This window comes from Myotis nattereri, assembly GCF_964212035.1.
Source record: "Myotis nattereri genome assembly, chromosome: 18".
Taxonomy (NCBI): Eukaryota; Metazoa; Chordata; class Mammalia; order Chiroptera; family Vespertilionidae; genus Myotis; species Myotis nattereri.
The window spans coordinates 17330850-17452745 of record NC_138093.1 but is presented as its reverse complement, the minus strand read 5'-3'; the positions used below and the strand labels follow the sequence as shown (position 1 = coordinate 17452745).

Sequence of the window (121896 nt, the reverse complement as noted above, 5' to 3'; positions counted from 1 at the left end):
CATGGCCATAGAATAGGTCTAGCACAGTCATCATTAGAGGAGAAGAGCAAGGATAAGCAGGGAAGAAAGATTCATGTGGGGACTCAGAAACATAGTGATGTGCATAAAGGGAAAGACCCACCAAATCCAAGACACATCCATACACACTCTTGGGCATAAAAAGAGAGAGAGACACAGAGAGAAATATCCTTGTACTATGACTTTTATGATACCACTCTTTTAAAAAATATTTGTATTGCCCTAGCTGGTTTGACTCAATGGATAGCGTGTTGGCCTGTGGACTGAAGGGTCCCAGGTTCAATTCTTTTCCTCTCTCTGAAATCAATAAAAATAAATAATATATACTTATTAAGAATATATTAAGACTTCTGAAGTCATTTCAACATTAGAAACCACAGGCCTCAATGGTGGCATCAAAAGGCCTGGCTGTATGTTCTGGAGACCTATGTCCTGACTTAGCCACTTATTTGCTCTGATACCTTGGACAAATCAACGGACATTTACTTGAACAAGTTTTCTAATTTGTTGGATTGTGTTGTTCAGCCTTGCTTATGAAGACAGAGCTTTTTACAGCAAGAAACTAGGCTACCATCACTACTGTTTCTCAGAGATTCAGAGGCAGGCAGGGCAATCTACTCTGTGCATCTGACAAGCCATTTAGGTAATCTTTTATTTATAGGAAAATCAGAAAAACAGCCACAAGCAAAACCAGAAAGAGCGTGAGTAAGATTGCAAAGGGAAATGGGGATTCTTGTACAGTGCGAGTTCGGGTGGCCTTGAGTGTTCGGTCCCACTGGTTCAAGATGGCGTTTCTGGCTCCTTTCCATTTTCCTGGGCCAGTCAAGCGGAACTGGTATGGTGTGCACGGGCCAAAGAAGATGGCCAAAGCCAGACGTGGATCCGTCAGGAGCATAGAGAACAGGTTGGGTTTGGCATTGATATCCATCAGAAGTTCGTCTATGTATGTGATATAATCTGACTGTAAGGCTTTGCAGTAACACAAGCCAAACCTTTATAAAAGGAAGATTGGGGAGCAAGGTGAAGACAGAAAGATAAAATAATCATAATCTTAGAACAAGTAAAAGTGCCAAAAGTTAACAATGAGGCTGCACAATTTGCGATGGTTCCTGGGTTCTTCCCTCCATGCCCATAGCTGTCTATCTAATAGTCTCACTGTATTATTTAAAGACTAGGGGCCCGGTGCACGAAATTTGTGCACTGGGTGTGTTGGGGGGAGAGTGTCCCTCAGCCCAGCCTGCCCCCTCTCACATACTGGGAGCCCTCAGGCGTTGACCCCCATCACCCTCCGATCGCCTGATCGGCCCCTTGCCCAGACCTGACGCCTCCACCAGAGGTGTCAGGCTTGGACAGGGGACCCCCATCTCCCCCTGATCACTGGCTCTGACCCCCGCCCAGGCCTGAGGCCTCTGGCCCAGGAATCATGCCTGGGCAGGGGACCCCCATCTCCCTCTGATCGCTTGCTCCACCCCCCGCCCAAGCCTGACGCCTCTGACCCAGGCTTCAGGCCTGGGCAAGGGGACCATCATATCCCCCCAATCCCCGGCTCCGCCCCCCACCCAGGCCTGATGCCTCAGCCAGAGGAGTTGACCCTCATCACCCTCCGATCACCAATCACCGGATCGGCCCCTTGACCAGGCCTGAGGCCTCCGGCAGAGGTGTCAGGCTTGGGCAGGGGACCCCCAGCTCCCCACGGTTGTAGGCTCCGCCCCTGCCCAGGCCTAATGCCTCTGGCCTAGGCGTCCGGCCCGGGCAGCGGGGACCTGCAGTGGCAGCGGGGGGCGCCGCGATCGTGGGCTTCGCTTTAGGCCCAGGCAAGGGACCCCTAGCTCCCGGGACTGCCAGCTTCGACCGTGCCCAGCTCCCATCGCTGGCTCCACCCCTACTTCCTGCTATCACTGGCCAGGGCAGCAAAGGTGCCTGATTCTCTGATCATGGCTGGGGGGCGGGGCCACCTTTGCCCTGTCCCCCAGCTCTTAGCTCCCCCCTGGGTTTCCGATCACTGTCAGTGGCAGGGGGCTTCTTCCTGCTTTCCCTTTCGCCTCCCTGCATTGTGCCTACATATGCAAATTAGCCGCCATCTTGTTGGCAGTTAACCGCCAATCTTAGTTGGCAGTTAACTGCCAATCTTAGTTGGCAGTTAATTTGCATATAGCCCTGATTAGCCAATGAAAACGGTATCGCCGTACGCCAATTACCATTTTTCTCTTTTATTAGTGTAGATAAGATGGGTTCCTTGAAAATATACTGTATACCTATGTTGCTTCAAATACTCACAATGCCTCTATTATTAGTTTAGTTCTTTTGCCAAATGATTAGGAATTTCTAGAAAAAAAAAGTATTTTACATAATTTTACTATTCCTAAATTTTTCTAAAACTCAATTATTGCTAGGTATCTACACTAATAAAAGAGAAAAATGGTAATTGGCGTACGGCGATACCTTTTTCATTGGCTAATCAGGGCTATATGCAAATTAACTGCCAACTAAGATTGGCAGTTAACTGCCAACTAAGATTGGCAGTTAACTGCCAACAAGATGGTGGCTAATTTGCATATGTAGGCACAATGCAGGGAGGCGAAAGGGAAAGCAGGAAGAAGCCCCCTGCCACTGACAGTGATCGGAAACCCAGGGGGGAGCTAAGAGCTGGGGGGCAGGGCAAAGGCGGCCCCAGGGCCATGATCGGAGAATCAGGCACCTTTGCCGCCCTGGCCAGTGATAGCAGGAAGTAGGGGTGGAGCCAGCGATGGGAGCTGGGCACGGTCGAAGCTGGCAGTCCCGGGAGCTAGGGGTCCCTTGCCTGGGCCTAAAGCGAAGCCCACGATCGCGGCGCCCCCCGCTGCCACTGCAGGTCCCCACTGCCTGGGCCGGACGCCTAGGCCAGAGGCATTAGGCCTGGGCAGGGGCGGAGCCTACAACCGCGGGGAGCTGGGGGTCCACTGCCCAGGAGGCCTCAGGCCTGGTCAAGGGGCCGATCCGGTGATTGGTGATCGGAGGGTGATGAGGGTCAACTCCTCTGGCTGAGGCATCAGGCCTGGGTGGGGGGCGGAGCCAGGGATTGGGGGGATATGATGGTCCCCTTGCCCAGGCTTGAAGCCTGGGTCAGAGGCGTCAGGCTTGGGCGGGGGGTGGAGCAAGCGATCAGAGGGAGATGGGGGTCCCCTGCCCAGGCATGATTCCTGGGCCAGAGGCCTCAGGCCTGGGCGGGGGTCAGAGCCAGTGATCAGGGGGAGATGGGGGTCCCCTGTCCAAGCCTGACACCTCTGGTGGAGGCGTCAGGTCTGGGCAAGGGGCCGATCAGGCGATCGGAGGGTGATGGGGGTCAACGCCTGAGGGCTCCCAGTATGTGAGAGGGGGCAGGCTGGGCTGAGGGACACTCCCCCCCCCTCCACCCAGTGCACGAATTTTGTGCACCGGGCCCCTAGTGTATAATATAAAAAGCCACAAATATCAGTAGGGTGGAATGTCCCTGTAATGCTGGTATTAGTCCCTAAAATCATTGACTGAACTATGTGATAAGAAGCTTTTACACTTTGCAGCTCTAATTAATGGTCTATGTTATATTAGAATTCCATAACGGAGATCAAATCATATTCCAGGTTCAGGATGTACCATGAAAATAGGTCAATACTTGAACTTTGAAGTATATATGAATGAGAGAAGTGATATGCTTCTTAAATGCATTGATTTTAAAACTTTTTTTTGTCCTTAGAAACCTCTTTTTTTTTTTAAGTGAAATTTCACATCAAAGACCTAAACAGTAAAACAGATAAAAACAGAGATGCTTGGGTTGGATTAGGAGTGAGAGAGGGAGCCCAAAACCACCTTCTTTACTGCCACCTCCCTTCTATTCTCTTTGGTCCTTGAATGATAGACAAAGAGTAGAAAAGTGGAAATGTCTCCTCCAGGGAAGGCGTCAACAAACTTATTCTGCAAAAGGCTGGAAAGTCAGTATTTGAGGCTTCATGGGCTATATTATGGTCTCTATTTCAATTCCTCAACTCTGCTGTTATAACTTGAAAGCAGCCATAGGTAGTAAGTAAATTAATGAGTGAGGCTATGTTCTAATAAAACATTATGGCCACTGAATTTCATATAATTTTCACATATCACAAAATATTTCCGTATTCCTCCCCCCCCCCCCCCCCCGCCATTTAAAAATGTAAAGAATAAAACAAGTGGTCAGTAGATTTGGCCACCAGGCCATCATTTGCAGACTTTCTCTAGATTGGGTCTGAATAAAAATAAGACAACTGAATACAGATTTGTTGAATGAATACATAAGCAGACAGACCCTTTTAGTGTCAGCGTGGACAAACCTGTTTGCCTTCTGATTATGGAGAAGGTATGGAATAATGTATCTGGTAGAGGAGTGTTAACGATGTTTGATTTAGAATCCAAACTCCATGTGGTGCAAAGATGACCATGGTTTGAACTGATGATTTTGGGACATTAAAATGTCTCAATTTCACTTTCCTTCCTCTCTTCTTAAACAGACCATCCTAGTTTTTTCCTCTAAGTCTCAGGCGCTTCTTTTTTCTCTAGCGTAACCCTCACCTCTCTTTGTTATGGTTTTTGCCAGTTTCAGTTATAATTCAAAAAGGACACAAAAGTCGTTAACTTACCCACTGGGCCTGTTCTCTTTCCTGGCATTAACTTCTTCTATCATGACACTTCGAGGTGGCAACTTATTCACACCTGTAAAACAAAAATGCAATTTAACTTTAGGTTTAGGTGCTTGTTTAGTGGGTAAAGATGCTTTCTCACTGCTCAGCATTTATTCCTAGTACCCAGCTACTCGTCGGCTCTTGGCAAATGTGCTAGCAGCCTAAGTGGCCTGGTGGTTGGTATGTTCCTGGCCAAAAATATCAGCATCTGGTTATCTTGCTACTTACTTGATATGACAGGACCTCACATCTGGTTTGCCTAAACTTTGTCATTGAATTGGTTAAACTCTTACATTTTATTTTTATTTATTTTTTATTTTTTTTAACGCTTACATTTTAATTGAATCAGTCCATTCAGTTCAACCTAACTGACTTTTTTGAGTTCTTACTTATCTTTTGTGCTGTTAATGGCACAGGTTCATTATGATAGTGTAATTCAGCGAACAGTAGAATACATTCTGCTTTTAAAGATTCTATTGCTTTGGCCCTAGCTGGTTTGGTTCAGTGGATAGAGTGTTGACCTGGGGACTGGAAGGTCCCGGGTTCAATTTTGGCCAAGGGCACATGCCCAGGTTGTGGGCTCAATCCCCAGTAGGGGGTGTACAGGAGACACCCAATCAATGATTCTCTCTCATCATTGATATTTCTATCTCTCTCTCCCTCTCCCTTCCTCTCTGAAATCAATAAAAAAATATATTAAAAAAAGATTCTGTTGCTTTGGATAGGAGCGAGGGAGGGTCTAGAAATTTCCAGTATCCAAAATAACATGGCAAACTGAACACACCTACCCTGCTGTTTCTCACACACTTACCTTTCAGGACTTGAACAGCCCATCGAGCTTGCGTTTCTCCTGTGGGTATCATGGAGCCTAAGGGTTTGATGAGACCAATGACAGCCAGGGTTGGCTTTTCCAGATGTGCGGGGAAGATGTATTTGTACAGTGATGCCTGGCCATCTTCGACTTTCACTACAGTTTCATCAAGGAAGGGGAAAGCAAAGGTGTATCCAGTGGCAAAGACAATGATGTCAATGGGCTGTTCCTTTGGGGTGTAGTTAAATATGACAGAGTTTTTCTTCACCTCCTTTATGCTTGGTTTGATGAGCACTTTCCCAGTGATGATACGGCCAGGGAGCTCATCATTTATCACAGGCTCTTTCATCTGTGTCCTGAACAAAAACACAGGAGAGATATATCTGCCCGTGAACGATACAGCAACCCTCTTGCCTCCTCCCTTCCTGTCTTCATTCTGGGACCCTGCTCCTGGCTAGGCAGGAGGTGCCAGCCTTTTTAAATCCTTCCTGAGCTTAAAACATTTTTAAAAATAGACTTTATATCTTATTGCAGTTTTAGGTTCACAGCAAAATTAAGTTGGAAGTACAGAGATTTACCATATACCCTCTGCCCCTCCTCACACAGCCTCTCCCATCCAGATCCCCCACCAGAGTGGTGCATTTGTTACAATCAATGAACCCGCACGGACACGTCCTCATCATGAAACCTGGGCTCCCCCACTTTTCCTACCCATCCCCCCACTTTGGCAACCATCAGCTTGTTTTCTATATCTATGGGTTTGTTTGTTTTGTCTTATTTATTTAATTTGTTATTTTAGATTCTACCTATAAGTGATATAATACAGTATTTGTCTTTCTCTGATTATTTCACTTAGCATACTATCCTCTAGGCCTATTCATGTTGTCACAAATGGCAAGATTGCTTTCCTTTTATTGCTGAATATGACCATACCACATCTTCTTTATCCATTTATCTATCCATACACATTTAGGTTGCTTCCATATGCTGGCTATTACTAGTAATGCTGCAATGAACATATAGGTGCATATATATTTTTAAATTTGTGTTTTTGTTTTCTTCAGATAAATCCCCAGAAATGGAATTGCTGGATTGTATGGCAGCTCTGTTTTTAACTTTATGAAGATGCTCTATACTGTTTTCCTTACTGGCTGCACTAATTTACAATCCCACCAACAGTGCATGAGGGTTCCCTTTTCTCCACACCCACGCCAGCACTTGTAATTTGATTTACTGATGATAACTATTCTGACAGATGTCAATTGATATCTCATTGTGGTTTTAATTTGCATTTCCCTGATTATTAGTGATGTTAAGCACCTTTTCATGTATCTGTTGGCCATTTTTATGTCTTCTTGGGAGAAATGTCTATCCAGGTCCTCTGTCCATTTTTTAAATGATCTTTTTTGGGTGTTAAATTGTATGAGTTCTTTATATATTTTAGATATTAATCCTTTATTGGATATATTATTTGCAAATGTCTTCTCCCATCAGTATAGGTTGTCTTTTCATTTTGTTGATGGTTTCTTTCACTGTGCAAAAACTTTTTAGTTTTTTCAGGTCAGGAAAATTTTTAGCTATTATTTTTTAAAATAAAGTTTCAGTTCCTTTTTCTTTCTTCTTCTTCTTTTGAGATCCGTATAATGCAACTGTTTGAGCACTTGATATTATCCCAGAGGTCCCTAAACTATCCTCATTTAAAAAATTTATTTTTCCTTTCTGCTATTTTGATTGGCTGATTTCCACTAGTCTGTGTCCTAGGTTGCTGATCTGTAATTACGTGTTAGTTAATATGCTGTTGATTCCTTCTAATGTGTTTTTCATTTTAGATATATACTTCAAGTTGGCTTGATTTTTCTTTTTTTTTAAAATATATTTTATTGAATTTTTACCGAGAAGAAGGGAGAGGGATAGTTAGAAACATGGATGAGAGAGATCGATCAGTTGCCTCCTGCACGCCCCCCAGTAGGGATGTGCCCGCAACCAAGGTACATGCCCTTGACCTGAATCAAACCTGGGGCCCTTCAGTCCGCAGGCTGACACTCTATCCACTGAGCCAAACCGGTTCGGCGCTTGATTTTTCTTATACTTTCTGTTGAAATGCTCCCTAAATTCCTCTATTTTACTCTCCAGTTTGGTGAGCATACTTATGACCATTTCTTTGAATTCTTTTTTTTTTAAAATCTTTACCCAAAAATATTTTCCCATTGATTTTTAGGGAGAGTGGAAGAGAGAGGGAAAGACGGAGAGAAACATCAATGAGAGAAACACATAGATTTGTTGCCTCCTGCATGTGCCCAACCAGGGCTGGGGTCGGGGAGGAGCCTGCAACCAAGGTATGTGCCCTTGACTGAAATCGAATCTGGGACCCTTTGGTTCACAGGCCGGCACTGTATTCATTGTGCCAAACTGGCTAGGGCTCTTTGAATTCTTTATTAGACCAACTATCTTGATTTCCTTAGGGTTTTTATCTGGGAACTTTTCTTGTTCTTTCATTTGAGAGACATTCTTATGCCTTTTCCTTTTGTTGACTTTCTATGCTTGTTTATATGAATTAGACAAAATACCTGTCTCTTCCAGCCTTGAAAAAATGGTTTTGTATGGAAGTGGCCTCTGTGCAGGCTGTGTGTGCTGGGTGCTTTTGGCAGGCTGGTAGGAGCCGAGTGGCTGCCAAGGTATCTGGGGTGCTGTCCCAGTAAGCCAGCGTGGCTCCAGATGGGGAGGCCAGCCAGGTGCATGTGGTGCTGCCTTGCTGATCCCGCTTGCTCCCTATGTTCCACCCAAAATGGGCTTGTGTCCAGGAACACCTTACAGAGACCTTGCAGCCAGGCCAGAGCTCCTGGACAGAGCCCAGGGCTACCCTAGGGAGGTGGAGGAGGACTTAAACCATGGCCCTCAGCAGCCCATCCAACCTGGGAGAATTTCCAGCAGCCCCGGAGAGCTCTCACAGCTCCCCAGCCTTCTGTATACAGCGTCTCTCGTGTTTGTTGTTCACAAAGGGGTCCCGTGTAGAAGAGACCTCTGTGTGGGCTTGATGTGCCGGGTAGTTTTGGGAAGCAGATTGAAGCTGGTCAGGCACGTATTGCCCCTGGAGCACCGGCCTGCAGGTGCACATGGCGATGCCCTATTGTTCCAGGCAAATCCAGGTGGTGTAGCTGGGAACGCTCCAGTGACCCCGCAGGTAGGCCCCAGCCCTGAATGGAGCCTCCGTGGGCCCCGTGGAGCTGGAGGGGATATAAGAACGGTGCTCACTGGCTCCTCGGCCCGGGTTTCCGGAGGCTGCCCTTCCCCAGCCTCTGACGGCCTGTCAGGGTGGTGGTTCTGAAGGTGGTGGGTAGAGAACCGCTCTCTGCGCAGCGCCAGGTGCAGCTCCAGGTGCAGGCAGTTCCGGAGCCGGGCATGCGCGCTGGGCACTGGGCGGAGCCTGCGGGACGGCATGGCGCGTGGTGGCTGCCGACACCCTGCTGCTCCTGCCTGTTCCCTTTGTTCGAAGACCAAAGGCTCCAGGCCACGTAGCCGGGACTGTGCTCTGGGAACCCACAGGTAGGCCAAAGCCCCCAGTAGAGCTGCCGCCGCCCTGTCCGGGTGGAGGGGACGTAATGGCGCGCGCAACCTGCTCCTCTGGGTGGGGAGGCCTGCAGCTTCCAGAGGGCTCCCGCCTCCCAGCCTTCTCTGTTTGGTGTCTGTTTCTAGTTTGTTGTCAGCAGCTGCCCATTCAGCGCTCGGTGTCTCTCAGGAGTCACTGCTCCCTGCATAGGCGAGTATTTGACGTTGCTCTGGAGGGCCCAGGGCCGGGGCCGTCCTCCCACCCCCCCGCCGCCTTCGGAGGGGTCAGTTTCGGGACAGGAAAGTTACCTCTGGGGCTCATGAGGGACCCAGAAGGACAGGACAATGACTTACATTTACTAGAGTTTGGAAGCCTGAGGAGAAGGAGGTCGGAGCTTGCTGAATTGCAGCTTCAGCTCTCGCTGCCATTTGCAGACGGCGGAAGGACTGCAGGAGGACCGGGGTTCTACCAATTGTACAAGGAAAACGCGCTTCAAAGGAACAAGGGCAGAATTCTCCTTTTCTGGCTCTGCCTTCGGAATCACTAGACAAACACTGGTTTTCAATGAGCCGAGCCATTTTTGGCTTATGGTGAATCCAGCAAGAGACAGCATCATAATGATGAACAATCTGAACTACCAGACAAAATAGAGGCAGATTCAGAGAGAGCAGGCAGAAAGCTCTAAGTGGGGGGTGGGTGTTGGGGGTGGGGTGGGGTGGGGTGGAGTGATTGAGCAAAAAAGAAAAAAAGAGAACTCATGGACATGGACAGCAGTGTGCTGAGTGGGGGGTAAAGGGGATGGGTGGAGGTAGAAGAGGACACAGAGGGGATAAATGGTGATAAAAAAATAAATTAAAAAATAGAGATCCAACAGCTGATTACAATGATTTTGAATTTAAAATAAAATGTTCCTATTGGTTATATGGCTATAAAAAAGGCAAAGTATGGGGGTGGAGGGGTGGGGGGACAGTAAAAAAAAAAAAGGCAAAGTATTGTTTGCATTTAACAGGGTTTGGGAAGTCATTTGGTACCTTTAGGCCTAATTTATCTGTCATACAGAGGTATGACCTCTTATCAGTTCATTGGGTGGGATGAAGAGCAAAGGAAATAGTACATATGTACTATTGGAAATAAGTACATTGGAAATTAAAGAATGATAATTCCTTAGTCTCCTCCTCACATTTTCTGGAGTATATGGGATTAAATAAAATGCTTTATAGTCCCCCCGCTAGTGACCCGGTGCATGAATTCGTGCACATTGAATGCAAATGCAAGTGTGTAATAAACCAGCAACAACATAACCCATGGCAGAAGTTGGAATTGCATGGCCCTGTGAGGAATCAGGCTCCCTCCTGTCTGGTTTCGGGGTGCGTCACCTGAGAATGGCTGCTGCCAAGTCACTGCAGCTTGGCAGCATCTGCCCCCTGGTGGTCAGTGTGGGTCATTGTGACCGGTCGGACAGGTGGAGGGATACTTAGCATATTAGTCTTTTATATATATAGATGGGCTGCCACCCAGGCTAGGTAACGCTTATGGTAGAAAAAGCTCTGATGAAAAGAGTCAAAACCCATGGGAGGCTCAGAGGTAGGAGGTAGAAGAGGTGGTAGATAAGAGATAAGGAAGGAATGATGGGAATAATAGAGGAGAGGGAAGAGGAAGATATGTGAGAGAAGGAAGAAGGGAGCAAAAGGAAAGACGTGTATGTAGCATGAAGGGGACTGCATGCTGTCAATGGTGGCTTGGGTGCCACCTGATCCATGCTAGGCCAGAGCTAAATCTGGAGGGAGCTCAGACGGGAGTAATAGAAGCTCATTGTACCAACCTAACGAATAAGGAATTAAAACCATTAGTTCTTGATAATACAATAAGTCATAGGTTGTGACAGGTCAGACTGAAGTCAAGGTCATCTTGACAAGGTCAAGAAGGCACTGCTATTAGAGAGATGGTGAAGGGCAACTATAGGATTTGATTTTTCCTACCCAGTGAAACAAGGCAAGCATGTTGCTTTTGTCAAAAAAGTCATAGACAACGCTAGCTGGTTTGGCTCAGTAAATAGAGTGTTAGCCTGTGGACTGGAGGGTCCTGGGTTCGATTCCAGTAAAGGGCACATGCCTGGGTTGGGGACTCGATCCCCAGTAGGGGGCATGCAGGAGGCAGCCAATCAATGATTCTCTTTCATCATTGATGTCTCTCTCTCTCTCCCCTTCTCCCTTCCTCTCTGAAATCAATAAAAAAAATAGCGAGTGGTGTTGTTTTAAAAAGAGTCATAGACAAATCATTCTTGTGATTTCAGAGCGACGGCCAAGCAGGCCCTGCTGTCTGCTGTCAAGCTGCGCGCTGCCCTCGCCTCCCAAGGCGGCGATGGTCCCGGGAGCCTGCGGGCATGGTGCCCGTTCCCGGGACCCAGGCCACTTTGCGCCACCCTGCCCCCAGCCACTTGGCGCTTGTGTATGCAAATTAACCTGCCATCTTTGTTGGGTTAATTTTCATATTTACTCCTGATTGGCTGGTGGGTGTGGCAGAGGTACAGGCAATTTGCATCTTTCTCTTTTATTAGTATAGATGAGCTTGGACAAGTGATTGCACTTCCCCTCTAAGCCTCAGTTTACCCACAGTAAAGGGGAGATTATAATAATACTCACTTTAAAGATTGTTGACAAGGTGAAATTCATAATTTTACTTACCGAGAACACAAAAACGGTTAGCTCCTATGATCAAGGAAGTGTGTATGAAGTTTTCCTTCATATTCAGGCATGTTGTCATGCTATTGCCTCGTTTGGATATGCTGTGAGAAGGATGGAGGCTCTTTCTCCTAATAGCCCTCTGCAGATACATCATATTTACCTGTCCTCTGGTGCTAAGCCATAGTTTGCATGATTGAACCAGCTGTTTATCTTTCTTGACATCCACCAAGTCACAACTGGTGTTGGGAGAGAATTTCTCAACATGTTATGAAATCGAGTCATGAACAGCATGTCCCATGGGAGCCCCGACTCACTGACTCGGCTCATCACCCATGCCCCTCCAGTGGTGCTAAGGAACACCTGGAAGCAATCAGAGAGGTCACTCAGTCTGACAAAGTGAACAGCACTGGCCTGCCAGAGATTTGAGAAATTTCATAAATTGAATGACATCAAAAAGTCTGCCACCTTCAAAATACATCCCTGACAGGATAGTTTGGCCCCCTCAACTCCTAAAGTTATTCCTTTGAAATAATGGTTTGAGGACCCTAGAGTATTAAAATGCCTTAAGACATATTATAATAGTTGTAGAAAATAAGAACAGGGTGTGACAGCAATTAAAAGGAGTCTAGAAAAGATTTCAACAGAAACCATTGTTTGAACTGGCAGTAAAATTCAATAATACAGTTAGTTTTGGTGGACTTTATTTATAGATTGACTAAGTTTACCAGCTGACTGAATTCACAAAGCTGATAGTTTTTTTGTTTGTTTTTTTTTTTGGTACCTACACAATAAGAAGTTGTCTATACAACTGTTTAAAACTAAGAAAATTTAGTCCATGAATCTGTTACTGTGCAGATACAAAACAACTGATTTAACAGATGGCTTCCCCCCCCTCCAACAAACTGGGGTGTGGCAACCAGAGCTACAGTGTCGGTGTTTTTATTATATGTGCTGTTTGGCCTTATAATGGAGTAGTATATGCAATACAGGAAATGTAGGAACAGAGTTGTGAGTATATCAATAATTCTGTATTGAACATATTTGTACTGAACCTGCCTCTTTGTCGTGATATAGAATCAGATAGGACATGTCAGTAGATATGAATTTTGTTTTAAATGGAGAGGAGTTTCTGGGTTGATACAGAAATGATAAGATGTGTGCCAACACATGTTTTCTGAGTGAAGAAATTTCCAAGTGATTAGAAACATAGACCCAATAATCTGCTTCCCACATGTGGTGGTCATAGTGGATGAGACTATGCTAATTTTTGTTTCAGGACCTCCTTTCTCTTTCTTCAGGATGACTTCACCAGACTGCTAAGTCTTTCCAAATCAATCAATCAACAAATCAGTCATCAAGTCCTTTATTTGAAAGTTTAAGAAGGGAATATCAAAGTTATAAACTCCCAGTCCTTTTTCTTTATGTAAAAGTTGGCTACTTTCACTCTTGCAGTCATTGATCTAGTTATTTATACTTGTTACCAGCATCTGTTCTCCCTAAGACTACGTGCTCCATGGTAGAAGGAACTTGTTGTTGTGTTCTTCAGTGTATCCCCAGTGCCTGGTGCAACATTCAGCACATGAGAAGCCAACAATATGTATTTGTTGGCCAAATGGCTCTCCATGAGTTTATAGCATAGTTGGAAAGAAAATGTATATACTATAAATGTAATTAGCAATAGTAAGAGTTAAAACATGTTAATAAATGTAATAGCAATAGTAAGAGTTAAATGTAATTAGCAATAGTAAAGTTAAAACGTGTTAACTGAGGAGTGTATATTACAGGTATCACATCAATTCTTACTAGCGGGGAGGGGTAAAGTTAAAATGGCAGATTTGGACCAGATTATGGAGAACCCTATAACACAGAGCTAATACACCTACAATTTATTACTATTATTTTAGATAGGGGAGTTATTAGAAGTTTTATTTATTTCTTTATTTTTTAACATAAGAGTGTCATAACAAGAGCAGGCTTTTCAGAGGATTTGTTTGTTGGTGGTTGGGCATCTAGGGGGATGGACGGGGTGGGTGCAGGGTAGAATTAGGGACAGAGGCTTTGAATGAAAGAGACTTAGATTTGAAGACTGGCTCTCCCACCTGCTAGGGGTGTGATCTTAGGCAGGTTTCTTCACCTCTCTAAGCCTCAGTTTCTTTATCTGTAGCCAGGGTACTAACAGTACCTGCATCAGTGGCTTGCTTCAGTGATTGGTTGGGGCAATGCACTTGGTGAAGCACTTGGCACATAGTAAACCCCAATAAATAGTAACTATTTCTACAGTTATTATTAGGAGGACAATGCCACAGCTGTAGTGTGAGGTGGTATGGATCTGATGATGGTGGTGGCAAGTAATCCAGAAAGGAAGGAGCAAAGGGAGAGCTTAGCAAGGAGAAACTGCCAGGATTGTCTGACCTATGGAACTGGGTAAGAAAGAGACGCCTCTGGTAGCTCTCATGGGATGACTGGGAAAACAACAAAAATAGGAAGTCTGAGGAGTAGGTTTTGGAGGAAAGATGCCACCTGGAATTTGCGGTAAAATTTATAATCGTTTAGGAAAAAAATACTTTAAAAATTCACGTTGTATATGTGTTTTAGGCATTTTTAGTCCTTTCATCCTTTATCATGGTGTCCAACACTGTTTGCCTGAGGCATGTGTCTTAAGATGAAGTTCTTCATTAAATCACATCGAGAATGATACCTTCTTTGCTGTTGTAAAAATAGTCATGGGGATGTAAAGTACAGCATAGGGAATATAGTCAATAATACTGTAACAACTACATATGGCGCTAGAGGGGCACTAGACTTATCAGCGGGAACACTTCATAAGTTATATAAAATCTAATCACTATGCCAAATACCTGAAACTAATATAATATTGAATGACAACTCTAATTGAAAAATACAGAACTAAAAAATTATTCATGGGTTCAATAGCAATCATAATTGAAATAAAAAACATTTAAAACTAAGAAAACCAAAGAACTTTATATATCTATATATCTATATCTATATCTATATCTATATCTATGTCTATATCTATCTATCTATCCATCTATCTATCGATCTATCTATCTATATATATAGTATAGTACCTTTTTTGCCACATGGCTGGCCTCCACAGCAATGTCTGTGCCAGAATTTCCCACTCCAATCACAAGAACTTTCTTGTCCTTAAATATATCTGGATGTTTATACTGTCGGCTATGAAAGTATTGACCTTCAAATGTATTTATACCTGTAGAAAAAAAATAAGATGTCAAATAGAGACTTTAAGAATCAGTGAGTAAAACATAAGTATTGTTCAATCAATGACATCCTTTAGACACATGATTTAGATTGTTTATAACAGCATACTCAATTTTAAGAAAATCTGAAATATGAATACATGACTTTGTGATCTACAGAAATTAGTGAGTGATTATTCAATGGAGGTACTTCATTTCACTAAATAGGCCTCTAGTTTTATTTACTGGATAATTACTATTAAATTGAAATATCATGGCAAAAAGATTTATAAAGAAAAGTGTAAGGAGTCATTACCATTTAAAGGTTGACAGAACATCCTATATTTGACAGAACATCAAATATATATAAAATTTGATTTATATAGAATTTTCACAAGCAAGGAAGAAGAGCCCCTCACTTATGGGTGAGGAAACAAAGGGTTAGGAAGGTTAAGTGCAAGGCCCAAGATAATTTAGCTTGTTAATTGAATCTATATCTCCTGGGCTTCAAGCTTATCCTAGTCAAATTGAGTATATTGACTCAGTTGCTTTCAGAGTATGCTTTCTCCTAATCTGATCTGAATTGAGTGACATCTGGTGAGCAGATCCAGGACCATTGAAGGTATATATATATATATATATATATATATATATATATATGAGTTTATTGTAAAATGAGTATTGTTTTCACTCCAGGTTATTTGTGGATTGTCATTTCTCTACTGGATTCCTATAAAAATCCACTCATTTCATACAGGCTGCATGGTCTCTTATTCACTTTTATATTCTAAGCACCTTGTGCAATATACTATAGGTGCTAAATAAATGCAGTGCACTCTCAATGCAATGGAACTTTCTTGATTCTTGGAGTGATCCTATACTAGGCACTCCTTAGGAGTTTGGAGTAGCTCACTGCTCAGTAATTTTCTCTGTAGGCAACAACTGACGAAGAATTGGGTTGTCATGTGGGGTGGTGAGAGTCCATTGTTGAATGTGTTCAAGCAGAGGTGGTGAGCCTCTCTCAGGGATAATGTAGCAGTTTCCTGCATTGGGAAGAAGACTGAACTTGTTGCTTTTTTTCAATGAATCTGCTTTATCTTAACCTGAGGAAACATGAATTTATTGGAAGATGAATCTTGAGATCACTACAGGTCATATTTAGAGAAAAATTTCCTAAAGTTTTAACTTTTTGAATACTTACTGCAGAGAAAATAAACCAACTATTGCATTTTCTAGTCCCTCTGAATTGTAACCCAACTGATATATGATGGCGATTAACATGACTCTTAGTTGCAAAAGACAGAGAAAGATGTCTTCACTTGCCTCCCAAGACTCATCTCTCTGTTGATGAGTGACCCAGTGCCATGGTAATTGCTATGACTCATATAATAAAAAAACCCTAAAAAATCAAACTGCTTTTTCCTTTAGTCACTGATTGACTTTTGGTGGCCTCTAAACTCAACTTTGGCAATGTGCGTAGGCTACCAACTTGTCTAGGCATCCCATGTCTTAAGGAGGGACACTGAACCTCAGTGAAGCGTAAAACTGCTTGTTAGTTATGCATCCTGTTCTTTGGTACTCATAGATTGTTTGGAACACATGAAAGCCAAAAACTGGTTAGGAAGTGCAGACTAGGAAAAAGACCTATTACCTCACAACTTTAACTACTTAATGGAGGAGCCATAGGCATTCATTCCCAGACAAACCAAGTAGCAGGATAGCTCCATGAGACAAATTAAGGTCAACTGCAGAAAATGTTAAACCTGGAAAGGAGTCCAATGGCAGATGTGGGTTAGTGAGGAAACCGGTGCAGACCATGATGGCATCAAAGATGGCGGACTCTTGCTTCCCTTCATTCAGGGTGACCACCTCCCATTGGCCGGTGACAGTAAAATCTGGACGTTTAGTTACCCTGCACACTTCAGTCTGAAGAAAGAATCACAGATGTAATAAGTAGTTGTCAAGGTTCCAGTAAAGGCTGATGTGCCAGTTGACATTTCAAACATTCTAGAGCACAGATTCTACATAATAAGCATAACCCTATACATTGAATTGGGCTATCTCTGGCAACTACCAACCCATTCTCTGTTTCTATGAGTTCAGATGTTTAGATTCCATATTTAAGTAAGGTCATATAATATTTGTCTTTCTCTGTATTATTTATTTCACTTAGCATAATACCCTCAAGGTCTATCCATGTTGTTGCAAATGGCAGGGTTTCCTTCTACTTTTCAAAAAATGACTGAACTGCATTCATACACACACACACCCACACCCACACACACCCACCCACATTCTCTTTATCCATTCATCCATCAGGGGACTCTTAGGTTGGTTCCATGTCTTGGCCATTGTAAATAATGCTGCAGTGAACATGGAGGTGGAGATATGTCTATGAGTTTGTTTTGAGCAGTAGTACTTTAAAGGTTGTGAATATAAATATTTTTTTTTACTTGTTCCCATCAATCTTCCCATTTATGTTGCTTTTTCTGTGTAGTTCCTTATGGATTCCTCAACATACCCATCTTCAATAGGGAGGGAAGCAGGAGAAGGGAAACACATGGATTTTCATTTGTTTTTTTTTGGAGAGGAATGGAAAAAGGAGACAAGAAAGAGAAAGATGATATATTCACTTATTCATGTCCTGCTACATTCCTCCCTCTCTGTCCTCCAAAATGGGAAGGGAGATTGGTAGGGTCAGTGAGAATAATAATATTTAAAGATTTTTCTATTCCCAAGGATACTGAGAAAATTTTTCCCTCAAATAGTGAGGTTCTCTTGTGTATGGGCCATTGTACATGCCAATCCCGATCAAAGGATAGTAGAGAAGAGAGTACCCAGGCCCTGATAGTTCTCAGTTTCCCTCTGTGCAGGCATTTGGCCCAAGTTGAAAATGTAGTTAGATATATTTAAGGCCCCTTAGGATATTTGTATATAAGTATTACAAATTAAAATGTAATGCCTGTGAATCTTTACACACAGTAGCTACTTCAGATTCACTTGGGGTGTGGTTAAGCACAAGGGAAAAAGGAATCTAGCCAGGTCACAGCAGTCTTGCCAGTTCATTTCCTAAGACTAGGCTATAGAGAGAGCACAAAAAATAGGTTAAAAAGTACTTCCTGACTATTGATTGATGCTGTGTCTTACCTTGAATTGAATGCACTTCAGAAGGTTGAAGTGGTTTGCATACATTTTGAGATATTCCAGGAATTGAGAATTGGGCACATAGTTTGGATAATCTTCTGGGAATGGAAAGTCTGAGTAACAGGACATCTCCTTGCAGCTGTTGGAAACCACGGACTTGTAGAGGCTGGCTCTGCCTTCTTCAACATGTTCCTGTACAGACAGTGTGTGCACATGAGCATGGATGTGTTTGTGCATGTGAGGGCACACCCATGAAATGGATGCTAATTATTAGACAACCACACATTGACCAATATTAAGGTGATCCAGACTATATATGTCACCTGTCACCTTCTAGTGGGATTTGCTATCCTGCCCTTGAGAGATGATGAACAGTGGACCCCACTATGAATTTTATGATCAGAATTATAATTTCACTCATCACATGCTAACAAATAAACCTGGGATGAACTCACCTGTCCAGATTCACACAGTATCACAGCAAAGTACAAGAGAATATGGAAATAGATGGAAGCCAGGAAGTAGTAGTATCTGAATGATGGGCAATTCCTAGGTTCTTTGGTTTCATGGGGTGCTGTTGATTATGGAGAAACAGGGTTCAGGTTATGAAAGATTTCATATCTAAAGGTAAGGAATTTGGATTTTATAGGAAGGTTATGGCAATCTTCCTAATGTTTGAATGTGGAATTTTGGAAAGATAATTCTGGTTCTTTAAGTACCTCGCGCTAACCGATTGCGCAACTGGAGCTCCGATAATTCTGGTTCTTTAAAAGGTGAATTAGAGGGATCTGGAAAGGAAGGAGGCTAATTAAGAGCCTAAGACACAAATCCATGTGCTTGCTAATGAGGGCTTGAGCAGAGGCATTGATAGTTGAAACCAAGAGAAGTGGGATTGATAAGCAGCAGCAAGGTGCAATTTATGGGATTTAGGACTTTGGAGAGGAAGCAGGTAAAAGGTTTCCAGGTTTGACAACCGTGTGTATGGTGCCCTTAATTGGGTAGTTCCAGTCCCCACTCTGATAGATTAGTGGTTCTTCTCTGGAGTGTTGTGTTAAGGATTCTGAGGCTCATCAGAGGGGGGGTATCATGCTTGATTAACAGTGTCTTCGATGGACATGGGGTGGCAGCGGCAGGGGGTGGGGTTTACAATGGCCTGAGTATTGGGTTTCTGCTATCCTATTGGAACATAGGCAGTTTGAATCGTGGGAACAACTGTGCTCTTTCATCAGTTCCCTTTCGGAGGTCTGTACACAATGATGGTCAGTTCAGTGGTTGGACACATTTCAAGATACACATTTCTTCTCTATGTGAGCCCAGCTGGCCTATGCAACCTTGGCCTCTCTGGAGCTTTGCTCACTGAGTTAGAAAACAATTACTTTATTCCAGTTCCAAATACTACCCTCTGTAATAGAGGAATGCTCTCTTTCTGTAGCCCTTCAGGGACTCTGAGGCCAGGATACCTGACACCTTGTTCTCTTTCACTATTCTTCCACAGCACATTTCAGGCTCAGAAGGGAAAATTGGAGGTTTGGGGACATCTAATGCTAATATTTCCCAGGCTGAGCCATGGAGCTCATAGGGTTTCAGGTGCCTCCAGCAGGGCCCCTATAACCCTCTGGACCCCAAACCAGTCACCACTGGGCTGTATAGTCCCCTGTCGTCCTTCTTCACCTTAACCTCATCTCCAGTCCAGACTGTAGCCCTGCTGAGATTTGAGAATATTTCTTTTGTTCAGGGAACAAAAAAGTCTCCAAACCCACATTCTTGACTTCTGATTATTCTTGGCATGGACTGAGATTGCCTGGAAAGCAGGACCTTGAGGCTAGAACCCATTGTACACTGAGTCCTGTGCTGTTTAATTTCAGATAGAGCCGGGCTAGAAAAAGAAGCAGGCACACGCGCTCAGTCTTGCAGGCAGAGGCTGCACTTCCTGCGCTGTGTTTATACCTTTGCCACAAACACTGCGGTCTCTAGTCTTGCCTCAGCCTGCTTCCCTGGTCCTGGGCTTTCCTGGCCCGTCCCAGCCACTCCAACCTCTTCCACAGCCCTTCAGGGGCATCTTTCTTCCTCTTGGCTCTGGATAAAGTTTGTAAGGCGGCTGACGCCTTCCACTTAAGCCCAGGCTGTGCCCTGCTTTTTTTCTTTCAGTGGCCCTTCCTGGTTCAGCAGATATTTCTAGTCCGTCCCCAGAGCAGCTGGCCCTTGTGGACGAAATTCTGTTTCTTTTTGCATCAGTCAAGTCCTTTTCTAAATAGACACAACAAAGTGGTTGAAACCCCACTTACTGTGAATCTCCACAGGCCCCCAAGATCATCGCTCCTCTCAAAGCAGGTGGGCTGCAGACCTTCCTCCAGGCAGCACCTGATGGAGGCCAGGCCACTGACCCCGGCTCCCACAATTGCAACCCGCTTGGCCATGTTCTCCCGTGTGGGGGAAATGCGGCAGAGCTTTCTACTTTTCACAGGTGGAAGCCCCACCCCGTTCTTGGCTGCTCTAGCAAATGAGAAAAAAGGTTTTGGGCAATGAAGGGATTTGCTCCTGTTGAATGATCTGCAACTGGTCTCCAGTGTTTGTGAATATGAGAAGAGAGATGGTCAGGTCACTGGTTTGACCCTTTCCCACCCTTCCCCGCACTCAGACCTGGTGCCAAATGTTAGTATAGTCGTTGCTGGGACTGTAAATTCTGTCAGAGCAGGCACAGATCATCTTGAAACTAAAACTCAGATAAGTGTGGTGACATGACATGAGGTCACACAACAGCTGGTGGAGTGGAGTTGGGACTAAGAGTCAAGACACTGTGGATGCATAGAACTCCAACAGGCAGAGGAGGGGAGGAGTGGACTCCAGAGACGGGGAGCATGAGAGTAATGGCCAGAGATGGTCTGTGGAGGCATCTATTACCTTGACTCCCTGTTGAGCTTGCCACTCTCCTGACTCTACAAGAGGGGACTGCATTATAGTGTTGATTCACTTTCTACCTATTAGTCGCTCTGCATAAGACTGTATGTTTCCCCAAAGCTGGGCATTTTCTTGACTTGTTTCTTGTTTTCTCACAGCTCCTAACAGCACATTTGGTCTGTAATAGTTGTTGCATAATATCTCCTTTTTAATGAAAAAAAAATAATTGAGCAAATATTTTCTTGGAATGAGGGGGAGCAGAGCTTGCTACCCCAAAATATACCGCTTTGGAATGCTGATTATTTTAAGTGGGTTATTTTTTAAGAAAGGAAAGACTCAGTAAAAACCTTTGACTTTCCCCCTAACTGCTTAAAAAGAAGCTAGATAGAGAACTTGTTCTGGGAAAAGATGTCATCACAGGTAAGTGTAATATGAACTGGTGTTGCAAGGGTCCTTTGATCAAAGTCCTCTCTGTGTCCTGTTGTTAAAGATGGCCCAGCAAACATTTGCTTTTCTGTCTCTATGTGAATTGCCTTCCTGCCCTTTGAAGTCCCAAACCACAACCCACAACCCCTTCTCCTTAGCTCAAGATGGCTTAGAAGCCTCAACTGCCTGATCTGTCCTGTGGTCTCATGTTCTTATGGAACCCCATATGTACATATGTAATAAATTTAGACATTTTTGTTTGTTAATCTGTCTCATGTTAATTTGATTATTACTCCCGCCAGCAGAACTTTAAAAGATAGGAAGAGAAATTATCCCTCCCTCCCCACCCTAGGAGCTAATATCCTGGGTCAGAGAATCCTTCTTCAAAATGACCTCCTACCAAATGTATAATAAATAAAAAGCCTCTCCCACCCTGCTGGATGGCTCAGCTGGTTGGAGCATCAACCCATGCACCCAAACAGTTGTGGGTTCGATTCCTGGTCAGGGCACATATGCAGGTTGGGGATTTGATCCCTGGTCAGGGTACAGATGGGGAGCAACTGATAGATGTTTCTCTCTCTTTCCCTCTCTCTTTCAGCCTTCCTCTCTAAAATCATTACGAAAACATATCCTCAGGTGAGGATTAAAAAAAAAAGCACCTCCCCAGGCCACCACTGTAACTCAGCCTGGACCGGGTGCAGCCAGCCATCCGGAGCAGCAGACCTCCCAGTGGCTTTTCAAAGGACAGCAGGGAAGCTGCCAGGTCAGAGGCCTGGGCTTGGAGTTCAGTGTTGGCTAATTACCAGCCGTGTGGCTTTGGGCACACACATTGTTTTTCGTCTCAGGTTCCTTCTCCAGATAATGAAGCTAGAAGTAGAACCTGTTGTAAGAATGAGTCAGCTGATGTATGAAAAGCATTTAGCACAGTCCTGGGACATGCTAGGCCCCCAATAGATGTTGCTAGGTTATTTTCACATCTTTAGGAGGCTTTCCTTAATTTGGTATTTTTGTAGATATCTGCCCTGGCAATTTTGGGTTTATTTTAGACAGACAAAGTGACAGAATCTTTGGAATCAGAGCCATTGGGGAAAACTAGAAATCTATAGCTAAAGGTTGTCTTTCAGCAAGTGAAGGAAATGAATAGGGAAATATAAGAATGATGATTGATGACAAAGGGAAAGAGAGAGAAAAAGAAAAAAGGGAGAGCACAAAATAGGTTTCAAAGTCACCCTGAAGAGTTCTTTCTTTTTTCTTTAAAAAATTTTTTTCCTTCAAATCTGCTTGGTGGATCACCAAGGTCTCATTTGAGTTGTTCCCATATTTGCAAAAGTAAACATGAGAATTCATGAGCATGTGCAGATGCTGCGATGGCACCCTAACTTGATTTCTATTTTGCAGGGCGAGGGGTCTTAGAGTTGGCTGTGAATGACAGCCACAGCAGGTAACAAACAAGGTAAATTAATTTAAAGACTACAAATCAATGAATTAAAAAAATACAAAAATGATGTTTTGAGCCCGTGGGAGCCAGGAGAATGTGCTGCATGGATGTCTCATCACAGGATGCTACTTGACCAAGGCTTGAGCTGCTGCACTCAAGTACATTGCTGTGCTGGCGCTATGGCCCCTTTTCAAATGAGCTCCTTCCCGCGGTGATTGATAGGGCAGAGGGACTGAAGCAGACCATTCATAGGAGAGTCAGGACTTCTCCGGTGGCGTGAGGACTCTGTTGCAACTTCCCCAGACTACACAGCCTCAACTAGGGTGTTTCTACTTATTTTATTTAAAATAAAATAAAAAATAAAATAAAAAAAATAAAATAAAAATAAAAATAAAATAAAATATTTTTTTCATACTTTGACTTTTTCCCCCTTTATTGATTAAGATATTACAGATGTGTCCTTATCCCCCCAATTATCTTCATCCCCCCAATCCTGCCCTCACCCTCACCCCCTGTTGTCCATATCTATTGCTTATGCCTATGTGCATGCATACAAGTCCTTTGGTTGATCTCTCCCTCTCACCCCCACCCTCCCCTATCTTCCCTCTGAGTTTTGAGCATCTGATGGATGCTTCTCTGCCTCTATATCTGTTTTTGTTCTTTGGTTTTTGTTGTTCATTATAATCCACAAATGAGAGAGAACATGTGATATTTATCTTTCTCTGACTGACTTATTTCACAGCATAATGCTCTCCAGCTCCATCCATGCTGTTGCAAATGGTAAGAGTTCCTTCCTTGTTACAGTTGCATAGTATTCCATTGTGTAGATGTGCCAAAGTTTTTTAATCCATTCATCTGCTGATGGGCACTTAGGCTGATTCCAAATCTTAGCTATGGTAAATTGTGCTGCTATGAACTTAGGGGTGCATATATCCTTTCTGATTGGTGTTTCTGGTTTCGTGGGATATATTCCTAGAAGTGGGATCCCTGGGTCAAATGGAAGTTCCATTTTTAGTTTTTTGAGGAAACTCCATACTGTTCTCCACAGTGGCTGCACCAGTTTGCATTCCCACCAGCACTGAACGAGGGTTCCTTTTTCTCCGCATACTCGCCAGCATTTGTCATTTGTTGATTTGTTGATGATAGCAATTCTGACAGGTGTGAGATGGTACCTCATTGTCGTTTTGATTTGCATCTCTAGGATGATTAGTTACTTGGAGCATGTTTTCATATGTCTCTCAGTCTTATGTATGTCCTCTTTCAAAAAGTGTCTATTTAGGTCTGTTGCCCATTTTTTGATTGGGTTGTTTATCTTTTGTTAAGTTGTATGAGTTCCCTATAAATGTTGGAGATTAAACCTTTATCGGAGATATCATTGGCAAATATGTTCTCCCATGCAGTGGGTTTTCTTGTTGTTTTGTTGATGGTTTCTTTTGCTGTGCAGAAGCTTTTTATTTTGATATAGTCCCATTTGTTTATTTTCCCTTTAGTTTCCATTGCCCTAGGAGCTGTGTCAGTGAAGAAATTGCTTCGGCATATGTCTGAGATTTTGCTACCTGAGGATTCCTCTAATATTCTTATGGTTTCCCATCTTACGTTTAAGTCCTTTATCCATTTTGAGTTTATTTTTGTGTATGGTGTAAGTTGGTGGTCTAGGTTAATTTTTTTTGCATGTGTCTGACCAAATTTCCCAGCACCATTTATTGAAGAGACTGTCTTGACTCCATTGTATGTTCTTGCCTCCTTTGTCAAATATTAATTGAAGATAGTGGTTTGGGGTGATCTCTGGGTTCTCTGTTCTATTCCATTGGTATATATGTCTGTTCTTGTGCCAGTACCAGGCAGTTTTGAGAACAGTGGCTTTGTAATACAGCTTGATATCTGGTATTGAGATCCCACCTACTTTGTTCTTCTTTCTCAGGATTGCAGCAGCTATTCAGGGTTTTTTTTTTATTCCAGATGAATTTTTGGAGCGTTCTTTCTAGATCTGTGAAATACACTGTTGGTATTTTAATGGGGAGTGCATTGAATCTATAGATTGCTTTGGGTAGTATGGACATTTTGATGATGTTGATTCTACCAATCCATGAACACGGTATGTTCTTCTCTATTTTTATTTTATTTTTAATTTAATTTACATTTTATTATTTTATTTTATTTTATTTTATTTTATTTCATACCTCATGGGTTTGTGATCTGCTCCTAAGGCAGACTGGACAAGAAAGTGAGTTGTGTTCTATGTAAACATCTGCCTACTGGGAAATAGCCAACAGCTCTGCACTGGGGGGTGCGGGTCAGCAACAGTAGCTTTCAGGATGAGAGACCAGTGAGCAGGAAGAATCTACCTTTGCCATCCTCATTATAATGTGAATGCTGGCTTCTGTCTGGGTTTAGTGTTAGAAATGTTCTTTATTTGAAAATTTGTCACAAATCATGGTCCAAGAGTTTTATTTGAAAAATATCTTTATTTTTCTGTAAAGAACAAATGTGATTGGGTTTAGATAGGAAAATCAAGGAGATACCATATGGAGGAGAATGAAAGTGAAAGGTTAGTAAGGGGGCCAGTTAGTAAGGGAGAGATTTGGGAAGAGGGTGATAACCAACTAACATAATAGACTATAGCAAAAGGCACCAGGGCTGAACCTCAGGAGGAATTTGGCCCTGATATATGGAAAACGTCATGGGCTAATCTCTAAAAGCAACTTTATTTATTTATTTTTGGAGAGAACTCAAACGAATAGTTTCTAAATTTAATGTGCCCAAGAATCTTCTAGGGAGCTTATCAAGACTGGAGATTCCATCTGAAATTCTAATTCAGCTGGTTTGAATTACTGTTACATTTAAATCCAGGAACCTGCCCTTCTGTAAGCTCCCTGGGCTGTTCTAATGCAGGTAGTTTATGGATCATAGTTTGGAACAAGCTATCCCAGACTGTTTGTTTGGGATAGTTTCACGTTTCAGGATGTATGGAGGCAAAATAAGAGATTGGATGAGTCTTCTTAGTCAATCTCAGACTCTGGAAATGAACTGTTTATTGTTTTAAAAAGGTAACAATATTTGGAAAGATTTCAAGAGATCATCCTCTTTCTAAAATTTTCAAGGATATAAATTTAATAACAATTCTGTCCCTAATGGAGCTGTTTTCCTTCATTGATTCAGCATTAATCTGGCCATTGTTTCTCAATCTCTTCCACTAGAAGAAGGATGGTATCCATAGTTATTGGGTACTGGTAATGATGAATGAGGCTATGACAATTAGGATAATGTTTGGCACATCACAAAACAGGGATTGGCGAACGTTTTCTGCAAAGGGTCAGATAGTAAATATTTTAGGCTTTATGTGCCATACTTTTCCTATTGCAACTACTCAACTCTGCCATTATAGCTTGAAAGCAGCCACAGATAATAAATGAATAGCTGTGGCTGTGCTCCAATAACACTTTATATACAGAAATAGGGGGTAGGCTGGATTTACTACTCTTGCAAGAAAGGGTTGATACATTATTATTATTATTATTAATATAATGGCTTGCAAATAATCTTTAAGAATTAGTAAAGGAATCAGTTTTTCATCAAGAACTAAGTATATACACTATCTGCAATTTTTTCCCCCCAAACAACTTGCATTTAAATGCTGATATTTCAATGGACTTTAAGGAAGAGATTGCCAGTGCATTGTTCTAGGCTTTTGGCAGAGAAATGCAGGCAAAGTGAAGAACAATGTCAGCAGAAGCTTTGAAGGAGTAAGAGTGGAAATTTGCCTAAATCCTTTAACCTCTGACCTTTTACCTCTTTTTGAAGGCTTTGGTCTGGGCCTATGGCAGAGTTTATCTCCCAAAGCTCAGTGGGTGTGCAGTGCATGTTTCATAACCAGATGTTTATTGCTCAATGTCTATTGACATTGAATTGCTTGGGTCTTTTTTGGACTTCAGTTTCAAGAAAATGTTTGTCTTTCCTGACAAACTGGTATGCTTCCTTTGATCAGATGACAAATATTACATATGATTTAGCTTTTTGCCTAGGTTATCTGTAAGGTTAGAACTAAATACAAGACTCAGTTTTCATAATGCTTTTCATCTACTTGGGAAATATACTTTTCCTCCTTGATGATTGTTTTTCCAAAATGTCAATGATGATCTTAAATGTTATTGTATAGGTACCTTTCACTGTAAAATTACTTCAGTGCTTCTTAGGTTTAGCTGAATTATAAACCAAATATAATCGGATTATATTTACAAGGAGTGCTGTCCTCCAAAAATATATATATATATATATATATATATATATATATATATATAATCGTAAATAATATACACTGCTCAGTACTTTATCAATACTAGGGATTTTTGTAATTAAGTATATTATAGGGAAAGGTTATGTCTTTAGTTCTGAGGTCAAGCAAATCTGGGTTCTAATCCCAGCTTCATCGTAAGACCATCTGTATGGTCTTGTGCATGTCACTCAATTGGTATGAATCTCAATTTCGTATCTGCTAACTCGGTCGGTATAAGAGCTGCACCCATCTCCCGGAATTGTTGTGAGAATTAAATGATATAATACACATTATGTGCACAGAGCACAATGTCTAGTCTATAAGTACTAAGTATATAGTACATAACTATCATGGGATGTTTATTTTTATTTTACAGCAGTTTTTCTGTCAACATATAAGAAAAATATAAAAAATATAAGAAAATACAAGAATTATAAGAAATGCTTGGCTTTCGATATGAGACTCTTAGAGCTGCCTGAGTATTGCCATGGCTTTAAAGTCTATTTTCATTTTTTTCTCCAGTATTTTTGAGTGATTTCCCACCAAGCAAATGGAGTGTGACCTAATGTCTGAGAACTTTGTCACCAAATAGTCTGGATAGAAAGACTGTTCAGAACATCATACAGGCATTGAAATATGTACCTGTAACTTAAAATTTCCAGTGATTTAAACAGTGGGGCCTGCTCTTCATTCTGTGTAATTCTGCTGTTTTCTGCACAGCTGGCCTATATCAGGGCTGGCGACACTATTTAGCCCGTATTATTTGATTGTCCTTTTTGGAGAGTCTAGATAACTTGAGGGAAGAGTGAAACGGCAAAGACATTACATGGCACTATTTTAGTTTCATACATAGTCCTAATCCTGCTAATTCTCCACAGTTACGTCTCTTACTCCTTCCCTCTCAACTCTAAACTTTAGAATATATATTTAATATTTTTTCTTCCTGTCTTTTTTTTTTCTTTAACTGGTACTGACTGATAATAAAGCCAAAAGCTGATGGATTAGTACCCTGAAGTTAGAAAAAAAAGGCCAAAGCAACAGCAAGAAGCCCCAGGATTTTCAGCAGGAGGGAAACTGGGAAGTGAGAAGCAGGCTCTAGAGTGCGCGTCTTTAGAGGCCTCAGCATCCTCTGTGTCTGGGAGAGGATGGCACTCTTGGCTCCTTCCCATCGTCCAGGCCCCACCAAGCGATACTGATAGGAGTTGCAGGGTCCAAAATAGAGTTTCACAGCCAGTTTAGGATCTTTGAACAGGAGAGAGAGGAGGTCTGGCTTCGCACCTATCTCCTCGGCGAGCTCATCCAAGTAATCGATGTAATTGGTCTGCAGAATCTGGCTCTGGCTCTCTCCAAACCTGAATGAAGAAAGTGAGAAGGGCGGATTCACAAGATGTTCAAAGTTATATAAGAACAAAAGGCATTCAATAGCTATTGACAGGGTGAAGGAATGAGTGAACAAATAAATGGAAAGTGTTGGTTTATCCCATCAGGAGGCCTGTATTTCAGATTGACTATAGACTAAAATAAAGAGCCTATATTTCAGATTGACCGTAGGCTGTAAAATACATGGGACTTCGAGGAATTGACAACATTTATAATCATGATGATTATTTGGTATTTACTAAGCAAAGTACCAACTAGTCAGGATTGTTGTCAAGACTGATGAGGTAACACAGATGAAAGCCTAGCCCAGTGCAAGCACAGAGGAGACACTAATATTTGCTTGTAAAATTACTAGTAGAGTCCCTGGCACTCTGGCTGGCATATGATGCTCAGTAAGTGCTAGATGAATGAGCATTTGGACATGAGATAACCCCTTCATGTCATATAAGGCTCCAAGTCAACTTTCCAAGGGGACTTAACCCACTTGAACCTCCTTTCACTTCAGTCACAAAGTAGTAATCCTCAAACCTTCATTTCACACATGTATGTGTCTATCATTTTACTTTTTATCCAATCACAGAAATCCCCCCCTTTACTTTCTCCCACCTCCTTAATCTATCACCAATAGATTTCATGTAACTCACATGCATTTTTTATTGTCTCCTCTTTTGATTGTAATGTATAAAATAAGGTACAAAACTGCCATTCTCCCAAGCAGTATCTCAGTCTGTTGAGATTCTGCTTCCTGGCAGTTGTCAATAGATTAGCTCAAATAAACTCACAAAAATTCTTTAAAGGTTTGAATGTTTCTTACATTAACACCATTCCCTCTCTAAACACAGAGTGTGAGTGGCCTGAGAAGACATGGAATTTAATATGCGCATCATACAAAACAAATGAAATTCAGTCAAGGGAAAATGTTCTGATTTGGTAAAATTCCTGTCTTTAAGTAGTTAGTTGTTCAGCTACTATAGATAAGAATCACCTAGGAAGAACTCAAAAACACAAACATCCAGTCTCATCCAGAGATTCCGATTCAGTTGGTCTGGGCTGTGGCCTTAGAATTTGCATTTTTAACGAACAGCTAGTTAGTTCTCACAGGTGGGTAGAGTACTCACTGTGCTTTGAGGAACACTGTTCTAGGTAAAGATTATAAAAACATTCTTACAGCTCAATTCTGTTTTTGTTCCTCTTGATAATGTCTTCCATCATAGCCTTCTCTGAGGGCAAGGTACACAAGCCTAGAATACAAAAGGCTGGTTTAAGTAGTAGATTGGTTTGGAGGTTCTAGCAGGGGAGCTCAGCTACTCCTATACCCTTGACCGAAGACCAGTCCTCTCCTTTTGGGGGAAGGTCGTCCTCTTTGACCCAGCACGCAGCTTCATAGGGACGCACATACATCAGTGAGGGAGGAGGGGGACACCCTCCTAGCCAGCCAGATCAGCGGAATTAACCCTGGCGATCAATGGGGTGACAGATGTCGTAGCCAGATCACCCTCACATCCAAAATTCACAGAACTTTCTAATATATTAAAGGAATGATTACAGATGTTTATTATTATATCTTTGTATTTGTTATTTTATGACGTCTCCACAAACTTTTTAGGATGTAAATTTTAAGAGAGCAGCCAAGATTGGCGATGATCTTGTCTAAACTCATTATTGAGCAGACTCTACCAGGTGTGAGACCTTAGCCTTTGAAAACTTACCTTTGAAAACTCTCGTCACCCAACGAGCTTGAAGTTCGACAGTTGGGAAAATGGAACCTAGGGGCTGGATGAGACCAATGCAGGCAAGGGTTGCCTTCTCCAGGTGAGGAGGAAACATGTATTTATATAGCGAGACCATATTATCCTCTACTTTCACAAGTGAGTCTTCCAGGAAGGGAAAAGAGAATGCATATCCTGTTGCAAAGACAATGACATCAATGTCCTCTTCCACTGTCCCATCCTCAAAGATGGCAGAAGTTTCCGTGAGCTCTGTCACTCTTGATTTCACCTTGATGGCTCCATAGAGTATACGACTTGGAAGGTCATCATTTAGTACAGATTCTTTCATCAGGTATCTGAAACACACAGAAGAAAACACTCAGAAGGAGCATTTAATGAGGAGTCTTGAACTGTCGTGATATTTTGTGGGTTTGGCTCTGAAAATAAAGAGGTTTCTCAAATATCCATAAAACTTTCTAACTTGATTAGTTGGCTTCACCCCAAATTTACTGACTTTATTTTCATGTCACAAATCTCTCCCTTAACACAGGGGAAACATATGGGTGATAGGGGTAAAAGATATTTCAAAAAATGAAAGCATCCCAAGGGCTTATACAAAATGCAGGTGCCTATGGTCATTTGCTGAGTATTCTAGTGGTTATTAGCCCATGGATGTTTCTAACATTCTTTTTTGAAAAAATATATTTTTATTGATTTCAGAGCGGCAGGGAGAGGGATAGAGATAGAAACATTAATGATGAGAGAGAATCATTGATCAGCTGCCTCCTGCATGCCCCCAATTGGGGATCAAGCCCACAACCCAGGCATGTGCCCTTGGCCAGAATTGAATCTGGGACCTTTCAGTCCACAGGCCAACTCTCCACTGAGCCAAAACCGGCTAGGGCTCTAACATTCTTTTATGTTATCTACCTTTAATTATCTTACCATTTAATCTCTATCTGATCATAAGTAAAAAGGGAAAACATATTAAATTCCCATTAGTTTTAAAAATTAGTAAGGAATCATGAGAGGAAAAAAAGTGAAAAATAAAAAATTAGTAAGGAATCAGTATGAAAATTAATGCGTAGAATTATATTGGGGATAGTTGCTAATCTCAACTATTCATGAAATCTCCATATGTGATAGCATGGGCAGTGAAGCAAAGTCTGCTTATATTTCTTAAATTCTCTTTCTTGTAGGTTTAAGGCAATACATGCTACAGATCTCAGATCGCAGCATACAGCAGTCACATGGCATTTGTTGAAAGAGTCTAAAGCTCTTCTGTGTTGCCTTTTAAGGGGAGGAGCCTGCTATCAACTAAAGAAACATAAACATCTATAATGTTTGCTTGAGTTTTTAAGTTCGGTGATGTATAACTTTGAGATGAACAGAGATTTTTTTTTTTTTTTGCAAAGAGACAGTGATTATGTTCTCAAAGCTCCCCATGGGAAGAACCCCCATGATACACAGAGTTAGCAGAACATAAATCATCGAATGGAGACTCTGATACACGTTTCCTACCACAACCCTCTGAAAAGAAGGTCACAATCTCATTAAGCAGCCTTTCTGATGTTGGACAGCTCTGGGTAATAGAAAGTTCTTTCCATGACCTACTTTTGCTTTTTTGGAGCAGCTCATACCATTTCTACTTGATCTTCTTAAGTATTCACTTTTAAAATGCATACAGAACAACTTTTGGAATTCAAACTCCAAAACCTATAGCATACCCATACTGTTGGGTTGTAGCTTGAGCTACCATGTTAGCAATTTGGCTCTTTGTGAAGAGAGGCACCTCTAACAATCTTGCTTACCAGTGAGTATACCATAAAAAAGCAAAATAACTCTACTTGTTTTGAGGCTCAAGTCCATAATTTTCATGGTGGAACCACTGATTCATCTGCCGTTCCAACATCCATTTTTGAACTGCTCGTGGCAGGACATTTCGGAGCATGGAGCGAAACCGGGTGTGGAACACCATGTCCCAGGGATAGCCACAGTCAGAGATACGGCTGAGGACCCAGGAACCTTGCCTGGTGCTGATAAACACCTGGCAAGCGAAAAGAAAGACCGTTTATGTTAGGGCATTGTCCCTTTTGGGAGGAATCTGCTATGTCGGTGATATATCACATGTATGGCCCCTGAATTTCCTGCAATGCTTTATCTTAAAGATGATTGACTTCCAAGTGAAGTACCATTTTGTTTTCACTGCTCTGTGGCAACTTTGTCATAGAAGAAGTACTTAGTGGTGTTCACATTGATAGAGGAAGACTACAACAGTCTTGAGAACTTTCCTGAAAACATGAGAAAATCTTTGGGCTAATACCAATCATAAAATCCACAGGTCTTTACCGTGTTTACAGTTGTGGTTTGGTGCTCCTTCCCTCTTCTCACCTTCCCACCTGCCCACATTTCTTTTGTAGTAAAGGAAAGTAATTAAAATCCTAGGAAAGGTACCAAGACAATATTTATCAAGGGTACCAATGACTATATAGGCAAACATGCATAGATCTGTACTTCTCTAGGGTGGGAATACCAAGGGGTGTCAGCTTCCTCCCACACTTAAAAGAACAGTTATGTATTTTTAAGTGTTAAAATCTGAATTATATTGTGATTTCCATTCTTTTGAAATACACATCTGAGTCTTCTTTCTGGTATGTTCTTTACCTTGCTTACTCAGATTTCTCTCATTTTGAAATTATACACACACACACACACACACACACACACACACACACACACACATTTCCAGATAGGTGGTTTACCTTGCTTACTGTTACCCCACCCCCCCATTGCCCAAATGCATATTTGAATTGCTTTCAAAATTTTACCTGACATTCTATGAATTCTGAGGTATAAGGTGGTCCCAGATAAACAGTTAACTATGATTCATGTGTAAGAAAACCAGTTCACTTAAGTGTTTATGATCATTGACTCCAGATCCAGGACTCTGCATCTAGACTCCCTAGGTTTGAATCCCAGCCCCACCACGAACAGGCTGTGTTGCCTTGGGCAAGTTATTTCAACCTCTCCGTGCCTCAGTTTTTCTTTCTGTAAAATGGGGATATTAATAGTACCTGCCTCATGGGATTATTATGCAGGTTAAATCAGGTGGTATAAATAAAGTACTTAAACTATTGTCTGCTAGCTATTATTACTTTGCAAATTTAGGCTGGAGGAGAGGAGTTCCGTGTAGTGCCACATGTCTGGAGTAAACAAGAATTTGGAGACCAATTTTGCTGGGAAGGACCTCAACTCCTTAGCTTGTGAAATATTTCCATGAGTGTCTTTTCCCAATACTTACTGTCTCCCCTTCTTCCTTGGCACTGACTGGATAGGTGACTTTTACAGGTTCCAGTGTAAACCCTTCATTAATCTGGGGATACACCATGCTTGTTTATCATGTTTGCTACCTGGCATCTCAAGCCCTGAAAGTATGATACTCAGAACAGGACAGTTTTGCTGGTTGTGGACATAGGTATGTAAGTCCTGTGTAGCCGGAAGAAGCCAAGCTGAGGAGGCTAGTGGACAAGTGATAGGGCTCCTGGGCCCAGGCCCTGTTGGGAGGGAATGCTTTGGGGAGAGGAACCCTAGCTATTTTCCCATCTTTGCCTAGGACTGTCCTACTGGAAGGGATTTATTTTCTGTTATTCCCAATCATCGATGTCAGCATTATCTACATCTTGTAATGTTTGACTCCTTCACAGCTCAGTTGTGTCATTCCTGAGCAGGTACAAAGATAAAAGTGGTTGGAAGGGCTCAGTGTGCACCTTACATGTCTATGATCTTGGTTAGGAGTCTTACTGACTATTTAATCTTTTTTTTTTCATAATCTTTGGATAACTGAGGATTATTTACATTTCAAATATAATTCAAATGTACACTAAATTTCTAAATGCCCCCGCCCCATATATGAACAGGTCAGCTTTTCACTAAGGCCCCTGGGTGGAAACAAGGCTTATTAGGCTGAAAGTCATCTGGTCAAAACTTCCCATTTACAAAATGAGAGAACTGTAGCCAGAGAAGTGACTCAGCCGAGGTTACACAGCTGATAGTGGCAGAGCTGGGAGGTAAACTGTGGCTTCACAGACATACAGATTTTCTGATGCCACATGAATCAATGGAGAAACCACCCAACCAGTTAAGGAGTAATGGAGCCTTGATTACATGGCTCAGATTTTCCAATGTGCCCCCTCCTCTTTCCTTTCCTCTCCTCTCCTCTCCTCTCCTCTCCTCTCCTCTCCTCTCCTCTCCTCTCCTCTCCTCTCCTCTCCTCTCCTCTCCTCTCCTCTCCTCTCCTCCCCTCCCCTCCCCTCCCCTCCCCTCCCCTCCCCTCCCCTCCCCTCCCCTCCCCTCCTCTCCCCTCTCCCCTCTCCCCTCTCCCCTCTCCCCTCTCCCCTCTCCTCCCCTCCCCTCTCCCCTCCCCTCCCCTCCCCTCCCCTCCCCTCCAAGGTAAAAGGTAAGCAGAGAGCTTTGCACCTGAGAAGCCTTCTTGCTCAGCTCAACGGCAATATCTGAGGCTGAGTTTCCTATTCCAATCACCAGGACTTGCTTCCCCTCAAATCCGTCTGGGTTCTTGTATTGGCGGCTGTGAAAATACTGGCCTTTGAACCTCTCTATACCTACAGGAGGAAAAAGAGAGAAGCCTGTCAACTATGTCAAATTAATTTCAAGAAAACTGCATTGTCAACTTTTCCTTCCTGGGGTTAATCATTTCTTTTGCCTCTTTCTCTCTTAGGGGAGTTATAATAGCAAGGCCAATTGATAAACTCAAAGTATAAAGCATATAAGAAATGTTAGGTTAAGCATATGGTCCAGGACCAAAATTTCCAGGAACTTTCCCCACTAACTCTGTCCATGGGCATGGTTCTGCAGAAAAGGCTCCAGGGACAGAACAAAGTCACAGCTGTTTAGCAGGATAGACAAAGGCCAAAGCAGGCACATGGCTAAATGGGCCTCCCCAACACGGAGGCAATGTGGATATGAATTCTCTGACATCTTGACTTTGGAGGAGGTTAGCTGGATTCCTGTGTAACAGAAACACAGATGATCATTCCAAACTGCATAGAAAGTATCTGGACACCTGCTCTGAAAAGCTGCGCATCCCCTAGGCCTCACCTGGAAATGACTCCAGTGGGATGCGAGGGAGGATGTGATGGCCACTGCAAACCATAATTGCATCGAAGATGGCACTTTGCTCCTTGCCTTTGCTCTCGGTGACAACCTCCCATTGGCCAGAGGATGAGAAATCCGGGCATCTTTTCACGCTGAGGACAGTTGTCTTAAATGAACATAGAAAGGCATCATTGAGAATTAATCTGGCATATAGGGGCCTTGTCCAGTGCCCTGAGGAGTGGGGATGAGCGGAATGCAATGTTTGATACAATTTAGGTTCCATTTGAATCCATTTCAAGCCAGTTAAGGCAAAGACTGCTAAGCTCAGCCTTCTCATTCTTCTTTGGCAGGGAGATACCAACTAAGGACATGCTGCTTTGCTCGAGAGGCCCCACTCAGCTGACTGAATGAGAACTGGAGTGAGATGCAGGCGTGGCTGGTAAGCTCTGGGCAAAATCCATGTTTATCATTCAAGTGATCACATAATATTTATCAAGAACCTTTCATGTGTCCACTTCTGTGCAGACACTGTGCTAGAGAAAATGTTTCATGGGAAGTGATTTGCATAGTGGCTGGCATATTGTCAGCACTCTGTGAATAGTATATTTTATATTTTTAGAACAGGGACAATCATGATAGCAATGCTGTTCATGATCTCATTTGGATGAAATCATTTATTGGTTCATTGATTTTTTAAAATGTAGCTTACTGTCTGGAGGTCTGTGAGTTTTTAAAAGTGCTTATGAAGGTCGTATGTCTGATGTATTTAAGAACAATGTCAAATGGAAGCAAAGCTTTTCTCACTTTCAGAGGAGTGGCATACTTCTCTTGTTTGCAAGTATTTGAGTCTCTTATGCATGCTTTTCACATTTTCAGATATTTTTCAAAATGTAACATTGCTAATTTTTGAGACTTCAAATTTTAAAAATGTATATGGAATATTAGTATAAAACTTACAAAAGTACTATAAAACGTCTGGGCATTTTCAGCAGAGAGTAAAGATTTCAGATTTGTAGTCCAGAGTAGTATACTAGCTAAAGTCCTGTGGGTTCTTGCTATTCAAAATGCGGTTTGAGGACCAACACCTTCAGTATCACTCGGAAGGTGATTAGACATGCAACAGAGTCATTTACATTTTGATTTGAGCCCTAACATCTTAGGGCTTATACCAACTCAGAGACCAATACACGGAAATGCATTTTCCTAACTCCTCTCCAGCCTCCAGAAAACAAGTGCAGTGGTGACACAGTGAACAAGAAAACTAGTTTCCTTGCAACTCTAACATGATCTTTAAAAGAATAGAGACTATTGTTCTGGCCGGTGGGTGTGTTCAGTGGTTAGAGTGTTGGTTGGCCCACACACCAAAGGGTCATGGATTTGATTCTCGGTCAAGGGCATGTACTTGGGTTAGAGGTTTCATCCCCACCCCCAGTTGGGGGTGAGTGCAGGAGGCAATTGATGAATGTGTCTCTCTTACATCGATGCTTCTCTCTCTCTCTCTCTCTCTCTCTCTCTCTCTCTCTCTCTCTCACTTTCTCTCTCTCCCTCCCTCCCTCCCTCCCTCCCTCTCCCCCTCCTTCTCCTCCTCCTCCTCCTCTTCTCTAAAAATCAATGGAAAAAAAAATAGCCTCAGGTGAGGATTAACAACAACAAAAAGAGAATATAAATTACATGTTATGAAAGGGTAATACATCTATTAAATAAATTGGTAGCTAAGTAGACAAAGATCTATAAAAACTTCTGATATAAAGGATCTGTCATTTATAGGATGGATCTACCAGGAATTTGGGAAAAACTACATTAGATGGGACTGGATATTTAAAAAAAATATATTTTTATTAATTTCAGAGAGGAAGGGAGAGGAAGAGAGAGAAACATCAATGATGAGAGAGAAGCATTGATTGGCTACCTCCTACATGCCCACACTGGGGATTGAGCCCGCAATCCAGGCATGTGCCTTGACTGGGAATTGAACCGTGAACTCCTAGTTCATAGATCAGCATTCAACCACTGAGCCACACCGGCCTGGCATGGACATTTTAATAGTGCTTACAAATACAGATTTTCACCAAAGTCAACTATTATAAATTAATATAATACAAACCTGAAGCAAAGCTAAAATTACTGAGAAACTGAGATGTGTTTAAAAAAATCCTAAGCTCCATTAGGAGTTATGTATTTAGAGATGTAATTTAAACTTTATTTCCTAGGCACAGTTAGTAGTTCTCAGAGTGTTGGTTATTGATAAAAATTCAGCATGTTAAGTGAGATATTGGTGTTTTTATTGTTGATTATTTGTTTTTTTTTCCATTTTTTTTAAAGGGAAATGAGGATAGGATTCTTCAGTGGTTACAAATATTAGTTTAAATGCAGTTTCCCTATTATTATCATCATCATTCAAACCTTTACTTTTAACAGATGATTTTCCTCTTCTGTTAATGTGTACAATTTATAGCATCAGGGTAATGACATTCTTTTTGGGTTTTCTATTATGCTCTCATCTTTCAGAAATAATTGGATTGCAATACTTTGTTTTATCCACTATCTCTTTCATTATCAGAGTAACTTCTCTATTTAAATGTGATGTGAACTAATGTAGAGAAAACAATTCCCCCCAAAATACAATACCTGGAACTGAATATATTTTAGAAGATCAAACTTTTTGGCAAAGATTCTGAAATACTCCAGGAGCTTAGAATTGTGCAGGAAGTTTGGGAAATCTTCAGGCATTGGAAAGTCACTGAAACAGGACATTTCTTTGCTGGTGTTGGTGATGACAGATTGGTAGATACTCGCTCGGCCATCTTCCACATTTTCCTAAAAGATCAAATAAAAATGATAATCATGCATTTAAAAATTCCCTTGTTTTCCTATTCTTCTTCCAAATCTGACCCCTGGGTGATGTGATCCCTTTGGGTGCAGTCTACATGTCCATCATCCTGTGTGGTAGGCCCCAGGTGGCGCCTTTCAGTGTGTGGCTCACTGGAGGGGCTACTGCCATTTGGTGGGCTTGGGAGTGGGAACCATCCTTCTTTGGTCATATTTAGCACCCCAGGTCTCTACCTTTTTAATGTCAGCTATTGTGACAACCAACCCTTTCTGAAATTTCCCCTGGGGAGGCTATACACCATCCACCTCTTTAAGAACCAATAAATTGTGAAACATTGGTCAGAGAACATAATAGTACTCATTCAATTAAAATGAATACCCTCAGCTGCTAAAATTGGGGGTATTAGCTGTTCAATGACTGTGTCTGTTGTTATTGAGGAAGCTATAAGCATCAACAAAACCATCAGTTTCAGCTCACTTCTCATTGCATTATAAGCAAGGTACCTAGCATAGCTGCTCTAACATATTGACACAGGCGCACTCACTATCACACCTGAGTTTTCTGACATTTTCTGTACAAGAAGTTGTACTTGATTTTGTCAGACAAACTCAAAAGAAGTCTGGAGGCTTTGCTAGAAATACATGATAAAGATTTTTCAAGGGTCTTAGAGTTTGCAAATCGGAAACACAACTAGGTAATGCCCAGAGTGTTCCAAAGAAGAAAGAAAAGCTATGAGTTCTTAGAGTAAAAAGTACATTCTTGGGAAGAATCAGTCTTGCATTCTTAGCCTCTGGATTGATCCAAGATGGTAATTCTCTCGAAGACCAGTGCTCTGGATAATGGATGTCAGGTGGTCTGGATACATGAACATTTTTTCCTTAGTCCTTTAGGGGGTAACCAGAGGGTTGTCTAGAGGTTTAATGTTTAACCAGGCATTGACGCAGGACTGGGAAGTTAAAAGTTTAAGTTCCCAGGCTAGTTAAACAAGAACAGAATTGTTTCCTCATTCCTCAACCTACTTGATTTTGGTAATTTAGCAACTTGACTGTAATGACTCCACGTAATTTCTTCATGCTATTCTTCACTTTCAAAGAGTTAAGAAAAAGTAAACTGTGGGATCTCAACTCTTTTATACATGACAGAAGGAGCCTGCTCTTTATATGTATTGTGCTTCACAGGGATTATTAGTTTCAACATGAGACACCAAAGCTAAAACTATATTTGCTCTCAGATCATGTCATTTAAGAGCAGTATGTAGAATCCTTGCTAAATGTGGGTCTAAGTTTGTAAAGATCCTCTTGCCTCACACATTCCTTATCTCTCTTTCTTTTCCATCCATTTATCCATCCATCCATCCATCCATCCATCCATCCATCCATCTATCCATCTATCCATCTATCCATCCATCCATCCATCCATCCATCCATCCACCTACCCACTCAGGCCAACTCAAGCTAGGAGTCAAATGCCTTTTATAATGAGCAATGTGTTTATATTTTCTAGATATTATTATTATTTTAAAAATATATTTCAGAGAGAAAGGTAGAGGAGAGAGAGATAGAAACATCAATGATGAGACAGAATCATTGATCGGCTGCCTCCTGCATGCCCTACCCTAGGGATTGTGCCCTGACCAGTAATCGAGCTGTGACCTCCTGGTTCATAGGTCCCATGCTCAACCACTGAGCCACACCAATTTGGCTCTAGATTAATTTTGCCAAAAAGTTTGATCTTCTAAAATACATTCAGTTCCAGAATCAAGGCTCAGATTATAACTTTTTTTAAAAAAATATATTTTATTGATTTTTCACAGAGAGGAAGGGAGAGAGATAGAGAGAGTTAGAAACATCGATGAGAGAGAAACATCGATCAGCTGCCTCTTGCACATCCCCCACTGGGGATGTGCCCGCAACCCAGGTACATGCCCTTGACCAGAATCGAACCCGGGACCTCTCAGTCCGCAGGCTGACGCTCTATCCACTGAGCCAAACCCGTTTCGGCAGATTATAACTTTGTTGCAGTTTCAAGTGGTTGGTAAAAACTAGCCTGATGAGGGTATGCCAGTTTTCTAGATGATTAGGGGTTTGGTATGATGTTATTGTAAACTGTACGTAAGTATTAGAATGTGAAGGGAGTTTGTATTAAAATATGAAATAGTTTCTGTTTCATATACAAAGATTTAATAATCTGAACTGGATGAATGATAAATCAGAATCTGGACCTCCACAGAGAATTCTTCGCCCAGAAAAAGCCCGTCTAGAGTCTTTTAAAAACCTCTGGCTATTTCTATTTTTGACCACTGGCTTCAAATGGCATAATCCTGGAGTCAAACTGATTGTGTAAAATATTTCTGGAAGGCTCAGCATGATTTAACACAATATTCTTGGCAAGACTGAATATCTGAGTTTCTTATCCAACCGAGTTCTCAAAATCAGAAATATTTCATAAAGCAAAAATAAAAATGTTTTCCCCTCAAGATCAGATAATTTTATAAGTAGTATAGAATAGAGTTAAACACAAAGGCTCTGGAGTTACACTGGGTTGATAACCTAATTCTGTGATCTTTAATGGCTTTTTAACTGTGAGCAAATTGCATAAGTCAGTTTCCTCATTTTCCCCCCTGTAAAATGGGATTCATTAATAATCCTGACATTACACAATTGTTATGAGGTTTTAAATGAGATTAGGGTGCTTAGCATGATGCCTGGTGCTAATGAGTGCTCAATGCATGTTTGCCTCTGTTGCTATTATTACAGCGCACTAGAGTTTTTACTACTAATCCAGTCAGGGTTTAAACTAAGGTGGACTATTATACTAGAGCCACCATTTTGGATTTTTTTAAGTGCCAATAAATTGGCTTTAAAATGTGATTGGCTTCTCTGTCAGGTCAATTTTAAGCGATGAGAAGAACCGATTCTGAAGTCTGGGCTCCTCCAATAATTTCAGAGCTGGGGCAAGGCTCTCCTTTGGAGGCTTTACTTTTGTAGTTTGTCAGGGAATTGATGATGACATCACAATTCTTTTTCAAATTGGTTTGGCATATTGGATCTTGAGGGAGTCACATTTTAAGACAGAAAGTGATTGTTAGGGTCACCAAAGAAGGAACACACGTGGCCAAAAGGGGTAAAGGATTATGAATTTATTAGGTCATCTGGATACCAGCTGGGCTGAGCCCCCAAATGGCACCAGCATCCAAAGACAGGGAGTCAGAGGTTTTTAAAGGACTGTAGGCAGGCTTTTTCTGGGTGGAGAATTCTCTGTGCAGGTCTGGATTCTGGGAAAGTCCGGAGGGGAGAGATAATGGTTTCATCAAGTGGAATGTCCGTTGTGAAGTGGCCTAAAGATCAGTTCCCAGGGGAGGGGGCATCGATTCAATTATTTGATCAGACCTAACAGTGATGTTTCAGGTTGCATCCATTTATACATCAATGTTTTCAATAAATACATTCAGTACTGTAAATGTGTTTTCTCTTCCTTATGATTTTCTTAATAACATTTGCTTTTCTCTAGTTTAGTTTATTGTAAGAATACAGTACACAATGCATACATATATAAAATATGTATTAATTGACTGTTTATGTTACTGGCAAAGCTTTCCGGTCAACAGTAGGCTATTAGAAAGAAAGTTTTGGGGGAGTAAAAACTTATATGTGAATTTTTGACTGCATGGGGATTGGTACTCCTCATCCTTATGCTGTATATGTAACTGGGAAATGATCATTATATCCAAATGTTAAAAAAAACACATGCACAAAAGTAATGTACTATATTGATAACTTCTTGTGAGCACAATTATTAGGAACAATAAAGGAGGCAGAGCAGGTTAATGGCTGAAGGATGATTATGCTTTCGTCTTTTAATACCTCAGTAAGATTACTAAGTGTGAGGGGGTCAGGAATCTTACAGACCTTCACTTTTGTTGTTTTCCCACCACCAGTGTTCTTCTGGGCAAGTTGCGTATCCTAAATCTCAGTTTCCTCTTTCCACGTGAAAATAATCATAATACCTACTTCCTAGAAGCAGTGTGAAGAAAAATGAGATGCTGCATGGGATGAGTGCTTCCCCTTGTTGGAAAAAGTGCTAGAAATATATCATTTACCCATCTTCTCCATGTTCCAAAGCTGCCACTAGGGGGTATTGAAGAACCTTTTAGAGCAGTGGTTCTCAACCTTCCTAATGCTGCAACCCTTTAATACAGTTCCTCATGTTGTGGTGACCCCCAATTTCATTGTGACAAATTGAACATAATTAAAGCATAGTGATTAATCATAAAAACAATATGTAATTATATGTGTTTTCCGATGGTCTTAGGCGACCCTTGTGAAAGGGTCATTAGACCCCCAAAGGGGTCGCGACCCACAGGTTGAGAACCGCTGTTTTAGAAGATTCAGCACCCTCTGAGCAGGGCATGGGACAAGGATTCTTTTTAAAAAATATGTTTTTATTGATTTCAGAGAGAGGAAGGGAGAGGGAGAGAGAGTTAGAAATAACAGTGTCAAGAGAGAATCAACTATTGGCTGCCTCCTGCACACCCCCTACTGAGGATGGAGTCTGCAACTGGGGCATATGCCCTGACTGGGAATCAAAGTGTGACTTCTTGGTTCATGGGTCAACACTTAACCCCTGAGCCACAATGACCTGGTGGGACAAGGATTCTTAAATTTTGTTTTAACTTGTCACCACTAAATGTGGTATGTAATTGTAGAAGGATTGTGTAAGTATGGAAATTAAAGAATAATCTGTTTACAAAACTGATTTTGGATGGAGGGAGTGTCTTGGAGTGGTGTGGAGGCCTCAGCCTCCTTTTTAGTACCTCCTCCCTTTGGCACTCCAGTCTCCTGGTAATCAAGAGCCTCACTGGCCTCACTGGCTTCTGAAATTTTGTCCATTGTATGTTTCACTCTGCAGAGAGATTCCTTGTCTTTTTTGGTTAGAGAAAATTGTTTACATTTCTATATTGAATATAGTTGTAAGCCAGGTTTGAAATGTGACGTTATTACAGCTCCCATGGATTTATGTATTTAACTATCTTATACCTAACTAGAGGCCTGGTGCATGAAATTCCTGCATGGGTAGGGTCCCTAGGCCTGGCTGGCGATCAGGGCCGATCTGTGGGGTGATCGGCGGGGTTATTGGGGGGCCCTCACTGGCACCCACCTTGGCTGGCCTGGGGCCTGCAGCCTGGGGGCAGCTCCTGCGTTGAGTGTCTGCCCCCTGATGGTCAGTGCATGTCATAGTGACTGGTCGTTCCACTGGTTGTTCTGCTGTTCAGTCGATTTGCATATTAGGCTTTTATTATATAGAAGACTTAATTAATTTACATTTTAGTCTAACTTTTTTAATTGATAGGAAGTTATCTCTACTACCAGAATAGGAGAGCAGGAGAAATATTTTGGGGCACCTTCCTAGAGTTCACCAAGTCATATTTTTTGACAGATCACTAAAAAAATCTCTCATTTTTCTGCTGCCAAACTAATGATAATTAAGTAAGGGACACTGACTCTTTGATTTTAAATCCCAAGTCAGGTAATAAAACAAAACAATGACAAATTTATTATTAAATAGAAATTTGTTATAATTTCGCATTCTTCCTTAGGGTAAAAAATCTACCTGGGGGGTAGAACCCCAAATGGAATCTCCATGTGAACTGAAAGTGGACAAAAATAGCACATCTTTGGTTAAAACAGGAATGTTCACCTGCTTAAGAAAAGCTACATTGATTTTAATGAGTAGATGCTCCTAAAAAATGAATGTGATTCAGCTGTTTTTCCAGTTTCCTCTCTGCAAAGTTACCTGTTCTGTAATAAGTATCAATTTTTCCATCTTAGTTCTGGCTGTGCTTGGATCACTGAATTGAACAGATTTAAAAAATTTAGCATTTGTGCAATATTTGCCAAACTTGTCTTCATTAGAGACTCTTTAGAGATTCATTAGAGACTCTTGTTAAGAATAGGGTCCTCCCCGCTCAGAAGATTTTGATTAAGGTAGTCTGGGCTGGTGTTCAAAATTTAGTATTTTAAGAAACCCCCAGGTATGTCCTATAGTCAGATCCCTTTGAGAAACCCAATGTGGAAAAAAATCCCCTTTGGCATAAAATTCAGTTTGAACTGGACGTCCAGTTTGCTGGACGTCCTCCTTAATCGGTCCATTTGCAGAAAGAGCACTTCAGATGGTCTCTGCTGATATGAAAGTCTGTTTTTCATGCTCTCAATCCGTTTGCTCATGTTTGGGATGTTCCCACCTATTTTAATCCCTCATTTTAATGTGCCTGATACATAATCCTCAGCTTGTCATTCCAGTTCTGAGCTGAGGTTTTGTTTGGGCAAGAGTGCAAATTAAGACATACGTATAAGTAGGGATTTAGCTGCGTAGGAGTCACGGAGACCCAGGTTTGAATGCCAGTTCCTCCAGCTATGTGACCGTGACCACATCATTTACCCTCTCTGTTTCTATTTGCTTGTCTATAAAATACATAGTTATGGTAGCTACATTTATTGTACTCTATTATAAGTTTTTGATATGAATGATCTCCCTTAATCTTTAAAATAGCACTGAGATAATTACATTTTTCTGTTAATATCTTTATTCTACAGCTGAGAAAACTAAGACACAGGATGTAAATAATTTGCCAAAGATCTCACACCTAGAAGGTGGTAAGCTAGTACTCATTCAAAAAAATTGGGGAGGAATAATTATAAATCTTTATGGCTCTCTATGTATTTTTCTAATTTTTATACAAATTCTGAAGGACAGCTAGCATTACCAATATTTATATTTGTCTAATAGCATGAATTGAATGAATAGAGTATATTAATAGTATAGTTAAAGAGTTTCCCAGCAGTAATACTAGAGTGTCATCAGTAAAGCTAAGCAAACAAGGTCTCTTTGTCAGAGAAAAGTAAAAATCATTAGTAATAAGAGCACACTTTATAAAAAAGCATTTGCTCAATGATTGGAATAGAAGTGGTATCTTGAAAAGAATTCCGGTCACTTCTTTTTTGTAAGTTCTCTAATACTAGCATATCACTTGGAGAAAGACCAAAATAGTGGGCTGCAAGATAGAGGCATAAGAAGAGATCCTTCACATGCCTGGTGTTGCCACGTATGTGTTAGAATAGTAATGACCTGGGAGAGATGCTAGCCTATTTCTTCAGCTCCTGTATAGCTGCATGAAGTAAATCTGATCAAAGTTGCTTAGGGAATCCCTCAATAAGGCTCATCAGTAGCTATGCTTCCCCCTGTAATAGCAGCACAACCTGTGCAAGAAACAAGAAGATCTCACTTACTTTGAACCTCCACAGTCCTCCAATATCTTCGGTCCTCTCAAAGCAGGTGGGCTCGAGTCCCTCATCCACACAGCACTTCAGAGAGATCAGTCCACTGACACCAGCTCCAATCACTGCCACCTTCTTTGCCATGGTCTCCTGTCACAGAGTTGGTCAGTCAGTGGCTTTCAGTGGGGCAAAGATAAGAGAGTCATAAGGTTGTGGTCAGGTAATGGGCTTTAAACGCTATCGTAGTGGTAATTTAATAACCAGCTGGAATGGAATAAAATGCCTCAGTAGTCAAATTCCAGAGTCTCATGGGCTTTATTGCAAGTCTTGTTTACAAGGTCTTGGTTCAACATTTAAAAGCAACCTACTTAACAAAACCAGGTGGTTCAATAACAAAGTTCTAGGGAAATGAGCCAGATCTGCAGTTCTGTTCACTGCAGTTGAGAGCCTTAGAGTTTAGAGCTGAGCGTTTCCTTGTCAGCTTCTCCCCCCAGCTGTTATCCTTACCTTTGTTGTTACCTTTTTGTCCTGTCTCTCACACACAATGGTTTGCATCATCGGTTGTGTGCTCCTAGGCAGTCAGAAGGGTTTTAAGAGTTGGAGGAGGCAGTGAGAAATGGGAGGAGCTTCTTACCCCAGCATTCTGCCAGTGGAAACTCCAAGGACTTTGTGAGTTATGAAATCAAGCAAGGAGCCCATATTTTGAGGTCCAGCTTAGTGGTAAAATGTCTTTATAGTACCAACACTATATAGACACTTGCAAACGTATCATACAGATAGATTAAAAACCATTTTTCTTTTTTTTTTAAATTAAATCTTTATTGTTCAGATTATTACATTTGTTCCTCTTCCCCCCCCCCCATAACTCCCCTCCTCCCAGTTCCCGCCCCACCCTCCGCCCTCACTCCCCACCCACTGTCCTCATCCATAGGTGCACGGTTTTTGTCCAGTCTCTTCCCGCATCTCCCACACCCCTTTCCCCCCCAAGAATAGTCAGTCCATTCCCTTTCTATGTCCCTGATTCTATTATGATCACCAGATTATTTATTCACTTGATTCTTAGATTCACTTGTTGATAGATGCATGTTTGTTGTTCATAATTTGTATCTTTACCTTTTTCTTCTTCCTCTTCTTAAAGGATACCTTTCAGCATTTCATATAATCCTGGTTTGGTGGTGATGAACTCCTTTAGCTTTTCCTTATCTGTGAAGCTCTTTATCTGACCTTCAATTCTGAATGATAGCTTTGCTGGATAAAGTAATCTTGGTTGTAGGTTCTTGGTATTCATCACTTTGAATATTTCTTGCCACTCCCTCCTGGCCTGCAAAGTTTCTGTTGAGAAATCAGCTGACAGTCGTATGGGTATTCCCTTGTAGGTAACTGAGTTTCTTTCTCTTGCTGCTTTTAAGATTCTCTCTTTGTCTTTTGCTCTTGGCATTTTAATGATGATGTGTCTTGGTGTGGTCCTCTTTGGATTCCTTTTGTTTGGGTTTCTCCGCGCTTCTTGGACCTGTAAGTCCATTTCTTTCACCAGGTGGGGGAAGTTTTCTGTCATTATTTCTTCAAATAGGTTTTCAATATCTTGCTCTCTCTCATCTTCTGGCACCCCTATAATTCTGATGTTGGTACGCTTGAAGCTGTCCCAGAGGCTCCTTACACTATCCTTGCATTTTTGGATTCTTTTTTCATTTTGCTTTTCTGGTTGGGTGTTTTTTGCTTCTTCGCATTTCAAATCATTGCCTTGATTCTTGCGCTCCTCTGGTCTGCTGTTGGGAGTCTGTATAATATTCGTTATTTCAGTCCGTGTATGCTTAATTTTTAGTTGGTTCCCCATCATAACATCGAGGGTCTCATTAGATTTCTTGAGGATCTCACTACATTTATCGACGGCTTCTAGACAGTTCTTAAGAGACCTTAAAAGTGTGGTTCTGAACTCAATATTCTCCATTGACAGTTTTGTCCTGTTTCTTTGTCTCCGCATTTTGTTATGCTTTCTTGGTGCACACCCTAGTGGTCTTTGTGCGCAGTCTTGTTGTAGTTAAGCCTTGATTGTTGTTGGCAATACCGAGGGTGATTTGACCTCCAGGCCAACTGGCTATGAGAGTCAGCTGTGTCTGCAGTGGGAGAGCTTCTGTGCTGGATCTCTAGGGCGGTGCTAATCTAGCGTTTGCCTGAGGCTATCCGGCAAATGGCTCTGGGCAGGGCTTGGGCAGGGCGGGTCCCCGGGGATCTACAGGGTGGCCAGAGTGAGCAGTTATGGCTGCTCTCAGTTCCGTCCCTAGGGGCTCTGCCTCACAGAGTCCCAGCAACCGCTTCAAACCTCGGAGGGAAAGCTGCCTTCGAGTTCTGACCTAAGCCAGACAGTCCCGCTTCTCCCGTTTGAGTCTGGATCCCTAGAGACTCGCCTGGATCTGGAGCTCAGAGTCTGAAACTCCCTCCTGATTGAAAACAACAACCGCGCCCTCCGCCTCCAGCCCGCTCCGCGTGCACTCCGCACCTTAGTATTTCACTTCAGCACTGGCCTCCTCTGAGTCTGGGTATGATATTCTCTTTCCTCCTAGTTGTAGAATTTCCACTCAGCCAGCCTTCCTGTGGTTCTGGATGATGTCCGTTCCGTCTTTTAGTTGTTTTTTGAAGTGGTTGTTCGAGGCAGCAATCTCCGGCGTTAACCTATGCCGCCATCTTGGTTTCTCCCTTAACTCCCTTTCCCATAGCTGCATTTTTAATGGCTATATGAATTCCATTTAGTTGATAGATTATTTACCTATCTCACAAATATTCAGTTCTGTGTATTAGGCAGTATTTCTGGCATATCACTGTGTTTAGATGAATAAAACAGATTGTGTCCCTGGATTTCTCAGAAATGACATACTTTTTTTTTGGCTTGGCTTTCTTAGACTTGACAACTTCCAGGTCCTAGCATACCATGCTTATCTCCTCCTAGACTGCTTACCCTGACTAGATTCATGTCTCATCTTGATCTGTCTGCTTGTGGGTACACTGGCTTGGATGAATCTAGTGGTCCTTCTAAGATCTTCCTGTCCATTGCCCTCTTTTTGGATTAATATAGAACTGGTTAATCTTTTTACAGTCTGTTATTAGCACTACCATTAATTAAGAAGACTTACCTAATTTGCACCAAAGGAAGCAAGAATATACAATGGGGAAAAGACAGTCTCTTCTATAAATGGTGTTGGGAAAACTGCATAACTGCATGCAAAAAAATGAAACTGGACCACTTTCTTACACCACATTAAAAAACACCCCACCTCAAAATGGATTAAAGACTTAAATGTAAGATCAGAAACTCTAAAATTCCTAGAAGAAAACATAGGCATAAACTCTTTGATAATGGTCTTAGAAATGTATTTTTGGACATGTCTCCCCAGGCAAGAGCAACAAAAGCAAAAATAAACAAATAGGATTATATAAAACTAAAAAACTTTGATAGTGAATGAACCCATCCACAAAAACGAAAAGGCAACCCACTGAATTACAAATATTTGCAAATGATATATCTGATAAGGGGTTAATATCCAAAATATATAAGGAACTCATACAATTAAATATCAAAAACCCAAACAATTAGATTAAAAAATTGGCAGACAACCTGAATAGACATTTTTTCCTAAAGAAGACATAGAGATGGCCAACAGACACATGAAAAGACATCACAGTCATCAGAGAAATTCAACTCAAAACCACAGTGAGATATCACCTCTCACCTGTCACATTGGCTATTATAAAAACAGCAAACAGTAACAAGCTTTGGCAAAGGTGTCAAGAAAAGGGAACCCTTTTGCATTGTAGGTGAGATTTCAAATTGGTACAGCCACTGTGGAAAACAATAGAGAGGTTTGTCACACAGAAAAAGAACTACCATATGATACAGTAATTCCACTTCCAGCTGTCTATCTGAAGAAAATGAAAACACTAATTCAAAAAATATATGCATTCCTGTGTTTATTGCAGTATTATTTACAATAGCCAAAATATGGAAGCAACCTAAGTGTCCATTAATAGACTAATGGATAAATAAGACCACACACACACACACACACACACACACACACACACACACTGGCTTATTATTCAGCAATAAGAAATTTCATTATTCAGCAATTATATCTTGCTATTTGCAATGTGGATGGACCTAGAGTGTATTATGCTAGGTAAAATAACTCAGAGAAAGACAAATATCATGATTTCACTTATATGGGAATCTGTAAAAACAACAACAACCCCAGAACAAACAAACAAAACAAAACAGACACAGGCTTATGAATTTAGAGAACAAATGGATGGTTGCCAGAGGGAAGGCAGGAGGAGGATGGGTGAAAAAGATGAAGGGGAATACGAGGAACAAACTTTCAGTTATGAAATAAATAAGTCACAGGATGTAGTATACATGACAGGGAATATAGTCAGTAATATTGTAATAACTTTGCATGGTGACAGGTGGTTACTATCTTATTGTGTTGATCATATCATAAAGTATATAAATGTTGAATTACTATGTTGTATACCTTAAACGGATATAATACTGTTTACCAACTGCACTTTAAAATTAAAAAAATATATCGTTTCTTTTGTGTCTGATAACTTGAAACAGAACAATTTCTTAACTGTTAGCCTTTCTACCAATCTGATTTGAAATCAGTTACTATCATTGATAATGAACTGGTAAAAAAGGTTTTATTTATTCAATTTGTTAATGAGCTTGCCTGCTATAGTCCTTACACTAGATTCAATAACAAACATATACACCCACCCACATACTATACACAGTCACATGTACAAAACAAGGATTTCACTGGTGATCCAGCTAAGTACCCAATGACAAGAATGAGGTGCCCTTTGGCTTAGCGTGCTCCCTAGCCCCTTGTTAGTCTTCAGTGTTCTTTTATTAAAAAACTAGAGGCCCGGTGCACAAATTCATGCACAGGGTCGGTGGGGGCTGGGGTGGAGAGGGACCATGGGAGGTTGGCCGGCTGGGGGAGGGACCCCAGCGGGAGGTTGGCTGACCAGAGGGGAGGGACCGCTGCGGGAGGTTGGCCAGCTGGAGGGGGAGGGACCGCAGGAGGTTGGCTGCCAGCCCCTAGGAGGGAGCTGGCCCTTGCCCTCCTGGGAAAGGGGCCACGTCTGCTGCCACTCACCCCAGGTTCCCTGTTTCAGCCTGGGCCTGGAGGCCCCGGCAGGGTCAGGAGAGGAGGTGACCGTCGCGGGGCTGAGTGCGGAAGGAACGGACACCAGACGCCGAAGCTGCCGTTGGTGCCCCGCCACCATGCAGTTCCCTGCCTGCCCCCTTCCTTCCCTCACCAGCTGCGGGCAGGCGGCCCTGGGGAAGAGAGAGGAGAAGGCACCTTCCCCACCTTCCCCCCCTCCTTCCCTTGCTGCCATGCCACCACTGCAGCGGGCGGGCGGCTCCCCGGGAAGGAAAAGGCCGGGAGCAAGACAAACCCTTGTGTCAAGGGCCAACTTTTTTAAAAAATATACATTTTATTGATTTTTTACAGAGAGGAAGGGAGAGGGATAGAGAGTTAGAAACATCAATGAGAGAGAAATATCGATCAGCTGCCTCGTGCACATCACCCACTGGGGATGTGCCTGCAACCAAGGTACATGCCCTTGACCAAAATCAAACCTGGGACCCTTCAGTCTGCAGGCTGACGCTCTACCCACTGAGCCAAACCGGTCAGGGCTAAAGGGCTGATTTTCAGTAGATCGCAGTGAGGGAGCTGCTCTGCTACGTATGAAACCCCGATCCAGAAGCAGGTCTCTATGAATGGTTTAGCGCCAGGACTGGCTGGCCAGGGGGAGGGGCCGCAGGAGGTTGGCTGTGGGAGTGCAGTGACCACTAGGGGGCAGCTTCTGAGTTGAGCATCTGCCTCCTGGTGGTCAGTGTGTGTCATAGCAACCGGTCGATCGGTTGTTGGGTCATTGGGTCATTCAGTTGCTTAAGCTTTTATATGTATAGATGGATAGATAATATATCATGACCAAGTAAGGTGTATTTCAGGAATGCAAGGTTGGATTAATAGTCAATGAATTCACTATATTTATAAACTAAAAATTATAAATGATACTATCATCTCAATGATGCAGAAAAAAAGCATTAGATAAAAAAATCCAACATCTATTCTTGATATAAATTATCAGCAAACTAGGAATTAAAGGAAACTTCCTCAACGTAAAAGTAATTTATGAAAAAATTTATAGCTAACATTGTACTTAACAATAGAAGACTGAATGAATGCTTTATTTTTGAGATCAGGAATAAGGCAAGGATGTCTGATCTCATCACTTCTATTCAACAGTATACTTGAGTTTCTATCCTGTGCAATAAGGCAAGAAAAAGAAATAAAAAAACACCCAAATTGGAATGCGAGGGAACAAAAGCTATGTTTATTTTTAGAGATGATCATCTATGTAGAAAGTATTATGGAATCTACATAAAAGTTCATAGAACAGATAATTGCATTTCTATATGTTAGCAATAAACAGTAGCAAATTAAAAAATTAAACTGCTATTTATAATAACATCCCATGAAATACTTAAGATAAATCTGAAACAGGATAGGTAAGACTTATACACTAAAAACTATAAAATACTACTGAGAAATTAAAGAAGATCTAAATAAATGGAAATATATAGTGTCTCATAGGTTGGAAGACTCAACATAGTTGTGATATCAATTCTCCCCATGACAAAACACCCTTTAAAATGTTTATTAAAGTTTGTTCAGCCTACAAAGCTGCCCTCCCATTTACTGTCCCATCTTCTTTACCTCGAGCATCTCTAAACTTGCCAATTAAGCCTTTTAGAGTCTAGATTCTCATGAAAAAGGAGATGCTGAGTATTTTTCATTATTTGGACTTTGAGTCAAATGGGCCAGAATTCATTTTTACATCTACGGGAAGGGAAAGAGCAGGTATGAGATTTTATACGTGTACATGTATAGGCATATCACTAATTGAACTTCTAGGCTGAACTCTGAGACCCAAGAACTCTCTCATTAATAAAGTGCAAGCAAAACAGGTAGAAGAAGCAGTGGAAATAAGAGAATTTTAAACAAGTTGTAAAAAGGTTGTGGTCTGTGAGCTTCACTGACTGCTCTTGTCCTGATTGGCTTTACTGAACGGTCCCATTGGGTCAAGATGGCCTTTCTGGCCCCCTCCCACTTTCCTGGTCCCATAAGTCGAAACTGATATGGGCTACAAGGACCAAAGAACACCTGCAGCGCCAGCTGGGGATCAGTCAGGAAGAGCCATGGTATGTTAGGCTTGGCCCCTATGAAGGAGCCCAGCTCGTCCATGTATGTGACGTAATCTGTCTGCAAAGTCTGGCTTTGTCCATACCTGAGGAAAGAAAAGAGCGTATAGGAATGAGTTGTAAACAGAAGCACCGATTTCTTATTTTCTATCTCAGAAAAACTCAAATTTTAGTCAGCACCTCTAGTAACAGCCACACTCCTCTCTTTTGCCACAACATTAAATTTATTATTTGTTCTTTGGCTATAAATAAGCTTTTATTTTTCTTTCCTTCCTAATTTATACTCAACTTTGATGTCATTTTAGGCTTTTGCCTCTGGCCATGTGGCCTGAAGTGAACTGGGTTCCCAATTTGGCTGATTAATTTAGTTTTCTCTTTAATACATGACTATTCTGTTTTTAAAATTCATTTTTAACTCTAGTTGACATATAATTGAATACTCTGGATTCATCCATGTTGCAAATGGCAAGATTTTATTATTCTTTTGTGGCTGAGTAGAATTCCATTGTATAAATGTACCACATCTTCTTTATCTATTTATCTATTGATGGACACTTACGATGCCTCCATATCTTGACTATTTTAAACAATGCTGCAATGAACATAGGGGTGCATATATCTTTTAAGATTATTGTTTTCATTCTCTTCAGATAAATACCTCAAAGTGGAACTGCTGGGTCGTACTGTAGTTCCATTGTTAATTTTTTGAGGAATATCTACTGATACTCCTCGCCTACACTTGCTACTTGTTGTCATTTTGGTAATAGCCATTTTGACAGGTATAAGGTGATATCTCATTGTTGTTTTGGTTTGCATTTCCCTGATGATTAGTGATGTTGGGTATGTTCCATGAGTCCATTGGCCATTTGCATATCTTTGCAGACATGTCTGTTCAGGTCCTCTGCCCATTATTTAATCAGATTTTTTGTTTTTTCTATTGAATTATATGAGTTCTTTATATATTTTGGATAGTAACCTCTTATTGGACATATCATTTACAAATATCTTCTCCCATTCAGTAGGTTGCGTTTTTGTTTTACTGGCTTCTTTCACTGTGCAAAAGCTTTATTTTTCTTAAATTTATTGGGGTAACTTTGGTTAATAACATAAATTTTAGGTGTTCAACTTTATAATATAACATCTGTATACTCTATTGTGTGCTCAACATCCCAAATCTAATCTCCTTCCATTATCTTGTTTACCTTCTTCATCTTTCCAGCAACCCCCTTCCTCTCTGGTAACCAACATTCTGCTGTCTGTATCTATGAGTTTTTTGTTTGTTGCAAAAGCTTTTTACTTTGATCTAGTCCCATCTGTGTATTTTTCCTTTTGTTGCCTTTACCCAAAGAAACATGTTAAAAAACATTGCAAAGACTGATGTAAAAGCATTTACTGCCTTTGTTTTCTTCTAGGAGTTTTATGGTTTTAGGACGTACATTTAGGTCTTTTATCTTATTGTAGATACGTTTATTTTTGTATATAGTGTAAGAAAATGGTTTTCTTGCATTTGTCTTGTTTTGCCAACATCATTTATTAATGACTGCCTTTCCCCCCCTTATATATTCTTTCCTCCTTTGTTGTAGATTAATTGACCATAAGCATGGGTTTATTTCTGGGCTCTGTATTCTGTTCCATTGATTTAGGTATTTGTTTTTGTGTCAGTACCCTACAATTTGAAGTTACAGAGGGTAATACCTCCAACTTTGTTCTTATTTCTCAAGATTTCTTTGGCTATTCAGGGTTTTTTTGTGGTTCCATATAAAATTTAAGATTATTTGTTCTAGTTCTGTGAAAAACACCATTGATATTTTTATAGGGGTTGTATTAAATCTGTAGATTACTTTGGGTAGTATGGACATTTTAATGATATTCATTCTTCCAATTTATGAACACTGTATATAATTCCACTTATTTGTGCCTTCTTCATTTTCTTTCATCAGTATCTTATAGCTTTCTAAGAACAGCTCTTTCGCTTCCTTGGTCAAATTTATTCCTAGGTATTTTATTATTTTTGATGCAGTTGTACGTGGAATTGTTTTCTTAATTTCTCTTTCTGATTGTATGTTATTTGCATGTAGAAATGCAACAGATTTCTGAATATTAATTTTATATCCTGCAAATGCACTGAATTCACTTATTTGAATAGTTTTTTGGTGACATCATTAGGGTTTTCTATACAGAGTATTATATTATCTGCAAATAGTGACAGTTTTTCTTCTTCCTTTTCAATCTGGATACCATTTATCTTTTTCTTGTTTGATCTCTGTGTCTAGGACAGACATGTGGCTAATGAGAAAGAAGCTCTTCGGGAAAGTGTTATAATCATTTCTCAACCTCAGCACTGCTGGCATTTTGAACTGGACACTTCTTTGGACTTTGCCAAATGTATTCTGGGGGGCAAAATCACCCATGTGAGAACTTAGTCTTACACAGGAGAAATGTAATGACTGTTATTTTCCCACCTAATATTGTTTGATTATAGTTAGTCTTCTAATTGTTTCATTAGCAAGTACAACCTCTTACCACTTAAGTTTCTTCCCCATTTTCATATCAATATCATCCATCATTTCCTTTGTAGTTGGCAGGGTACATGAGTCTAGAGAGGAAATGAAGAGAGAGAGATTGAAAAAGGCAAATCAGAAATGTATAATTGACACATGATGAATTTTATTCAGTATCTTTAGTAGAATAAAAATTCATAGAAAGAAAGATTTGAGAAGCCAGTGAAACCTGCTTTGGGAATCGCAAAGCTGGTCTGCAATGAGATAGTGATAGCAGAAGGGTTTGTAGTTTTAAATCACCCAATCTCATTTCCTGTGACCTTATGGAGGGCCTCATCCTCAATATACTCAGGAACCTTCATGCACATAATAGCTAAAAGAGTTTCTTCAAATTTCTTCTCTACCTCTTCTTATTAAGGATTCTTTCAAGAAATAGTCTGGTGAAATAGTTCACTCTTAAGGTACATGGCAATGAAAATGGGACAGTAGAGAGAAGCATGGTTTTTTTCAGAATCAGCCTGCAGCCAAAGAGGATATTGTAAGGTCTATAAATATCTAATCATTATGTTGTATACCCAAAACTAATATGGTATTGTTTATCAACTGTAATTGAAAAATAAAACATTTTTAAAAGGGAGCAGCAAAATCTTTTTTAGTTTTTTTTGTGATTTTCACTACACCATCCGAGGTTTTTTCCAATTGCTGATGGTAGCTCGTTGGCCTTTGTAACAATGGCAAGAAGTTATTGTGACATTCACAGTGTACAAACACATCCAAGTCCTTGTTAGCATATTATCTCAACGTAGTGGTGCACTGTGGTCAGATATTTGCTGTATTTCTATTAGAATTTTAATCATATTGTTTGATGTTGTGTCCTAAGTGCCAAGACAGAGCCTGGCACATAGTTGGTGCTCAAGTAATATTTGCTGAATGAATAAATAATATGCTTTGTTTCTTATAAATTTTTTTTGGGAGGGTTATATACTGTGTCCAATCTTCCTACAATACCTCAGGCATGAAGCACTGTTGTGCCTTTCAAGAGAAAAGACAATAGGAGTATTTTATAGGGTAGTATTTCATAAGATCACATGACATGGCTTTTAGCAGTAATTCTCCTTCGAGGTACACATAAAAGAAAAGCTAATTTATCCACAACATTTTTAGAAAACATATATATACACTCTATGATTATAACGCTTTCTTCATTACCTATAGTCTAAGCTTTTATGAATAGTATGTTAAGTAAGGTATTCCTATATTGGCCAAGATTCTTGAACCTTTGGATGAAAGGCTACTACTCTTAATGACAGTGATGATCAATATAATTGGAGTAAATTAAATCAACATATTTGAGACATTGCCTTTTCCCATGTAATTCTTGTATTCTTTATTTTTTCACTTGTAGCCCAAAGGGGAGAAGATTGTTCATAGAGTAGGAGTGAGCTGACATTGTTATTCTGACACACATGGATAGCAAGAAGACCTCCAGCATGTACTTGACATGTCCTTTCCAACCTTTGCCATGTGCTTTGACATTTCAGTGACCCACTGCTATCCTTCTCTTGCTTACAGCCTTTCAAAGTCCTTCCAATTCTCCCACTAGAAATCTAAGCTCTTTAACACAGCTGATATGGGCCTTCCTCACACTGGTTCTTTCCTCCATTTCTTGCCACTCCCTGCCTCTGCTTTATATTGCCTCACACCAAAATGTTTCTGGATCCTCACACACTTTATGCTGTTCTCACATTTATGCCTTTCTCTCTCTTTTTTTAAAAATATATTTTATTGATTTTTTACAGAGAGGAAGGGAGAGAGATAGAGAGTTAGAAACATCGATGAGAGAGAAACATCGATCAGCTGCCTCCTGCACATCTCCTACTGGGGATATGCCCGCAACCCAGGTACATGCCCTTGACCGGAATCGAACCTGGGACCTTTCAGTCTGCAGGCCAACGCTCTATCCACTGAGCCAAACCGGTTTCGGCTGTGCCTTTCTCTCTTCATGGAATAACTCACTGTCTAGCTCCCCTCACTGGAAAACCCTAAGGTTTCCCCAATTGTGGCATTTCCCTCACCCTACTTTAAATTCTCTGAGGTCAAGCAGCATGTCTGTCTGGTTCCCTTTACGTATATCTCTAGCACCTAGCTTGGTATCTCAGTAAACGTTTGCTGACTGACTGAATGAAAGAATGGCCCACCTACTTGCAAACACTTTAGCAGCCCAGCGGGCTTGCTGGTCTGCTGTGGGGATGGCAGCCCCAAGGGACTGGACAAAGCCAATCACGGCCAAGGTTGGCTTCTCCATCATTGGGGGGAAGATGCCTTTAAACAAGGTGACCTCATTGTTTCTGCTCTTGATGATGGAGTCATCAAGGAAGGGGTAGGCGTATGCATAGCCTGTTGCAAAGATGACAAAGTCAATGGCCTCAAACACGGTCCCGTCCTCAAACACGGCTGAGGTCTCTGTGAACTCCTTCACACCAGGCTTGATGGACAATGTGCCACACAGGATGCGTGATGGGAGCTCATCATTGAACACAGGCTCTTTCCTCAGGGCACTGTGCAGAAACAAGAAAAGGCCTTTGCTGTAAAGTACATCATTTCCAAGAGATATCTACAACAGCCCTTAGTTTTGCAACCAAATTTGAGCAGGTGAACATCAGCATGAGGACAACGGAACTCTCTTCTTTTGGGTAATTCCTTTCCTATTGCCTAAAGCAGTTCCTAAGAATTTCTGTCTGAGCTGCCTCTTTTGGTGCCTGGAAACTTGAGAATGCTCTTACGGGTATGTACGCTATTTGGAAACTCATCAAATGGGTTAGAATAACACTAATTCGGAGGCATAATAAAGTGGTTGAATGTTGACTCTGCAACTAGATGACCTAAATGTATAACCTAGCTCCATCTCTTTCTGGCTGCTACTTCTCTGCACTTGTTTTCTTCCGTGTAAAATGGAGATAACATAGAATCTACCTCAGGAGGTAGCTCTGAGAATGAAACAGTGTTCTGTAATGCACTTACAAGAGTGCCTGGCACACTAGAGCATCATTATTATAAGTGAACTATTACTGTAGCTGAGGTCGCATCGTACGTGAGGAAATCAGATTTGTTGTGGTGGGATGTTTTATTGCCATGTCTTTCATCAACTGTGGTCGCAGAAGAAAGTATAACAACTTGGATACTGCACTTCTGTTGCCAAAATTCTAGGCCTTTTTTTTTTTTTTTATGATATTCTTCATTTTGAGTTAACTTTCAGGGGTTTGGGACTTTCTTCTATCTCAAATCCTAAGGAACTTCTTAAATCTTAGAATTTGTCCCTATACTTCCACACTGTTCTCCAACCTCTCTAACCCTGCAATCTCTTCTTTTACCTTAAAAGGTGACAAGAAGTAGGTCGCAGTGAAACCTGTTTTTCTCTCCCCTTTTCCACCTCTGCTCTCCAAGGCAGGAGTGAGAGTATGCCAATACCTTAGGCTACTTGGAACCCTTTCTAGGAAGGAGCTTAGTTCTTAGTAGTAGACTTCCAAAACTGTGTTTCAGTTGTCTCAAGAACAAAGGCAAAATACAACTTGCAGTTACTGTTACAGGACAAAAAAAATCTTAACTAGCTCGAGCGTTAGAAGTTCTGTTACATTAAACATAATTTTAAATGCATGAAATCACCTTTTCTTTTTTCTTTAGGGGCCTAGCAGTCTGCCAGACTAGGTCGCATAAGTGCTGTGGAGTGAGGCTCTGGCTCCCAAGCCTGGCATTTGCTATTTCAATTTCCAGTTCCCTCTTATTTTTCCTTAACCCGTTTCTCTAAACACAATGAAACACTTTTGCTAGCGTGGGCCAAATATAAAATTTCTCTGTGGATCCTCTCTTTTCTTACCCATTTAATTTTTTTTTTCTGTTGATACAGTGATTCTTCTACCTAGAATGCCTTTCTCATTAGAAGGGGTTGGGCTCTGTCTCCATAGAGAAACGCATACATGAATCTCTTTACATTTATTGACTTCATCAGTTCTGTGGATCTCAAATACCTGGTGTGTCCCATGCCCTCTGACCATCCTGAAAAAATGCCAACTCTTCCCTGGAGGAGGAGGTGTGTGCTTTTGTTTTGAGACTTCCTACTTGCTAAGACATGTTAATTGCTCCATAGAATCATATTAAACATTTGCGGCTATTGAGAACCAATATTTTGTGAAGCTTTATAGTTTACAAAGTAAGTTGTATATATTTTTAATCTTACTGAATACCACAACAGTCTTGAGGAGTAAGTATTATTATTTCTATCCCCATTCGCCCATAAGCATAGACAAGATGTTCCTTAAAAAAACACACAATTTAGCCCTAGCCAGTTTGGCTCAGTGGATAGAGCGCTGGCCTGTGGAGCAAAAGGTCCTGGGTTTGATTTCAGTCAAGGGCATGTACCTTGGTTACAGGCTCCTCCCTGGCCCAGGCCCTGGTCAAGGTGTGTGCAGGAGGCAACCAATTGATGTGTCTTTTTCACATCGTTGTTTCTGTCTTTCCTTCGCTCTTCCACTGTCTCTAAAAATCACTGGGATATCGGATAAGGATTAAAAAAACAAACAAAAAAACCCCCACACAATTTATGCCCAATCAGTCTTGCTTAGTGGTGGAGCATTGACCTATGAACCAAAAGGTCAGGGTTTGATTTCTGGTCGGGGCACATGCCTGGGTTGTGGGCTTGATCCAGTAGGGGGCATGCAGGAGGCAGCCAATCAGTGATTCTCATCATTGATGTTTCTATCTCTCTCTTCCCCTCCCTTCCTCTCTGAAATCAATAAAAATATATTTAAAAAATCACAAACAGAGTTTATGAGTTGTCTCAGTCCACAAACCTCTGTCTAGATTGTAGCTACCACAACCAAATCCTGCACATCAGGGTGATCTAGCTGCCTGCTCCATCCCCTTTTGTACTCTTCCATATGCCTTTCCCCACTTGACTAATTTCAGTAAGATTTTTTATCCCATACCTGATCTCTGGGTTTACCGCGTCTCCTATATCGTCATCCATTCAATCCCGACCAGCCTCAGTGAAATAACTAAAGTAAGATCTAGAGAGGAAAAATTCCACTTAAACTAGAGCCCCACTCTTTTGAATGATAAGTATGTGTTATTTGCAGTACCCATTTAAAGGCATCAGGCCGTAGTTCTCATGCTTAAAGCATGTGTTCATCTTCTTCACATATAGCCAGTCAGAGAGGAATGAAGGAAGGACATTCTGGAGAAAGGATGCAAACCGGGTAATGTACACCATGTCCCAAGGATAGCCGTCCTCCCAAACCCGGCTCATGACCCAGGAACCGCTTCTGGTGCTGATCATGACCTGATGGGGGAAGCAACATTGATTTCAATATCATTCTGTGAGAAATAAGCAGATACAACACAAGTCTATGGACATATCCATGTATTTATTTCCTTCACTATCCAGGCAAGAGCATCTCTAAAAAGGTGGGTTCATAATTGAAACCAGGTAGAGGCAGACCTACTTCCCTCTCCACCATAGAGGGCTAATGCATAGTTGTTGAAAGAATGAGGACCTACTATCTCAGAACCAGAGGGCTCTGTATTCAGCCCACAAACATGTTTCATCTTCATACACTCAGAGAATAAGATGGTAGGTCTGGTAGAAACCAGCTAACCCAGTGGACCTCAGTGGTGGAATTGCTGGGTTGTGTGTGGGAAATGTAGCTAAATCTCCAGCTGAAATGAGGCTGAGGAGATGCCAAGGATTGAATTCTGTTCTCTGTCCCTGGTCTCCTTTGCCATTTCTCTCTGCACACCTACCCAGCACCTTGTGGGGCAGCCAGTAACATGGCAGCTGCCTCAGCCTGGAGTCAAGCCCGGCTGCCTGCCTATTGTACAACTTTTGTAATAACCCAAGGGAAAATGACTTTAAAAATCCTAAGCTTTTCTTTCATATATTTACAAATTTATTTATTGAGCACCCATTTCCTTAAAAATATGCTGTTTCTTCAGGGTCTACTGGTCATGTATGATGCAGCCTGGAGTCCTCTGGGAAGCCTTCCTTGACTCCATCCAGGCTACGTTAGGTTCTTCTTTCATGGTGCTGCCACTGCCACAGCTAATGCCGCTGATGTCTCATTATTTCCTTTTGCAATGGTGTGCATACCTGTCATCCCAAGTCCACCCATTGCCTGCTCCTTTAAGTCAGGCAGTAGTCTGACTTGTTTGTGTGTTTGTTTATAAAAAGTGCCTGTGCCCCACCGGTGTGGCTCAGTGTTTGAGCATCAATCCATGAACCAGGAAGTCACGGTTCGTTTCCTGGTCAGGACACATGCCAAGGTTATGGGCTCGATCCACAGTAAGGGGTGTGCAGGAGGCAGCCGATCAATGATTCTCTCTCATCATTGATGTTTCTATCTCTCTCTCTCCCTCTCCCTTCCTCTCTCTAAAATAAATAAACAAACAGAAAAAAACCAAATCTGAAACTCCTACATTAAAAAAAAGTGCCTGATATTGGTTGAGCAGTAGCTGTTGAATAAACAGTAGTAAGAACTATACCTTGTGTATCTTCCAGACCTTCAGGGTGGTAAGTGATAAGAATTACTATTAAATAAGTAAAGGTAGAGCTTGACTAGCCACCAGTTTGCTTGGAGGTGATCAGAACATAAAATTAGTAAGAAATGCGCACTTGCATATGTGTATAGCCCATGCACTTACCTCTGATTCCAGCAGAATGCACTTCCATATGAGCATGGCCACATTACCTTGCTTCACAGGGAGAATGTCTATAGTCTCCCCTGATTTAATGGGCATATATAGCAGGGGGATTCCTTGTGGTAAGACATGGCAAACACCGTCCTCAGTGTTTGGTTTAGTAGCACAGCCATACTCCAGGTGTGTTTTCCCCAAACCTTTCTGTTCATTTACCTGTGTAGCCAGACGACTGAGCTCTACAGCAATGTCACATCCCGAGTTCCCCAGGCCAATCACAAGGACCCTCTTCCCCTTGAAGGCTTCTGGGCCCTTATACTCCCGACTGTGGAGGTAGTGGCCCTGAAACTGGTCTAGGCCTAAGTAGAACATGGGGAATAGTTGGAGTTGATTTGAGAAGAAATTATAAAGACTCACATATTTTGATATTTTTATTTTTAAACCTCCTATTAGCAGTCTTAATTTTTAAAAACAGTCCCTATTTGAAATGCATTTATCCTTTTGATGGTTTTTGATAAGAAACTTTCAAATAGTTACTATTAGTGCCTTTAAGAAACCCTTAAGATAAGAGAACTTCTATTTTGTTAATCCTCACCAAGGACATTCCCCCCACCCCCAACATTGATTTTTTTAGAGAGAGTGGGAGGGAGGTGAAGAAACAGAGAGAGAGAAACATTGATGTGAGAGAGACACATCAATTGGTTGCCTTCTGCATGTACCCAGACCGGGCCCAGGGATCGAGCCTACAATGGAGGTATACACCCTTGACCAGAATCGAACCTGGGACCCTTCAGTCTGTGGGCTGGCACTTTAGCCACTGAGCAAACTGGCTAGGGTGAGCACTTCTATTTTGATAATAATAATAGCTAATATTTATTGAGAACTTACTGTGGGCTGGGCCTTCTGCTAAAGGCTTTATATATTTTAACCATTTAATCTTGATAACATCTCTGAATGATAGCTATTGGTGTTATCTCAATTTTAAAAGACAAGGAAATTGAGACAAATAAGTGGCTTACTAAATTCACGTGGTAAGGAGCCAGTGGAATAAGGAGTTGAGGCCAGGTGTTCTAAGCCTACACTATTTATTGTAAGCCTAAAGGATATAGACTGCCTCTTAGCATTAGTGGTTTTGACCTTCTATTTTCCCAGAATCTCTACTCTTTTAATTACCTTGGCCTATGAACATCATGCCTTGAGTTGGGAATTCTAATATTTTTGAGTGGATGTGTTTCTGTTGGAAGGAAGAAAGAAAGGCTGTTTGTGTATTGTATTATTTGACGTTTGCTACTTTTGTATAGTAATGGAGTGTGCCAACACACACACACACATACACACACACACACACACACTGAGAATTTTAAAGTTAATTTGCAAAATGTGGATACATATGAAATTAGAAAACCCAAATTTCCTCTATAAATAACAAATGTGTTTATGTTATAAATAAGAAAATGACTTTCTTTAAACAATTTTGCAGTTGGACTCTATTTTTGTGAACGTATCACTTCACTCGGAGATCCCATGTGCTGTCAGGACTTACATTCAAGTCTAAGATATGACCTGTGTCTTCATCTTAACTCTGACTTACAGGTCCTTGATTCGTTTAGTATAGAGGTCCAGGAGGCCAGTTATTACTACATTTCACATGACATCAAACTTAAAAAATTTTGTTTTGAAATCTTTGAGACCTTAAGAATAATCAATATACAATCTATGGAAAGATCTATTTCAACATTGATGTTTGTGTATAAGTCCCAAAATTATTACGTATTTCCCAAACTTACCAGGAAGAGAATCATTTGGCAGATTGGGGTATACATGATGTCCCGAACAAACCATCACAGCATCAAAAATAGTTGATTCCTGCTTCCCGTTCTTTTCTGAAACAACTTCCCATTGGCCAGTAACTAAGAAGCTGGGACATTTCTTTACACTAGAAACCAGGGTCTTAAAGAAAATCAGAAAGAAATTTATTCTAGTTATCATTCTGTATTTAACATTTTAGCCGTGTTTCTGTGGAGGAAATCACTGTTGTGAGCTCTCCTGGTCATTGAGACATGTATGGGAAGACATTCAAATAGGAGTCACAGTGAATCTTCAACTCTCACAAGGAAAATTCCTTACCGGGGTATCTTTACTCGTTTGACAAGAAGTTAGTAGATTTGGGATATCTAACTGCGGCTATTCTGGAGGAAAATGCCATTTGCAGTCTGCCATCCTCCACGACATTCATGACTTCTTCCTCTTTGTTCTCACTTCCCATCTATTCCTCATGTATGAGAATGTCTTAGGGTTCAAGACAGTCTCTCCTTTGCTCTGAATAGATACTCTTCCCTTGGAAATATTAGCCACTTTCACAGTATCATTATTATGTAAGTATATGTAAAAATCAAATCAAATATTAAATACAATTGCAATCATGTTTATTATAATTAATTAAATTATTTTAATTTATAACATTTATTATAATTAAGAATCATAATTGGGACAATAGATAATATAATTTTATTTACTGTTATTTAACACAACAAATAAAATTATATATGTAATCCAACATCATAATTTTTCTGATTGTTTTTTGAGGTATATGTGCTCTGTATTTAACAGTAAAGAACTGAGGTTAAGAGTTCTAAACAAAGGTAAAGCATTGCTGTTATTTTCAAAGTCAGTGCCTCAGTGCCATAATTCCCAAGGCTCCTAGTCTAAGGAGCTAAGTGGGTGGACAATGCTGGAAAAAACTGTATTAATCAATCATTTAAGTTGCTACTTTCTTCATAATGGAAGAATTTCTAATGAATGCCATGCTTTCTTGAGCCACAAAGTATTGACACAAATAAGAACTAGAGAATTTGAGATTGTTGCTAAAATATGAGAGCATGAGGGTGGAATGCACACGGTGACAGTATTTTCTGTGGCATTTTCAAAGCTCTCAGAGATTCATGGGGAACATGTTTAGGGACAAAGACAAAACAAAACACATCAACAATGCATGAATACTTTACAGTCTGCACCAACACAGCTTACCTCCTGTGGGGGTGGTGTCCAACCATTTGGCTCTGATTTCTTTAGGTGAGTGCTGTGCCCTTGCTTTCTCTCTAACCCATACACATTTTAATGTCAACAGCACAAGTTACAAGGCTCATACCTCAAACTGTATATATCTTAAAAGATTCTTCCTTTCAGCAAATGTCCTTATGTATTCCTGGAGCTTGCCATGGTGCATGAAGTTGGGGTAATCCTCAGGGTACGGGAAGTCTGGAAAGCACATCATCTCCTTGGAAGAGTTGGTGAATACAGACGGGTAAATGCTGGCCCTGTCTTCTTCTGCATGTTCCTGGAAGAATAACAAAGCTTCAAAAGGAAAACAAGAATGCTGTGGCCCTTAGTGGACATTCAGTGCTCCGATGACTGCAAGCTTTTTAATATGTAAAAGAAAATAATAAAACCTCCCAAAGACCCATGAAAAAAATGAACAGGTCTCTGTAAGATTTGGAAAGAAAGCCATAGCCCCTGGCTCAGAGTGGGCCACTGTCAACCTTAGTCCTCTTATTCTAATAACCCCCAGTATTAGCTCTGTTTTTTCAGTCCCATAGGGTTTTCTTTCTTTTTCAATCAGAGCAGTGATTCTGATCTGACACTTATGTTAAACACTCTCTCTCTCTCTCTCTCTCTCTCTCTCTCTCTCTCTCTCTCTCTCTCTCTCTCTCTCTCAATCATCCAAAGGAGGCTGCAGCTTTTAGCCTACTTAATTGACTATATGGTGTTCAGCAAACTCTTCAACAGCAATAGAACCCTCTGTTGAAGTGGTTTCCCAACTTGGGTGAAATCAGAATTACCTTAGACCATAGATTCCTGGTACTACCCGCAGAATTTCTGACTCAGTGTGTCTGGGATGGAGCCTGAGAATTTGCATTTCCAACTATTAGGGAATTGTTGATGTGGCTCGTCCAGGGACCGCATTTTTTGGAAGTGACCTCTGTGCTTGAGGAGTTCCCTAGCTCACCAATTAGCGGCTTTCACTCTTTACCAGGAAACATAGGAAACCAGAAGCCATAGCCCTCGTGTTCCATGGGCACTTCACTTTAGAGTCACTGTGTAATGGAAAAGCAGTTTCTTTTGAGAAGTGGTTGAAGGCTTAATTGAAAAGTCAACATTTCCTCTCTGTTGCAAGCACAGGGCAGAAGTTCACACAATAGGCTGCCTTAGAAGTACCTTCAAAAGTTGGCAGCCTCAGCTTCCCCAAATCCTGAGGGAACTCCCATGGAATGATGGAAGAGAAAGGAATGTCGTGTTGCTGTTGGACTCAAGATGTCTGTCTCCTGCCAGCCCCAACTGATGTCGGGAAGATTGAGACAAAAAGTACTGGAAAGAATTGGGAAGAGTGTGTCTCTTGGGGCTGCCCGAGGCCTCCGTGTTTTCCCTGAAGTTGGAAATAACACTTCGTCTTCTCATGGTTGCTGTAAGCTCAAATTTTAACTTTTTAAACCTCAATTGGAAGTTTCTGCTAAGGTCAGAAAGAGAAGGCTCATGCTTGAGATGTTCTCACATCTGTCTTCCCTGTTCCCCACAGCTGGTGCCTTTCATTGACAGTTAAGAGCAGAAGGGTTGAAGGAGGTTTCTCAGCTGCCCATTGAAGGCAGGGAGGGCTGAGCTGCAGGCTGGGGACTAGTTAAAAAAATGTAAGATTCTGCTCTTGAATTATTTCCATGTTGAATGAATCTATGCCCTTTGGCCCCTGGACCCCAGCCAATCAGAACACAGGGAGAAGAATGTGTGTCCCACAGCTCCTTGGATGTTTTCCCCCTAAGAGGCTGTTTTCCAAAACAAAAGGAAATAGATGTGTTGTATAACAACAGACAGTTGCTCCAGAGAGCTCCCATTTTCATTATTTCAATATGTTGGGTGGTTCAGTAAGGCAGAAATGAAGCTCAGACTCTGCCTCAGGCTGAGAGAGCTTGCCCTAAACCCAGAGATCCAAGCAGCTGCAGGCAATTTCCCACCGCCTGCCTAGAGTTATCACTGCATCCATGTCTCATCTTTGCTGCTAGAACATAAGCAACTTGAGGGCAAGGTCAGAGGCAAGTTCAAGAACGCTGTGAGTGCATTTTAGTAGTCTGCCTTGATCTCCTTTTGTTTTCCGTCTCTGCTTATCAGTCTCATTTCTCTTGATCTAAATGTACCCTTGAAGTCCAGCTCAGAAATTGCCTCCTTCCTCATGCCTTTCCTTGCCTTCCTCCTCACCAACTGGAAATCATCTCCCTCCACCATGCTCTGATGGTCTTCACTGCCCTCCTCACATGTTCACTTGTATTATAGCTATCCTAATGCTTCTTTTCTCTCTCTTTTGAAATACTAGCTGCCTGCCATACCTCTTAACTGCAGCTATACTTAACACAGTGCCATATACATAATTACACAAATATGTATATTTGTTGAATGAATAAATGAATAGATAAGTAGAACAAAAGTTCAGATAGTTCTGTTTCCCCCCTTTACAGCCAAAATATTCTGACCTATTGTACTCAGATTGTTGAGCAAGCTCTTATTACAGCAGATTAAAATTGTTTGAGGCCAGGAGGCCCTGTTAGAGAGTATGTGAAACTTAAAACATGCTCATACTCAACCTGCTAGTGTGTAAACCCAATTTGGCTTTTATTTTATAGGACAAGCGCACAGTGAAAAGTTCAGAATGATCAGGTTTCTTTCTTCTGGAACACCTTTGCCTAACAGGACTTGCAACATGGTAGCTTATATAATACATTTTTCAAAAATCCCTCTCTGATCATACATTGTACCAAGCCACTTTTCTTTGAAAAGAAGGAAGGATTGTGATGTGCGGAGGGGGCTAAAGTTTACAATATTTGTAATGTTTATAGCCACATAGGGCCTTTGATATAATTTTGCTCATACACATGACCTCATGGAAAGGATAGCACAGAGTCTGACTTTGCATCTTACCGGCCTATCATCTGATCTGGCTGCACTGGTTAACTTGGACCCCTGGGTACACCATGTTCAGTGCCTTCTCTGGAGTGCTGGTTACCCTATCTAGAAACCTCTTCCACCTGGTACTGTCACCCTGTTGGACACTGTGCATCTGCAGGGTGCCATTCATAGGCTACAGTGGGAATGGCACTCTCTGCAGTGTCACATAGTGGACATCCTTCAAGTCTCAGCCAACAGCCATCTGTGCAGGAAGTTTTCCCTGACCTGCTGAGATTTCAGTAGTCCACCCTCTTCTAAATCTCAAGGCACTTGCTCATTAAGTTAACAGTCACCATGTTGACAATCTAGTTGTCGTAAGGTTCCATAATCTCATATTTGAAACTCTTATGGCCACATATATTTTAGAATTTATAGACTTGGGGATGATTTTCCATAATACTCCTTGTGAGATCTGAGGCGAGGGGGGGAGGGGGGGGAGGGGGAGACACCCTATAAATAAAATGCAATAAAATTCTGCAGAGAAACACAAAGTGAAACAAGTGAAGACTATAAATAGCCTTGTGGGTTCAGCTCATGCTTTGTAAGACTTTAGGACACATTTGCTATCAAAGGAGCTTTTGCCCATTTTTGATAAAAGGATTGTGGACCTATATGGTAGCTTGCTTCACCAGATGGAGCAGGAACTATTTATGTAGAGTGACTATGTCACCTATATTAGTCATCTTACTACTTAATACACAACTCTGCCAAAATAGATGCTCAAAAACATTTAACTGTTGCTAATGAGATAACAGAGAACCATTTCATGATTTAGGCAAAACTGGCCATATCTCCCTGAGCAAATGTAAATAAAGAAAACCGACCCAGCTGGCATGGTTCGGTGGTTGAGAATCAACTTTTGAACCTGGAGGTCATGGTCGGGGCCCAGGCCCAGGTTGTGGGCTCAATCCCCAGTGTGGGGCGTGCAGGCAGCAGCCAACCAATTTCTCTCTTGTCATTGATGTTTCAATCTCTCTCTCCCTCTCCCTTTCTCTCTGAAATCAATAAAAATATATTGGGGGCGTGGGGGAGAGGTGTGAAGAAAACTGAGTTCTTTTTTTAAAAAAATCCTTACCTGAGGATATTTTTCCATTGATTTTTAGGGAGAACGGGAGAGGGAAAGACAGAGAAATATCATTGTGAGAGAAACACATCGATTGGTTGCCTTCTACACATGCCCAGGGTCCTTGACCAGAATTGAACCTGGGATCCTTCGGTCCCCAGGCCAACACTCTACCCACTGAGTAAAACAGTCTAGGGCAGAAAACCGAATTCTTAAAAAACAATAACCTCTTCATGATTCCCCAATGAAAAATAAAAATTAATGATCTTATAACTTACGTAATATTTTCAGGATTATAGGACCCCTAATTTTAAAAAAAATATATTTTCATTGATTTTAGAGAGGGAGAAAGAGAGAGGGAGAGAGAGAAACATTGATGGGAGAGTGATACATCATTTGGCTGCCTCCTACGTGTCCCCTACCAGGGATTGAGCCGGCAGCCTAAGCATGTGCCCTGACCAGGATTTGAAACAGTGACCTTTTGGTGCATAGGACAACAATCAACCAACTGATTCACACTAACCAGGGCCCCAATTTTTTATATATAAGCTTTTGAGGTGAATACAGATGTGTTCTAAATTTGCACTGATAACGCTCTATTATAGCAACCTGTTGTTGCAGGTTGGGTTACAACAGACCAAGGGAGAATACATTTACAAGGTGAATGATGTGGATATAATTAATGTCTTTAAGCCAAACACATATCGTCTACATCCAATAACAATGGTTGGGGAATTCACAACAGAAAAGCTAGATTTTTTTTCCCAAAGTTGGCTTTTGAAATTTAAAAATTGTGTTTATAATGAATATTTTCTTATTATATTATTTCTACAACAATGAGGCTGAATGGCAGGCAATCTGTTTTTCCTCTGGATTTGGACTTCACAGAGTATTCAGTAATCACACAACCAACACACACAATCATTTATAAAAGCTTATAATGCTTTCCCAGTAGACATGAGTTAATTATAGAATCAACCCATTAGAACTGGAAGACACACTAGAGATAACTTAATTTCCAACCTCTGCATTTGACAAATGAGCATTTGAGGTCCAGAAAGAAAAGTGACTTGCCTAAAATCTATCTGCCCAGAAAACCTAAGAGTTGAGACTAGAACTTGGGACTTCTGACCCCAACTAGGTTTTTCTTTTCCTTTTCTTCCAGGTTCCTAGGATTTAAGAGCAATAGGTTCAGAATCCTGTCAGTCACACGGGGAGGCAGTGGGGTGATTTTTGTCTAATTACTGACATTAGCACTCTCTGCAGCTTGGAGATCTGGGCTTTGTCAGACCGGTCACAGTCTATAATAATAAAAGTGCAATGTGCTAATTAGACTGGATGTCCTTCCGGACAACCTTCTGGATGAAGCCGGGCCTGCAGCTGCTGGATTGAGGCAGCCGCTGTGGCTGCGAGGGAGGGATCCAGGCAGCCATCGTGGCTGTGAAGGCCTACTCTTGCACAAATTTTGTGCATCGGGCCTCTAGTGTTTAATAAGCTGGAGACATCCTTTTCACAATAAGCCCTGTGCTGGTGTGAAATAGTTTTGAATGATTGGACATTAGTGAGATGAGAGAGATGAGATTTTACTTTCCAGATCTGGAACTTTTTGTGACCTTCCTCCACGTCCGAATTAGAATTGATTAGATTTAATTTGCTGTATAACCCATCTCCTTTCTCTTGGTGTTCCAGTGGTGTGCCACTCACCGAGAATTTCCACAGGCCTCCAACATCATTGCTCCTTTCGAAGCAGGTGGGCTCCAGCCCCTCTTCCAGACAGCACCGTATGGAGGCCAAGCCACTGACGCCAGCTCCAATCACTGCCACCTTCTTTGCCATGCTTTCCTGTCCACAGGGTTAATCAGTCAGAGCTGCTTCAATGGGTAAAAGATAAGAGTCTTTAGCTTCAAACTCTAGAGCCCTGGTAATTCAATAACTAGCAGAATAAAATGCTTCAGTAGTCAAGTTCCAAAGTCTCATGCACTTTACTGCAAGCCTTGTACACAAAGTCTTGGTTTGGCATTTGAAAGCAGCCCATTTCACAAAGCCAAGTGATTGAAAGTCAGGGTACTAGGGAGATGAGCCAGATCTCCAGGCACCACAGCTGAGAGCCTTAGAGTTGAGAGCTGAGCTTCTCCTCATCAGCGCCTTTCCCCAGCTGTTACCCTTACCTTTGTTGTTGCTCTGAGGATGGCGGGCCGAGGTTTAAGTGTCAGGATCCTCACCTTAACAGAAGAAACTAGAGAAGCACATTAACAGTTTAGGCTCATCATCATTATTTTTTTTAAACCACTTTTGCGATAGTAAGATTCTAAATCTGGTTTCTTCTCCTAATTATTCAAGATGCCAAACATAGCCGAGCCAGTGATTGCTAGAGCAGGAAGGACTTGAAGGTCATCAATCCAGTGCTCTCAATGAAAAATGAAGCAATGGTCACTCCAAGATTAGGAATTGCTTCTTCAAGGTCTCAGAGCCAACAAGGAAAGGTGTCAGAACTAAAACTCAAGCCTTCTGCATGCAATCTATGGGGCCACATCACCCCTGCACACTTTGGATGCTTGGCTTAAAGGGACCTTACTCTTATTTCAACGCTTTCCTTTTCCCCAGAGAACCAACAGTTTTCTAAATGTAGAAGAGAATGTCTGTAAAAATTGTTTTTGTTGAAAGTATTACAGATGTCTCTTTTATTTCTCCTGTTGACCCCCCTCCACCCAGCTTCCACCCCCTCCACAGGCTTTCCCCGCACTATTGTTTGCCCATGGGCTATTCATATAATTTTTTATATGTGCCTGCAACCAAGGTACATGCCCTTGACCGGAATCGAACCTGGGACCTTTCAGTCCGCAGGCCAACACTCTATTCACTGAGCCAAACCAGTTAGGGCCCTCATTGTCATTTTAATTTGCATCTCTCTGATAATTACTGATGTTGAGCATTTTCTATATCTCTTGGCCATTTGTATGTCCTCTTTGGAAAAGTGTCTATTTAGGTCTTCTGCCCATTTTTTAATTGGATTGTTGTCTGCCTTTTGTTGGGTTGTATGAGTACTTTATATATTTTAGAAATTAACCCCTTATCAGATGTATCATTGGAAAATATGTTCTCCCATACAGTGGGTTTTCTTTTCAATTTGATGCTGGTTTCTTTTGCTGCACAGAAACTTTTTAGTTTGATGCAGTCCCATTTGTTTATTTTTTTTTCTTGTTTCTCTTGTTTTAGGCAATGTATCTGTGAAAATTCTGCTTTATGAGATGTCTGATATTTTGCTACCTATGTTTTCTCCTAGGATTTTTATGGTTTCATGACTTAACATTTAAGCCTTTTATCCATTTTGAGTTTATTCTTATGTATGGTGTAAGTAGATGGTCTAGTTTCATTTTATTGCATGTACCTGTCCAATTTTCCCAACAGCATTTATTGAACAGACTGTTTTTATTCCATTGTATACTTTTGTCTCCATTGTCAAATACTAATTGAGCATATGGCTTGGATTGATTTCTGGGTTCTCTGTTGTGATTCATTGTAGGCCATTTTTATAATGTTGATATACCAATCCATGAATATGGTATATTCTTTCACTTGTTTATATCTTCTTCTATCTCTTTATTCAATGGCCTGTTTTCCAAGTATACATCTTTTATCTCCTTGGTTAAATTTATACTCAAATATCTTAATTTTTTTTTTGCAATGGTAAATGGGGTTGTCTTTTAAATTTCTTCCTGAGATATCATTATTGGTGTATAAAAATGCCATAACTTTGACTGGCGTGGCTCAGTGGTTGAGTGTTGACTTATGAACTAGGAGGTCATGGCACATGGTCAGGTGGTGGGCTCAATCCCCAGTGTGGGGTGTGCAGGAGGTAGCCAATCAATGATTCTCTCTCATTATTGATGTTTCTATCTCTCTCTACCTCTCCCTTCCTCTCTGAAATCAATAAAAATATGTTTTTAAAAATGCCATCAATTTCTGGGTGTTAATTTTGTATCCTGCTACATTGCCGAATTCATTTATTAAATTTAGTAGTGATTTGGTGGAGTCTTTAGGGTTTTCTATGTACAGTATCATGTCATCTGCAAATAAGGACAATTTTACTTCCTGCTTTCCAATTTGGATGCCTTTTATTTCTTCCTATTGTCTAATCACTGTACTTTCTGTACTATGTTGAGTAAGAGTGGTGAAAGCGGACATCCCTGCCTTGTTTCTGTTCTTAGGGGGACTGCTTTTAGTTTTTGCTCATTGGGTATGATGTTGGCTGTAGGCTTATCATATATGGCCTTTATTATGTTGAGGTATGATCCCTCTATTCCCACTTTGCTGGGAGTTTTTATCAAAAGTAGATGATGGATTTTGTCAAATGCTTTTTCTGTGCCTCTTGATATGATCATCTGGTTTTTGTCTTTCAGTTTGTTTATGTGATATATCACATTTATTGATTTGTGAACATTATACCAGCCTTGAATCCCTGGAATAAATTCTACTTGGTCATGGGGTATGATCTTTTTAAGATATTGCTGGATCCGATTTGCTAATATTTTGTTGAGGATTTTAGCATCTATGTTCATCAGGAATATTGGCCTGTAATTCTCTTTTTTGTATTGTCCTTATCTGGTTTTGCAATTGGGATAATGCTGGTATCATAAAAAGAGCTTGGAAGTGTTTGGATTTCTTGAAATAGTTTGAGGAGGAGAGGTGATAGTTCTTTGAATGTTTGACAAAACTCTGTTTCCTTGTTGATTTTTTTTGGTCAGTTTTATGGACCTATTCAGGTGCTATGGTTCTTCCTAATTCAGATTTTGAAGATTTATTTTTCTAGGAATTTGTCCATTTTGTCCAGGTTGTCCTGCTTATTGGCATATAGCTGTTGTTAATATTTCCTTATACTCCTTTGTATTTCTGTGGTGTCAGTTGTTACCTCACCTCTTTTGTTTCTGATTTTATTTATTTGGGCCCTCTCTCTTTGCTTCTTGATGAGTCTGGCTAATGGGTGATCAATCTTGTATATTTTTTCAAGAAAATATTGGAAAAGAAACAAACAAACAAGCTAAACAAAACAATAGTCTTACTCTAGGAATGTCTTCCTCTTAGCTGTTCTCCCTTTGCCTACCAAACTGTGCCCAGCTGGAGCATCTGGGGCTTCAGAGAGTTGATGTAGCCCCTTTCCTGTTGCAGATGGTGCACCGAGCCTGCAGGAGAGGTAGACAGAGCTCCACCCCTCCTTTCCCGGTTCTGGCTGGCTGAACTCACAGGGCGCTCGGCTTAGCCTCTCCACAAAGCAGACACAAACCCAGCTCTCACTGGTCTGTCTCCCCAACATAAACCTTCCCAGTGGATGCCAGGTGCGCCATCCAAAAATCAAAAACATATAAAGAAACAAACAAGCAGCAACCTGCCTTGAGAGAACCCACCACCTTTGCCCCTCAGCTCGAGGCAGTTCTCCTGCACAGCTGATCTCAGTAAAGCTGGGGCCAAGATTCCCAGCTCCACTCACAATCCAAGCTCACTTCAGTGCAGGTCCAAAAACCCCATCTGCTCTGTTGGCAGCTCCACGAGGGCCCCCTTTCTCCTTCCCACGCCACACAATTTAGATGCTTTCTGGGGCTCTGCACAATGCCTTACAGGAAAGCAGAGGATCCCTTCAGGTCACTGCTGGGTGCAGCCACAGGCCCCTGGCTATTCTGGAGCCACACACCATGGCACAGCCTTTCCTGCAGCCAGAGCTCCGAGTGAATCTCTCCTGCCTGGCTGCTGCCATCAGGCACGTTCTTTCACTTGGAAGGTACAGATGCTACCTGGCAGGCAGACTGTTCGCTGGATCCCTCTGCCCAAGGCTTCACAGGCTCTCCTTCCCACCTCCATCACTCAGGGATTGAGATCCCTGTTTGGATGCCAGTTCACACTCCCAAGGGGAGGAAGCCTTGCAGCCACTAACCCTTGGGTCTTGCAGCCGAACACGGGCTTCAGGGCGACTCCCCCTTTCCACAACTCCCCCGCTCTTACCAGTCTCTCTGTTGTTTCTTCAGTGATCCTTAGATAAAATATGTCCAATCAGCTATACTTTTCTTGTTTTTTTTTCAAGCTGACGGCGCAGTATTTCAGTAAATCCAGACTGTGGCTGGGAGCAAGGGCACTCCGCCTCTTATTAGAGTACAGCCATCATTTAGAAGAGACTGTCTTTTGATGTAATGATTGGGAAAGGGCACTCTTTTACTTTATTCTGAAAGTAAAAATTCCTTTGTCTTTGAATTTTTTATGGTAGAGTGCTCTGATAAAACCCGGAAGAGAAGCACTGAGTGTGGTAGAGAACGGGGATAGGGATGGGCAGCAGAGGAAGAAAAGGGTGGGGAAAGGGCAAGAATGAGATCCCTGGTCCTGGCTCCCAAAATTAAAGCCGTCACTGATATGGTCACTGGAGCTGTAAGGTGAGCCCCTGGGAGATTAAAGGAAAAATGGTTCTTTTGTTTATTTTTGCTTTGGGATTATAGAATATATAACAAAGGCTATGCACCTGGACTACAGGGAAAGGTTTCCTTGTGCCAACAGTTTAAAAAGAAAAGCTCAATTTTCTGGAACTTTAAGAGCACCTGATTTGAGGAACTGAGCTAACTCTTGGAGATGATGAATTTGTATAACTAGTGAGCCCAAGGGACAAGATTGTGAAGTCACTTGTCTGGCTCCCTCTCACTCTTATACCTGCTCATCCTATTTCTGTACACCCCCCTCATCCCCCTGCTCCCTTCCTCCCTTCAGTCCATTTCCCTGAGTGCCTACCACAGGTCATGCATTATAGTAATCTCTCAGAGGTTCAACGATGAGCGGACAGTGTTTTCCCTCTAGAAACATACAACCCATGGAGGGAGAGATGATCAGTATTGCAATGGAAGTATGAATCAGTGCAGGGCCCACAGTTAGGAAGAAACATCTAAGAATAAGAGAGGCTTCCAAAGGCAGTAAGAAGAGAGCTGAATCTTGAAGGAAGAATTGACACTTGCCAGGTAGACAATGGGCAAGGAAAACAGAACCGCCTAAAAGAAAAATATGTGCAAATGCAGAGAAGTAAGAACATGATAGAGCAAGCTGCAGTTAATTCTGTGTTGCTGAGCCATAGGGTGTTCGTGCACGCAGACCCATGGAAAAGCCCTGAGACTGTGAATTTACTTCCGTGAACAGAGGCAGGGAAAGACCAAAGACAGAGGCAGGCCACTCCAGCCTGTTAATGAACAGAGCTTATTAAGGGACATTTCCATAGGAGGCACATCCTAGGCAGCTGCAAGATGAAGTGTTAATCCTCCATACAGCTGAGCAGGCACCAAGGAATTATATAGAACAGAGCAGGGCAGGTATGGGAGTATGTGGCAACCTTACATGCTTGCCCTGTTTAGGAACCAGCACGCCATGAGATACAGGGGAGAGGAACTGGCTTATGTCACAAGGAGAGTATTGATTATTATCAGACAGCCTCAGAGGGAGTTTATGAGAAGCAACCTCTATTCTGGCCTGAGTCTAGCTCGGGGTCCGGCAGTGGTTATGTCTCTCTTCCACAGATGGGAGCAGCAGAATTAAACATGTAGAACCCAGATGATAAACGATATTGAAATGCCACTTTCAGGGGATTGGATACTGTCTTCTAGGTTATGGTGATCTCTTCAAAAAAGTGACAGGATCAGATTCAGATGATAGTGAGAGTGAACAGTAAGCAGAATCAGGGATCTCCAAACCCAGGAGCTTATTTCAGTAGTCTAGGCCAGAGAAGCCAAAGACTTAAAGTAGAGCAGTGCAGGGGATAGAGGTCGGAGACTGGACATGAGATATTTAGGAGGTATTTTGGGGACTGATTACAGATGTTTGGAGACTTGATGACTGAATATGGATTTGATGCCTCAAAGAATATCCTTCCATCTTTAAGAGTCTGTGTTATGATTATTATGCATACCATTCATGATTTCATACAGGAAGCAGAGGCCATCTATTTCACAAAGAAAGCCATACAGTACAGGGAATTAGTTGCCTGTGTAGATGGAAGGTCTAGAGAGAAGAAACTAGGATGCATCACCAGAGGCCCTTCCAAAGGGTGGGCCATAGGGTTTGGCTGATGTAAACACAGATGTTCAAACATTTTTGCTGATCAATAGCCTCAAAAATTTGGTGTCTGCTTCTCTTTGCTTTCCAAGATCAGATGTCCCTCTTACTGAAAACCCTTAAAAATATAGTTTTTAGCCTTCCAGTCCTTGCGATGCAGGAGGGAGTCCACGGGAGGTGAGTCACTAGACAGTGTCCAGCACTCTGGGTCATATGGCATTAAATGGAGACCAGTCCTACATCCTCAGAATACCTAAACATATTCCTATTTTTTTCCAATAGTAATACAGTAAATATTCAGGGATGATGTATCCTATGGGTTGTGTATTTTGTGATAACTCCTACGGACGTGAACTCTCTGATCTGTAAAATGAACAAATTGAAGTAGATAATTACCATAGTCCTTTCAACATTCTGTGAATCTCTGACTTTACTGAATAAACCTCAGTAAACCTTTTCAGAGATAGAAACTATAAGCCAAAGGCAACACAAATATGCTTTAACTTCTTAGGAGGACCTTCCTTAGTCTGTGTGTCTCCCACCATCAAGAAGTTAATTTAACGTGGCTGCTGAGAGCCTCTTGTTAAATTGGAAGTTTTAGTATGAGCAGGCCAAGAATGTGGAGCTGGAGTGTTTGAAGTGGATCTTTCCAGAAAAAGCTGCCGGTGTGCTGTGTTTCCCTTTCCCATCAAAGAAATGGGATCAAAAGACCTGTTGATGGCCAACAGTATAGGACGAGGAGCTCAATTAGGCCACTTGGAGAGAAGGTAGGGGGTCCGGGGGACCTTCCTCTACCAGAGTCTGCCTGAGAAATCTGATGAGATTCGGCGGGCTAGCTGTGAAGGAGAGCTGCTCTGTGTTGGGTTTGGCCTGCACTCCCCGTCTGTCCGGCCCAAGCATGTTTTCCTAAAGGCCAGATGTGAAGCACCCTAGGGAGCTAACATGGGGTCATATTGCTCCTGTTCAGTAGGACTACCTGGGGGGCATAAGGGTTCCCCAATGTGAGGAGTGGCTGCTGAGGAAGCATCTGCCAGAATGGGGCCAGAATGAAATTTATGTCAAAGCACCCATATAGTAAGAATTCGTTTTCTTCAAGCACATATCATTTAATTTTGTAAAACAAAAAATTAAAAGGTATAAGGGCAATGAATTGACAGTCTTTTATTTGACCTGTTTCTTGAACCCAAATATCTTAAAACGGATTTCTTTCACAATTCCAGGAAATGCCTAGGGCAGGGCCTTGTTACCTTATTCCAGATAACATGATACGGTTACACAATTTTTTTTAGACATCTATAGGTTTATTGTGATTTCTAGACCCCCAAGCTTCATTCCATCACCTCTCCAGGCCTGCTGTCATCACAGAGATGTTCTCTCACTCCCTTGCCTGGGCTTATGCCTGCTTGGTTCTGTCTTATCCCAGTGAGAGAGGGAGTGAGACAAAGAAGACCTTGTAGTGACCTGTCCAGGTAGCCAAGAGGAGGCCAAGCTGTTCAGTCCATTAAGCAGAAGGGTCAGAATGGATCCCCTTCCTTTCTGGAGCTGGGACCTCAGATGCTTTTGGAAGTTATTCTTTCTACACCACCCACTATGTTGTGCTCTTCCTTAAGGGATTGAAGTGGCTTCCCACTGGCATTCAACTCTGCCTCATTTTACTGATATCACCAATTCTCTGCATGTGCCCTGTCTGCAGGATGTCTGGTACCTTCATGCCTATCGCACACACCATATTTCTTCTCATCTCTGATTGGGATCGTGCTTCCTCCTGGCACATGCCTCTGAAATCGGGGGTGGAGGACTTTTCCACGCCTATTATTTCTATACAAGTCCTGTGCATGTGTCAAGACCCTTATCACATGTCACTCTCCTCAAGAAGGTTTCCTCACACCTGCATATATTGCTGCTGAGTCCCCATAGATTGAGTACTATGTTCCATACTACCTGACATTGTAGACTTCCAGGGCTGGGTTTCTCAGAGACCAATATGTATACTTTTGCTTTAACTCTCCCCAATACCCAATAAAGAGTTGAGTATTCAGCAGGAGCTCCATAAGTAAATGTTGACAAAACTCGTCCCCTTTCTAAGTGTTTTCTTATAAGTAACACAGAACAGTGATGAATTCATCTGCCAGGGGATTGCAAGCTCTTCGGTACCCTGGGATTTGGGACTGACTGTGTCTCTTTCCAGAGGAATGTTCGGAGTCATTCTTCCTGTTTTGAATTTAACATGCTATGTTTATCTCTTAAGGCAAATCTATGCCAAATACATTTTTTTTATTAGTACAAGTTGCAAAACACATACTCTACATTCGTTGCGTTATGTGAAACTAGCTTCAGGGTGTGGATCCACTTAGGTCCATGGGGTTTTGGCACACATCTTGCTTCTGACATGGTTAAGGGGAGAAGGGGGAAGGCTGTGAGAAGCTTCTGGAGTTTGAAATTAGGTCAGTCACTTCACAAAGAAGATATTTTGTTTCCTCAAAAGGCATGCCCTTTAACCAAGGCATTCCCATGTTAAAAAATCCCTGGTGTCTCCTAAGCCTGATGTCCCAAGATTGATATTCAGTTCAGTTAAATTCCTTCACTAACTCACTTAGCCATTTATTACAAAATTAGAGGCCCGGTGCATGAATTTGTGCATGGGTAAGATCCCTCAGCCTGGCCAGTGATCAAGGCCTATTGGGGGGGAGGAGCCACGGGAGGTTGGCCGTGGGAGTGCACTGACCACCAGGGGGCAGCTCCTGCAATGAATGTCTGCTCCCTGGTGGTCAATGCATGTCATAGTGACTGGTTGACCAGTCGTTCCAGTTGCTTAGGCTTATATATATATAGAATATATACCTACTATGAGCCAGGTACAGTTGTAGGCACTGGGGATTCAGCAGTGAGTAAATTCAATGGCAGGGTATTGAGAAGTGGGAGGATATGTGGAAATAAGTGAGGTATGTGACCATATATGGAGGAGGGTGATGGGACAGATTAAGACAAGTACCGGTATAACTCTAGTAGAGGCCAAAATTCAAGTGACACCAATAGAGACCAAGTTACACCGAGTCAAAGGAAACAAGGCATATATTTATCCTGGGGTAAAATTAAGAAAGCCTTTATGGAGGAGTGGCATTTAGATGAGTTTAAAAAATGCTGGTTGATTATTATTTTCTCTCCACCTCAAACCCATTCTTTTATGCTCTGCTTTCTTTTTTTCTTTTTTTTTTTTTTTTTTTTTTTTAGGATTTTTTAAAAAATATATTTTTATTGATTTCAGAGAGGAAGGGAGAGGGAGAGATAGAAACATAAATGTTGAAAGAGAATCATTGATCCGCTGCCTCCTGCACGCCCCCTACTGGGGCTCGAGCCCGCAACCCGGGCATGTGCCCTTCACCGGAATCGAACCTGGGACCCTTCAGTCCACAGGCTGACACTCTACCCACTGAGCCAAACTGGCTAGGGCTACTTTAGGATCTTTTATTTTTTTTTTTTTAAATTTTTTTTTTTTTAATTAAATCTTTATTGTTCAGATTATTACATTTGTTCCTCTTTTTTCCCCCCATAACTCCCCTCCTCCCAGTTCCCGCCCCACCATCCGAAATCACTCCCCACCCACTGTCCTCATCCATAGGTGCACGATTTTTGTCCAGTCTCTTCCCGCATCTCCGACACCCCTTTCCCCCCCAAGAATAGTCAGTCCATTCCCTTTCTATGTCCCTCATTCTATTATAATCACCAGTTCATTCTGTTCATCGGATTATTTATTCACTTGATTCTTAGATTCACTTGTTGATAGATGCATATTTGTTGTTCATAATTTGTATCTTTACCTTTTTCTTCCTCTTCCTCTTCTTAAAGGGTACCTTTCAGCATTTCATATAATACTGGTTTGGTGGTGATGAACTCCTTTAGCTTTTTCTTATCCGTGAAGCTCTTTATCTGACCTTCAATTCTGAATGATAGCTTTGCTGGATAAAGTAATCTTGGTTGTAGGTTCTTGGTATTCATCACTTTGAATATTTCTTGCCACTCCCTTCTGGCCTGCAAAGTTTCTGTTGAGAAATCAGCTGACAGTCGTATGGGTATTCCCTTGTAGGTAACTGAGTTTCTTTCTCTTGCTGTTTTTAAGATTCTCTCTTTATCTTTTGCTCTTGGCATTTTAATTATGATGTGTCTTGGTGTGGTCCTCTTTGGATTCCTTTTGTTTGGGGTTCTCCGCGCTTCTTGGACCTGTAAGTCCATTTCTTTCACCAGGTGAGGGAAGTTTTCTGTCATTATTTCTTCAAATAGGTTTTTAATATCTTGCTCTCTCTCATCTTCTGGCACCCCTATAATTCTGATGTTGGTACGCCTGAAGCTGTCCCAGAGGCTCCTTACACTATCCTCGCATTTTTGGATTCTTTTTTCATTTTGCTTTTCCGGTTGGGTGTTTTTTGCTTCCTTGCATTTCAAATCATTGACTTGATTCTTGCGCTCCTCTGTTCTGCTGTCGGGAGTCTGTATAATATTCTTTATTTCAGTCAGTGTATGCTTAATTTCTAGTTGGTTCCCCAATATAACATCGAGGGTCTCATTAGTTTTCTTGTAGATCTCATTAAGTTTATTGGCGGCTTCTAAACAGTTCTTGAGAGACCTTAAAAGTGTGGCTCTGAACTCTATATCTTCCATTGACAATTTTGTCCTGTTTGTCTCTGCATTTTGTTATGCTTCCTTGGTGCACCCCCTAGTGGTCTTTGTGCGCAGTCTTATAGTTAAACCTTGATTGTTGTAGCTAATACCAGGGAGGGTTTGACCTCCAGGCCAAGTGGCTATGAGAATCAGCTGTGTCTGCAGTGAGAGAACTTCTGTCCTCGAGGGAGGTGCTAATCTAGCCTTTGCCTGAGGCTATCTGGCAAATGCCTCTGTGCAGGGCTTGGGCGGGGCGGGTCGCACAGGATCAACAGGGTGGGCCAGAGAGAGCAGTTATGGCGGCTCTCAGTTCTGTCCCCAGGGGCTCTGCCTCTCTGAGTCCCAGCACCCACTGCAAAGCTCGGAGAGAAAGCTGCACTCGCTCTGACCGAAGCCAGGCAGTCCCGCTTCTCCCGTTTGAGTCTGGGTCCCTAAAGACTCGCCTGTATCTGGAGCTCAGAGTCTGCGACTCCCTCCCGATTGAAAACGCCAACCGCGCCCTCCGCCGCCAGCCCGCTCCGCGCACTCCGCACCTCAGAATTTGACTTCAGCACTGCGCCTCTTCTGAGTGTCCATATGCGTTTCTCTTTCCTCCTAGTTGTAGGACTTCCACTCAGCCAGCGTTCCTGTGGTTCTGGGTGATGTCCGTTCCGTTTTTTAGTTTCACTTTTGAAGTAGTTGTTCAAGGCAGCAAACTCTGGCATTAACCTATGCCGCCATCTTGGTTCCTTTCGATGCTCTGCTTTCTGATGCTGGGCCTGGGATTCTGAAAAGCCATCCAGAAGCCAGGAAAATAAGGTGCTTGCTTCTTCCTGTTTAGCTCCTGTTTCTATCAGTATTGCTGCAGCAAATGTCTTCAATAATCTCAGTTTCTCTCCTTTGTCTCTTCAGCTCTGTCTGGAGGTGGTAGTTCCTTCTGCAATTACTACCTCTGATATTTTTGATCTCTTCTGGTCTTAGTGTCTTTGATACCTCGCCAACAATTTAAAATGATTAAAATATTTTTATTGCTTTTAGAGAGAGAGGAAGGGAGAGGGAAGGATAGAAACATCAATGAGAGGGAATCATCAGTTGGCTGCCTCCTGAACACCCCCTACTGGGGATTGAGCTGACAACCTGGGCATGTGTCCTGACCAGGAATTGAACCAGTGACCTCTTGGTGCATGGGATGATGCTCAATCCACTGAGCCACACTGGCTGGGCTTGCCATATTTTCAGAGGCCTGTGGCAGGAGGGAGCCCGATCCCAGGTTTCTAGTTCCTGATTAGACCTTGACTGATGCAGAAGTTGGTGCAAGAAAGGGTCCACAGAAATGACACTCAAAAGGGATTTGGGAATTGGTTTGGTTATGTCCTTTGACTTGAATGTAGTGCTGAATTCCTTGACAGTAATGAATCAGGATGCAATAATCCACGGCATATTAACCACATTATTACCTATGTTTGATTGTGAGGAAGTACCTACTGAAGCAAGGGCCTTGGAGGACCCAGTGGCTGGGGCACTTACCTGTGTGACAACAATGATGTCCGCAACACAAGCTTTGTTTAGTCAATGGGAGGGATGACTACTACTGAGCACATTGAAGCACTTAGGAATGAAAAGGACAAACTCAAATATTTAGGCTCTCAGCACAATTCACGGTCAGAGAGCCGAGAGCTCCTGTTATGGACCTAAAAGAAACTTTTATTTCTTGTAGCTTCAGAGCTAACCTTGCTGAAAATCAGAATAAATTTTAGTTTTGCAGATTTTAGAACCATAACGTAGACTGCATCCCCAGCTCCATCAAGCCTTTCAATGAAGCTGAGACTCTTAAATCCTTGAGCCACTCTGAGGCCCTCTTACAGTGAAGGCAACCCGCTGCCCATGACTGAGGGATGCTAAAGATTCTTTAATAACCTCACCTGGGGCTCTTGCTTTGCAAAAGGATGGCTGTTTCCACGATCTACCCCAACCTACCCTTTGTGGCCATTAGATTCATAACCAGACAGACCTCAGCCTGCTCCAGGGGAACTAGTACAAAGTCTGATGCAGGAGGAAAGAGTTTAGATTTAAGATAGGTTTGAAAGATGCTTGAATTTTAAGCAGGAAGATAATGATAAATATAGGCATGGAGACGGGCTTATTCAGGGAGCAAACTGTAAATCATACAATTAGTCTGGAACATGGTTACAAGTGTGTTAAAAGGAAAGAAGCAAACAGCCATACCCACCTACTTGATCAAGGTGGCCTGGAAAATGCATCTCAGATCTGTCTGTTCGAATTAAATTAGAGAAGCAGAACCAGGGATCTGGCCATAAGCAATTGTGGGCGCCCCTTAAGCGAGGTCTCCACAAAGCTGCTGTCTTCATATCTGGTGCTGGAGCTTGAAGCCCACAGGGCAGGTAGTTGGGACAGGACGGGAAGAGAGGGTGGTGTCAAGTGGGAGAGCAAGGACAAGGTGGAACCACAAGCTTGGGACTATGTCAGTCTATCTCTGCTTCCAACATCGATGATGTTGATGATATCGGTGTTAAATAGAAGATACTGGTGTCCTTTGTCAGCAGAGCTAAACCCACCTGGCCCAAAAGTCAGAGAAAGAAGTTGATGGAGGTCCCGCAGGAGGGTGGAGCTCTGCTGTCCCACACCAGTGAGGGAGCCCTCAGAGAAATGAGAGTGTGCATGAACTCCAAGTTGACACATTACAAAGCCACAACACCCGAATTGACAGAGGAAAGGGGGCGTTCACTGCACAGAGCAGTTTCCTGTGGCTGAAGTGGTTTATTCTGGGTGGGAATACAGGAGTGGAGGAGTATAAAATGAGCCTGGGCCTTTTAGTCAAGCAAGGTCACTTTAGCCAAGAAGATCAGCATTTATCTACCAGCTTTCGTATAAAGTAGGTCAACATATTACACTGCATCCTGGTGGCAATAGGAAACAACTATGATTGACAATCTAGTTTTCATTTCAAAAAGTTTAAAGCCATTAGCACAGCATAATGTTCTCTGTGGGTCTCAGCTCTCTCCATTCTTTCTTGTTTTAAATAATATTTTTTCTTTTTTAATTACAGTTGATGTATATATAATATAGTAGTTTCAGGTGCACCACCCAGTGATTAGACATTTATATAACTTACGAAGTGATCAGCCTGATAAATTTAATACCCATCTTACCCACTTGTATCAACAACAAACTCTCCAGCTTCCCCCACAACTATTCTTGCCTGACATACATTTCCCTGCCCCATCCCTCTTCCTTTGTAAGTTCCATTTTCTCCTTTGTGAATATTAATTATGGCAACATTCATCCCAATAGGGTGGAAATAATCCAGATTGAGTATCACTAGACTGCGACCTTCCTGAAGATGGGACCCTTCTGCGGTCCCCACTGCCTAGCACAGTGTCTAGCCCTTACAAGGTTTTTCATAGATGCTTATTGGTTAAATTAAGTTCCAAGAGCTCCTCATCAAATATTTTGCTTGTGTGATTTTTCAAATTTATTAGTGAGTTTGATGAATTAAGGCTTCTGATCACTGTCAGAGAGGCAACATATTTCTATATTTGGAGACAATTAAGAAGGAACAGTAAAATGGCTCCTAGATCCTTTTTCCTTCAGAAAAGCATCTACAAATAGACTCAGGTTATCAAGAGGGAAAGGGAAAACCACTCCTCTTCTGAGTTGTGCTCCAAGGCACCGGCAAATGCCTCATTCTTCTACATCTTCTTCACAATTATCAGTTTCTTTAATCTCCATGGGACTTCCAGGCGAGTTATAATTATAAAGAAGCTTCACTTTTTTGATGTAGATAAAGTTAAACAGTCTTCGGAAGCTTTGTTTGATAACCGAGGAGGTCAGGTTATGGGCTATTTTCTTAAAAAGTTCGTAGGTTGTTTTTGCCAACTCCTCAACCAGAGGGTCTTCATCCTGAAGCACTCGCTCGACAGCTGTAATGGCAGAAGGGCCCTTAGTTCAAGGCATCTGTTTCAGAGTCTGAGAAGCTCTAACTCTGAACAGCCCCACCTTTCAGAGTCCTCCTCTATCTTTTCCTCCCCCACCCCCAATTTTTATTAATTTGACTGATAGCATCCAGGAAGTTTTATCTAGACATCATTAAAAGAAAAATGGAAATATTCACTAAACATTTATGGAGGTGTCTATTATGTGCTGAGCATTTTTCTAGATAGCATAAACATATATTCATGAAGAGGTTCAATATAGCTCATAATAATGAAAAAAGTTGGATTCAGCCTGAATGTTCTTTAATAGGGAACTACTATAAAATTGGAATATCATGAGCCCAGTTCTTCCTTTGATTCCCCTCCTAACCACCAACCTCCTCCCATCCCTGGCACTGTTATGTATGAATAAGTGAAAAAAGTTATAAAACAGTTAGGGTTGTTTTGAAAATAACCATGTAATAACTTACATTCTTTAAAAATGTCTGGGATTATATATAGAGGTCCGATGCATGAAATTCGTGCAAGAATAGGCCTTCCTTCCCCCAGCTGCTGGCACTGGGTTCCCTCTGGCTCCCAGGACCTGGGCTTCCCTTGCAGCCCCGGCTTTGTCTGGAAGGATGTCTAGAAGGACATCCGGTCTAACTAGCATATCATGCTTTTATTATTATAGATGACATGCTAATATCATTATTTGCAGGTCCTGGGTTTGTGGGAAATTCTTTCTTCCTTCCTTAAAAAGAAATAGGGGAGCCCAGCCTGCGTGGTTCAGTGGTTGAGAGTTGACCTGTGAACCAGGAGGTCATGGTTCACTTCCTGGTCAGAGCACATGCCCAGGTTGCAGGTTTGATCTCCAGTAGGGGGCATGTAGGAGGCAGCTGATTAATGATTCTCTCTCATCATTGATGTTTTTATATCTCTCCTCCCTTCCTCTCTGAAATCAATAAAAATATATTTTAAATTATTAAAAAAAAGAAATAGGGGGAAAGAGAGAGGGAGAAAGAGAGAGAGAATGGGAAAAGGGATGCCCCTTAACCCAGTTCTTTCTTTGATTCCCCTCTAACCACCACCCTCTTCCCATCCCTGGCACATTTAGAGAACTCATGTGACTAGAACAGGGGTGGGCAAACTTTTTGACTCGAGGGCCACAATGGGTTCTTAAACTGGACCGGAGGGCCGGAACAAAAGCATGGATGGAGTGTTTGTGTGAACTAATATAAATTCAAAGTAAACATCATTACATAAAAGGGTGCAGTCTTTTTTTTTTTTTTTTAGTTTTATTCATTTCAAACGGGCCGGATCCGGCCCGCGGGCCAGTTTGCCCAGCCCTGGACTAGAATCATGATAGTTTATTTAGACCTGTGCATGAAGATTTCATTATACCTTCAACACTTACCCTCAAGCATGACTTCAATATCATCTTTGAGCAGTAAATGTCTACCCAATGTTGCCAAGTACCCTATACACAAAATAAAACCCCAAAACACATTATGAAAATACATTCTCTGATGTTATCTAGCTATTATCATTGCCTTCTTCAAAGCAAAGCATCTCTAGATTATCCTTGGGTCCTCTTTTAGTGCTCTCACATACTTATTAATTTAATAAAACTCTGTATTGAAAAATATGTATGTGTGTAAACATGCACATAAACTAATTGCACAGGTCAATGAATGACCACAAAGTTAAGACTTCTAGCTACCACCTAAATGGAACATGCCTAGCATCCCAGAAGTCTTCCTTATGCTCTTTCCCAATTTGCTCCTCTGTCCCTCAGAATACATTCTTTTGGGTCTGCCTTCTCTTGCTCAACATGATCTGGGATTCATCCATGTTCTCTAATGGGGCAATAGTTCATTTATTTTCATTGCTACATGGCAGGAGTGGCCGTTAAAGTTTTCTTGAAGCATAGCCATGCTCATGGGCTCATAGCGTACTAGTACATATCATCTCTGCCTGCTTTCACCCACACCAGTAGACTTGTGACATAGACCAGCCATTTTCAACTTTTTTTTTGTAATCTCATAGCACACATAAACTAATTACTGAAATTCTGCAGCATACCAAAATATATATATTTTTTGTCGCTCTGATAAAAAAATAATTTTGATTCATTCACACCTGATGGCTATTGTTGTGTTGGCTGTTGTCATTTATTTGCAGTGGTTCTCAACCTGTGGGTCGCGACCCCTTTGGCGGTCGAACGACCCTTTCACAGGGGTCGCCTAAGACCATCCTGCATATCAGATATTTACATTACGATTCATAACAGTAGCAACATTACAGTTATGAAGTAGCAACAAAAATAATTTTATGGTTGGGTCACATGAGGAACTGTATTTAAAGGGCCAGAAGGTTGAGAACCACTAAGGGAAAAGAGGTCATTGCCCTCGATTAAATAGTTAGGTATCGCATGTTTTAAAAGTTCTCGCAGCACAGTGGTTGAAAACCACTGACATAGATCATATGGTACTCCAAGCCTGAAATATGTACTAGTGATATTTTATCTTTATGAATTCAGCATTTTTTAATCCATTCTGCTGATGATGGTCAATGTGTGTTTCCAATTTTGGTCTCTTTTAAATAATATTATTATGGGCATTCTTACGTATGGATTTTGGTATGCATTTGTATGCACTGATGTTTGGTATCCAGCTGGGAGTGAATTTACTGACCCATGGATATGCTATGTTCACCTTCAATTGTTACTGCCAGTCATTGCAAAGCAGTTGTACCAATTTTTGCTCCCCACATCAGCATATGAACATTTCCATTGCTCCACACTCTTAACATTTGTTATCATTTGTTAATTTTTTTCCCTTTTAGTTATTCTAATGGGTTTGGTGGTAGTATCACATTGTGATTTTAATTCACTTTTTTGTGATAATTCATAAGTTTTGTATAATTATTGGTAATTTGGATATTTTTTTTGTGTGTGTGACATGTGCATTCAAGTAAGCCTCTTTCCTGTTTTTATATATAGTAGCCTATATTGTTCTTATTTGTAGGCATTTAAAAAAAATTCTGGATCCTAATTTTTTTCATTGTTACACACCTTACAAATATCTTCTCTTACCCTGTGGCTAAACTTTCACATTTATATTGTGTGTTTTTTTAATGAACATGCATCTTTAATTTTAACATAGTCCAGTTTATTGTTTTTTCTATTTATGGTTAGTGAATTTTTTGGGTCTGATAGGAAATTTTTGCCTGCCTCAAGAATATTATATAATGATATTCTCCTGTATTTACTTCTAGCAGCTTTATGGTTTTATCTTTCACACTTTTGGATTGTCGATCCAACTGGAATCATATGTCATACAGTACAAGCCAAGATTTTTTTATGTAGCTGTGCGATTGACCCAGCACCATTAGGAAGAAATAAAACTGTCCTTTTCTGCGTCTACTGCTTTGCAGGGTCACTGTATATGTATGGGTCTAGTTTTAGGCTTTCCATTCTGTTTCACAGTTCTGTCAGTCTTTGCTTGAGTAACAAATTGTCTACAATTCTGTAGCTTTATAATAAATCTTTATATCTGGTGGGAGTAGTAGCCACATTTTTTCTTTAGAAGTATCTTGGCCTTTCACTTTTCTCCATACTTTTAGAATAGACTTGGCAAGATCTATGAAATTATTGGTTAGCATTTTTATTTTCAGTTACATAGAACTTGTTGGTTGGTATTTCTCAATAGGTGTGCAGTGGGGATTCTTGGTGGGACAATTTTTGAGTAACATTGTCAGAATTATTACTGAATATTAAGCATATCCTTGCCCTTTAAATGCATTCATGGGCACTAAATGCTGTACCAACCTGGAAACAAACTGGCAAGGGGGCTGGGGGCGGGGTGGGGGGGGGTCGGGGTGTTTAGACCATACAGCCTGCAGAGGCCCAGAGAAAAGCAAGAATTGGTGTAGCCCTCGCAGTTAAGTAAATACTGCATGTCTTTTTGCAGTAGTTTAGCCATTCATTCTTGAGTTGACTGAATTCCATCCTTTAATGATTTCTTCAAGAAGGATTCATGGCAACGCTTTATCCTGAGTTCTTGGGTTTTTTGAAAATGTTTTCCTGTTATCTTCATAGTTGGGTATAATTTTTCAGTCACAGTTTTTCCCCCACTTAGGATTTTGTAGGCATCCTCTATTTTAGAGGTTAAAACTGAAATAGAGAAATCAAATGCCAGATTTTTTTTTAACTTATAAGTGGCTTTTTATTGCTTAACTTCTCAAAGAATTCTTTAAATCTGAAGTTCCATAACTTTACCAGGAAATGTTTTAATGTTGCATTCTGTATAAAATATTTATTAAAAAATTATTTACCATCTTGGAATATTTAATTAAGTCTATTTTATTCCTTAAATTATAACTTTGATTACTTTTTTCTGTTCTCATTGTTTATTTCTTTTATTTATTTATTTGTGCCCTTTTGCATCTCCTTTATAAATCTTCCATATCTAATCACTGCTTCTTAGTTTTTCAAACTATTTCTTGCTGGTTTTCATTTCATTTGCTAGTGTTTCTCAACCCTGCACTCCTTGTCCCTTACTGGGGTTTCAACAATATATATTGTCTCTTCTGCTGGTTGCAATGCAGTTTTCTTTTGTGATGGTTATATATTTTTTCTTACATGTACCTCCTATGCTTTGGAAGCATGTTTTTCATGTGCCCCCACTACACCATCATATATTGACTGTGTGCTTGTATCTATATTTTAGATCTTTATTTTAAAAAGTTTTTAAGATTTTTGGAGATTTTAAAAAATGCCTATTTTTATTGATTTCAGAGAGGAAGGGAGAGGGAGAGAGAGATAGAAACACCAGTGATGAGAGAGAATCATTGATCAGCTGCCTCCTGAATGCTCCCTACTGGGGATTGAGCTCGCAACCCGGGCATGTGCCATGTCCCGGAATTGAACCATGTCTTCCTGGTTCATAGGTCGATGTTCAATCACTGAGCCACACCAGCCAGGCATGTAGATTTTTATCATGATGTTCATCTGCTTCGTAGAAAGGTTTTATAAAATTTGTTTCTCATCTTTCTTCTCCTTCCCTCTCCTCCCCACCTGGAAATAACTCTGTAGAAAAATAATGCCATTTCTTTTTCTAAAAATTACTTATTTTTTGATCTTGCAATAGTTATATACAGAGTATAGTTTGTGGAAAGTACCAGGGTAGAATTCAGAGTAGAAGGAATTCTTTCTGGTTTGAAATTAAATTCTTGTGACACCGGATTGTGTGTGTGTGTGTGTGTGTGTGTGTGTGTGTGTGTGTGTTCCTTTCCTCCTCTCTCACTAGCACAGATCTTGAGCTCTAGTACTGGTCATAATTATTCAGTTTGTCTTCTACTGTAACTGTCATTGTCCTCTCTACAAGAACAATGTGACTGTGCATTTTCTGATTCCTCATTGCCCTGCTACTCCTTGGTGCCAAGCAGAGTTAAGTGAAAATCCCATTACCAAGTTAGGAACTCACTTCGTGTCATTCCAAATAAAGGATTGTCAACTTGGATCTTCATGGTGAGAATCTAGTGGGGAAAAAACCTCTTTGGTCAGATTTGTCCAAGATTGAAAACTTTAATTATCTTCTCTTAGAATCTTCCTGTAATGCCCCCAACCCTACCTTTTGTTTTTCTACTTTGATAGCTCTTTCTCATTTGTTAGAGTTATGGTTACTGATGCCCAAGTTTTGTTAAAGATTGTGCTTGTATTTTTAGATATTAATCTTATTCCTTGGGTGGTGATTTTTCAGCAGTGAAGGGGATTAATGAGCAGTGGCATGCCATCCTGTTAAATTTTTAAATCATCCTTCTTGAATATACTTTGTATAATAATTTAATCACACAGCTCCACTCGCTGTGTTGTATAAAATATAACTTCATGCTATTCACACATATTGACCTCTATTCATCATAGACACCACCATGATGGGTCCTGTCCATCATAAGCAAAACAGTTTCTAATTTTTTTCAAGGTAGACTTCTCACTATACCTTTTAAGACAAATGAGGAAATGAGAATTGGATTTTATTTACCTATTAAAATAAGGGCTGCTCTCCTCAGGTATACTCGGGAACTCCTCAGGAATCCTAAGCTATCAGATATCAAATCCGTAATGTAGCTCCCGTGAGAAATAAACTGAGAATAAATAGGGGGGGAAACACGCTCAGTTGTTGAAAAAGTACATTTGTTCCCTTTCAGAGAGGCTTCCAGAGAAAAGAACCTAATTGCTTATATCAAATAAGGTCCAGTTTAAAACTTGAGATTTCTATGTATGAACTTTTCTGTTTGCAGGTATCATTCAGTTAATTATATGATTCGAACCTCCCTGCCCCGTCCCTCTGAACCAGCCTTTGGTTAGCAGTTAGCATGCTTCCAGCTGTCACTGCAGTTCATGCTGGTGTCAGAGAACCAGCTCATTAGGCAGTGACCAGATAGTTCCACTTTTTCTTTTGGTGATCCGAAAAGATGTTCCTACCTTTATACCCACCCAAAGATCCATGTAGCTGGGTTGGAGGAACAAGGGCTAGAGAGGATCAGTGTTGAAGAGGAAGGGGGAAATGTTAATTTTCTCTGGCCGCAAGCCCTAGCTGTTATCACCCATTTTTCTTCGCCTTCCTTCTCCAAGATTCACCCTCGTCCCCAACACCTTTCCATTGTTTTGGAGATCCTTTCCTGTTCTTTCTAAAATGCCTGGTAGGAAACACCAAAGGGCCACTTACAATATTGTTGCAGATGTTGAGCACCACCATCTCAAAACTGTAGTGCTCCATGAACTGTGGAAATGTTGACCATTTTAATTCCAAGGCGCAGATTGCCAGTGTGTGTTTACATGCCTGTGAAGCAGAAGGCGGCCGATGAGCATCTCTTTGCTCAAGGCGCGTCCCTGCAGAACTAAGGAAAACAAGGTGGCAGGACTTACCATCACGACTCTTGTCTCTGTATCCTCCAGAAACAGGATCAGAGGCACCAGGGATTCAAGAACCACGGCGTTCAACATCCAGGTGTACTGGTTCATGTCCCTGAGCAGTTCACCAAAGTGCCGGATGGCCATGCTCTGAATGCCTGCGTCAGTCTGTGATTTGTGCACAGAAAAGTCGCATTTGAGGATATTTCTTGGTCTTCTTTTTTTTTTTAGTATTTTTTTTTTATTGCTTAAAGTATTACAAAGGGTATTACATATGTGTCCATTTTATCCCCCCGCCCTAGACAGTCCCCCAGCCTCCCCTATCCCCCAGTGTCTTATGTCCATTGGTTATACTTATATGCATGCATACAAGTCCTTTAGTTGATCTCCTACCCCCCTACCTCCTGCTCCCCAACCCTCCCCGGCCTTCCCGCTGCAGTTTGACAGTCTGTTTGAGGCAGCTCTGCCTCTGTATCTATTATTGTTCAAAAGTTTATAATGTTCTCTATTATCCATGAATGAGTGAGATCATGTGGTATGTTTCCTTCATTGACTGGCTTATTTCTTAAACGGTGTGACATAACATTTATATCTATTTATACACGTATATGCATGTATACTACATAAGTATGTATTTTACATATGTATACACACGTACACATATGTGAAATAATTATAAGCTATTTTTAGAAAGGCTTCACTTTGGGTTTGTATAGTCAGCTCCCGGTTTTATTTTAAATAAGATTTACTTACCAGAGTTCAGATTGCCTTTCAAATGTTAACAGTAAGTTTCTTAAATTTAGGAAGACAGTATTGCATAATGTCTTAAACATAGAAATTTCAATAATCTGTTGAACTTGGAGATAATTTTTCTAAAGATACGTGGAGTAACCATGCTGCATTCAAATGCCAGAGGCTTTTGCAGCGTGGCCAGTGAATACCAATGGGAGCGCTTGGCATACTGACAGAACCAGGTTTCCCAGGGCTTGCTTATGCCAAATGGGAAGGTGATTGGATTATAAAGGTCTAGGAGAGAAAAATTGCAAGTGAGAAGAGGTCAGATTTTGAAAATATAATATTACCTCCCAGTTTTTCAGAAAAGTTTATGATTTCATATTTAAAAAAAAATCTATTCCTTTCTGTCCTCAGGAATATATCAGAAATATTCCCAACAAAAAACCCAATGGCTAATATGTTCCTTCCCAGGGGTTTACATTAATGGGTGTCAAAGTCTAAACCAAAAGCAATGGCTATTAAATCATGTCATAGGGACTGGATAATGATATAAATCAGTGGTTCTCAACCTTCCTAATGCCGCGACCGTTTAATACAGTTTCTCATGTTGTGGTGACCCCCCCAACCATAAAATTATTTTTGTTGCTACTTCATAACTGTAATTTTGCTACTGTTATGAATCGTCATGTAAATATCTGATATGCAGGATGTATTTTCATTGTTACAAATTGAACATAATTAAAGCATAGTGATTAATTACAACAACAATATGTAATTATATATGTGTTTTCCGATGGTCTTAGGCGACCCCTGTGAAAAGGTCATTTGACCCCCAAAGGGGTCGCGACCCACAAGTTGAGAACCGCTGATGTAAATGAACCAAGTGGGAGGCATTTAAGGAAAGCAGGGAGATGATGGAATGGGGGACAGAAGAGAGCTCTGGCCTCTCTCTCAAAGACACCCTGCTCCCACAGACTGTGGCCAAGTGGGTTTGTGGGGTCCAGTATTCCAAGACCTTCTGACATTTCATTCACAATTCAGATTTTTATGAGTAATCTCCCAGTTTAAAAATATCAAACTTATGCCCAGCTGATGTGGCTCAGTGGTTGAACATCAACCTATGAACCAGGAGGTCATGGTTAAATTCCCAGTCAGGGCACATGCCCAGGTTGTGGGCTTGATCCCCAGTGTGGGGTGTGCAGGAGGCAGCCAACAGATGATTCTCTCTCATCATTGATGTTTCTATCTCTCTACCTCTCTGAAATCAATAAAAATACATTTTAATAAATCAAACTTATTCTGTTTGAGGGCTAAACTTAACAAACCTGCAAGTTGCAATCACCTATGGGCTACCTGTTTGACTCCATGGACTACAGGAAGACATGCTAACCACAGAAAGGCTATTCAGCATGTCCCCCCAAGATGTATACACACTTTAACATCCGATAAAGCTCAATTTTGAAAATGAAATGTATTTTAATAAACACTGCCTTTATAATTATTCAAAGTATGTGTTTACTTTTTGGGAAACAGCCTGTATATATAGGCAGGTGGAAAGAGCTTTGACATGCCCTGGTACCTGTTGAAATCCCAGTTTTGTCTCCCATAGATTGAATAAGTGTGATCATTTTTTTTAACTTTTAATATGGAGCAACATGGTACATAGGCTCATTAATATCCTAATACTTTCCCAATATTCTAACTTCAAGGAATGATAGGGTAAATTGATACTTGATAGAGAGGGAGAGAGAGATAGAAACATCAACAATGAGAGAGAATCATTGATCAGCTGCCTCCTGCACTCCCTGTACTGGGGATTGAGCCTGCAACCTGGGTATGTGCCCTGATTGAGAATTGAACTGTGACCTCTTGGTTTATAGGTTGACGTTCAACCACTGAGCAACACTGGCTGGGCATAATTTCATTTTGAAAAAACTTTTTACATGGATATTCTACCTATTCACTTTTCTTTGCTGTTTTCTTATATGTAACCTAGATAATAGTAATAGAGTTGTTTAGAGAATTATATGAAATAATGGATGTAAATCCCTTATAATACCTGGTCCATAGTAAATGCTCAATAAATTTGAACCACTATTATTATTACTATTATTATCATTATGTCCTTTATAAAAATAACTAGAGGCTCAGTGTACGACATTCGTGCACTCGGGAGTGGGGGTTGGAGGGAGTCCTTCAGCCCAGCCTGTGCCCTCTTGCCGTCGGGAGCCCTTGGGGGATGTCCGACTGACAGCTTAGGCCCGCTCCCCTAAACCAGCAGTCTGACATCCCCCAAGGGGTCCTTAGTGCTGCCGCAGAGGCGGGAGAGGCTCCCGCCACTGCTGCTGCTCTTGCCAGCCATGAGCCAAGCTCCTGCGTTGAGTGTCGGCCCTCTGGTGGTCAGTGCATGTCACAGCGACCGGTTGTTCTGCAGTTCAGTTGATTTGCATATTAGCCTTTTATTATATAGGATTTTTTGCCACTAAATTCCTTCTTTCTATAGTTTAGCACATTATGCGCCCATCCTGTTTTGTCTTCCAGACAGAAAGTATAGTGTCAATCACCAGTGACTGACAGGGTGCTTAACGTGTTAATATGTGTTCTTCTTCTGTGAAATCTCAGTAATTAAGAATATAAATTTTGGTAAGATAATTTACTATGAAATAATTCTCTGGTTCACAACTCATTCCAACAACCATTAAAAATAGATTCCATTCAATAATGAAGACAAATTAAAAAATAGATTTCCTCATGGCATACCAAAGTGTTCTTGCTTATTAAAATAAATTACTGTCATCCAACTTGTCTGGAACACATTTAACATACAAAATGAGGGTTTTCAAAATATACAACATTTTGATGAGGTACTTTTTAACTAAAAGTTTCATATGATGATAAGAAACCCATTTGGGGCATTACATATCATTTCTAATTCCCATAAGACACCTGCTACACCCTCTCTTTTACAGTTGGGACACTGGAACACTAAGAGACTGAATCGCCCACTCCAGATTTCATAGCTAGTAAGAGACAGAGCAGGATTGGAACCCAGGAAATCCAGATCCAGGGTTAACCAATATATAACCACGTAGCTACAATTTCTTTTTCATCCAAGGACAAAGGCTATTCTTTAATTCTTTTTTCTTATGGGTAGACTTTTCCAGGTTTTCATTAAAAAAAAAAGACAGTACTTACCTGACTAATGCTGTTATCTCAAAAAGAAATGGTGGCCCTGCACAAAATGACTGTCTTCTGTTGACTTATTCTGGGATATAACAACATTGCCTCAGCTGGTACTTCAGCTAAACTATAAAACCTAATGATCTCACACATCTAACTGTGTCACTCACATGATCCATCAGAGGGAAGTAGCTGGTAGCAATTCTGGTGCACAAAGATGAGTAGGTCACCCTGTCCAGTTTGTTTAAAAGTCTTCGAAGGGTAAACAAGGCCCGAATTACAACAGTCTTGTCTTTGGAATAGAAGGCATCCAGGATGGATAACACTAAGCTGCAGACACTTTCTATCTACATATGAAAGGAGGAAAATGGTGGGGTTTGGGAAGCAGAAGGAGACTTGAGTTAGCATTTGGAATGCACACTTCTGCATCTGGGCAGCATGCGGCGGTGTGCTGGAGCTGGCTCACAAGAGCCAAGGGTCAAAAATTTTGTGAGCTGATCATTAGAAATCACTACTAAAAATTGAATGTCATAAGTTTAGAAACAAAAACAATGGCAATAAATACTCAAAACATCGCTTCCTATTTATTTTACTATATTTTACTCTTATATGCCCTTGAGGTTATTTACCTGTGTTATATCTGTATGAAGTGCTATGGTGCACCTCTTCCCAACTCTATGTTTAATGATGTCCCTTGGATAGCTTGAAGTCAGTCATGCTGGGAGTATTTAAACCAGGGAAATAGGTCTTATTTCCATTGAGCTGATTGTTAAACATTTACCAACTTACTACTGGCAGCATGCCCTCTAAACTAGGTGACAGTGACCTGAGAGCTACTGTTTGGACATGAGAGCCACTGAGGTCCTGTGCCAGGTCGTGGAAGTCAGTTGAAGATCAGAGACAATCAGAATGTAAGGCAAAGGAAAACATGAATAGGAGACACCAAAGGAGAAAAAGAAAGGATAGAAAGAAAAGTAAAAGAAATAAATACTATTTGCCAAAATACTAGCCAAAGGCCACTGTGTCTGGCAGGAAAATTGAGTCTTTACCAATGGATAGTACAGTGATAGCGAACCTTTTGAGCTCAGCGTGTCAGCATTTTGGAAAACCCTAACTTAACTCTGGTGCCGTGTCACATATAGAAATTTTTTGATATTTGCAACCATTGTAAAACAAAGACTTGTATTTTTGGTATTTATTTTATGTATTTAAATGCCATTTAACAAAGAAAAATCAACCAAAAAAATGAGTTCGCGTGTCACCTCTGACACGCGTGTCGTAGGTTCGCCATCACTGAGATAGTGTATGAAATCTCTATCCAGTACTTTCACTCTCCTAAATAACCTTGACACTGAATTTCCCTTCAGGTGTTCATAACACTGGGAAGAGTGCTAGACAAGGCAATAACTAACTTTCTGTTCATTAAAAGAATGTACATCGACTTGTATGATTTATTTAAAGCAAATAGACCTTGGCTCATTTCCCTCTAAATGAAAAATGGTTGCCCTCTGACTGGCTTAAGTTTTCAGAGATTATGTTTAATGGACAAACAAGGATTTGTTATTAAATATATTATTAAACCAACAGTGGTTTATAGAACAGCTACGCTCTCAGCACTGCGCAAAGGACACTGACGTTTACAAGGGAATTACAAAACATAGGGGTACACTTAGGTTCAAACTTCCTGGAAGGTCAGATATAGTGACATGACTCAGCAGGAATAATATAGGGCAATGTCAGAATCGCCTGGGGAACTTTTGGAAACACAGATGCGTGGGCCCCAACCCCAGTATTTCTGATTCCATAGGCCTGACCCCGGGCCTGACACGTTGCATTTCATTTTTTTAAATTATTATTTAAAATATTACATATGTCTCCTTTCCCCCCATCGACTCCTTCCCCGCCACTCCAGCCCCCCATGTTGCATTTCTTTTAAGTTTCTAGGACATGCTGATGCTGCTGGTTCAGAATTATATAAGCACAGATATAAAATCTATAAGAATAAAAGGGTAATATGCTAATTAGACCGGACGTCATTCCGGACGTCCTTCCTGACGAAGCCAGGGCCGGAGGGAAGTCAGCTGGGTCCCGGGTCCCGGAGGGAAGCCGGTGCCGGCAACTGGGGGAAGGAAAGCACAAATTTTCGTGCATCAGACCTCTAGTATTGTATAAATAAGTGCGCATAGCTGATGTGGCTCTGAGAGAGATGAGGCTGCTAAAGATCAGAACAGTCAGTGGAATTTGACTAGAACTGACCATTGAAAAAGAAAAATGTGACTCTGTATGGGTGAAGGAGAAAAGTGTTATTATCAGTGGAAGGAAAAGCTTGAGGGAGTGCTGGGATGGTGATTAACATGCATGCACATGTATATGTTGGAAGGGAAATTATTGTGTGTGGTTTAGTTTAGACTGTAAGAAGGGTGTTCATGTAGGGTGATGCTGATAAATTCTAAGTGCTATGAATTATTTTCTGGGAAAAATATGAATTAGGTGATAAAGCCACTAAATTGACTTAACACATTCCTTCCAGTCAACCCAGATCCCTTAGTGATAAAACATCACTAAGGATATTGAGCAATATCAAGTCTCAGACTGTGACCTGGATGGTGCTGGCAGACACAAATCACACACACACATACCTGGTTGATCACGGGCGCCATGGTGGCGATTTTCTGCAGGCTCAGTTTACTAACTGCAGGATTGGAGTCATTGACCCAGTTCCTGAAGAGAACCATAAATTCTTCTGGGAATGGGTCCCTGAAGAATTTGTTGAGAAGCTGAAAGAAAACAGCTAATACGTTCCTAAGAAGAGTAAAGGCCAACGCGCAATTTCTGTTTCAGGCATAAAAATCAAGACATTTTCAGTAAAACTGGAACACAAGTCACACTCAAACTCTGAATACTTATACCTCTTCCCACATATATTCCCATGGTGACATCACCCCACAGCAACTGGAAAAGGCATACTTTCTTTTTATAATCAGTAACTAATCGGTGGAGTGATAATTTGGTATCATGTGAATACTGTGTTCTCCAGTAACCTTTCACTTAATGGCTTTAAAATTGTTAATTTTTTCTTCATTCATTCATTTATTACATTGAGACTTGCAAGTAGTGATTTTTTCTCTCTCTCTCTCTCTCTCTCTCTCTCTCAGCTTTCCAGTTTTGAGTATTACCCAGGACTTATGCATTAAAATGTTTTTAATATATTACAGTTATTTGCAGTTATTATTTCTTTTGAAACTCAAATTTGGACAGTAGGGCCCCTAACACGTTGACTCTTATGTTCTTTTGACACAATCCATCTACCTTTGAGCACTTCTTTGCTTGTGGAAAAATTAGATGTCCCAGGTTCATCTTATATTTTCCTTGCCCCCTGAAATTATCCATTTCTTTAAGGAGACAGGGTTCTATGCAGTGAGTAATGGTATTGAGACACCATTAGAAGCGGGTACTAGAGTGCACTAATTGTTATTGGCATATTATGTCTTTTTGGGTCTTTCTTTACTTGAACTAGGAAATATATATATTTTTAGTTGTAAGTTTATTTTGACAATGCTGATATATTAAATTCAAATATAACACAGTTTGTGTTAACTTTTTACAGTTTTATGTTTGCATCATTTTTCTCTTACTTGGAAAACCTTGGTGCCTCATAATACTAATATGTGTACTTATTTGCCTTTTGCTTTATAATGCATACCATAGCTTTAAAATTATATCAACATACAATATTAATTTACCTCCTGAGTAAAAGTGAGTATTTTGAAAAATATTTTTGTCCTTAAAATATATCTCAATAAGAATGTATAGTCAAAGCACTATGCTCTAAACTTATTTGATTTCCTTCACAAATTTGTGTGTGAGGGGGGGGGGGGGAGAGAGAGAGAGAGAGAGAGAGAGAGAGAGAGAGAGAGAGAGAGAGAGAATGAGAATCATACAATTTATTGAGAAAACACACTACGGTCATAATAGGTAAGTAGACAAAGAAGAAATGAGATTATTCACAAAATGGAACTTTAAAGACCAAGGTGGAAACACATGATTCAAGAAAAAAAAAAAGTAATGATTTAAACAGAGGTAATAATATCATCCTCATTTTTCATGCATTGGGATCATGTAAATTAACATTGTATGTTGATATCATAATTTTAAAGCTATGGTATATTAGGATCATGTAAAATACTATTAGAATTACTGTAAGAGCACAGGAAAGTAGCTGAATTCAAGAAAATAGTTTAATTGCCCTGAACATTCAGCAACAATGAGCTTGAGAATCTAAATTAAAAAGCCACATTCACACTAACAATTTAAAATAATATAAGCTAACTTAATTCCAAAATTAATGTGTAGAGTTTATATGAAAATGACAAAATATTGAAGAAAAAATAAAATATTATAAAAATATCAACTTTTCATAAGAAGCTCATAGCATTAATGTAATTACAGTATTTTCAGCGAAAGTTTATTTTTCCTCAAACCTAGCAAAGTTATTTTAAAATTTAACTAGAAGAACAAATATATAGGAAGGTAAAAAGTTTTAAAAAGAAGAGTTGAGGAGAATATGGTTTGCTAGATATTAACATTTATGCAAATGGCCATAATTCAACAGTGTGATGCTTCCACAAATATGAAAATAAATGGAACCCAGGAGAGTCACTTGAGACCGACACTAGAATGTGTGCTTGTGTGTGTGTGTGTATATGAAATAATAAAGTTAAGGTAGTATCACCAGTGAGTAGTGAATTTAATGCATATTAATTAAATAATGCTTGCTTAGATAGTTAATTATTTAGGAAAACTAAAGTTAGATCCAAAAGGATTTCCTCAACTTGTTTGACTCTAGTATGGGATTACAATTTATGGTGTAATATTCATATACAAAGTAATAGAGTTCTACATCTTCATTTCACCCAGTTGTTTGACCCATTCTCACCCCCGCCCTAGAAAGCCTAAAGTATTATTTAGATCCCAGATGTTACCTACTAACTTTAGTAAACTAAATTATCTCTCAATATACTTTAACAGGCATGCAAAGATATATGAATAGTATTTCAAAAATAATTAGTTTTTGTGCAAATCTCCAGGGAATTACAAAAGCCAACTCCTGGAGCAGACTGAGGGTTCAACTCTCCCATATTCCTGATCAGTCTCCACCTTACCCCCTCAACCTCAGATATCTGTCATTGTCTTAACTTGTGGTAAAATAAATATTCAGAGAGGGAGATAAAAGGTCGGCGTATTGGGTAAGTTTGGGTAAGAAAAGGGAGTAAAAACTCGGTTGTTCACAGTCTCCTAATAAAACTCACTTCAGTAAGGAAAATTACTGTGATCACACCCTCCTCTGTTCTTCTAGGACCTTCCACTGAGAGCTTGTAGAGATAATGTAGGGTCTCTGGAAATTGCGGAAAGTTATGTTCAGCGAGAGTTCTGTAAAGAGGAGGCACTGTATTAGTAAAGAAGATAAGAACACTTTCTGCATCAATAAATGCTAATGGTGGTAAAGAGAGAATTAGTATCTTTATATTTTGTACCACCCAGGTAACAAGGAAGATATTCTCTGAAACACCCTAATCCATGGTAAACAGCAGCCCCAGTATGAATTCTACACAGACCAGGGGGAAGGATATATACCTGGGTCACTGACAACATCTCTTAACATCACTGCTCTTTCTCGTCTCTCATCCTGTGCCACAGAACAGAATGCCCTAAATTACGGCAACCTCCCATCAGTGCCAGACCAAAGGGAGAGAAAATAAATACCTTGGCAATTCCAGATGGCCATGCAGGTCACCTTTTGGTTATAGACTAAGTCCTTCCTTTAAATGATGCAAGGAAGGAGAGAGTTGGTGCTATCCTGGGTTACTCTGGAGAAGAGGTGGTGAGCCCTAACTCACTAAGCCATTCTCCATGACACACTTGGGCACTGGCTAGGCTCACAGCTGCCCTGACATCCTGGTGGGGATCAGATAGGTCATGGCAGGATTGGGAAGGATGAGGTGGCACAGATTCCATTTGAAGGCTCCAGGTGGGGGCTCTAATCCAGTGCTTCTGGACATTAATGTGCACACAGATCATTCAGGGAATCTTGCTAAAATGCAGATTCTGATTCAGTAGGCCTGCCGTGGGAGTCTGTATTTGTAAGTCACAGGTGTTGCTGTGGCTGCTGGTCTGTGGACCACATTTTGAGTATGAAGATCCCAAATTACTAAGGACAGAGTGACTCTTAATAACTGGGGGCCATTTGCAGGGTGTAGATGAACTACACTTTTACAAAACTAGATGTGTTCCTGAAACCCATGTGCAAATAAGAGCACCAGGAGCCCAGAGACCATTTGGAACGTACTTTCTGGGCCAGTCACAACTTCACGTGGTCTGTTATGTTATCAAGACTATGTATCCTGATTCTTGATCAGCAAATCTGGCCCCTATAATCAGAAGCTTTCTATTTACTAATAGACTAACTAGAAGAAAAAAAAAAGGAATCTTTCTAGGACAAGAAAAACAAAAGTCCTCTTTCATTATGCTTTCCCAAATTTGTCTCATTGAGCACGGGTTTGATCAAACCCCTTTCAAGAGGGAGCACAGCAATTACTGACTGATGCCTACAGAGCAGGAAACAGTGAACAATCGAGGAAAGAAAAATTAGATTCAGCTCTAGATGTCCATATCAGAAGGAGGAACCTGTCCTGCAGAGAGAGGGAAGTTAGGAATCTGTATCACCAGGTACAAGGGCAGGAAAGGGAAAACTATTCCAAAGTATAAACCCCTCCAGATAGTGAAGAAGTAGGAATCACATGGCAATTCAACTCATTAGGAGAGATTTGGAAGTTGGAGTGGGTATTGATTATGTTCCCATGTGGCTTCACTAAAGAAGGACGGAGAAGGCGGGACAGAGACCCAGAGCCCTGCACCAATAGAGCCTGTTCTTACTTGGCAACGAGGTAGGTCCCGTGGAGGTGAAATAGAACCTGGGAGGCCTGTTTCCAGAAATTCTTTCTCTTCAGAGAAAGGTCCACCTGCTGCAGTCCGGAGCAATTCAGTAGCACTCTCAGGGCGTCCCGGGCATAGCTAGGGCCCCAGAGGAGAGCAAAATCATCACCTGACCGTGGCCTTCCCATAGCCAAGTACATGGGACCTGCCTTTTCATTGCATCCTGGGCAGGATCCTGGTTTGGGGAAAGGGAGTATTTGAAACGAAGGAGACTGCTAAATGCTATTTCTCTCTCCTGATTAACTGTACATGGGGTATGGGTTTCTGCTAAAGTTGTAGCACGTACAACCTGGGATTGCTTATTTGTTTATTCACTTTTTAACAGCTTATTAGCAAAAGACGTTCAATGATGTGATACCTTGCTCAAGGTGTCTGTTGATTTTATTCCTTGGATGCTTTACATAAGTAGCACCTATTCTCATGTACCTGATATGTATGCTTGAAAGACAGAGTAAATTAAATATCTGAATGGGACTGACTGACCATGATTTTAGAGTTCTACCTGGCCTACAGTCCATACCAGATAAGGGCAAATAGCAGACAGTTGGGTCCGTCCAGATTTTCCCAGAGAGCAGCAGAGCTAACTGTACTCTCTTGGGTAAAAGGGAAGAGCTGAACCTCACCCAATATGGACATGAGCGGCAGCTATCACAAGCCCACACACCACAGAGGACACTTGTGCACATTATCTAACACGTATGATGGCCCTGAGAGAGCCCTATCCCAGAGTACAGTGCCGAGTGGGAACAGGCTGCTCCCTGTGCTCTCTCTGCGTGGTGGCCTCCCATCATGGCAGGAATAAGCCAAGTTTGTGGACGTGGTTCTTTATACACTGCACCCACACTCAGCAAAGGTCCTGGCTAACTTCTAGGTACTCAGGGGAGTTACTTTGCTGAAGGCATTTTACCCTTTAGAGGAGAGAAAACATAATAAATGCATACACTGCCCACAGGATTATAAAGACTCCACTTGAACCCGAGGGGGTAGAAACACTGAGAGCAGGAAGCAAGCTCTCATTCAATCTGAAGTAACCACTGCCAGCTCACATTAAGTTGTCCTCTGAATCCATTTGCGTGTTGCTGCTGTAGCAGAGTTGAAACATGAGGGCCATCAAGAGCTGAGGGAAGAATTGGGCTACCGCTTTCTTGTAAGAGCCAACGGGCAACAATGTGCACAGGGCCTGGGACGCCTGCAAGGGAAGGAGACAGAGTCTAGGATGTCACCATCTCCCTCTGAACCCAGTCAGCCTTAGTGAGGACAGGGGAAGGGACTTGGCAAACCCCATCCCCACCTCCTTGAAGCAAGCCTGAAGCATGCATGTGTTCCTTCATCTAATAGCAGCTGCTGAATCCATTTTGTGCCAACCATTCCATGGCAGTGAGGTCCCAAAGCACTATGGGCAATCCCTACCTTGCCACCAGATCAGCAGGAAGCAAGCTGGTCCCCAAGGAGGGCATACATCCCAAGGGCCCCTTCCTCTGTGGCCATGAAGACTAGTCCTCCAATAACCTGTCATTTCTGTGCTTAAACAATCCAGGGTAATGAGATAATAAGGGAGGGGGCCAGGTCACTAACACATTGTTTGGCCCACTGACGGACCCATCAGAGAAACACATCTCACAACCTCATGTTTGTAGAGCACACTCCATTATTCTCTACTAGAGGCCCAGTGCATGAAATTCGTGCACTTGGTGGGTGGGGGGAGAGGGAAGCCCGGCCTGTGACCTCTTGCAGTCCAGGAGTCCTTGGGGAATGTCTGACTGAAAGCTTAGAACTGGTCCCATGGGGAGTGGGCCTAAGCTGCCAGTCAGATATCCTTAGTGCTGCCGTGGAGGCAGGAGAGGCTCCTGCCACTGCCACTGCACTCGGCAGCCATGAGCCCAGCTTCTGGCTGAGCTGCCCTTACCCTGTGGGAGCACACTGACCACCAGGGGACAGCTTCTGAGTTGAGCAGGATCGGGCCGAAACCAGCTCTCTGCCACCCCCTGAGGGGTCCCAGATTGCGAGAGGGTGCAGGGAGATTGGCCAGCCAGAGAGGGACTTCAGGAGGGCTCCAGGGCATGTCTGGCCTGTCTCACTCAGTCCTGATTGGCCAGACCCCAGCAGCAAGCTAACCTACGTTCGGATCTCTGCCCCCTGGTAGTCAGTGTATGTCATAGCGAGTGGTTGAGCAGCCTTAGCATATCATTAGCATATTATGTTTTGATTGGTTGAATGGAAGATTAGATGACTGGACACTTAGGCTTTTACTAGTGGCCTGGTGCATGAAATTCGTGCACAGGGTGGAGGGTTGCTCCTGAGGTCCCTCCCCTGCCGGCCTTGTTGCCTCCAACTGCCCTCCCCTACCGGCCTGGTCTCGCCACCAATGGCCCTTCCCTGCCAGCCTGATCTCGCCCTCAACTGCTCTCCCCTGCTGACCCGATCACCCCTAACTGCCCTCCCCTGCTGGCCTGATCTTGCCCCCAGCAGCCCTCCCCTGCTGACCTGATTGCCCCTAATGGCCTCTGCCTCAGCCTCCACCACCATGGCTTTGTCTGGAAGGAAGTCGAACGTCCAGAAGATGGCTGGTCAACCCGGTCTAATTAGCATACTACTTTTTTAGTGGTATAGATAGATTATGTAGGATAGAATTGCTTAAATGTGGGGGAGGGGAGCCTTTTTCATCAGGAAGAGATGCTCTTGGCAGACAAAAATACATAATCCCTATATCTGGACTGATAGCTATATGCACTATACTTCCAAACCAGTCATTAGAAAATTGAACTGTTTTCTTACACCTTACACCAAACAGCTGTTGCCCTGAAAACTCCTCCTCAGCCCCACCTTAGGTTCTGCCTTCAAAGTTCACCCAGATTAGGTTCTGATTGGTCGGTTTCTATGCCAGTCAGTGTCAAAGCTCCACCTCTTAGGTAGCCATTGGCTCCTCACACTTTTCACCCAGATTTGGTTCTGATTGGTCGGTTTCTATGCCAGTCAGCATCTCCGGGCCTATCAGTGGGCCTGATCAGAGAGGTGGGCTGATCAGCCAGCCCCAGCAGAGGCCTAAGAGAAAGAGAGGCACAGCTGCTGGCCAGACCTGGAGCAAAAGCGAGAGGCAAGTGCTGATCAATAGCTGCCATGGCGGCTACAGATCAGACCCTGCTTCTCTCTCTAGGCCTTTCTTCAGGCCTGATCCTCAGCCCCTTGGCAGTCAGTGCTGGGTCAGAGCACCCGCAGCTGTGGCAGTCAGTGCTGGGTCGCCATGACAACCCAGCACTGACTTCTGGTCGGTCAAGCCTTTGGCCGTTTTGGATGTTACAGACCCTAGGTTTTTATATATTAGGATTACATAGGATATCTCTGTAAGACTCAAATTTATTCCCAGGAATGGTGGTTTTGGTCCTTGGGAGATGTATAATGATGGACACAAATGAGATTAGGTCTTCCTTAAGATACTTATAGAGTGTGTATGATCAGCTGGTGGCTACCTCTTTGAAACCATCTTCCACGCTGTCACCCTTGCTCAATTCTGTTTGTCCTCCATGCCTTCAGTGATATACCAGGTGAGCTCCCATCACTATAGAACTTTTCCCCTTTTCTCTGTCTGCGTCTCTGTTACCACATACCACAAAGATCACTCCCTCACCTCATTCAGGTCTCTGATTAGATGTCACCTCAGCAGAGAAGCCCTGGACAACTTACCTAAACCCTCCTTGTCCCTCCCCTTTCACCACAGCACTTTGTATCTCTTCTAAGCTTCCTATCATCTGACACATGACACATTTTTTTTTGGTTCATTATTTGTGCGTCTCACCTGAGCATAAAGCTTCATGAACAGAGAGTAGCACATAGTAGGCACTCAATAAATATGTGTTGAATGAATGAATGAGAGCAGGACTGTGAAAGGAAGTATGACTGAACCTGAGGGTAGATGGGAATTTTCACCAGGAAAAAGAAACACTCGTCTTATTTACCGCCACGGGCATCATATTAGTAGCATCCAGCGAGGAGCGTCTTCTTTCCAAGAAGCTGTCCTGTGTTTCCCCAGGCTTTCCTTTCAGTATCAACAAGATTGTCTTCAGCACGTAGGGGGCCACACTGGACTCGTTCCCAGCTGCATGCCACATCAGTATCAAAGTGCTGCCAACACAACCCACTGTACAATGAGAATCATAAGTGGTTCATTTCCTACTTAATGCTGGGACATGAATCAGGAGAATGGTCTGGGTTTTACTTTTTTTTTTTTTTTGCGAAAAAGACACTGTAGACCAATCCAGAACAAGCTAAAATTCCCATTTTCAAATGATCCTCTGGAGTCACTTGTCTTTGGAAACAGAGGAAGAATTTCAGTAATAAAAATACTGTCGACATAAAATAAATAAAATACAGTATGCAAAGCCTGCAAGTTCATTTCCTGTTTAAATATCTGTTAAGCTCAATGTGAAGCACTGATCAGCTTTCTGCCCCCAATACTGTTCCTCCCACCTTGTGACTAGTTTGTCCAGGGATAATAGAATATTTAAAAACTGGGATGGAAATGCAAATTAATATGTAAATAAACACACCAATTGAAAAAACAAACTAGGTAAAAACTAAATAAATAACTATGTAAATTAAAAGATTAGAATATTAAAGAAAAAAAGATTAGAATATTAAATATAAGTGCCGTTTTGCCAAATGCCACATATTTAACTAGTGAAATGGGATGTGACTAGAACCCAAGCTTCTAAACCTCCAGGCCCCTAGCTCTTTCCCTACATACCTGGCCACTCTTCAAAATTATTATTGCATTGCTCATTTTAAAAACTTATGCGTACCTCTGTGCTGGGGAATTCTTGGTATCTTGTCAGTCCATGCTGGGTTCTGAATGCTATTGCGCAGTCTCTTTGCATTTAAGTTCCTATATGAGGGCATGGTCCCCTGGAACATGTCCAGATAGATCTGACTCTGGACACTTTAAGCAAAACCTGTGGAAGAGGTGAAGGAGCCTTACTTGTCTGCTGGGACTGGGTAGTCCATAAGCTGAAAGATGACCTTCTTCGGCGAAGTACGCGTCAATAAGGTGATGACCTTCAACATAGTTTGCTTCATAATGTGAGTAGAATTCCCAGACAGTTGCTCATAAATAGTATTCACAATCTTAGACACCTGGAAAAGTAATTTTACAGGTCAAGAGGACTCTCCTGGGCATTTCTTGGACTGAAGAATTTGCTCCTTCTCAGAATAACCACGGCAACAATTATCACACAAATAAGTACTCTTTATGTGCATGGCCACACAATGCACAACATGTGTTTGGATGAGGAATAAACATACCTGTGCATTTATTGACAGTGGGAAAATATTTTTTTAAAAAGAAGTTTATTTTGGGAGTATAGATGACTTTATTACATAAGACATATAAGCTCAATATAGAAAACGTATAGTTCAGATATTTTAAGAAGAAAGTCAAAATGTGGAACAGAATAACAATGGAACCATATACTTCAAATTTATTTTGACAAAGTAGAAAAATCTACATACCGGGCTCTACAAATTAGGTAGCCAGCCCTACAGCAGAATGAGGGACCTTGAAAACTTTCCTTAATGGTGATTTGAATTATAGTTGTACTATTTTATTGTTATTAATGTGCTTTATTTAAATTTGAAGCAAATACAGGAAAATATTATGATTTGGTGTGATTGGTGGGTGAAATGTTCATTATTTTCTAAGCTTTCTGTATACTTGAAATATTTCAGAAAAAGAGCCTCGTTTAATTAGTGACATAATGATGCAATGGCAAGGACTGTATATGCAAAGAAGTAGCTATATAACAAAGGCAGCAGGAGCATTTTAGAGGGTAAGCTCTGGGCTCCCCTGCTCGTTGTCAAGGATCTTACCATGGTGACCTTGTTGGCGTGGAATTCCAGAGTCAGTTTTAGCATGGTGGCTGCCTCCTTTACCATTACAGGATTAGGCGAATTGAGTCTCATAAAGAGATTCCACACAAAGTCAGTCAGCAAGGATGGCACTAAGGTGTGTCCTATACTCTGAAATAAAAAAAGAGAGAGCCATGACCTCAGGCCTTACCTACATCAGTGTAACCTCAGACATCACGGGGAAGCTCCAGGGCTAGGGAGGGCCACATGACTTTTGTGGACTCTAGGCACTTTTGCTGTTGTGGGCCTCTTCCTCCATTACAAAACGTTAAAAATTATAATTTACAACGGTGTTGGTATTAAGGTGACTGTAATTCAAGCTAAATTATATTTATTTTTTCCCCTTGATTTTTAAAGCAATTAAAACATTTTCATCTGGGTAACTTAGCTCTGAGGGCAGGCCAGGGAGAAGTGGGGAACCATGGCATTCCAATTAAAAGGAAATGTAAAATATTGATTTTACCCCAACTCAGCTACTCACATGTTAGAAATCATTGTGAAGCTCTTCAGCTTTGGAAATGATTTTGCTCAGATCAGAAGCAAGCATAATTAGTAGGAGATTCAGAAGAGGGTGGGGTAGGAAAAGGTGTAGAACTTTTCTCTTCCCCAGAGAAGGATCAAGGAGCAAGAAGAGAAAAAAAAGCCCATATGTCTGTAACTGAGGTACAAAAAACACAATTCAAACAATCCCGTTTTAAAGTTACAGGAATATCCATGGACCATGAAATGTGAACAAAATTACATGAGTATACATTTCTCAGTTAAGAAAGATAAACCACATTTTCTCCTTTTGTGTGTTGTGTGTGTGTGTGTGTGTGTGTGTGTGTATGTATATATATTGTGTATATTCCATATATATAAAGTGGAAAAAATATTAAAATATAACTTTTGCAAAAATAAGTTGTCACATAAAACAAAAGCCATACGATGAGGCAGGGGCTAAGTTACCTGCGCAATTTTAGTTTTGTCTCCTCGCAAGATGTCAGGGAGGTATTCCGTATCCAAGAGCGAAGGCAGCCAACTGTAACTTCCAGTCTTATCACACTTTGTAACTTTGCCTTCTGCAATATTCACGGTGTTAAAGAAAGAGCTTAAGCTTTTTAAAAAATTTTATTTGATCACTGGTTCCTTCTACAACCTTGCACTTTCCAATTTCCTCTTTTTGCCTAATTCTGGAGCTCTGGTTTTCTGACTATTGACCACCCTAGTCACATAAACTATTATGACTGCACAGACCCAGAATTCATAAAGTATTTAAGAGAGGCTTCTGTAAAATGTGAATGAAGAGCATAGATCATGTCAATAGGTTGACCAGATGACCATACATTTAGACATCAGATGCATTGTTTGGGGCACTTGAAAAGCTACTGGGGAATCTGTTGGTGGAAGAGCAGACTTGGACACATTCTGCCAGGGCTGGGGGACTGTGTTGCAGGAAAGTCAGAGCGCTCAACCAAAGCCTCAGGTGTCTTTAATTCCATTGCAGGTGAGTTTTTAAATGATTTCATTTGTCAACAGATTTATAGAGATATAGTTGACATACAAAATATTTAAGTCTACAATTTGGTAAGTTTTTATGTATGTGTATATTCATGAAAACATTACCACAGTAAAGCAAAACAGGTCATAGTCATTGCCTCCAAAAGTTCCCTCGTGCCCTTTTGTAACCCCTCACACCTGCTTCCTGGACCCACCCCTGATCCAAAGGCAACTGCTGATCTACTTCCTATTCTAATTTTATGTAAGTGGACTCATCTAGCGTGTACTCTTTTATTGTTTGGCATCTTTCATTCGGCACAGTTATTTGTGATTCATCCATGCTGTTGCATGTATCAATAGTACATTCCTCTTCACTGAATACTATTCCATTGTATATAAATACTATCATCTGTTTATCTGCTCACCTGCTGATTGATGGACATTTGGGTTGTGTTTAGCTTTTGGCTATTACAAATAAAGGTGCTGTCCACATTCACGTGGAAGTCTTTATATGCATACTAGAGGCCCTGTGCATGAATTCGTGCATGGGTGGGGTCCAGCTGGTCTGCTCCAATGGGGGCCAATTAGGCCAGGCCAGTGGGAAAAGGGGACACGGGAATTTCCCCCACTCCCCATAGGGGTAGGGGGGCCAATTAGGACCGGGGCTGGCCAGGGCAAGGGGCCATGGGCAGTTGGTGGGCCAGCCCCACCCCCTGGTTGAACTCCTGGTCAAGGGGACAATTTGCATATTAGCCTTTTATTATATAGGATTTGTTTTCATTTCTCTTAGGTAAATTGTGGAATGACTGGATCATACAGTAGAAATGTGTTTAATATTTTGAGATACTGCCAAATGATTTCCCAAAGTTGTATCATTTCACATTTCCTCTATTGAACATGGTTTTATGTGCCTCCTTGTTATCTGTGCTATCTGTGAAATGACTATTCAAATCAACTACTATTTTTTTAAATTTGGCTGCCTGTTTTCTTATTGGGTTTTGAGTATTCTTTTAAAATTATTGGTACAGGTCTTTTATCATATGTACTTTGAAAATATTTTCTCCCAGTCTGTGGCTTACCTAGTAACAGTGTCTTTTGTGTGTTTTTTTTTAATAATTATTATTATTATTTTTAATCCTCACCTGAGGATATTTTTCCATTGATTTTTTGGGAGAGTGAAAGAGACAGGGAAAGACAGAGAGAAATATCAATGTGAAAGAAACACATCGATTGGTTGCCTCCTGCACAAGCCCCGACCAGAGCCCACTCTGGAGAGGAGCCTACAGCTGAGGTACTTGCCCTTGACCAGAATCGAACCCAGGACCCTTCAGTCTGCAAGCCACTGCTCTATCCACTGAGCCAAACCTGATAGGGCTTAACAGTGTCTTTCAAAGGCAGAAATACAAATTATTTTATTTTCATTTACAAGTCATGCTTTTGGTGCTATATTTGGGAAATCTTTGCCTAATCCAAGGTACAAAGGTTTCTTCTAGTTTCATGGGTTTACATTTAGTCCTATGATCCATTATGAATTAGCTTTTGAACGTGTATGAGATATAGATCAAAGTTCGTTTTTTGCCTACAAATAACCAATTTTTAAAGTTAAGGTGACATTGGTTATAACATTATGTATTTCAAGTATACAGTTCTATAATACATCACCTGTATATTGCATTGTGTGTTTATTCCACCTCAAGTCTAGTCTCCCTTCATCACCATATGAAATAACCAATTTTTTAATAATATATTTAATTGATTTCCCACAGAGAGGAAGGGAGAGGGATAGAGAGCCAGAAACATCGATGAGAGAGAAACATCGATCAGCTGCCTCCTGCACACCCCCTACTGGGGATGTGCCCGCAACCAAGGTACATGCCCTTGACTGGAATCGAATCTGGAACCCTTCAGTCCATAGGCCGACACTCTATCCACTGAGCCAAACTGGTTAGGGCAATAACCAATTTTTTAAGACACCATTTATTGAAATGTATCCGTTAGCCATTGAATTGCCTTTGAAGCTTGGTCAAAATTTATTTGACCACGTATATGTGAGTCCATTTCTGGATCTACTTAGTGCAATGCTAGATGGAAGTAATGACAGTACACATTTTTGTCTTTTTCTTGATCTTTTGGGAAAATCACTTCGTATTTCGCTACTAAGTATGATGTTAGCTATAGGTTTTTCATAGGTGTACTTTAGCTGGTAGAGGAAGCTCTCTTTTTATTCCTAGTTTTCTGAGAGTTTATTGTTACTATTTTTTAAATTCAGAAGTGGATGTTGAATTTTGCCAAATGCTTCTTCTGTATCTATTGAGATAACCAAATAGTTATCTTTTTTCATCTGTTAATATAGTATGTTACATTGATTGATTTTCAAATGTTAAATTTATATTTCATTTCTGGGGTAAATTCTATATGGTCATGCTATATTATTCTTTTTATGTATTGTAGTATTTGATTTGCTAAACTTGTAAAAAAATTGCATCTGTGTTCTAGAGAGATATTGATCTGTAGTTTTTTGTTTTTATTTTTCTTGTAATGTTTTTATGTGGTTTTGATATCAGAACAATGCCAGCCTCATAGAATGAGGCTGTATTCTCTCATCCTCACATTTCTGCATGCATTTGTATAGAATTGGTATAATATCTTCTTTGAATGTTAGCTGGAGTTTTCTTGGTAAGAAGACTTTTAAATATAAATTCATTTTCTTTGATAGATACAGAGTTTTCAGGTTATTAATGTCTTCTTGAGTGAGCATTGGTAATTTGTGTTTTCAGTGACTGTGTCTAAGTTGTCAAATTTACTGACATAAAGTTGTTCATGGTATCCCTTATTATTCTTTTAATACCCATAAAATTTCTAGTGACATTACCTCTTTCATTACTGATATTGGTAATTTCTGTCTTTTAATCCCCCCCCCCCCCCATGTTCTCAACGAATCTGCTTTTGGCTTCATTGCTGTTCTCTTATTGTTTTTCTGCTTTCAATTTTTATTGGGTTTGTTCTGTTCTTAGTGGCCCTTAGAAAAGGTGGTGACGCTTTCTTACCATTCTCACAGCTTGCAATGCAGAGGAGGTGATATATTCCAAAGGATGCTTGCTGTGTGATGGACCCATCCGTGTGGGAACATAGAAGAGACAGTTCTGCTGCCAGGTCCCCCAGACATGGAGCGTCCACACTTCCCTAATGGAAAGCAAAGAAGAAAAATGTATTGCTGTGCAGTGTCAACATTAAATGTCTGTACCTTAACCTCTAATGTCTAAGTCAGTCTAGAATGAGAGATGAGCTTCAGAGTTCACAGAATCTGTGTTCCAATCTTGGCTCTGTTACTGAGCCTCAGCTTCCTCCTTTATGAAATGCAGGTAACAAATTCTACCTCATAACAGTTATTATGGAGGTTAAGCGGGGGTGGGGGGTGGGTAGCATGGATGACAAAAAAGAAAGTTTGTAGCAACGTGCTCAGAGATAGCAGTGACTCACTCATTGAGGCACTATTAGTTTGTATTTCATAAATCAGGTAGCAATTTGCAGATAGCCAATTCCCAGGATACTTGAGGGGAGGTACAGGGATTGATTGAAGCATGTAGATCATGCTTCCCTTCTTCATGTATGAAAACCTTCAGATGACTCCTTTGGCCACTGGAGAAATATGACTTCCTTCTGGAATGGCTCTGATTCTTCCCAGGGAAATTAATTTTTAAAAATTCAGAGCATTTACTTCCAATGTCAAACCTACAACCACAACATTTATGTATTTTTCCCCACAACTTCTCTGACACGGGATGCTTAAATATTTAGATTTTTATCTCAACAAATTTGTTTGGCTTGGTCCAATGCAAAAAAGAAGGCAGTAGAGACAGAAGAGAGGAGAGGTGGAAGAAACATTTTGTTTTTGTGAAAATATAAGTATCAATGTTTGATAAGCTAGTGGGCCTGCAGAATCTTCTTGTGTCCAAGACAATTGATTACTTTTCCTAGGTAAATGCGTTGATGATTCAAGCAACTGTTGGCGGTAAAAGTAGCGTTCAAGTCAGCCCACTAGGGGGATCCCGAGCCTGTTTCTCCTTTCTGCTTCTCTCAGGCTCCCTTATCCTTGTCTCTCATGCTTTCCTGTTGCTTGACCCACCCACCTCTCTCTCTCTCTCTCTCTCTCTCTCTCTCTCTCTCTCTCTCTCTCTCTCTCTCTCTCTCTCTCACACACACACACACACACACACACACACACACACAGTAATTCTGAAGAAGAATGTCAAGTGACCCGGGCCATGAACCCAGAGCATAACTGAATTAGGACGCTAAGAATGATGATCTCAGCAAAGGAAGGGAAGAGAAACTCTCGCTTCTGTGGATGCCTTCGGAATCTGCCTATTTTAGGAGTCCTATAAATGTCTTAGCTACTCTTTTTGAGACTAAATTCTCATCTCTATCTTGATTACCTATTTTTTATCATCCCCCCCCCTTTATTTATGGTGGTTTGTCTTTTGTATTTGAAGGGTTTTCTCATGGGTCTTGGTTGTCTGGTCATATTTAAAAATGCGATGTTCCTTGGTGGGGTTTCCTATGTGAACGAGGCTTGTCAACTGGTGGGCTTCACTTTAGAATGATGAGGAGGTGAGCCTGGGGTCATGTAGATCTAAACAACAGAACCAAGATAATTTTGTCAGGGAATTGACAGCTGTTTTGAGAAAAAAATTCTCTGATTTTGCCTGCCAGTGGCCTCATGTCCCCATAGAATAGAGTGTGTGCGTCAGGAAGGAGAGGCAATGTAGATTCTTCTGCACAAACTTTCAATGAATCCCGTTAGTTACTGCTTATGTTTTCAGCCTTCCTTTGCCTCCCACCCACCATCATTACTTGGGCTTCCACAGCTCCAGTCTCTCCGTGGTTCCACAGGGCATACTGCCTTCCCTATCAGCCCCCACCCTAAGTTCCTGTGCTCCGGCCTCTCAGCCTTCCCTGACAGGCTTTACCAGCTACCCTCTTCGTTCTACTCTCTCATCCAGAAATTTGTTGACATCGCTAGCCCATCGGAAACCCTTCACTCATTCTCTGTGTTGCTGTGGATTTATACCTTCAACTAATTTCATTGCTGTCATTTTGTGAGAACTCTGGAGATAGGGTATGAGATAAAAACGTGTCTATTTGTTAGCTTTGACTAGAGATCTTTCTTCCATTTTTAAAATGCTCATGTGCCAAAGGAACAAACTGAGGGAAAAAAAATCTGTTAATGCTATAAGATGACATGTTTAAGCTCACAACTCCTTAATATTTTAATTGAAGGGACAAATGTTCTTTGATTATAGCAGTTTTTTTTCTTATCCTGATGGGCACATGGATCATTAAGAGGAATAACACTTAAAAATATTTCTGAGTATGAATGATGGTCAGGATTGTTCAATAGGATGGGAGCCTCAGACTCTGGAAGACACAGGCTAGGGTAATTTATGAAGAAAAAAGTCTTTATTCAGTAAATGGAATGATTAGGGTTTAGGTGCGTACTCCCGAGAATAGAATTGGCAGTTACATTTAGTTAGAGAAGGGCAGAACAAATCTTCATTGACTTTGTGTCATAGAAATACAAAGATCAAGCCTGTGGAGAACTTATTCATTTATTAAAATATTTTCAATATTTAATTTATTAATACTGCCTCTGATTGTTTTGTTTTATATACTTATTTACCCACCCCCATTAATTTCACTGACTTAGCCATCCTCAGAAAACATTATCTAAAGAGAAAGTTAACTTAGTCAAGTTTGATGCTTCCAGGACTGTGAGCTGTTTCCCTGTCCTGGAAAATGCTGGTCTGCTTCCATCTGGTGGTATTTAGCAAACATTGCAGAACAGAGTCATAGGTTATCCTCACCTGGCTCTCAAACAAATCTGTCACAGCTCAAAACCTTCAGCAATGCATGGGAGCCTTCTGTGGCACAAGTGAATTTACGCATTTATTCTTTCACAGTTGAGGGGTGGGCTGTGTGCGGGGGACAACGGCCTTTACAACTGTAACGGAGAGTGCCTGAGTATCCACAAGAGTGAGACATGTTCATAGATAGTGTAAAAGGCAGGCAGTGACACTCAAAATATAGAAAGCCCCAGTAAATGCTGACAAGAAGGAGATACCCATTCTTCTCCATTGTGAAGGTGTGAGGAAAGGGGCACTCTGATTTTCAGGGAATGCTAACTGGAGGACACTTGTGCATCACTTAACTTTAATCTACTCATAGTTTTTGATTTATTATCCGTGTAAGCATTTATTTATAAATGCTCATGTGCTTGCACAAAAATGACCATTTTTGTATTGTTTGAAGTAGAAAAAATACACACACCGAAATGTACCAAACTATTCAGTTGAAAGGTCTATCAGCTAAAGAATAGTTACAATATATGAAACTGATGGAATGTGTACTGTGGTTAAAGAATGAAGTAAATCTATGAAAATATCTATACGACATATTGTTTGTGCAAAAAGAATACTGCAGAACCATAGGTAAGTATGAGGTCACTTTAGTAAAGAAACACGAGGGAACAAAGCAGTATATCCCATGTGGGCATGTGTGGGTGGGTCTTCCTGAAAGCTGTTGGGCAGGACGCACATCACCGGACATGGCTAAGAAGGAATTGGGGTGGAGAAAGTAGTAAAGGAAGACTTCAGCTATATCTCCAGCAGGTTTAAATGGAAGTACTCAAGAATCACGTGTATAAATTTAACATAAGTAATGGTTTAAAAAGATGATGGAAAAGGTGAAATAAGAAGAAAAGTAAGGATGGAAGTCTCTGTAAATAGCACTGATTGTAGTTCACAGGGGAAAATTGAGACTGAGCAAAAGCCTGGTTTTGACTCACTTCTACTGTTGGTGTAAAGCAGGAGGCATCTGCGTCAGTTGCTTGAGAAATCCTGCTGATTGACAGAGTCATGCAGGATATTGACTCCTTTCCCAATATCCCAGCTTACCAGCACAATCAGACCCAGCAGGCATCACATGCTCTCAAGACCTAAGTCTTGGAAAAGAACACGACAGAAATGCAGGCTTCAGAAGCAGGGAGCCAGATAGCACACTGTCACTTACATATCCCCTGACTTTCCTGGATGCAAAGTTTAGCACCCTGCAGATGATCACCAAGACTCTATGCTGCAGGTATGAGTTATCTTCACTCATCCACACGGCCATTTCCTGTGGAAAACACAAGAGTCATTGTAGAGCCATGGTGTTTCCATTTCCAAATCAGTGGAAACATCACCACATCAAGGGTCAACACGGTCTCTGATTATTCCACACCTAACCTATATTTATTTTTAAAAATATACAAAAACCAACTAGTATACTAATCTCTACTAGTATATTCCGTCATCTACTATAGTAACTGCCACTATAATGGGCGTTATTTAATTCTACCCAACAAGTATTTCCTGATATCCACTCTAACAGTCATGTTGGAAGCTGTCCTGAAAAGTTGAACATGAGGTGATGAGGGGATCATCAGCGGCTTCTCCTCTTTTTGTTTTAAAATACATATTCTCTCTCTCTCTCTCTCTCTCTCTCTCTCTCTCTCTCTCTAAAAAGTCACAGGATCTGATTTTCAGTTTTAAAAAACTGAAATATTATCTGATCCTGATATGTCATCTTATCCCAGAATTTTCTTTCTGAATTCATCACCCAGATATTTCCTGGCTCAGGTTGTGGAGGACATTCCCAGAGGGAGCTCGGTTAAACAGTTCTTGCAAATCTTGATTCCATCTGTCTTGCTGTAACTTCTGTCCGTTTGTCCTAAATCCTCAGGGAACCCTAGGAAGGGAAGGACACCTGCATATACTTCACAGGCCATACACTGTTTACAGACTTCATAAGGCAGTCTGATGAATCCATCGTATTTAAGCCATTGGTTGGCCAGATCTCTTCCCCAACCCTTGCTCCCATTGTATAAATCTGTTCTGAAGTCAATTTCCTAGGGCAGAAACATCTCTAAAGTCCAGGGGAGTCAGTCTCTGTCTTTTCCAGGAGTGAGGTTCAGAGCTTTTTGAGAACCAGGAGAGTTTCTAGACATGGAAGGAATGAGACTAAGATGGTTAAGTAACAGGCTCCCAAGTTAGCTCTGTCACTCATCAACTATTGCTCCTCTCTCTGCTTCCATCTCCTTATCTGTAAAGTGGGAGAAATAAGAGTAACTTCCTCACAGGGTTAAGTATCAAATGAGATAACCCATGTAGTAAGTATAAAGCTTAGTGCCATAGAGTAACTGCTCTCTATGCAGCATGGGGATTGTGTGTGTGTGTGTGAGAGAGAGCACACATGAGGAGAGGGTTGTAATCATGGAGCAAGAACAATGTTCCCTCTTACATTACCACATAGCACTTGCTTCTAAAGTGTCAGTTCATGCCATCTTCCCAAAATTAAATTCTTAAAAGGGCGTCTCTGTAATTCAAATAAATGGAAGTGATTTCATTTGGGGGATACTCGCACACCTTTGGAGGAAAATTATTTTTTTTCAGCCGCCAGATATTTGATGGAGATGCTAAGTATGGCAAATGGAAAATAATAAGTGAAGTAGAGTATCCTTGGATGTATGACACAAAACCAAAATTGCTCATTTTCCCTTTACCTTTAAGATTTGCAGTTTGTAGAAGTCTTTAGACACTAAGATCAGCAGAGTGTCTTCAAATATGTTTAAAATAGTTTGGTATAATTCCTGAAAAACAAAATAGTTATACAATCAGCCAGTCCGCCAGCTTACATAAAATTTGACCCCATTGTTTTGCATCCTGATGTCCTGAGTTCTTCCCATAAACTGAAGGTAAGAAAGGACAGTGGTAGCTATGGTGATGAGAGCTCACCCAGTGCCATATGCCATGTGTTTCTTCTGCACCCCACATAGCCAGTGCACTGTGTAGCTTTGCTGAGGAAACAGACCACACATATTGCTGATCTTACTATGGGACTCTTCCCACCTCCATCTTTCTCTGCTCACATTTCCTTCTTTGCAGAACTTGCCAGTAAACTCCCTGTCCTTGGTCAACCAATTAACCAAAAATCCATTTACGCATTTGTTCCTATAAACCCATACTACCCATTAAATCCCATTGGATTGTAGACTTCATGAGGCCAGAGGTGTAGGCCAGAGGCTGGGAAGTGCTATGTATCTATTGTATTTTAAAAGAGTGAAGGAGAGCCCGGCTGGCATGGCACAGTGGTTGAGCATTGACCTGTGAACCAGGAAGTCACAATTCGATTCCCGGTCAGGGCACATACTCAAATTGTGGGTTCGATCCCCAGTGTGGGTGTGCAGGAGGCAGCCGATCCATGATTCTCTCTCATCATTGATGTTTCTATCTCTCTCTCCCTCTCCCTTCCTCTCTGATATCAATAAAAATATATTTTAAAAAAAGAGTGAAGGAGAAAGCCACAAAAGTCATGCTCTGTAGAGAGACACTGTGCAGGACTGTGTACGTGAAGACGTCTCATCTCGATCAAAGGAAGCAAACTCTCACCTCCAGGTCCAGCTCCTCACATTCATTATTCCCAATGTCTCTCACTTGTTTCAGAGTTGGCATAGCAAATACTACTTTAAAGGATGATTCTATGATGTTCAACTGAGTCTCAAATTGCAGTAAGGGATCCACGAAGCTGGCAAGAAGAAGGTGTAATTATTAAGTTGAGGAGAAAACAAGTATAACCTAACTTTAGTGACTTTTCTGAGTGATAAGAGAGAGCGGACTAGAAAATGAGACTCAGCGTTTGGCTTTATATGACACGTGGGTTTTAAATAGTCTCATAAAACTGACAATGGTGCTTTAAATATAGAGGGATGAATTTTTTGCAAATATCATATGTAACAAGTTATTTGGAAACCAGACTATTTTTTCTCCATTGACATAATGAGATAAAGTGGTTATAGTCTCAGCCAAGCCCGCAGAGCCATGCCGAGCTTCAGGCCGTTGAAACATATTACAGCCACATTTTCTCTAACCCATGAGCCTATGTTTCTCACATGTTAGTATTTCTGATATTGGGATGCGTCTTCCAATGGATGGCAAAAGAAACCCACCCAGCAGCAGCTATAAAAATTACTTGTGAAACGGTTGTTATTCCTTTGGTATATGTGATCTGGATAATAGTCCTTCTTGATTTTTTTTTTTTGAGGTGAAAATAATTATTTTTCTAAAACGATGGTGATATTAGATGGTAAGGTATGAAATCTTGTGCTGGACTCAGAATCTCTTTTCGCCACTGGACAAGATACTTTACCTGAGATTCACTGTTTGAAATGGAATCTCTTGGAGTATATTAGGTAATTTTCAAATCCTGGAAGATTGATTTGACATTCATGGGCTCTAATGGATTACCAGACTCTGAACAGTTATCTATCAAAAGTTTCCAGTTAAATTTTCAGTGGAAGGTATTTAACATCTAGGGATATATGATCTGGTTTAAGAAATTAAGATTTTGATGAACTAGAAAACCGTGTCTTTCAATGTACTTTGAAATCATATCACCAGTCCTAAAAAAAATTCTAAAATGATCCAAGTCATGAGCGAGGATTATGAAAGCATGATACCCTGATGCCATAATGGACAAATGATCTTCAGATGTTAAATGTGAGGAAGGCTGCCATACTGAAGAAGAAAGTCACATGCATATCTACGGGTAAACATGAGCAATTGTATGTTTTGTTTTTTTTGGTCTGCATGTAATTTGTTTCCAAAAGAGCAGGTATTAAGTTACTGATGTGTGTTACCACAAGTGACATCTTAGTGTAAATGCTTTCTTATATTCCAGGATGTATGACCAGGTGGTATAGAAAGGCACTTGACAAGAAAGAATAAGTATTTCTTACTAAATTACTGTATGAGTTTGCTTTTGTTAAAGTTTTGAGCTAAATATTTATTTTAAAGATTGAAGTGAGTAGTAGACCAAATATACTAGAAAAAATTGGGAATTTTTTTAATGAAGCAATAAGTCCTAGATAAGATCAATAGACAAAAGGCAATATGTATATTTGCAAGTATAATTTCTAGAATCACAATTGAATAAAAGAAAGTAGATGCCCCCTAATTAAAGTATGAGGAAATTCTATTAATTGTGATCAGAAAGAAATCAGGAGGGCCATA

At 41.2% G+C, this 121896-nt stretch overlaps 3 protein-coding genes across 7 annotated transcripts; all 3 read right to left on the bottom strand.

The window, feature by feature from the left end:
* Positions 1-652: 652 nt before the first annotated feature.
* Positions 653-20548, bottom strand: LOC308534163 (flavin-containing monooxygenase 1). The gene is made up of 8 exons (XM_081112511.1): positions 20381-20548; positions 18099-18287; positions 16715-16877; positions 14820-14962; positions 11888-12087; positions 5497-5852; positions 4644-4716; positions 653-1010 (listed from the first exon to the last, which is right to left on the bottom strand). Exons 1-8 carry the CDS (start codon positions 20510-20512, stop codon positions 674-676), a joined length of 1593 nt encoding a protein of 530 aa, XP_080968637.1. The 5' UTR covers positions 20513-20548; the 3' UTR covers positions 653-673.
* A 6657-nt stretch (positions 20549-27205) lies between these two features.
* Positions 27206-46086, bottom strand: LOC308534295 (dimethylaniline monooxygenase [N-oxide-forming] 2). Of its 4 annotated transcripts, none has more exons than XM_081112742.1 (9): positions 45943-46086; positions 45448-45585; positions 37960-38148; positions 35335-35497; positions 34696-34838; positions 32067-32266; positions 30220-30575; positions 29679-29751; positions 27206-28482 (listed from the first exon to the last, which is right to left on the bottom strand). In XM_081112742.1, exons 1-9 carry the CDS (start codon positions 45991-45993, stop codon positions 28146-28148), a joined length of 1650 nt encoding a protein of 549 aa, XP_080968868.1. In that variant the 5' UTR covers positions 45994-46086; the 3' UTR covers positions 27206-28145. The 4 variants fall into 4 exon arrangements, with proteins under 4 accessions (XP_080968868.1, XP_080968870.1, XP_080968871.1 ...); XM_081112744.1 differs by having other exon boundaries at positions 45448-45611; positions 45943-46003; XM_081112745.1 differs by having other exon boundaries at positions 45448-45611; positions 45955-46002.
* Positions 46087-51675: 5589 nt separating this feature from the next.
* On the bottom strand, positions 51676-70783 carry LOC308534296 (putative dimethylaniline monooxygenase [N-oxide-forming] 6; the record flags this gene model as incomplete). 2 transcript variants are annotated; one of them, XM_081112746.1, is made up of 8 exons in its annotated part: positions 51676-52794; positions 55232-55304; positions 57412-57767; positions 60345-60544; positions 62113-62255; positions 63684-63846; positions 65045-65233; positions 70652-70783. In XM_081112746.1, 8 exons carry the CDS (start codon positions 70781-70783, stop codon positions 52452-52454), a joined length of 1599 nt encoding a protein of 532 aa, XP_080968872.1. In that variant the 3' UTR covers positions 51676-52451. The 2 variants fall into 2 exon arrangements, with proteins under 2 accessions (XP_080968872.1, XP_080968873.1); XM_081112747.1 differs by lacking the exon at positions 70652-70783 and adding an exon at positions 65736-65989.
* Positions 70784-121896: the final 51113 nt, after the last annotated feature.

What these genes read in the sequence shown, in the direction of transcription:
- LOC308534163 (XM_081112511.1), bottom strand. Translation starts at nt 20,512, where the DNA reads ATGGCCAAGCGGGTTGCAATTGTGGGAGCCGGGGTCAGTGGCCTGGCC. An exon ending in GCCATTGGACTCCTTTCCAG is followed by an intron (nt 14,963 to 16,714) that starts GTTTAACATTTT and finishes TTTTTTCTACAG; the next exon opens with GTATAAATACATTTGAAGGT. An exon ending in AAAGAGAACAGGCCCAGTGG is followed by an intron (nt 1,011 to 4,643) that starts GTAAGTTAACGA and finishes CCTTTTATAAAG; the next exon opens with GTTTGGCTTGTGTTACTGCA.
- LOC308534295 (XM_081112742.1), bottom strand. Translation starts at nt 45,993, where the DNA reads ATGATGCAAACCATTGTGTGTGAGAGACAGGACAAAAAGGTAACAACA. An exon ending in GAGGACTGTGGAGGTTCAAA is followed by an intron (nt 38,149 to 45,447) that starts GTAAGTGAGATC and finishes TTGATCTTTTAG; the next exon opens with GAAAATGTGGAAGATGGCCG. An exon ending in AACAAAAACAGAATTGAGCT is followed by an intron (nt 28,483 to 29,678) that starts GTAAGAATGTTT and finishes TTCTTCATTCAG; the next exon opens with GTTTGGAGAGAGCCAGAGCC.